Consider the following 144,179-nt stretch of genomic DNA (forward strand, 5'->3'; position numbering starts at 1 on the left):
ATAGTCTTCACTGTACATGAACAGAGGAGAGGAGAAGAGAGACGTCTCTTATCAAGAAACATGTCCCGATGGGAGAATCTCACCACCTAACATGACATGTGTCACATCCCTAAGTTTAGATGACATAAGTTTGCTTAGCAGATGACTTCATAATGTGATATGATGGATGACTTCAAAACGTAATATGATGGATTCATGATCCTACATGTTGTAAAAGAAAAACAATCACACCTATCCTTTCATCCATTTTACTCTCTTCCTGTGACGTAGGTCCCACACCTTCTAATTTGTATGGGATTCTTATTGGTATCGTTGTATGGTCAAATTCTCTAAAGAGGTTCAACCTTTCAAATATTTGAAGGGTAGCCTGCTGACATGTTTTGAGAAATTTTTAAGACTAAATCTCCATTGTTATTGGTTCAGTAGTTGTATGGTTTTTTAGTAAATAAGAAGTTATAGTGTATTTAATGCTGAGAAAGTAAGGTAGAATGAAGCCTTTTTGGGCGTGGGCAAGGCTCAACTTTTAGGGCCTACATTGATGTATGTATATAATCCATGCTGCCCATCGTTTTTATTGTGTCATTTTAGGGTTGGGGCTCAAATATTAGCCTAATCCAGAGCTCGTGTAGGCCACATAATAGAAAATAATGGTGACAATGACACCCGCTGTTGAACCTTTACAGGCTTACTGTGATGTTTGTTAGAAGAGGACGCTACCCAAGTCATGACTTTTTTGGCCCACAGTGAGTTGGCTGACAAGGTGGACGGAACGGATCACCCCATTATAGGCCTCAATTCCTATTATTTAAAAATAATCTAGTTATTAATTACATCAGCTTAACAACTACGACTCTTGCTACATTACAACCATGACCTTTACCACATCACAGCCATGACCATTACCATATTATATGGGTATGAGTTGTGGTTATCATGTTATATGAGTCGTGGTTGTAATGTGGTAAGGGGTCGAGGTTGTTATGTTATATGGGTTGTGTTCGTCATATCATATGGGTCGTAGTCGTCATGTTATATGAGTTGTCATGTTATATGGATTTTGGTTGTCATAGTTGTATTGATGATGTTATGTTATATGGGTTGTATTTGTCATGTTATATGAGTCGTGGTTGTTATGTTACATGGGTCTCGTGGTTGTCACGTGATGTGTGAAGGTCGTGGTTGTAACGTAATAAAGGTCGAGGTTGTCATGTTATAAAGGTTGTAGGTCCTATCATGATTTATGTGTCAAATGCATTTCATCCGTTGAATTTAGAATTAAATTTAACATTACGGGCCCAAGAATGAATTACATCCAAAATTTTTATAGCCCTCGAAAGATTTTCAATAGTAGGTTTTCAACTTCACTACTTTTTATGGTGTGGTCCACATGAGCCTTTGATATGTCTTATTTTTGGGCTCATTCCTTAAAATAATCTTTCAAAATAAATGGATGGCGTGGATAAAATATATACATCACAGTGGGTCCAATAATACCATCCATCTCTGTATAAGTCTGGATGCCGCCTAGTTACCTTCTAATTCGTATGGACCAAAGTATTTTTAAAATGTACCTGTTCATATTACTTTCCATCCAATCCCTTCTCTCCTCTCTCAACTCGTGTGTTGCACGATACCCAGCCGTGTTACTTTTCGTACTCACTACTGTTCATTTTGGAAGTGACTTGCCGGTGTACCTGGGCCTCACAAAGTTTCTATGGTGGGAAGCTATGTTGGCCGACTGAGATGCCCGTGACCAATCCACTCCATTCATTAGTTTCAGTATCCAAAAATCAGGCAGACCTAACACTTAGGTGGGTCACAGAGACGAAACAGCAATCAATAAATACTTACCATTGGAAACTCTGTGGGGCCACAATTTTTTAATCCAGAAGATATTTGTACCCAAAGTTTATCTGAGGGCAGAAAGCCTATGAACGGTTTAGATGGCATAAAAAGATCCTGGTCAGCTCTTGGAAAGTTTCAAAGGTGGACGTTTCCGTTCAAACCGTTTCATGTGGCGTGTCCCACCTGAGGTTTGTATCGGCCTGATTTTTGGATTTCAATACCATTGTGGTCTTTTGAAACTAATGAACGGAGTGGATTTATCAAGGGAATATCTTTGGGCCCCAAATAGCTTCCGATCACAGGAACTTGACTTCCATTCCATTCCTTTTCCTTACATTTTCAAAGAGAAATTTAGGACTGTGGACCCCACCTTTTATCCAGCTGTTTTTACGAAACAATACAAACTTAGTTTTAGAACTTAGACCTGCTCGTACGGACAGCGAATTTGATAACTAAAATACCGGGCGCGGATTGGCTTTCGCAGGAAGTTCCTGCGCAAGGTTGCGGGGTGGGGCCCACCACCATGTTTCTGAGAAATATACTCCGCTTATCCGTTTTGTGAGCTCATTTTAGTACAAAAAAAAAAAATGAGGTGGATACAAGACTCAAGTGGGCCACACGAGAGTAAACAGAGGAGATTCGGTGAGAACCGTTGAAACATTATTATGACCATAAAAGCTTTGTTTCAGGCTATTTTATTTTGTATATTCACTTCATCCCTGTGGTAATGACCTTATAAACGGTTTGGATGGCATATAAACATCAAGGTGGAGCCCAAGAAGGTTTCAACGGTAGGCATTTCTTTTCCCAATTTTCCCTCTGGTGTGGTCCACTTTAGTTTTGGATCCAAATCATTTTTGGTCACTTGTCCTAAAATTAGCTCTCCAAATGGATGAACGGAATATATTTCCCAGAAACATGGTGGTGGACCCCACCCAGCATCCTTGGCATGCGAAAGGCTTTCGCAGGAAATACGCGTCCCTAAAATACCCCTCATCCTTTCGAAGACGAGCGCTGACGCTCCTCCAACAGAGAGTTGTACGAACGACTCAAAGGAGATCAAAGTTACATGGCCCCACAGCTATGTATTTATTATATCCACAACGTTCATCCATATTTCGAGATCATTTCGGAGCATTAACAAAAAAAAAAAGAATCATATCTAAATATCAATTGGACCACACCACAAAGAGCAGCGTGAAAATTAATTTTCACTGTTAAAAATTTTGTAGGGCCCACCATAACATTTATTTTCCATCCAATCTATTCATAAGATTACAAAGGCTTGGATAAAGAGGAAAAACAAATTTCATAATGATCCAAAACTTCTGTAACCCCTAAAAAGGTTTCAATGGTAGACGTTCAATTCCCCACTGCCTTTTACAGTGTGGTCCCCTTGATAGTTAGATCTGTCTTATTTTTCATCTCGAGCCTTAATATGAGCTCGCCAAATAGATGGACGGTTTGGATATAACCCAGACCTTATGATGAGACTCATAAAAGCAACACAGTGAAAAAAAAAAAAAAACCTTGCATTTTCTCATGATGGGAGATTTTTTTATTTTTTTTTACAAGGAGAACTTTTTATCCCTTTCTAATACATAATTATGTAAATATGTATATATAAGTATATAAAAATATTTTTCTATCTTTTAATTCATTTCTTTGCCTATTTATTTAACAAGTATATCTCCTAAACTAGAATGATTTACTTAACGTAACACATATGATTTTGGGGTAGGAGAAGCTAATTTAGCCAACCAACCTACTTATTTTCCAAGATTCCATCGGGTCAATGGTGGAAAATCCATTTCATTCACTTCATGGTCAATTTCAATTACTTCGTGGTCAAACTGGAAATTGAGCGGGCCAAACTAGAAATTGAGCAGGCCAAACTGGAAAACTGGAAATTGAGTGGGACAAACTGAAAATTAAGCAGGACAAACTGAAAATTGAGCGGGACAAACTAGAAATTGAGTGGGCCAAACTGGAAAACTGGAAATTGAGTGGGCCAAACTGAAAATTGAGCAGGACAAACTGAAAAACTGAAAATTGAGCAGGCTAAACTAGAAATTAAGTGGGACAAACTGAAAATTGAGTGGGGAGAAAATGAAAATTAAGCGGGGCAAATTGGAAAACTGAAAATTGAGTGGGACAGGCAAGCGTTGGATATACATTGTTGAGGTTTACAATAATCTTAAAGTGTAGAAAATTTTCATATTTGTGCATTTTAGTCCGAGTTCCTTCTCTAATCACGATGGCTTTGGGAGGGTTGATTCGAGGGATGGGTTGACTGCAAAAGGGTCGATTAAAACTATATTGGGTTATCAATCCATCCCTTAGATCAACCCTCTTAAAGCTATCGTGATTAGAGAAAGAACTCGAACTGAAATGAACTTTATATGTTCTTTGTCCCACTGTATTTTTAGTTTGTCTCGCTCAATTTCCAGTTTGGCCCGCTCAATTTCCAGTTTACACCGCTCAATTTCCAGTTTGGCCCTCTCAATTTCCAGTTTCTCCCGCTCAATTTCCAGTTTGGCCCCCTCAATTTCAGTGGAAATGTGCGGTCTTGATTCACACTTACTACAGATTCAATTTCGGTGGAAATGCCCGCTCAATTTTCTGACCGAAAGTGCACAAAAAGCTCCAATGATGAACGATGAATTTCAGAGTTCATTCGACTCGACCGATAATTAATTCGGTCCGAACGAACCCAAGCTCGGCATGACTGAAATCGGACAACTGCCGAAACAGAATCCTGTCATGATTCGAACTTGACTTTGGTCTGACCAATGCATAACATGACTGAGTAAATATGAGGCGGTTCAAGGAGTGGAGCCAAAGTCATATGTGGTACGTTAAGTAAATCATTCTAGTTTAGGAGATATGCTTGTTAAATAAATAGGCAAAGAAATGAATTAAAAGATAGAATTTTTTTTATTTTTTTTATTTTGTATACTTATATATACATATTTACATGATTATGTATTAGAGAAAAATATAAGGGATAAAAAGTTCTGCTTGTAAAAAAAAAACAAAAAAAAACCAAAAAAAATCTCCCGCATTTTTTTTTGTACTGTGTTGCTTTTATGGATCCCATCATGAGGTCTGTGTTATATCCAAACTGTCCATCTATTTGGCGAGCTCATATTAAGGCTTGAGACGAAAAATAAGATAGATCTAACTATCAAGTAGACCACACTGTAAGAGGCAATGGGGAATTGAACGTCTACCATTGAAACCCTTTTAGGGATTATGGAAGTTTTGGATCATTATGGAATTTGTTTTTCCTCTTCATCCAGGTCTTTGTGACCTTATGAATGAAATTAGACGGGGAGGATTTCTCACAAACATCACAGTGGGCCCCCAAAAAGTTTTATGGCCCCCAAAAAGTTTTTAATAGTTGACGCTCATTGAACACTGTTTCCTGTAATGTGGTACACTTGAGATTTGCATATACCTCATTTTTGGTCTCATACCATAAAATGACGTGGAAAAATATATGGACGGCATGGATGAAAACTATACATCATGGTGGGGCCCACAGACCACCGACCATCCGTCATTGGCTGGTGGCTGGGGGAGTACCCAATCCGTTTCCGTGAAAGGAGGGGTATTTTCGTCCTCAAATTCGCTGTCCGTACGAGCAGGTCCAAGTTCCCAAACGAAGTTCGTATTGCTTCATAAAACCTGCTGGATAAAAGGTGGGGTCCACAGTCCTAAATTTCTCCATTTCAAAAGAACGTTCAAAGCTGTTCCTTTTCATCTGCATGTCTTTCATGCGTTTCATGCACCAGAACCTCTAATTTGGACGGGACAGATGATGTGGGTACCTTTTCGGTGCATTTACCAAAAAAAAAAAAAAAACGTTTACAATTCCCCGTATCTCCTTTGCTCTGTCCACGTGCGCACGTGCCACAACCCATAGATTTTTATGCCACTGAGTAGAATGCCTATATAAGCTGAAGCATGGCTCTTTACCCTTTCAAAGAGAAGTTATGGAAGTGCAGCAAGTTCTTCACATGATTGCTGGCGCTGGCGAGACCAGCTACGCCAATAACTCAACACTCCAGGTCTCTCTCTCTCTCTCTCTCTCAAACTACATGTGGACAGTCTACAGCACAGATCTAGGCCGCTCGTACAGAGAGATGAAAAGGGGGCTCTATCTTACACGGCAATATGGATATATGCGTAGTGTGATCGAGTTGTTAGGCCCGGGGCTGGGCCCCGGGTTGTTACTATATGTGGTTCCACTTATGGGCCCTCTCTAATTAGGGTTTCTCTTCATGCTATTTTAAAAAAATTGTAAATAAAAGCATTTTACCGATAAATCTCTATACTTTTTATTATTAAATTAATATGGTATCAAACCAGAGAAATCTTAACAACCCCTCTCATGGTATTACATCCATAACTACATATGTTTTAAGATTATATGGGTCCCACTGGATGTTTATCTCTACTGTCCTTCAACTCTAATACAACAGGCTGTCAATGGGTCGGGTTGGCACACTTCCGGCATGCTTCCCAAGGGTGAGCCAGGCCCAACATTTTAATTAATCGGCTGGGTCGAGTTGTGTCTAAGAGCTCATCAGACCATCTAAATTGTTTAACGTATTAATAGAATTTTGGTCAATATCATGCATGACGTGGGCACACCTAATAAACAGCCTTGATCTTGTAAAAAGGACTGTGGCCTCTCAGGCTTTTGGGCTTGGCCTGCTTCAGGCTGGGCCTTAGTGAATACTAGGTCAAGGGCTCGGCCCAGACCTAAACTTTTAAGCCCATTAAATGATTGAGCTGGGCTAGAGCTGTGTTTAAGAAATTGTCAGCCTGGCCCGAACTCGGCCCAGCTCTTAATGTATACCACCATGTGATAATTGCATATAAAAAAAAAAATAAAAATCATATTTTGTTATGAACATGTGTTTTTTGATATGGCAAGTTAGATGGTTCAGATCATCAGTTCAAGGCACTCCAAGCAATCTAAGCATTTAAATAAAATAAAATAAAATAAAAAAGAAAAAAAAAAGAAGAAAGAAAGAAAGAAGACTGGAAATCTTTTTTAAGAACTCATCTGGGCTGTCAACTTAACAAGTCTCATCAATCGGATGATCTGACCGTTCAATTGAGTCAGATATTGGAATGTGTGGCACATAAATAATGGGTCTAGTTTTATGATTGGATGGTCCACAACCCCAATTCAACTCTTTTGCACTGATCAATTGATTATTTCTCTTGTGTTTTTATAGGAAAGAGCCATATCAAAGGTCAAAACCATAGTAGAACATTAAAGAATAATAGTCCTCTACTGCACAACCTTCCCCAAGAGCCTGGGCATTGTAGACATGGGCTGTTCAGCAGGGCCCAACACATTCCTGGCCATCTCTAATATTATGGAAGCAGTGGACCAGAAACAACGTCATCTCGGCCGTTCATTGCCCAAGTTCCGAGTGTTCTTAAATGACCTTCCAGGGAATGACTTCAACAACATTTTCAAGTCCTTAGCAGGCTTCTATGAGAAACTCAAACAAAACAATGGGACTGATTTTGGGCCATGTCTCATTGCCGGAGTGCCCGGCTCCTTCTACTGCAGGCTTTTTCCGACGGAGAGTCTGGACTTTGTTCACTCTTCTTATAGTATGCATTGGCTCTCTCAGGTGAGCATCTTCATTCATAACAGGTTTCCAGTGACTGCACCCAAGTCGCGCTTGGGCGGGACGCAGTGAGGTTAAGGTTGTACTGCATAAATTGGGGTCCACGCAATGTATTTTCACCATCCAATCCGTCTATCAGATGTGTTACCTTTGAAATCCCTTAGTTCCAAAAAATCAGTCCAATCCAAAGCAAATGTGGGCCACACAAAAAGGAACCAGTTATGAGAGAGCTGTCATGCAAAACAACATAAATCTCTTGGCATGATTCTTCATCTGGACTGGATGAAGGGTCTGATCATCCTTGATTATACATACACAATTAACGATGAACCCCCACAATAATCAACGGTTGATGTTCCATCTCTACACATTCCTTGTGTTGTGGCCCATATAAATTTTGTCCTGAGATATTGCAGTTTTCTGAAGTGATGCATCCTATGAACGGGTTGAATTATGTAATTTTGGTGGTCCCAATATCAAGCAGGGCTTTTGTGAGGCCCATGATGTATTGGTTTTATCCAAGCCGTTCATTCATTTTAAAAAAAATCATTTTAGGGTATGAGCCAAAAATAAGTAGATCCAAAGCTCAAGTTTGCCGCACCACAAGATGCAATGGTAATGACAAGCACCACACAAACCTTCTTAGGTGTTTATTTGCCATCCTACCGGTTTAAAACGTCATATAGACATGGATGAATGGAAATGTCAAATGTCAGCTTCATCGACTCTTAAGGAAATTTTAACGGTGGGCATTCAATCCCCAATGTGTTGTCCACTACTTGTGTCTTGAATCTGCCTAATTTTTGTGGTGATATAAAAAAATGAACTAGCAAAATGGATGGACGGAGAGGATAAAACCTATACATTAAGGTTGGCTTCTTTGAGCCCTTCATGACTATTTTGATGTGGCAGCATTTTATTAAATAAGGCGGTAAGATGAAAAAATAATAATAATTACATAGACAGTAAAGTAAGACAAGTACGGTTGAAATATATAATAAATGATGGGCTTTTCATTCGACGCATGGAAAACGACCTCATGTTGCTGACGTGATGAAACGACTTCTTGTTACTGAGATACACCGTGATCGGATTGCTATTTGAGTTACTCGGTGGGCTTTGGGCCAACTTTCCGTACTTTCATATCATTTTAGGGGTCTAATATCAAATTAAAGAATGTCTAAAGACCAAGTGGATCTTCCCACAGGAAACAGTGGGGATAATGATTTCCTAAGATTGAAACCTTTCTAGGACCCACAGTGGTGTTTATTTGTCATCCAACCTGTTCATAAGATCATACATATATGGATGAATGGAAAAATACAAATATCATCTTATCCAAAATTCTGTGGCCCCAATAGTTTCAATTCACACTATTTCCTGTAACAATGGTCCAATTGAGTTTTACTAATGTTTCATTTTTTGTCTTGTACCCTAAAACTATCTGGTAAAATGGATGGATGGATGGAGTGTAGACCCCACAGAGTCTATTCAGTGAGCAATCCACTCACAGATACACACTGCCATGTGTTTGCAATGAGGGCGGATTTACTGCATAAAGCCACCCTGCTTTTTTTCATCTTTTTTCTTTTTACACACCCACCCGCCACACATCCACACACGGTAGCGGGATTTCAGCATGTATGGGTTTAGAATCTACCACTCAGCCAAGGTTTGGAACCTGTCTAGATCCAATGCTTAAGTAGGCCAAATAAGTGAGAATTGAACATATACAGTGGAAATATTCGTAGGGCCATGGAAGTTTTGAATAATGCTAATATTTATGTTTTCAGTTAATCCCAGTAGGAATGAGGTTACGAATGGTACAGATGGCGTGTAAACATCATTGTCCACCCACGGAGTTTTCAATGGGAATTTTTCTAATTACCTTTTCCTTTTGGTACGGCTCAATCTTCGATCTTATTTACTTTTGGTTTAATATATAAAAATGAGCTCACAAAACGGATGGACGGATTGGATTCTTGCAAACATCACTACAGCCCACCTCAGTTTCCAGCGCAGGAACTTCCCCCGAAAGCGTTTCACAGGAAATCCACGTCCGTTCCACGCAGATTAGATACCGACAGTTGAGCAGTGAGATTGGTTATTGAAGTGGCGTCACTGAGCTACGTAGGACCCATCACGATGTATATGTTGTATTCACACCATCCATCCATTTGGAGAGATAATTTTAGGCACGAGACAAAGAATGACTTAGATCATACAACACATACATCGTGATGGGTCCCACGTAGCTTGGTAACGTCACTTCAGTAGACTCTCGCTACTCAGCCTGTAAGTAGGTAACCCGTCCCCCAATACTCGAGTGGGAAACCGACGCGGATTGGGTACTAACGCCTCTCTGTAGCTGGAAACGGACGGGGACATGAGGGGCACCGTGTGTATGGGTTTTATCCAAACCGTTCATCCATTTTGCCGTATTATCTTAGGGTACCAGCCTACAAATGAGGCAGATCCAAGGCTCAAATGGACCATACTACAGGAAGCAATGGTGATAATGACACCCACTGTTGAAACCTTCCTAAGGCCTACCAACCTGTTCATAACGTCACATAGACCTATATGAAGGGAAAACAAACTTCTGTGGTTCCCGGAAAGTTTTCAACTGTTAGTGTTTAATCCTCATTTTTTTCAATCATAGCCTTAAAATGATATGGTAAAATGGATGGACGGTGTGGATTAAACCCATACGTGTTCCCTTGGAACTCCTACTTGTTCCTAGCTATGGACGGGCGGGGGTAGTACCCAATCCACATCCGTGGGCTACAGCATGGGAGACCATCGAGAGGAGAAGTCCAACCATTAAAATCGTACAAATTTCATGTGGGGTCCACCATTGTGGTGTGTATATTCCATCTAATCTACTCATCCAATGTATCACATCAGGATAAATGGATTCCCCAAAAACCAGGACATTCCAACACTCATGTGGGCCACACCACATGAATTTAGAAGTTTCAATAATGATTTTACACTATTTCCTATAGTGTGGTCCACATAAGTCCTGGATTTGACTGATTTTTAAGATCCACGGTGGAAAAGTGATGGGATGGATGGTGTTCTGCACACATCTTTGATGGAACCTTCAATTGCATCAACACCACATTAAGGATTTGTCAATGGCATTGAACTCTTTCAATTCCATCGTGTAATACTAACACCTAAACATTCTAGCAACCAATATAGATTTTTTGAATTTTTTCTATGGGATGATCATCTGTCGATGGAGTCGATATCTTCTTGATGTCCAACATAAATGTCTATGGTGTCCACCATGATATATATATATATATATATATATATATATATATATATATGACATTCAATAAGTCGGTCACCTAAGATGACTTATTTTAAGAGGTAAGCCTAAAAATAATGCTGAATCAAAAACTCAGGCAAGCCCCACTGCAGGCAAATATAAGAATAGAGATGTCCACTATTGAAATCTTTTAAAAGCCTACTATGATGTTCACATGATATCCAATCCCTTGAAGGGAAAAACCTAATATCTGCTTTATCAAATACTTCAGTGGATCCCAAGAAGATTTTAATATTTTTAGTATAATCCTACTGTTCCTTGCGGTGTAGCCCACTTGACTTTTGGATGGACCTGATTTTTGGGCTTACGTACTAAATTGGTTGTATTATGTGATGGATGGTTTTATATTTCACATAAACATCATGGTAGGCCCATGGAGATTTAGATTGCCTGCTCACTGGGAGGAGAGTTTGGGGCCAGTCCATTTAACTACTGGGCCTGATTTTGGGCTTAAGCCCATCTTCTCATGTTCTTAGGCTTTATAGGAAGCAGGCGTGGCCCGGCCCATCATAGTAGTAAATTGAGTTGTTTTCAAACTGGGGAAGGGCCTTGATAGAAAAGGTTATGTTGTCAATGAGCTGAGCATAAGCCTAGTAAAATCATATTTTTGAATAGCTTGGCCTAAGAACCTTACTCACCAGCTCAAAACCAGGCCAGCAAGGCCTAAAAAAAAAAAAGGAAAACACTTAGGTACCTCAAGCTAGATACCTATCAGGGTTACTTTCACTTTAATGTTTATGAGATCCATACCATCCATCACATACAACCTTTTTTGTCAGAACGTAAAAATTCAGGATGATTAAACAATTACACCGGTTGCCTCAAAAAAATTATACTTGCAACCTCTAAATTCATTAGGTATGGGTCTAGGTTTATTTTGGAATACTTTGATACACACACACACACACATAAATATATATATATATATATATATATATATATATATATATATATATATATATATATATATATATATTATCCTGACTGTCCAGGGCATCCAGCAATCTTGGACGGGATCTCATGAAAGTTCCATCCATGTAGTTCCTGGTCACAAAAGTTCCAGCAACATGTTGGATTTTGCCTAAGGCATTTAGTTCTCCTTAAACCCAACTTCTCATAAATAAATTTTTTCAACGGGAGGGTAAAAAAGAAAGCCCAATTCACTCCTTTCATTTTTACTGTGTTCCACCAGTGGGCCACCTAAAACAACTTTGGCATTTTTTCCTACAAAGGCTACATTTTGGCTTTCATTCTTTTCCTCTCAAAGTTAAAAATTTCAGATAATAAAAAACTCATTAATTTCTTTGCAATCTAAATTCATTAGATTGTTTTTTTTTTTTTCTAAAACTTATATATATTAGGAAAACTCGATCCATTTTGGTCAATATAAAATTTATTTTCCACTATGGTGGTTGAATAGTTGCCATTGGCCCCCTCCTCTTTCTTCTTTTTTTCCTCAATTTAGAGGCTTATTTGGGATGGGAGGTTGGACTCTAAGTTATTGAGGGTTCCTGAAAAAACATCCACAATAAGTTTTGCTAAGGGAAAACTATTCTTGCCCAAACTTTTCAAGGAAGTTTGCCCAGGAGGGACCTCACTCTCTATTCTATCTTTCACAAGTCACTATAACAAGAACCCAAAATGAATGATAAAAACCCAAGTCCACATACAAGAAAGGTGGGTTAAAATACCATTAAAAACCTTCCAAGGCTGCAAAAGTTTTGAGCAAATCGCATTCATTATGGGAATAACATTATTGACTTTGAAGTTGGTGGAAATACATTATTAGTCGTTTTAGGGCCTAGTTTCCTTCTTCTTCTTCTTCTTTTTCCCCACATGGATGCCTATCTTAGCTTAATTTAACATCTATGAATGGAGTAAATTTTTTATGGACATCATGTTGGGCCCACATAACTTCTGCATATAAGAACTTTTGGGGGGGGTGGGGGTATGGTGGGGTGTGGTTTAATAGTGTTAATTGGAGATCTTTTAGAAATTAATAACAATGATTAGTTAGGTTTAACTAGACTTACATAAAACAGTTTCTCATTTAAACTAACATATGAACATCACAAATTATTGTTGTTTAAGTGTAAGAGAATCATAAATAATCTATTTTCCTTTTAATTCAGGGAATCATCAAAGAAGCAGAAGTGGATTCTTTCAATCTTCCTTATTATTCACCTTATGTTCAAGAACTGATGAATGTAATTGAAACTGATGGATCGTTCCATTTAGACCGACACAAAGTTATCGAATTATATTAGGATCCTAATGACAATGACAATAATGAAGACTCTGCATTCGATAAACTTACAAGAGGGAGGAATGTGGCAAAGATCATAAGAGTGGTTGTTGAGGCATAAAAAATATTCTATTACATTGGTCAGAGAATTTCATGGTGCAGATCTTTCCTACGGTCATTCACTCCTTATTTCAATGAAAATCCATGTCCAGGGGTATTTTAGGTATTTTCATAAAAATCCATGTCCCGGGGGGGGGTTAATATTGTTAATTGGAGATCTTTTAGAAACTAATAACAATGATTAGACTTACATAAAACAGTTTCTCATTTAAACTAACATATGAACATCACAAATTATTGTTGTTTAAGTGTATGAGAATCATAAATAATCTATTTTCCTTTTAATTCAGGGAATCATCAAAGAAGCAGAAGTGGATTCTTTCAATCTTCCTTATTATTCACCTTCTGTTCAAGAACTGATGAATGTGATTGAAACTGATGGATCGTTCCATTTAGACCGACACAAAGTTATCGAATTATATTGGGATCCTAATGACAATGACAATAATGAAGACTCTGCGTTCGATAAACTTACAAGAGGGAGGAATGTGGCAAAGATCATAAGAGTGGTTGTTGAGGCATAAAAAATATTCCATTGCATTGGTCAGAGAATTCCATGGTGTAGATCTTTCCCAGAGTCATTCACTCCTTATTTCAGTAAAAATCCATGTCCGGGGGTATTTTAAGTATTTCAGTAAAAATTCATGTCCAGGGGTAGTTTAGGTATTTCAGTAAAAGGCATTAAAGAGAGTGTTTTGGTAATAAAGGGTACACTGATATCATTTTAATGAAGAGAGGTTGTATACCACCATTTAAGGGAGAGCTTGATGGACAACGTTGTTTAAGAGAAGAAGATGTACATTATGTGAAAGGATAAGTGGTGGTGATCATCACTTTGTAAGAGAGCAAGGGCCTATAAAATATACCCTTACCTCATTTGAGGAGAGATCAGTTAGTGGGCCAGGAGAGAAGCAGGGAGAAAGAAGTGGAAGAGCTTCGTGCGCTGGAGGGTTTGTGCGGCGCACAACACAAGTAGCGCACAACACTCTTCAAAGAAGATTTCCGCACAACCCCATCTTATAAGGGGTTCCGCACAACGCCATCTCCAAAGAAATCGGATTGCGTACTCAGTACGCTCTTATTGTACTGAGTAAACTCAGTTAGGCCCACCTTGAATGTATGTGGTCTATCCACTCCGTCCATCTATTTTTCCATCTAATTCAAGGGGTTGATCCCAAAATTTAAGCATATCCAAAGATCAAGTGGATCATACCACAGGAAATAGTGGGGATAATGATTTCCACCGTTGAAACCTTTCTAGGCCCCACAGTGATGTTTTTTTGTCATGAAACCTGTTAATAATATCATACAGACATGGATGAAGGGACAACACAAATATAAGTTTGATCCAAAACTTCTCTGGACCCCAAGAATTTTTCAACGGTAAACATTCAATTCGACTGTTTCCTTTGGTGTGGTCCATTTGAACATTATACATGCTTCATTTTTGGGCTAAAGACCTAAAATTATCTGATAAAATGGATGGACGGAGCGGATAAAATACATAAATCATGGTGGACCTCACAGAGTTTACTCAGTACGCTAAGCGTAGTGAGTTACTCACTACGCAATCCGCTTCCATCTCCAAAGAGGAGTTCCGCGCAATGCCATCTTCAAAAAGGAGTTCCGCACAACGCCATCCTTCAAAGAAGTTTCCGCACAACGCCATCTTCAAAGGAGTTCCGCACAATCCTCTAATGGAAGGCCGGATCTTTCGTCTTGCGTAAACAGAGGAAGCCATTTTTCTTCCACTGTGCCGCTGGTGAGGCCCATTATAGCTGTCTCTTGAGAGATCCACACCGTCCACAGGATTCCTCTTGGAATTTAGGCCGTGAATGGCCAGTTTTTGTCATCCGTTGATGTGGCCCACTGAGATAATCAGGCTGCAACAGCAGCTGGACGTTCTCCTTGCGATTGCTGTAACAATCATGTGAACGTACATGGACGCCAAAGATCAGCATGAATTTGATTGGTTTTGCTCCCTCTACCTTATGGACGGTTCAGACAACCCTTCGCTTCATGATGGTGGCCCACAACGAATAAACGCGATCTCTATTGCAAAACAGACTCAACGTACGTCGACTCTGTGAAGAATGATGGCCCGTTTGTTGAAGCTAACTGGAAAATCCACTCAGTAAATTGGATTCATAGGAAAAATCCATCCAGGAAGGACTTTTTTGTAGTAGAATCAGTGTGGCCCACGAGGTTGTCTACTCTGCCGTTCATATTATGATTAACGGTTAGGATTTGCCTTCTACTTTCATGGTGGCAAAAGGACCCGTAGGAAAAGGTAATACCCACCTTCTGGAGTGAATGGACGGATAGGATCATGCAATATAGCGGGTATTAGACCCCACTACTCAAAACCGACGACACAGCGTCTACACGCTGTTGCGTTTGAGAAGAAGGTCGGGTCAGCTGACTTTGACCAAGGGACTTCGTGCGGTGCGCAGCGAGTGCACGGGCACTTCATGTACATGTAATGTTCATGTGGGTCCATAGTGATGTTTGTGAGAAATCTTCTCCGTCCATACATTTTTTCACAGTGTTTAAGGGGTTGAGACCGAATTTTAAGCAAATCCAGATATTAGGTGGGCCCCAAATCAGGATTTTAGGGGAATGATCTGTCAGTTTAACTATTTTTACATGGATTCAGGAGTTGAAATTTGATGTGTACGGTTAATTTGTGGTCCCAAGGATATATATAAATTTTTGAGGTGATCAGATGGTGGGAACCCTGTGATCTTGTATTCTGGGCGATTTTTAGGCCCATTTAATGTGAGTGGCCTGATTTTCTCATATCTTGGCCATGTAAATTCATCAATATTGGTCCCCTAATTGTCTCTGCACCACATTTCAAGAAAGAATGATTAGAACTGATCTCAATGGTTAGATCAAGGGCTTCAAGCCTGCACAACCCCCATCTCCTTAAAGATTGGTTGATCAATTCAACATTTTTCCTAGGTCCTTGGAGATGACTGAAGCAACCGTCGAAATGCTACCGAAATTTTCATGGGACTGTCTTCTCTTTCACTCATTACGTTGCATTAATTGTACTTTGTTTTCAGAATCAAGGGAATCTGAGGATATAAATGGACTCAGAATAAATGTGATCATTGTTCTCTCGTTCTTTCTTTGCTATCATTGAATAAATCCCTCAAATCAAACATATTTATTTTCTTGTCGAAATAGTGGTGTCAGAATCCATGCTTGCAAATCACTTTGGAGAAGCGATAGTGGACGATTTGTTTAAGAAGTATGGAGAGAATGTGGCCAAGCACCTGACCAAGGAGAAGACCAAGCATGTTAATCTTGTAATTTCCATGACTAAGAAATGAATGGAGATGTGCACGTGATGCAAGGTTAAATAAATGAGTGGAGCTTGGTGCACTCCACCCAATTTGTAATGGCCCCTTTTTTAGATTCAATAAGAAAGAAACTTTGGCTCAATGGTATACTGCACTGCTGGATTTTTTTAGATAGTTTACACTTCCCAATGATGCAAAAAAGTTCTAGCTAGCTATTGTTTTTAGGATTCAATTGAGCCTACGCTCTTACAAAATCCATACCATATCTGAAAGCTAGAATAGTATCTATTACTAATTTATACTAGACTATCGTATCAAATACACTTATAAAGGAACAAGGTAAAGTAAAATATAATCATTGCATTTTGCGTTATAAAATTATTATTTTACAATAGTTTTTAAGGGAAATAAATAATATAATTGTCATGCCCTGATACTTGATGCCTGCGTTGGCCAAACCCGACTCTAAATCCAAGCCACGATTTATATTTTAAATATTCATAACCATAATTTCATAAGAATTATATAAAAATAAACTACACATTCATAAAATATATTAATAGATTGAATATTGTTATAATGTTCAGTTGTCAACAAATGTCTTAAATCTGTCCATCATTGCGTTGCTCAACCAGTCGAGGCGCTGGCTCAACCGGTCGAAAGGGTCATTCGACCAGTCGAGGCCTTGGCTTGACTAGTCAAGGATTACGCAGCCCACGCACGGACTGCATAAATTTGATGTGGTTTCTAAAATTTTCCAAACTAAGTACGTAAGTGGTGTTTCCTAAACTATAATTAGGGGTCCCTAGGGCTATTCTAAAGATTATATGGCTTCCTAAAGGTTTTCTAAGGGTTTCTAAAAGGGTTCTAGGGTTATCAAAGGGTGTAGCTAGAGTGAGATTCAAGATTGTTCGAATCGGGTAAGTCCTCTCTCTTTGTAATTTCTATTTCATAGTGGATTTCAGTTGCTTTGTGCTATGGTTTTTTCCCATAAGGGTTTTTCACATTAAATCTTTGTATTCTCTTGTGATTGCTTGCATTATTGGATTGTTATCCTAGATCTAGATCAGTGTAATTCCGCAATACAAATCCCCAACAAGTGGTATCAGAGCAATCGTTGGGGCACAGATCTGAATCTGCAGGATTAGTAATAATGGAAAATGGCAAGTTTGATATTGAGAAGTACTCATGCAAAAATAATTTTGAGTTATGGAAGGTTAAGATGATTAGCCTATTAACCAAGCAATGCGAGATTAAGGCTCTTGAGGAACGAAAATATACCATGAAAGATGATGAATGTGAAAACCTTGATAGTAATGCTTTAACCTCTATTCGTTTATGTCTCACGGATGAGGTTCTCTATAATGTTTTGAGGGAGAAAACTACAGCTAGTTTGTGGGTGAAGTTAGAGAATATCTATGCAAAGAAGTCCTCTGAAAATTGCCTACACTGGAAGCTACAGTGTTATACCTTCAAGATCGCAGAGGGTGGAGATCTAGAAGCCCACATCAATAACTTTAATAAATTGATATGTAAATTGCTGGATATGGAGAAAGTGGTCAAAGATGAGGAACAGGCATGCATATTGTTGAATTCTCTTCATGCATCGTATGAATCATTAGAGACACAATGTGCATCACAATAAAACTCTAAGTGTTGACACCGTTATATCAGCCCTTGAAGGGAAGGCTATGAGAAAGCTAAACGGTGACATGGGGGCATCTTCCGATGCACTAATTACGAGGGGTAGAGATTCTGAGCGAAGTACAAGATCTTCAAGGCCTAGATCCAAATCCAAAGGTAAGGGCAAAGGAAAATTAAAGTGTTTGAATTGTGGGTTGTCTGGACACATGAAGAAGGATCGTAGAAATCTTAAAGCGAAGAAAGAAAATTCAGCGGCTTCTTCCAAGGAGGCCAATGTTGTCACATCTGATGAACAAACAAATGGTGGTGATGTTATGCCTGTTTCCATGATTGGTCACATATAGGAAAATCATAAAGACGAGTGGATAGTTGACACAGGAGCATCTTATCACATGACTTCTCATCAGAGTTGGTTTGTCAGTTACAATGAATGTGACGGTGAACAGGTTTTTATGGGCAATGATAATGCCTGTAATGTTGTGACTATTAGTACCGTGAGCATCAAGATATTTGATGGGATGGAGCATACCTTGATTGATGTCAGGCACATTCCTTATATGAAGAAAAGTATAATTTCTCTCGGTGCACTCGAGGCTATAGGGTGCAAGTTCACTGGATTGATAGTGTCCTTAAAGTTTTAAAAGAGGCACTCGTAGTTATGAGAGTGCAAAGGTACAGAAACCTTTACAGGTTGATCAGGAACACTTCAGCAGGTGGAGCGGCAACAGCCATTACAGATTCCACGTCTCTACATATGTGGCATGCTCGTCTGGGCCACATGAGCGAGCGAGGCATGAAGGTACTATCTGATCGTTGTTTGATTTCATCTTTTAAAAATTCTGATTTAGATATATGCGAGCATTGTATATATGGTAAACAATCTAAATTGTCTTTTAAATCTGAAAAACATGTATATAAGGGAGTACTTGATTATGTGCACTCTAACGTATTGGGGCCATCGCCAGAAGTTTCCATTGGGGTGTCATCATATTTTGTTTAATTCATTAATGACCTCCAAGAAAGTTTGGGTTTACTTTATAAAACGTAAATTTGAAGTTTTTACCATATTTAAACAATGGAAGACAATGATGGAAAAACAGTCAGGGCAAAAAATAAAGGTTTTAAGGACTAACAATGGTGGAGAATTTACCTCCACTGAGTTTAATGATTATTGCAAAGATAAAGGGATTATCAAACACAACACAGTACGTCACATGCCTGAGCAAAATGGTGTGGCTGAACGAATGAATCGCTCTCCTAGAGAGGGCCAGATGCATGTTAAGTAATGCTGCATTGGGCAAGGACCTATGGACAGAGACCGTTAACACGGCTTATTATTTGGTGAACCGGTCTACTTCAACATCAATTGAATATAAAATCCCAGAGGAATTATGGAGTGGTTAGAAAATAGACTACTCAGATTTGCGCATATTTGATTGTGAGGCTTACTCTCATGTACCGTCAGTTGAGAGAGATAAACTAGACCATAGAGCTAAGAAGTATATTTTTGTTGGCTATGATATTGGTGTGAAAGGTTACAGGTTATTCGACAAGGTCACACGCAAGGTCATCACTAGCTGTGAAATCAGATTCGAAGAAAGCTCTTTATTCCACAAGCATGATTAAGAGGAGTAAGATGAACTAGAAAGGTTGATCGTAGACATCCAGATTGACTCAGAAGATACTCAGGCAGAGATAGATGCGCAGACAGAGGTACAAGATCAGGTGGAGCCACCTGTGAGGAGAACTCCACCGTGTGATCGCAGGTTACAAGCAAGATACAGGGATGACTCTGATATTGCATATGCCCTCATTACAGATGAGGGGGACCCATCTACTATTCAGGAGGCTCTTGATGAACTCGATGCAGAAAAGTAGAAGGCACCTATGGATGATAAGATGGACTCGTTACACAAAAATCACACATGAGAGCAGGTAGGGCTTCCTATAGGCCGAAAAGCGATCGGATACAAGTGGTTATTCAAAAGGAAACAGGATAGATACAAAGCAAGGTTGGTAGTGAAGGGTTATGCTCAGAGAGAAGGAATCGATTTCACAGAGACATTCACGTCAGTGGTTAAGCAAGTGTCTATCGATTCGTGTTGGTGCTAGTTGCCCAATACGATCTCCAGCTGGAACAAATGGATGTCAAGACTATATTCCTGCACGGGGAATTAGAAAAGTAGATCTACATAAAGCAACCAGATGATTACGAAGTTAAAAGGGTAGAGAAAAAGGTTTGTAAGTTAATGAGGTTGTTGTACGGCCTGAAACTGTCACCTAGGCAGTGATATAAAAAATTTAATTCTTTCATGTGGAGTCAGAAATTTACTCGGAGTGAATACGATCACTGTGTCTATTACAAGACACTAAGTTATGAAAAATTCATCATCCTAGTATTATATGTTGATGATATGTTGATCGCCTGTCATGATATGTCTGAAATCAACATATTGAAGACTCAATTATTAGGGACATTCGAGATGAAAGATCAGGGAGTTGCAAAGAGGGTTCTTGGTATAGATATTCATAGAGACATGAAGAAGAGCAAGCTTTAGTTATCACAGGCATAATATCTTGAAAAGGTGTTAATCAAGTATGGGATGGACCAAGCAAAGCCGATGAGTATTCCCCACGTGGCTCACTTCCTCAAAATAATGTCCTAAATCAAATGAGAAAAAGCAGGTGATGTATCATGTGCCTTATTCAAATGCGGTTGACAGTTTAATGTATGTCATGGTTTGTATGAGACCAGATATTTCACAAGCAGTTGGTGTTGTGAGTATATACATGTCAAATCTCAGCAAGCAACATTGGGAAGCGATGAAATGGCTACTTCGATACATTCGAGGTAAGAAAGACTACGTCTTAACTTTTGAGAAGACAGGGACAAAGTTGGTAGGGTATGTGGATTCCAACTACGCAAGCAGTGTGGATTCCAGAAAGTCTACTTCAAGATACTCGTTTGTACTAGCTGGTGGAGCAATCAGTTGGATGTCAAAGCTTTAGTCCATAGTAGCTCTTTCCACCACCGAAACAGAATATATGGCAGTGATGAAAGCGTTTGAAGAAGGTGTTTGGCTTAGAGGCATGATAAACTTCAGTAGGAGGCCGTGTCGGTTAAGTGTGATAGCAAGAGCGCTATCAATTTGGCTAAAAATTCTATTTATCACTCACGTACTAAACACATTGATGTTCGTCACCACTTTATCCAATAGGTGCTTGAGGAAAGAGGCGTAACACTGGAAAAGATTTACACCAGCGTGAATTCATCAGACATGCTCACTAAGGTTGTTCCTATAGAGAAGTTTAAGTTTTGTACAACTTCTCTGGGCTTAGCAATGGCGTAAAAGAAGGACGGAGTGTGCACGAGAAGCATTGATTGAAGCTATGATGCAATGCAAAGATAAGAAAAAAGGTCAAGAAGCTACACAGTTGAAGATTGAAGACATGGTGAAGATTGTTGTCAACAGATGTCTTAAATCTGTCCATGTAACGCCCCGACTTTTCAAGACCCGAGTACATGACCCGTGTTCCGAAAACCCGAGTGTTAACCTTAAAGGATGGTCAGGTATAATATTTTTCTTTTATTAGAGTAAGCAGATGAGCGTAGAGTGGACAAGTAGCATAAAGGGAAATTTCAAATTTCATTTAGAATATACAAGTGCTGCCCAAAATGACTTATACAAACCAATGTCTCCAAAATTAACAAATACAAAAATTACATGATCTAATACATGAGAAATAATAGAAAGCATATAAATATGAGCTACAAGATCACACGGCTCCTCCAAACATACAGTCATGCATTCCTGGTGATCGTACCCTGCTCCTTTTCAAGTCTGAACATGCATATCACTTAAGCCACCTGTACTACCTGTACGGTTTTATATTTGATGGATGAGTGGCCAACTCAATGTGAATTCCCCTCAAGATTACACACCGCCGCATTAGGTAAGAAATAGTATAAAACATATAAACAACCAAAACAGAGTAAATGCAGTCTTGTTAGATGCATGGATGCATGAATGTAATGATCGACCCGGGTAAAACATCCAAACGGTCTGTGCCCCGGGTAAAACATCCAGATAGGCAATGTCCCGGGAAAAACATCCGGACGGACATTGGGGTCGTCACCCAGGGATAAGACTGGTCATCAGCGCAAAATTCAGCGTAATCGCAGGGCATGATAATCCGAGTCAATATCATCAACGAATGACTGGTCATAAGCGCAACATTCAGCGTAATCACAGGGCAGAGTGATCCAAGTCATCGAAATATGTCATGTATGCATGATTAGCCAAGTCATTATTAATCCATTTACAACCAGCCAATTTAGGTAAGCTCAAAGGTCACTACAAGGAGCACATGGCCCAGCGTAGGCCGACGGTTCGGGCATAGTGTCCCATTGCCACCATCCCCGGCCCATGAGACTACCACCTTAGGATGTTTAATGGAACCCCATCGACTAGTGACCAATCACATTACAATATATATGGGGCTTACCATCGCATGGTTGCACAGAATAGAACATCGAACCCATATAGGAAAATACTAGAACAAAGCCACATAGGGCGATATCAAAGTAGGCCACATAGGGCGAGTATCAGAACTATGCGATAAAAGACCATCCTTGAAAGCCATTGGACATAACAACCTTGGATGGTAGGCCCACATCAATGGTCCATCTAGACCACCGCTCAATAACCACCAAGTCGAAGGTCCATTATGATCACAACTTGTCAAGTTACATCGCAAGTATGGGTGTACATTTATATGTGGGAATTTCCCACTAATGTACCAGTTTAAGTTCCATAAGCAATCCACAAGCATGAACAGTTATACAGGATAATCATAAAGCATATAATACAACAATTCAATTTTCACTAGCTAACACATGTGATTATAAAGAGAGATATTAATTATGAATTTAAATAACAACTATAACTTAAGCTAATGAGAAGATGGAAAGCTCAAAGGGAAGAATCATCACAAGTCAATTCGTAGAATGCTCCTGGGGGCAAGTTTCCTTGGGGGGATGGTGCACTTACACCACTCACGTGACTCCCTGCAATTTATTTATAATAAATAATGAGTCACCAATTTGATCAGGTAAGAATAGGTGAAGGGTAGGAAGACCCTGGACCGAGGTTGTCTTAGGCTGTACTCAAAGCAATCAAACTCATTAAGCATAAACCCTTGTTTTTAATTAAACTGGGTCCAGTCAGGGCCCACTTGATCACTAGATCAGCCTCATCCTTCTCCTTAGATCCTTAAGACGGGTTCATCACGTAATATACATGTATACATTACATACGTAGCACATAGCATATATATACATACATACACACACACACACACACACACACACATATATATATATATATATATATATATATATATATATATATATATGCATACCTTATATATCCGAGGTATGTATCCATGGCATATAATGTATACACCAAATATCTCACGTGGTATACATGTACACATTGTATACAGTACATATGCATCACACAATATATCCCTATATCAGTTATGTATATGATATTGCAACCTACAGTACGTACATACATATATATGTGTACTATACATGTATCACACGAGTTCTATGTGGACGGTGTGGATGTGTGTCCAGGCACACCACATTCAGACCCCGGGACGGTCTGTACCCAGCGTGTACAAAAGTGGGTCCCACACATGTAGGACTCACCATGCAAATATGAATATACGTGCGTTCCTTCACACTTGTGACATGGGTTCTGAATCCGAACGATCCATAAGATGTGGAATCCCAAGAAACCCTGGGAGGTAAATTTTCATCCTGATCTAAGATTCTGGTGGGCCATAGCAAAGATAAATGCACTTTCAAGGGAAGAAACTATTTGCATTAACCATGGCCCACCTAAGTTTCGGTTCAACGTAAAAATGGGAATCAGGGGGTTTTATGAGGTTCTGCTCCAAGTGGACCATTCAGATTTTTTAGATTAATCAGCCATGGGGAGATCTCGAAATTTTGCAGTGGCTTACGTGAACTTACATATCTTCACTCCCTAGCGCATGCATGCACAGCCAATTTACTTCGCGTGTGGGTACTGCGTAAACATGGATGTCAAATCCGAACGGTCCATAAGATGTAGAATCCCAAGAAACCTCAGGGCGTGAGTTTTCACCATGACCCAAGATTTTAGTGGGCCATAGCAAGAATAATTTCAATTTAAAGGAAGAAACTATTTTCATTCCTTGCGGCCCACCGAAGTTTCGATTTAAAGTAAAATTTGAAACCAAGGGGTTTTATGAGGTGCTGCTTCATGTGGACCATTCGGATTTCCCAAACTCATCATAGCTGATGAGATCTCAACTTTTTGCAAATCAATTTAGGTGAACTGATTGGCAGAGGAGCGTTCGGCGTCCTCTGCTTCCACGTTCTGGACGTGCACGCACACCACTTATGCACTTCACAGGTGGGCTTTTTGAGGGACGTCCAGCCCAGGGATCTTTGCAATGCCCTTAATGGACGGTTGGGGTGGATCCTGACCTCAGGGTGGGTTTATGACCAGTGCAAGCCATCAGTACATTAGTGGGCCTACAGTCAGCATAGGGCCCCTGGTTGGTGCAGCCCACTGTCATTTTAGGTGAGGCCCACCTGCATTTATGCAGGGCCCATGAGCAGCCTGATTTCTTAGTTTGGAAGGCAGCCATTGATTGGCTTGTCTCCAACACAAAGCAGAGCTTCACACTACTCGACCTTAGCCTGGCATACGATCACCATTTTAGGTCCGTTGCCTGACTGAAACCCAACCATTTCTCGGTCGGTTTCAGCTCCCGAACAGAGCCGTTGCATGGCCCATTTGCAACACGTGTTACTAGCTCCAAACAGAACTTTGGTTTGGCTTCGATCCCAGTCATTGTTTGGCTGGATCTCAGCCCGAAATAGAGGCTCCGGTTGGGTCGGATTTCAGCCTGGAACAGGGCCATTCGTTGGCTCAGTCCTAGCCCAAAACAAGGACCCAACGACAGTCTCAACAGTCAATCTATTGCCATTGATCTGCTTGCCCTCTGAGCTAGTTTCGAAGCTCTACAGAGAGCTCAAAACAGACTCGTCCTAAGGCTTGAAGTGTGGCCTCAAACGGCCATTGTTCTGCCTGACCCGATATCGCTATGGCTGGTCCGAACCCTGCCATTGCTCGGGCTTGGTTCCGGTCCAGATGAGCATCTCCTACAACGTATTGAAACCATGAAGAAATAAAAATAAATAGAGGGAAGATGGATCACTTGAGGTGGGTGGGTGCCGACCCTGCACTCGATCTTCAATGGGAGGAACGAACTCCCTATTTTTCTCTTTCTTATACTCTCTCTTTTCTTCCCTCTTCGTATAAATTCCTAGGGCTACAAGACCCTTCTTATAGATAGAGGGAGAGAGAGAGAACGGCTGAGATTGCTCTCCCTCTTGGACGGCTGAGATTCGTCCTTCCCAAAGAGGAAGGGCGGTCCCCTCTTCCTTCTTACCACAGGCTCTTGGTCGGGCGATTTCTTGGCTGGGATGGACGGTGGCATTCAATCTCCCTTCGCCGCTTACTAATGATCAAACAGTTATACTGTTTTGTTCGTGTGGGTCTCATGAAGAGATTGGACGGCTTAAATGGCTCGGAAAGTGGCCGTGGTGGGCCACCTAAGAGCTCAAACACAGTCGGTTTAAACCTCTGTTGACGGGAGATATTTGTGTTTTGCAAAATGGTCGGTCAAAGCATATCCGACCGAGCTAAAGAGTTTGGTGTACTTCACACCTAAGTGTTCTTTTTGTGTACATGCGTTGTATAGGGGCCCGCTGAGATGTCAGTATCGTAATCCATACCGTCCATTCGCATTGGGAACCCTTCATAGGGACCCTGGCCCATTTCAGGTAAATGGTGAGACCCAGGTGGGCCATGTCAACCATATCTTGACCCTTAACGGATGATTATAATTGTCCTGGTGATCAGATTTACCCCAAATCGATCGTCAACGGCTAAAGTGACCCTATGGGTTGTCCACATCTTCAAGACTTGTTACTACCCATATAATACTAATTTTATTTTATTTCATTTATTTTGTTTATGTGTATTTATGTATTTATATCATTTTTGTATTATTATTTCTATTGTCTGCACACTATATATATATAATTCATGTTGTGGGCCACACTGTAGGTCATTAGGAGTTACGACCATTATAAACCAATCCAATGATTAGATTGCCTAGTATTTCATTATTGATAACTCTAGGGGTCCTAATGAATGTTTTAGGTGAGATTTGGGGGTTGAATAGGAAGGATCTTTCTACGGGGCGTTGTAAACTAATGAATGGTGGATCTTGTGATTTTGATCCCTACATTGGTTTTATACAGATCGATTGTACTACATAGGTGTATGATGAGATGTCATCACACTCAAGATTATACAAATAAGATTTTTATTTATTTAAATACAGTTCAACTTGTGATAGTCAAACGGACAGATTGATTCCAAATCTTATTATTATGTTGTGAGTTGTCATAATCTAAAATCTAAGGGTTTAAGATGGATATATAGATTGAGAGTTGTTGGATAGTGACGTGTAAGGTAAATTACGTGGGTAATTGCATATATGTAAGCTAATTTGGATCTACGTGGTGACACCCGAGTACTGAAAGTATGGGGTGTTACAGTCCATCACCATGCTACTCGACCAGTTGAGGGACTAGCTCGACCGGTCGAGGGTGCCCTTTGACCGATCGATGCTTGCTCAACTCAAAGTCTAGCGTGCTATGTTTTTTAGAAGTCTAGGCCGCTCGACTAGTCAAGGGTCAAGCTTGATCGGTCGAAGGGGTCCTTCGACCACTCGAGTCCCTAGCTCGACCAGTTGAGGGTCAGGCTTAACCGATCGAAGGGGTCCTTCAACCACTCAAGTCTCTGGCTCGACTAGTCGAGGGTTACGCAGCCTACACATGGACTACGTAAATTTGATGTGGTTTCCAGAATTTTCCAAACTAGGTGTGTAAGTGGTGTTTCCTAAACTATAAATAGGGGTCTCTAGGGCTATTCTAAAGATTCTAAGGCTTCCTAAAAGTTTTCTAAGGTTTCTAAAAGGCTTATAGGGTTATCAAAGGGTGTAGCTAGAGTAAGATTCAAGATTATTCGAATCGGGTAAGTGCTTTCTCTTTGTAATTTTTATTTCATAATGGATTTTTGTCACTTTGTACCATGGTTTTTTCCTGTAAGGGTTTTTCACGTTAAATCTTTGTGTTCTCTTGTGATTGCTTGGGGTTATTAGATTGCCATCCTAGATCTAGATCTGTGTGATTCTGCAACACAAATCCCTAACATGTTCTAAACTCTCTTTCAAGTTTCCACTACACACACATACATTCATTCATTCATTCATCGTTTACAATTAGAGTAGAAGACTACGGCTACACAACCAATTAGAATTTCATTATGCTTTACTCCTTAATTAAACTCCATGCCCTATAAAATTATTTAAATTGGGGAGAGAATAACATCTCATTAGGATCATATTCTGCCAACTTCTGAAAACTGTTAGATTCATAACGTTAACAAAATAGAGTTGAAACAAAGCAAAAGGAGAGTAATACTGTGAATTGTAATGCAAGCGATGCACAAGATGCAATGCTTTTCATGAATAAAAATTTAAACGATCATCATTATCACTTTTCATAATCCCTTATCAATCCATCCTTTTATAAATGTCCAGCAAAGTGCACCCGTGCACAACATTTTAGGACAATTTTAGAAAAAAGCACTGATGCTACGTTTTAGGGAATATAGGGCAGAGTATCATGTTCATTGTAAGGTGTTTAAGGCATAGTACTAAGCATGTCATTTTAGGACAATCCCTAGGTATAGCACTGTGTTCCTTTTTGGTCCTAAGGCAAAGCACCCATGACATTTAAGGGAACCTAGGACAGAGCACTAAACACATCATTTTAGAGAACCCAAGGTAGTGCACCTATGATCTCAATCTCAATTCTAATAAATAAAAATCCAATGTAGTGCACCGACCAAAACAATTTTAGAGAATTTGTATAATTCACAATAAGGGAACCTAAGGCAGTGTACAAACCGAGATAGTTTTCGAAAACGCGAAGTAGTTTACCTTTTACGAAATCTATAACAGTGTACCAAGATAATTTTAGGAAATCCAAGATAGCATATTCGATCACAATTTTCAATTCAAATTCAATGCTCATATGCATAGATATGAATGCAACTTCCAACATATCAAAGTCAAGACATAAACATGCAATTCATAATATAATATCATAAAACAAGATGAAATAAAAGAATTTTGGAATAATCTTTAAAATTTATAAAAATTCTGATTGATATTCGAATGAGACCCTCAAGATCATAAAATTTGCACGCTCTTAACATAAATTGACATGCTAACCATATCTTTTCAACCTTCCCTAGAGCATTTTAAATATGTGATGATTAAAATATTTTTTTAATAGGAATGGCTGCAGGCCCAACACATAAAATCCAGGCCCACTAAGGTTGTCAACTGCCATGTGAATATATATATATATATATATATATATATATATATATATATATATATATATATATATATATTATAGAAAACACAATTTCCCAAAATCTAAATGTAATTAAGATTTAAAATAAATAAAAATTCTCCAATCAAGTTACCATTCACTAGTCCAATAACCATGGTTTCTGATCATTGATAACTGGTAACCAAACTAATCGAATACACTGGAACCAATTAATAATTAATATACAAATGATATTTTACATCAACGACTGAAAATCAAACTAAACCTAATGTACTCGAAGAACTAAAGGTGGAGGCTTGCTCGCTTGAAGTAGTTCAATTCGACATCTAAAATGAATAGTCAAATGAGTGAGTATGACAGCTCAGTGGGATCATATCCCTCCAATCCTTGGAATTTTTAAGTTAGCAAATAATTAATAGACGACCTTAAATCAATATGCACACCATGCATGTAGTGCTCAAAATAAAAAAGTAAATAATGTATTATACCTTTTCTAAGGCAGAGCATCATATTTCTTTCGAATCTTCCAAGATAGACACCCATGCATATACTTTTAGGAATTCCAGGGTAGAGCACCATGTTCATTTTTTGTCATAAGACAATGCAACTCGTGCTAATTTTCCTTATATCATGAGTGCACCATAAACAACTAACATAATCTTCATTCTAATTCAACTCATGCAATCTTCTTTCTAATTCAACATAACTTAAGCATATACACAATTCCTTTTACATCCAAACTTAAATTTCAAAATAAAATATAACCATTTGGAATCTAAACGTAATGAAGGTTCAATAATAGTGCACAATACTAAAGTATAACACAAAAACATATCAACATAACATTGTATATGATTTTAAATTAAATTCAGAATATTAACGTAAATAAAAAATTACAAACATTTAGAGATTTAGGTGCGAGATGGTTCAAGGTATTACTGGAATTTGCATGCGCTCGATTGGGATTCAAATCCACTTAGACTCAATTAGACTTGATGCGACTTTGTGCGACTCCACAAAGTTTTCGACTCAAATCAATGGAATCTCCCTGCAAAAACACACCCATTGGTTATTCATTTCTTGCACTAGAGTTCTCAATCTCCTGGATTGAAATCCAATGGATTAGCATGTTGACTCACCAAGTTGTTAAATTCTACACTACACTTATGGTTTATTTCGAATCGTAAAACTGAAAAGAGAGGTTTATGTACTAAACAGTGTAGATGGGGCCTGTTTCGACCCTAGAATCACCCGATTGGTGAATCAATGACTCAACTAGACTATTTTCTTCTTCTTCATTTCCTTCTCTCATTTTGTTTCTTTTCTCCTTTCTCTTTTGTTTTACTTTCTTCCTTTTCCTTTCTCCCTTTTCCTCCCACCACAACCAGTAAAGTGTTGGACACGACAAAAACTATGACGCCCCGTCACTATTGCACATGTGGGCGGGGCCTAAGGGTCTGGGCGAGCTACCAGTGGTTGGCAGGCTATTGTGTACGTAGTGGGGGTTGAACTTGTCCCACATCGGAAGAGTCGTAGAAAGTTGTGATGGTTATATATGGGGTTCTAACCTTAAGGATACAACGCGTTTTGGGGGCAACCCCGAGAACAAAGCCGTGAGCCCTCTGGGCAAAGCGGACAATATTGTGTCCTTGGGTGGGTCGTTTCATATGGTATCAGAGCCGAGGATGGCTCTGCCCTTGGTGGGGGATATTGTGACGCCTCATCACTGTTGCACATGTGGGCGGACGCTGATGTGGGCAGGGCCTAAGGGTCTGAGCGAGCTACCAGTGGTTGGCAGGCTACTGTGTACACAGTGGGGGTTGAACTTGTCCCACATTGGAAGAGTCGTAGGAAGTTGTGATGGTTATATGTGGGGTTCGAACCTTAAGGATACAATGCTTTTTGGGGGCAACCCTGAGAACAAAGCCGTGAGCCCTTTGGGCAAAGCGAACAATATTGTGCCCTTGGGTAGGTCGTTTCAAAAACCTAGTCGACCCACTGAGTTGACTTAGCAACCACCATCTCTCTTGTTTCTTTTCTTCTTTACTTCTTTTCTCTACTCTTTCCTTTTATTTTCTTCCTTTAGTTTCTTCCTTTCTAGACGTCTAACAATGAATGGTGGAATCCCATAACTTGAATGGGGTTGGAGTGGCGAGTTACGAAATCAATTTTTTATTTAATTTCTTCCTCCTGATCTGATCTCTCTCTCTCTCTCTCTCTCTCTCTCTCTCTCTCTCTTTCATTTCCTGTTGATCTCTTAGATTTGATTATCTAATAAGAGAGGGTTAAATAAATCTCCTAAAAGCTCTTACAATTTCAAAAATCATAGTTATAGAAGGAGCGCATGAAAGTTTTCATTTTTGACTCATTTTCAAAATCAATTGAGAAACTTCTTACGATTGCGAGAAGAGATCTAATCTTGGTTTAAAGGGCGCGATCAGATGCTTATGAGGTGGGCCTTTCAACGCATGTCTTAGATCTGGGATTGGTAGTTTTACAAAGATTGATGGTTAACATTTCTTAGTGGGGAATATGACCACTGCTAATGGAAGATTTTAACTCAAGATAGATTCCTTCATTCTAATAATTATGAATGGTCTAAATTGGCCTACTGGAGCTTGTAGGCATGACATTTTAAAGTTCCATTGAGGTTTAGGTAGTGGGTTCCAATCTTAGTGTTTGTGGATGTCATATTGCACACCTCTATGGAGTTCAACAAAAAACACGTATCTTTTTTTTTTTTTTTTTAAATGCTTGTAGTCTTCGAAAATCCTTCTGGAATCCTAAATTGTGTTAAGTGGTTTGGATTGATTTCAACTTCATAAGAATGCAATGCAGGGGAGTTTTGGTTTTTACAATGATGCGTGATTAGTTTCGATCACTGCAAATCTTCGATTGCATTCTCTATACATAGAGAGTGGATGGCCAATTCCTAAGGAAGGACTGTGATATAATAAAATGGCCAATTGGATCACTATTGGATTAGATTTCTAAATGAGGAAGATGCGAAGAATACTTTCGTTTCGAATGCGTTGGGGATGTTCTAATTTCTTACTCATACACGTACATGTGTATGGTGCTTCACCATAATCCCACACATGTACATCATTTTGAGTTGGTTGTTGGTCGATTACAACTTACGATCATTAGTGTCCCACCAAGCATGTGTTTTAAATAGTTGAAAATAGATTTTAATTCAATCATTCCTAATTGAGCAATTATGAGTGTTGGATATTGGAGATTAGTGGTCAACCATGTAAAGATCACACATTGGAGGTCCTTGAGTTTCTTTTAGGATGTTACGGTGTAGGTGTACGGACTACCATTCAATTGGATGTTTAGATCGTGACCTATTCGATGGAGGGTGCATGATGTGAAATTTACATGCGATTACATAAACCTTTTTAATTTTAAAAATTGTAGTTTCTGTGGCATTCTTCCTAGAGGGTCTAGGATCTCTAGAAATAGGTCCAGATGGGACCCAACGTGAAATGTGATTTAAAAAATTCGTTGAGAGTTTTGATCCAGGATTGTAATGATAGTTTTTTATTTTATTTTGAGCGAACTATCAAAGAGATACATGAGAAAACTGATGGACGGTAGATTTTGTGAATTAGGTTATGATATTATGATCGGATTACCACAAATAGGTTTTCCAATGAATAGTGTAGGGTTTAGATCATGTACACCATAGAAATTTTAGGTGATCAGTAGATGTATTTGTAGCTATTGAAATCAGATTGTAACGTTGTAGAATGTTCAGTGATGTATCAAGATGTGATGAAGGGTTTTGATTCAAGGATGATAAGATGTAAATGGCTCAGATTAGATCTTTGTCTATTTTATAATGATATGATGGTCTAGATCATAATCAAGTGGTTGAATAGCTTAATCGATTCATGAAGAGTAATCCCATAGATAGATGATAGATCAAGTGGGTAATGATATATAAGCTTGAAATATTTAGAATGATTTGTATGTGCATATACTTATGAGTTAGATAACAATCTCGACAGATAAAATGAATGGGTCAGAATTACAAATGGATATATACATAAGTAGATGTGATGATGTCAAAGTTGGTTTATCATGATCAGACAATCCAAAAGTGAAGTAGACGGTAAATATTTTTCTCTAGTGATGCATAATCATTTCAACACACTACAATAATTCAGACTTTTTGCAACAAGTCAACTCGTTGCTAAAACTTCAAAATTCGTCACTAAATTTTTTTTACAACGAGTGTTGATCGTCGCCAATTTTGTTGCAAATACAACATCACAAATTCTATTTTACGACAAAAACGCTAACCCATCGCCAATGACTCAATTATTTGCGACGACCTAATAACTTGTCGCGAAATATATCTACGTACTGACGAGTTGACACGTCGCCATTGCATATCGTAAAACGTCGCTAAATACAAAACTCGTTGCGAATAAGAATGTTTTACAACAAGTCATCATCGTCGCTAATAACCCCAAACTTATCGCAAAAGTTTTTTTGCAATGAGTGTTATTTATTTGTGACGGGTGTTGCTTATCGCCAATTATGTTGCAAATACTAATTATTTGCGATGATATGTTGTCGCTAAATATAGCTTATTTGCCATGAGTTTACACGTCGCCATTGCATATCATAAAATGTCACTAAATATGAAACTCGTCGCGAATAAGGACATTTTGCAACAAGTCATCGTCGTCATTAATAACCTAAAACTTGTTTCAAAAGTTTATTTGCGATGAGTGTTGCTTGTTATCAATTTTGTCACAAATACTAATTATTTGCGACGGGTTAATAAGTTGTCGCTAAATATAATTTATTTGTGATGAGTTTACACATTATCATTACGTAACGTAAAACGTCGCTAAACATGAAACTCATCGCAAATAAAGACGTGTTACGACGAATCCACCTATTGCTAAAAAATCATAAAGTCATCGCGAAAGCCTTTGTGACAACGAGTATTGATCATCACCAATTTCGTCATAAATATGATGTTACAATTTCTAATTAGTGATAAAAATAACAGGTCGTCATCAATGAGTTAATTATTTGCCACAACCTAATAAATTATCGCAAAATATTAGTGACGAGTTGACATGTTGCTATTACATATCATAAAACATGGGTAAACTTGAAATTTGTCGCTAATAAAGACTTTCTGCTATGAATCTACTCATCGATAAAAATTCCAAACACATCGCCAAATACTTTTGTCAATAAGTGTTGGTCATCATGAATTATATTGATTTATTTATTAGTAATATTTTTTCCTGTTTGAATCAACTAATCAAACAAAATAACCAGTATTAATTAATATTCTTCATCATCCAGTAAAATATAAAAATAATTTAATTAAATTAAAACCAAATTTATAATTATCCAAAATACAAAAAAAAATACACATATCTAAATTGTCCAATAAAAAAATAAAAGAAATTTGCGTCCTTGATAATGCGGTGGGGCCTAGAAAGATAACACTAGTCTGTAGGAAAATCTGTAAAATAATTAAAATAAAATATAATTAGTGACTATTCTATACTACTTGCATATATAATTTAAATATGACATTCAACTTACCACTGAGGTTCTGATTGGAGTTGTTGTGACATGGGGGTATGCACCATCTCCTCCAACTGAGTCTGTCATGTCTGTATATCATTTATCATCCCTCGCAGGACCTGCACCTCAATCCTAAGCCCAGCTAACGTTGCCTCTACTTGCTTGGCCCTCCTCGTAGCCTTATCCACATCAATAAGGCTACAATGGGTCCATGTAGGCACCTCCCCATGCCTCAGATCGTGGACGTAGACAAATTTAGAGCTAGCTTATTCAACCCAAACTTGGCCCATTGTTGACCATAATCTGGGTATTAAAAATAGTCACGTAATGACAATAAGGCATATCTAAGTCTTAAGTAGACCACACCACAGGAAGCAGCGGTGCCAAGGATGCCCACCATTGAATTAAACCTTTTAAGGTTCAACGAGTTATTTATTTGTCATTCAACCTGTTAATATGGTCATATACAAGTAGATGAAGTGAAAAAAACAAATATCATCTTGAACACCTACCACAACATTATCATGGCCCACTTGCCACAAGAGCCAAATATCATCTTAAACCATTCATATAGTGGGGTTCATTGCGAACATGCCTACCTCAAAAGATAGGTATAACCCAGAAGGCGAACACGAACAAAGATAACCGGTTGTTGAACCCTTTTTTTTTTGGGTTAGCTTGTTAGTACACACCCATGTCAATACACACACTCCATGTTAGCCAACCCCACTAGGGATCGATACTCAGACCTCAAAGTGTTAAAACGAGGTATCTCCACTCAATCTGCCAGTTGAGCTATGGATCTGGGTGTTCGCCAGATCCATAGCTCAACTTCTCTTGCACTCCACCGTTCAAAGCCTTTCCTCTTCTCTACTAGAGTTAGATAAATCTCTTTATTCTTAGGAACTAGGAATAACATCCACCCACCCACGCACAACGCAATTCATGTCTGTGTTAAACCGCGCACAAATTAAGGGCGGATTTCCTCGGAAGCATTAATAGGATGTTCCTGCGCTGGAAATCAAGTGGGCCCCATAGTGATGTTTGTACAAAATCCACCCCGCCCATCAGTTTTGTGAGCTCGTTTTAGGACACATGACTAAATATGAACCAGATCCAATTAGAGCTGGGCAAAATAAACCCGATCCGGTGGATCCGACCCGATCAAACCCGATCCGATGGTCTGGATCGGTGCTGATCAGGTAGCCCCATTCAGATCTGAAATCTTTTCGAGTCGAATTCGGATTGGCCCTGATCTGACCCGAAAACCAATCCGAATGGATCCGGACAGATCCGATCCTACCCGATCCGGAGTAGTTCTTTTGATACTTCTACCTTTTCCTGTGGTATGGTCTGCTTGAGCTTTGGATATACATCAATTTTGGGTTCAACCACTAAAATGATATGCAAAAATGAATGGATGGTGTGGATACATCACATGCATTCAAGGTGGGCCCTAACTAAGATTGCTGTGTACAATAGCAAAATGATTTGCTGTGTACTGCACACTGCACACAGCTACTACATAGCTGGCTTTCAACCTAGGTGTAGGTACGTGTCGTGTCAAGACGATGCTGCTCTATTCAAAGGAGATCAACATTATATGGCCCCGTAGTGATGTTTTTATTATATCTACACCGTTCACATATATTTACAGATTAATTTAGATCATTATACAAAAAAAGGCGACTCAAAAAGGGTTTCAATGATAGACATTTAATATTCACTGCTTCTTTCAGTGTGGCCCACTTAATAGTTAGATCTATCTTATTTTTCGTCTCAAGCCATAAAATAAGCTCGAAAAATGGATGGACGGTTTTGATATAACACATGTACCATGATCAGACCCACCTAACTTGCTAACGTGACATCAATACCGTGTACTACCAATGCACAGGACAGTCCTACTGACGCCATTCACAGCTATAAACAGCTATAACTTTTAAACGTCGAGCGTTGTACGAACGGTTCAAACGAATTCAACATAGGCCCCACAATGATGTATTTATTATATCCATACCGTTTAACCGTTTTTCATGATCATTTTAGAGCATTCGGTAATCATATTTAAAGCTCAAATGGACCACACCGAAAATAACAACGAGGATAATGATTTTCACTGTTAAAAAAATGTGATCAGTATCGTACCTAATCCGATCCGACTCGGTTTCCTTGGCCGAGTCGGACTCGGTTCGGGTCAGGCCAACAAGGTGTTGGATCTGATCGGATGGCATGTCCCAGATCCGGCCCTGAATCGGAACGAGTTCGGGTTAGCGTATTTAGATCTCGGACAGAATCGGGTTAGGCACAATCCGATCTGACTCGGTCCGATGCCCACCTCTACTCTTGACCTTATCTATAATCATATCAACTGTGAGGATCTCATCCTAACTTCCCATCCCTATTACATGTGGACTCTTTAGATGTTTGATAAGACGATATCATCCTCAAACATTATTGAGTTATGTTATATGAGTTATAATGTCCATCCATTTTTGCATGCCACAAACATTAAGATTTGATCAAAAGATTGGTAGAGTTCTTGATACATGCTTAATTAAAGAATGGATTGGATCTAATGGACGGTCTGGATATGTTATATGGCTTCCAAAGAGTCGAAATGCAATTAGGTTCCCCACTAGATCATTTCTCATTTACATTATCTAAGCTTGTTGTAGGTTCTTAATCACGCAATTTTCCTTTCTAGGATTGATGTTTGACCACAGTGAAATTCGGCCATTGGTGGATCCATATATCTGACGGTGATTGGATGTGGTGGGTCTCACTTTCTTTGACTTTTTAGGAGGTAGGTAGGAATATCAAGTGGGCCCACTCATTTTGCTGATAATGACATAGGATGCTGGGTGGGGTACACTGAAATATATGTGAGAAATTCATTCCGTTCATCCGTTTTGCGAGCTCATTTTAGCACGTTCCACAAAAAATGAGATGGATACAAAACTCAGATGGGTCACACGAGAGGGAAAATTGGTAAAAGAAATTTCTACCGTTGAAACCTTCCTGGGCTCCACCTTGATGTTTATGTGCTATCCAAACCGTTTATAAGGTCATTATCAATGGGATGAAGTGAAAACACCGAAAAGATAGCCTGATAAAAACTTTTATGGCCATAAGAATGCTTCAATGGTTCTCACTGAATTTCCACTGTTTCCTCTCCTGTGGCCCACTTAAGTGTTTTATGCACTTCATTTTTGTTCGTAAATTCTAAAATGATCTCGTAAAACGGATGGACGGAGTGGATTTCTCAAAACCATCTCGTTGGACCCCACCCAACGTACTTGGGCAGCAACTTCCAACCTCTTTCGCAGGAAATCCGCGTCCTGGGAAATTCACTCACATTTTGCAATCTACGAGGACCAAGTCCCGTGAACCCACACGAGGTGGGGCGCGGATTAGATACTAACAAGGTCAGTAGCCAAATCGCTACTGAAGTGACATCACCAAGCTCTGTGGACCCCACCATGATGCATGTGTTGTATCCATACCGTCCATCCATTTGGAGAGATCGTTTTATGGCACGAAAAAAAATAATGAGATAGATCTAAAGTTCAAGTGGACCCCACCATATAAAACAGCGGGGACAGTGACATCCACCGTTCAAAACTTGTAGGGGCCACAGAAGTTTCCGATCAAGCTTATATTTTTTTTTCACTTCATCTATCTCTATGTTAACTTATGAATAGTTTGGATCTAAAAAATAAATCATGGTGGGCCCTATAAATGTTTCAACGGTGGGGGTGACTGATCCCATGGTTTTCTGCGGTGGGTCCACTTAACTTTATATCTATCTCATTCTTTTTATCATGCTATAAAACGATATCTACAAATGGTTGGACGGTATCGATACAACACATGCATCATGGTGGGGTCCACAGAGCTTGGTGACGTCACTTCAGTAGCGATTTGGCTACTGACCTTGTCAGTATCTAATCCGCGCCCCACGAGGTGTGCGAAGGTGGGCCCCACTGCGTAGAATTGTGTGCCGAAAATAGCGGTGATTGCATCACCAGACGGTGCCACGTGTGCAAAAGACAATTGACGGTTGCCAAACTCTCGCAGTGGCCCAAATTTCAACATGGCAAAGCAGCCAGCCTGATTTTTGGGCAAAGCCATCAACTAGGTGGGACCCACCTGATGGAGGGGATTAGGTGAAGCCCCGAAAACAGCATAGTGAGCGAGTCCATGACCGTGGGGCCCACCTTGATGTGTGTTGTACATCTAAGCCGTTCATCAGTTTTTTCAGCTCATTTTAGAGCATGGTCCCAAAAATGAAGAAGATCCAACTCTCAGGTGGACCACACAATATGAATTAAATGCCCACAATTAAAAACTTCTTGAGGGCAGTTTTGGATCAAGTGGATATTTGTGTTTTCCCTTCATCCACATCTGTGTGACATTATAACAGGATGGATGGCAAATAAACATTACTGGTGGGCCCTAGGAATTTTTTAAGGATGGCCATTGGATGACCATTGTTTCCCATGCTCTGGTCTACTTGAGAATTGGATCTACTTCATTTTTGGGACTACGCAACTCAGAAAACTGCAGTTGGAACGGAACAGCCGCAGTTTGTCGTGTATGTCCACGGTGCTTATGTGCCATTAAACCCATTCATCTGATGTGACTGTTAAGGGCGAATATCCGGTATTCCAAAACTCAGGTGGGCCTCAAGACTTGATTAATAGGTTTTAGGTACAATTCTTCTGACGTGGCCCACCTGAGTATCGAATCAGCCTGATTTTCGGGACCAACATGCTTCGAGTGAGAATCCTGTGGTCCACCCTCAAATTGTTAAAAAAAAAAAAAGAGAGAGGTCAAATTGGATTTTCCTATGGAATGAGGGAGAGCCATTTGGGCCATCTGGGCATTTGTAAGTGGAGCCACTGTGAATATCCAATACTCAAGTGGGCTGAAAATGCGAGGATTGAACGCCAACGTTGAAATATACGTGGGACCACAAAAGTTTTAAATCAGGGTAATATTTGTGTTCTCGATTCATTCTAATAGTAATGATATTATGAACGGAATGGATGGCATTTAAACATCACTATCGACCCATGAAAGTTTCAACAGTAGGAATTTCTCTACCCACCTTTTCCAGTAGTGCTGCCCACATGAGTCTTGGATCATGGTCATTTTTGGTCCCATGTCCTGAAATGAGCTCACAAAAAGGATGGACGCTGTGGATTTCACAAAAACATTAGGGTGGTTCCCACTTAGTTTCTAGCGCAGGAACTTCCTTCCAAAAGGCTTCTGCGGGAAATCTGTGTCTGCACTAGGCGAGCTCCCTGTTAGGAGGAAACGGATTCGCTGCTCACCCTGCCACTAGCCAATGGCTAGTGGTCGGTGCTCTGTGGGCCCCAACATGATGTATGTGTCTCATCCATGCCGTTCATCCATTTTTTCGGATAATTTTATGCAATGAACCCAAAACTAAGGTAGACGAATATCTCAAGTGGGCCATACAGTGTTGATTGAACTCTAACAATTAAAAACTCCTTCGGGTTACAAAAGTTTTGGATGAAGCTGATATTTGGCTTTTACCTTCATCCAGGTCTGTATGACCTAATCTAGGGGTTGGATGTCAAATAAACATTATAGTTGATTCTAGGACGTTTTAAGGGTAGATATTCAATCACTACTGTTCTCCCATGGTGTGGTCCGCCTGAGATTTTGATCAGCCTCATATTTACGAGATAAAACATTAAAATGATGTATAAAAATGGGTGGACAGTGGATAAAACACATAGATCATGGTGGGGCCCACAGACCACCGACCACTAGCCACCTGGCTAGTGGCAACATCAATAGCGAAACCGCCTCAATTCAAGCCGATTTATGAAATCGGATTGCGTACTGAGTTACCAAGTATGCTTTTATCATACTGAGTAAACTCAGTTGCGCTTACCGTGAATGTATGTGGGTTATCCACGCTGTCTATCCGTTTTTCCAGCTCATTTTAGGAGTTGAGGCCAAAATATAAGTATGCCCAAATCTCAAGTGGACCACACCACAGGAAAAAGTGGGGATAATGACTTCCACCATTGAAACCATTCTAGGGCCCACAGTGATGTCTATTTCTCATCCAACCTGTTCATGAGATCACACAAACATGGATGAAAGGCTAAAATATAGCTTGATCCAAAACTTCTGTAGGCCCCCAAGAAATTTTCAATGGTAGAATTTCAATTCACATTATTTCCCGTGGTGAGGATCACTTGAGATTTGGATATACTTCATTTTCGGGCTCAAGCCCTCAAATTATATGTTAAAATGGATGGACAGAGTAGATAAAATATGTAAATCACGGTGGACCCCACAGAGTTTACTATGCACACTTAGCCTATTGAGTTACACAATGCGCAATTTGCTTCTCGGATTTTTCTCCAATTGCTAAATACGGAAGCGGATTGGCTGGTGTAGATACGTGTCGTGCGAAGACGACCGCCGATGCTCCTCAAGCTCCGAGTAGAAGTGGGCATGTTGGACCCGATCCGGTGGATCCGACCCGACTCGGTACCATTCCGAACAGAACAGACGGCTTAGATCGGCCCTGATCGAGTTTGTCAATCCAGATCCAATTGTTTTTCAAGTCGGGTTCGGATAGAGGTGTATCCGGACATAACCGATTCGAAAACCCAGACCGAAAGGGTCCAAACCAGACCCGACCCGATCTGGGATGTAAATCTCTCTCTAAACAAAAGTTTTACCGCCTAGGCTTTACGTTCGGTGCCAAAAAACTCTGCCCAATGTACACCTGAGCCCCTCAACTCTATCTCTCTATCTCTCTCTATCTCTCTCTATATCTATCTCTCTATTTCTGTTGAAGAAGAAGGCTAGGTAGATGTCCTGTGGTAGATCAAATCCTTCTCTTTCTGCCATTGGGTTTTGGTGCTTAGATTTCTCTGTTGGAGAGAGATATATATTGAGAAATGATCTATAGTTGTGTATGAGAAGAGAGAAAGAGGGAAAGAGAAAGAGAGTCGTAGCAGGTATTGATTGAAGAATGGTGTACGAAGCGGATCGGCTCGTGTAACGTTAGCAAGTTCTGTGGGTTTGATCACGAGGTATGTTTTATATCCAAACGGTCTATCCATTTGGTGAGCTCATTTTAAGTCTTGACAGATCTAACCATCAACTGGACCACACTGCAAAAACTAGTGGGAGATTGAACGTCTACCATTGAAACCCTTTTTAGGGTCACAGAAGTTTTGGATCAATATGAAATTTGTTTTTCCTCTTCATTCAGGTACGTGTGACCTTATGAAATTTATTTTTCCTTTTCATTTAGGTACTTGTGACCTTATGAACAGATTGGATGTAAAATAAACGTTATGGTGGGCCATACAAATTTTTTAACGGTGAAAATCATTATCTTCGCCGCTATTTATGGTGTAGTCCAGATGATATTTGGATATGATTCATTTTTTCGATAATGCTCTAAAATGATGTCTAAAAATAGATGAACAGTGTAGATATAATAAATACATCACTGTGGGGCCCATGTAACTTTGATCTCCTTTGAACCGTTCTCACAACTCAGAGCTCGAGGAGCGTCAATGTTGTCTTCGCACGACACGTACCTAGAGCAGCCATACAGCTGGTGCTAGCTACAGGTTAGCTACAAATAGGCAGTACTTGAGAATTATAAAGCTTCTTCGAGAAGCTATGTAATGGGTGTAAAGCTTCTTCAAGAAGCTATATAGCTATATGTTTTTATCTCTCTGAGTAAACTATGTGTGGCCCATCTTGAATTTTTTGGTTTATCTACACCGTCCATCAATTTTTTCAGATCATTTTAGGGGTTGATACTAAATTTTAAGCATATTCAATAATCAAGTAGATCGCACCATAGGAGACACTGAGAATAATGATTTCAGGAGACATGGAGAATAATGATTTCCACACCGTTGAAAGAAATGAACGAACCGAATCTTACCCAATCCGATCCGACTCGATTTTCCTAACCGAGTCGGACTCGGATCGATTCAGGCCAGCAGGAGTTCCAATCGGTTCGAGTTAGATGACTCGGATTTGGTCCCTGATCGGATCAAGTTCGGGTCAGGCCCTGCAAATTTTGAACTGAGTCAAGTTGGACCCAATCAAATCTGACTTAGTCCGATGCCCAGCTCTAGCTCCGAGTTATACGAATGGTTCAAATGAAATCAAAGTTACATGGGCCCCACAATGATGTATTTATTATATCCATACAGTTTATCCATTATTCGAGATCATTTTAAAGCATTGGACAAAAACTGAATCATATCCAAAGCTCAAGTGGACCATACCACAAATAGCAGCGAGGATAATGATTTTCACCGTTAAAAATTTTGTAGGACCCACCGTAATGTTTATTTTCCATCCAATCTGTTAATAAGGTATAAAAAAAAATAAAAAAAATACATGGACGAAGAGGAAAAACAAATTTCATTTTGATTCGAAACTTTTGTGACCCCTAGAAGGGTTTCAATGGTAGACGTTCAATCCCCCACTATTTTTTGGCAGTGTGATCCACTTGATCTTTATATCTATGTTATTTTTTATCTCAAGCCTTTAAACAAGCTCGCCAATTGGATGGACAGTTTGGATATAATACATACCTCATGATGGGACCCACAGAACTTGCTGACGTTAATACACCTGCTATATAGCTGGTGTGTGGTACACCAGCTAATCCGCTTTTGCTAACTACGGACGCAAATTTCCTGCGAGAGGCTTTCGCAGAAGTTCCTCCACCGAAGACTTAGGTGGGGCCCACTATGATGTTTGTCAGGAATCCACTCCGTCCATCTGTTTTGTTAGCTTAATTTAGGACATTAAACCAAAAGTGAGCAAGATCCAAGACTCAAGTGGGCCGTACTAAAGGAAAAGGTAGCTAGGGAAATTCCTACCGTTTAAATCTCCCAGGGTTCGACAGGGATGTTTACATGCCATCCATACCATTAATAACGTCATTCCTATTGGGATGAACTGAAAACACCAATATTAGCATGATTCAAAACTTCTGTGGCCCCTAAAGTTGAGCAGAATCTGACCTGATTTGATGGATCCGACCCGATCCGATCCGATTCGAAGGCCAGGATCGGGTCGGATCAAGTAGGCCCACTCAGATCTGATCGCACATCAAGTCGAGTTCGGATCAATGGCCAATCTGGACCAATCTTATCCAAGATCCGATCCGATCCGCACGATGTTCATTCAACACTGTTTCCTGTAATGTTGTCCACTTGAGATTGAGATATACCTCATTTTTTATTTAATACCATAAAATGATCTAGAAAAATAGATGGACAACATGGATGAAATAAATACATCATGGTGGGGTCTACAGAGCACCGACCACCAGCCATTGGCTGGTGGTAGGGGGAGTAGCCAATACGTCTCCTCTCGCCTCAAGCATCGGACTCCTAACACTAACACCATGGTACACTGTGTATTGACGTGAAAGTGAAGTGGATGGGCAGGTGTACCATGCACCAGCTGGTGCATTGACGTCAACAAGTTTTGTGGGTCCCATGAGGTATGTGTTATATCCAAGTTGTCCATCCATTTGGCGGGCTTGTCTTAAGGCTTGAGCTGAAAAATAAGACAGATCTAAAGATCAAGTGGACCACATTGCAAAAAGCAATTGGGGGGTTAAACGTCTACCATTGAAACTCTTTTAGGGGTCACAGAAGTTTCGGATCAATATGAAATTTGTTCTTCCTCTTCATCGATGATGTACAACTTTCGATCATCGATTGGAGACTTGATGAAACGATGTACAATAATTTTCACCATTCGATAGAAGATTGGAGGTTGATCAGATGGTGAACCACACTTGTATTGTTTGATTTTTGATTGGATGTCGATTAAGCGATCGTCAGTGTTGTGCACCATGTCATAATCGATAGGGGAATTGACGACATGATCTATGGTGGTATATACCGTTCAATCGTTGATTGGAGGTTGATCAGATGGTCGACAGCACTTCGTGTCGTCCGATTGTTTATTACGAGGTCGATCGGGCGATCATCAGTAATGCGCACTGTTCAATCATCGATCGGAAACTTAATGAAGCAATGTACATTGGTTTATACCATTTAATTGATAAGCATACATACAGATGAGCACACGGACAGATGGAGAAAATCTCAAATATCAACTTCTATGCAATCTTTTTTGGCCCCCAAGAAGTTTTCAATAGTATAAGTTCAATTCTAGTTATTTAGGATGATCCACTTGGGCTTCAGATATGCTTAAATTTTAGGCTCATTTCATAAAATGTGCTATCAAAATGTATAGACAGTGTAGTTTAGACACATACATTATGTGTAGGCCACATAGAGTTTACTTAGTGTTCCTAACGTAATGGGTGTTACCCATACAACTACATAGAGAGAGAGAGAGATGGGTGTTGGGAGCGGATAAGCTGCTGCGTACCTGAGTAATACCTTAATGGGTGTTACCCATACCATAGGGCCCACCTTGATGATATGTTAGATATCCACACCGTCCATTCGTTCGTACGACTCATTTTAGGATGCGTATTAAAAAATTAAGCATATCTGATGATTTTTTCTTAAGCCACAGGAAAAATCTGTCGGGAAATCACACTAATTTCTTATAGTATGTTTTCTTTACAAATATTAATAATGGATTTCAAATGATTGGGAGGTTAATCAAGTGATCGTTTCCACCATTTTATTAAAACTACGTTTGTCACAAAAAGTATAATTTGGTATTTTTGCAAGGCATTGACTTAGTCATCACTAAAACAAACTGTTTGCAATGACTTTTGCGTCATTGCAAAACCAAACATTTTGTGACAAGACTCAGTTCATCGCATGAAGCGGACATTAGCGACGACAATTGAAACACGTCGCGAAATGTATTTCTCACTAAATAACTAGTGCGATAGGTTTTTGCGATGACAATTGCAGCTCGTCGCAAAAATGTAGAATATTGGCGATGACCTACAATGTTGTTACAAATACTCTACCCTTTCGAAATGAAACTACAGTCATCGTAAAAAGCTTAAGTTGGTATTTCTCGCAATGAGCTGACGTAGTCGCTAAAACAAACTGTTTACAATGACTTTTGCATCGATGCAAAACCTAATGTTTTGCGACGACACTTAATTCATCACATGAAGTAGACATTAACAACGACAATTGAAACGCGTCGCGAAAAGTATTTCCCGCCATGTAATTTTCTCCTAAATAACATGTGCGATAGGTTTTTGCGATGATAATTGCACTTCGTCACAAAAATGTTGAATATTGGCGACGACTTACAATGTTGTTGCAAATACTCTACCTTTTCGTAATGAAACTACAGTTGTAGCAAAAAGCTTAAGTTGGTATTTCTTGCAACGAGCTGACATAGTCGTTACTAAAACAAATTGTTTCTAATGACTTTTGTGTCATTGTAAAACCTAACGTTTTGTAACGACACTCTATTCGTCGCATGAAGTAGACATTAGAGATGATAATTGAAATGTGTTGTGAAAAGTATTTCCTGCCATGTAATTTCTCGTTAAATAACTTGTGTGATAGGTTTTTGCGATGACAATTGCAGCTCGTCGCAAAAATGTCGAATATTAGCGACGACTTACAATGTTGTTTCAAATATTGTACCCTTTTGCAATGAACTACAGTCGTCACAAAAACTTAAGTTTGTATTTCTTACAACGAGCTGACATAGTCGTCGCTAAAACAAACTATTTGCAATGATTTTTGCGTCGTTGCAAAACCTAATGTTTTGCAACGACACTCAATTCGTCTCATGAAGTGGACAGTAGTGATGATAATTGAAATACATCGCGAAAAGTATTTCCCGCCATGTAATTTTTCACTAAATAACTTGTGCGATAGATTTTTGCAATGACAATTGCAGCTCGTTGCAAAAATATCAAATATTGGCGACGACCTACAATGCTGTTGCAAATACTCTATCTTTTTGCAATGAAACTACAGTCGTTGCAAAAATCTTAAGTTGGTATTTCTTGCAAAAATTTGACATAGTCGTCGTAAAAAGACCCGTGGAAAAAAGCCTAATTTTGTATTCGTGCAACGAGCTTGACCGGTCGTCACTAAAGCCACCGTTTAAAACAACTTTTGTGTCGTCACATATTTTTTTTGCGACCAGACCTAAATAACCAATGCTTAAGCTCGTCGCGAAAAGTCTTTCCCACCACATTTAGCGATAAGTTTTGCGACGATAATTGAAGCTCGTCGCAACAAAAGTGACTATTAGCGACGATTTAAAATACCATCATAAATAGTGGTTTTTTTACTACTACTTAGAATGTCGTTGTAAAAATTCAACTTTTTGCGATGAAATTAGATTTGTCGCAAAAAGTCTAAATTGTTGTAGTGACAGTTAGTTTGATGAACAATTGAATATATTATGTTCTAAGAGGGCTAATCTAATTCATGGGTTTGATGGCCATTAATGATACAAATCTACATTGGTGATTAGGGTCAATTGAATGTGGATTAACATCTAATTTCACAGGTTAGTTATGGGTCCTTATAGCTTAAGATTGTACACTTTAAAATGTGTTGATTGGGTGTATAAGTGGGTAAACTACTTGGGAAGATTTATAGTGAAATTACAAGGTCTTGATTGAGTGGTTCTGATACACATGTCATGGGTCATGATAGGATAGCTTTAGGATATGTTCAACAATCGTGCTAGCTTATGTATAAACAAGTATTCTAGTGAATGTAGGTGATGAAAATGCAAGTGTGTGTACACACGCACCAAAATCATATGATTATTAATCATGTATATCAATGGTTCACATTAAACAGATAAATCACACATCAATTATCACTACTTCTATAGATTGATGGATGTATATATGCATGAAAACATGAATGGATGCATGACTACTTCAATGAATACAAATAAACTCACATGCACATGTACATGTATGCATATACATCAAAACCCTAGTGTCATTGCAATTTTATTCTAGGATGTTTCAAAAAACCAGCATGCTTTCAAGTTAAAACTTCAAAGAAGGTAAGTCAGACACTCAAAGTAAATCACAAAGTTGGGATGGACTGTCCATCATTCAGACCTTCTCTCTATGTGTACCCTCACCTACTCCCTTTATCTCCTTTCATCTCGATGGATTGTCCATCATTTAGACCTTCTCTCTATGTGTACCCTCACCTGCTTCCTTTATCTCCTTTCGTCTCTTCACGTGCATTGTACGTGCCACATAACCTAAGTTTGTATATTACTAGCGGACTGAAAATGTAACATGATGACATCCTGGTTCTGTGTTTCAAAAAAATAAAATCACTTTCATCTCACTCACCTATCTTCCCTCCATGTGCATTGCACATGACATATCTATTCTAATTTATATGGCAGTAGTACATGACTTCAAAATTCTTGTTTCCACGTGTTCAAAAAAGCAATCGTATACATTCCTCCTATCTTGCATGTGCCACTGCTCCTTATTTGGATGGAACGTAAACTCAAGAGTCATTTTAGGGTTAATGATCTTCAGGTTCTCAATCCTAAGCATTTTTACAGGGTCTAATCGGCTATAAGATCGAAGTAATTGGTTGGTGGTGACTATGGTCAAATGTAACTGTAACACCCCATACTTTTCAGTACTTGGATGTTACCATGTAACCTGACTTAGTATAAATACCAACTTAACTTACTTGAACATTCACTTTCATTATAGTTTAAATCCAACCGTTGGATTGGTAAGAATCAATAGTTAATCGTGAAGTCACAAGGTATGGCCCTTCTAAGCTTTGGATCTGCCTAGTTTTTTGGTCAAGGGCCCTGATGGGGAACCCTAAATTGAATGGATTGGAATCATAGGAGATCCAACCGTTAGTTTATTAGAAAATACCATTTCATCACACAAATCGAGTTCTGCGGCCCACCCGAGTCATGGATCTGCCTTAACCTTAGTCAGACAATGCAAATAGAATCTGATGGATGGTGTGGATTTGATCACACACCTTGGTGGACCCCATTTTTGGGTGATGAGTGAGCACAGTTCATGTGCATCAGCGATGCACTGGATTGCACCTCCAGTCAAAGTCAGGCTGACTTGACATTTCTAAACAAAGGAGTTTTCCTCCCTCCTTTCGTTGTTCCCCCCAACAAGATTTTAAATGAACAAGCAACTCTCATTCTCGATCACCTGTAGCCCACCAAGATCATCCATTCAGATGATCTGAATAGTTCATCGCGATTGGACAAAGGTTTTGACCCAACCCTGACCTTTCCCGCATGTTAGAGCACGTGTGTGCATCCACAAACTCTGACAGGACTCGAGAGCTGCATGCAACACTTTCCAAAATGGAGAAACTTCCATTTCTTCTTTCTACGAGGGCAATCCGAGGTAGCAACCCACTTCTGATCCCAGCCTTTGATTGGGGTGCATCTCAACCCTCCTCTTTTCATCGTAGAATGAAAAGTCTTTTGTGGCTCGACAAAAGAAGAAAGGATACCTTCCTCTTTGGGTTGTGCATGCTGGCTCGATCCAAGCCTTCCGCTCAAGCCTCATCGATGATCCCAACCACCCACGCTAGGGCAGCCTTGAATCTAGCAATAGGGCAACTAATACCCCGAGAAAAGCCTCCCTTACACGATAAGCGGCAAAATATCTCATGAGAGGTCCCACTCGGATAAAGGGTGATGAGATTAGTGGAACCCACAAAGGTCAGAGGACCAATTCGGTCCATCCAGAGGGCTTGGATCACCATCTTAAGCCATGGGTAAAAACTCACCATGAGAGGTGGTTTCATCTTCTCCATCTAGCTAAAAAATCCATCGTGATGAAGTGGTCCCCATTTTCAAATCGAGTGCGGTGGGCCACGGTGATGGAAATCCATCCCACGTGTCGAATTGCTCCCATGCAGATATAAAACAAAGAGGAGGGCGAGGTGTGACCATCCCATCCTAGCCGTTCGTGGCTAAAGAAGGAAACGGTATAGAGCGAGTCTTGGCCTATAAAAAAGACGTGTCCTTCTCGGGATTGCAGCCAAGGGTTGCTTAGAATAAAGAGATAAAATAGGAGAGAAAAATCAGGAGAAAATTGAGGGGAGAGTGTTGTCACAAGAGTGGAACTGCACCGCAGTCCGCTGGCCAAACTGACTCAGCTCGAGTCGAGGTGTGACTGGGGGCTCCAGGAGAGAAGGGAGGAGAGAGGAGAGAAAACAGGAGAGGAAAGAGGGAGAGAAAATCATGCAGTTGGTGCCGCACCACGCCAGACCATCCGACCATCTAAGTTAGGCTCGAACTTGGGGCAAGTTGGGGTAGCTAATAGACCTAGTTCTGGGAATATATATATATATATATATATATATATATATATATATATAGAGAGAGAGAGAGAGAGAGAGTGAGTGACAGAGCCCGGAGTTCAACAGGACTCGACTCGGTTCGAACCTAAGTCAACTTACCACTACCAAAAAAATGACCAACGCCGACGGTCGTATAGTGCTTTCCCCGACGGCTTTTATTCATCGACATTGCCGACAGCTAAAAGCCATCAACGAATCCTAATAAGCCATCAGTGATAGCGCTAGTTTATTAAACCTTGCATTGCCCTATTTTTTGGTAGTGTACTGACTCGTTAGGCGAGCTGCTGTTATGGGTTATTGAATGGTCGAGTGGACTCAACCAGCCTTGCAATGTGATGTGTGCTCCACTGAGTCTGTGCAACCCAAGCCCTTCACTCACACCAAAAAGACCTCAGAACCAGGTCGGCTCTATCCACTGGTCATGCTTCAGCTGGCAAGTCGAAGCAGCTAGTTTGGTTGCAGTGGGAGCATCTGTTACACATAGTGGCCAAGTTATAGCACTAATACGGTGGGTGTGATTTAAGTTTCGGATTGTTAAAGATTGGACCGTCTTTAGTACATACTGCTGGGACGAGCTGAGTCAACCCACCTTAAATCATAGGAGCTGACTCAGTAATCATCGAGTCCTTGGTTGCTTCAGGGACAAACTCAGCCAGTGGACCAACAACTTTCACCTTCCCAGCCTAGATCCTAACATAAAAGCCGTTCGTCAGGTAATTCCTTCAAACCAGATCCAAATCAACTTAGTCGACTTAGTTCAAGGTCAACACAGTAATGATTATGATAAGCCATGATTTAAAACAATCTTAGTCATAGGCAAGGTGTAAGGCCTTAATCTCTATAAATTCATGGTTTAAGGTAGGACTCGATCCTAAGAGGCATAGACATCTTTCGGCAACGATATTAAGCAAATTAAACCTTAAGGTGATGAATCTTTCCCTTTGAGCTTTCCTCTTCCTTATTAGTTAAGTAATAGTTCATTTTATTTCAACTGATAATTGATATATCTGATTTATGATAACTTGTGTTAGATATTGAATCTGATTATCAATCATATATGCTCAACGCTTAGATTGTATGAATATCTGTATGTTGTACTTGTGTATCTTTTCATGTTTATGAATTGTTTATGGATTGCTTGAAGAACTTGAACTGCTACATCTATCAGTGGAAAACCCCACTTATATATGCACATCCAAACTTGGGATGTAACTTGACTATCATGATTATAATGGATCCTCACCTAGTGGCTACTTTGATTGATGGATTAAATGAAACATTAATGTGGGCTTACCATTCATGGATTGTTGTGCTTATGTGGCTTTTTCTGATTGATATTTGCCCCTTGCGGCCCTGATTATTGCATATTTGCCCTAGGCGGTTAATGGATTATTTTGTATGACCATGTGATGGTAAGTCTCACTTGCATTCTGAATGGACCGATTTTTTAAAAGGTCCATTCTCCTATTATGGATGAGAAAACTGTTTGAAAGGCCCATCTCTATACAAGAATGAACCGATTGTTTGAAAGCCCCATTCTTTGCTTAAGTGAGATGACTATTTGAAAGGCCCACTATTTTACTTGAGTGGATCGACTATTTGAAAGACCCGTTCCCTTACAAGTTGAATGAGCTGACTATTTGAAAAGTCCTTTCTCTTATTAAAAATGAGTTAACTATTTGAAAGACCTATCCTATTGCTTGAATGAGCCGACTGTTTGAAAGGCCCATTCTTTGCTTAAGTGAGTTGACTATTTGAAAGGCCTATTATCTTACTTAAGCTAGTCGACTATTTAAAAGACTCATTCCTTTGCAAGTTGAATGAGTCGACTGTTTGAAAAATCCATTCTCTTGCCTAAATGGACTGACTGTTTGAAAGGTCCATTCCCCTATTAGGGATGAACTGACTGTTTGAAAGGCCAATCCCCATGCATGAATGAGCTGACTGTTTGAAAAGCCCATTCATTACTTAAGTGAGCCGACTGTTTGAAAAGCCCAGTACCTTACAAATTGAATGAGCTGACCATTTGAAAGGCTCATTCTCTTACATGAATGGACTGACTATTTGAAAGGTCCATTCATTTAGCCAAATGGTTGTGCATCCCTAGTTGATGTGCTTTCACGCATCCATGTGCTTAAACAAGATTGCATCATGGATTGTTTTGTATGTCTTATTGTTTAAACAATACTTAACTAATGTACCGGTGTGTAATCTTAAGGGAAATTCACACTGAGCTGGCCACTCATTCATCGAATATATAATCGTACAGGTAGTGCAGGTGGTTTAAATAATAAACATGTTAAGGTTGATAAGGAGCAGGGTACAAAGTCTGCTCAAGAGCTGCTACCTGATCTTGTAATTAAAGACCAGTTGCAATTTATCTTATTTCATGTATTAAGTTTTTTTTTTGTAATTATGATTAATGAGACATTGGTTTGTATAAGCTTTCAGGCAACCACTATAATAATTGGATTTATGTATTTGGATTTCCTTTTACGCTTAACTTGTTCTATTCCACTAAACTGCTAACTTTGCTAGAAGGGAAAAATACTTGAAATTTAGCCATCTTTAAAGGTTAACACTCGGGTTTTTGAAAAACGAGTAGTATACTGGTGTTTCGAAAACTAGGGCATTACAATAAAACCCTCTTAACTCCCAAGAAAGCCCTCGAGCTAGACAACCTATAGAAAGTGAGCTCATCCCCCCACCCGGGAACCAACATGAGCAGAATGATGACTTTACAGGGGAAGAACTTGTCACACTAGCCGCGACCTGAATCAAAAACCAAGATCTTACAAATTCCCAAGGAATATTAGTTCTCGCACATTCGCATCTAAATTTGCATAAGCTTTCATCCTGAAAAACTAAAAAAGAACAAAAAATTTGTGCCTCTATGAGTCAGACGTCCTCGAAAAAACCTCTCTTATCGTAGCATAATCAACACCATATCACAAATAGCTATGGCCAACCACGAGCAAGATGGTCAACCCTTCCTTGTTCTCGACATTGCATAAGCTCAACCTGCACAGCTACAATAGGTAGAAACCATGCACACTAATGACCCGCATTTAGGAATTGGCACAAGGCATAAAAACCATATAGGAAATATTCCTATAATTCATTCAGGCACAAGCCACAACAACTATCAACCAAGCGGGCCTAGTTCAGCAACAACAACAATCAACTCACAAACTCTGTCCAACTTTCGGTTCAAATCAAGCACAATCGTTGGACTCTACACAAGACTACCGACACCAACTGGCACCGAGAGTCAGGAGTCAGTCTTAAAACAATCCCGCAATTGGGATTCCTAGTCTGTTTCAGAACAGCCTCGCAGCCGGGGCTTCCAATTAGTTTCCACCTAACCTCGCAATTGGGGTTTCAAACCAATTTCAAACTGATCCTCCAAATGGGATCTCCAGTCAATTTCCAGCACACCTCACAACCGGGGTTTCAAATAAATTTCGAACTGATCCTGCAAACAGGATCTCCAATGAATTCCAATACATGTTGCAACTGATATTTTAAATCAATTTTAAGCAGAAGCTTCCTCGACCGGAAGCCCAAGGATGACAATGGCGAATGCCCACAATGGGGGTCAATGTCAAGCCCTGCTCAACCATTGGAATGTGGCGAATACCTAACAAGGGTGCCACTTCCCATCATCTCAGCATCCCCGACTGGGAGTGCTTTTCAATTTCAATTTCCCACAAATAGGAACACGATTGCATTTCAACAAGCTCCCCCTCACGGGAGCCATAAGGTCGAAGAAATCGATCACTATGTTGAAAAAGTAGAATAAGCCTTGCCGCGAGAGACCGGTTTCTCAAACGAGCCGTATAGAAATATAAGAGTTGTGGGAGTAGCTCCAAACCATGTAATATCGGCTTTAAAGACAACAAATGGGTCGATCTCCCCTCAACACAGTTTAGGGACTTATGTCCCTTCCTAAATGCATAGGTACCTCAAAATTTCAAGGTACCTAAATTCAAGGGATACGACAGTAGTGGATGTCTTACGGCATATCTTAAGGCATTTTGTGAGGAATTGAATGCAGTAACATGGAATGAATGAGCCCTTATCCACCCAAAAGTCTCTTAAGGGTGATGCCCTTGATTAATATGCTTCCCTGAATTGTCACTGAATCAAGACATGGGAGCAACTCTCGCAAGTGTTCGTCGACATGTTCGCCTGCAACATCAGTATGACTTCTAGGAGAGTGGACTTGACAGCCTTGAGACAAAAAGGTGACGAAACGTTATCTATATATGTGGGATGATGATGACCAATGGCTGCCAAAATGTGTGTCTCAATCGACGATGATGAGTAAATCTTCGTGATCGTACATTCAACAAATTCAAGAATCTCCGTATATATGCTATCGCATTCTTATGTGAACTTTGGTCAACTTATCCGCACTGCAGAGCAAGTAGAAGCAAGAATACGCATGGGGACGATCTCCTCTTAGCCTTATCAGGCCGATCTAGTCAAATGGAACAAAGTCAAAGGAAGACCCATAGGATACAGGAACGAAAATGGCAATGGTTTCGCCCATCGCCCGACAAAAGCAAATAACATCATTGCCACAGCTCAAGGCACCCATCATGTGCCTCAACAAGGATGCCAATAGTACCAATAGTACCACCCTCAACAGCAACAACAGAGATATCAACCACCACTTCCACCACAATAAAACCCACAACTATAGCCTCTGTAACTACAATGACAGTAGCAACAGCAACCCACGGGAAATGCCCAGTACCCCCATCAAAATCAGCAGATGACTAGGGAGTTCAGGAGATTCACCCCACTCATGCAAATGTACAGCCAAATCATGACAACGTTAGTGCATAATCAACTCCTCACTCCCCTACAACCCAAACTACCTCTAAATATCCTTAACCAATGAACTACAATAAGAACAAATAATGCACATTCCACTAAGGCCGAGGTCACTCAACAGAATGATGTTTCTCCCTAAAAAATGCAATCCAGTATCTCATTGACAGTTGAAATATTTCCATTTAGGCTCAACTTTTGACTATAATACCAATTGTTATGGACAAACCCTTGCACTTGATCAATGTCGCTAGGCTAGGTGAAAACACAAAAGAATAGAACTAAACAAAAATAAGAGACACGATCAGGCATAGGGATTTACACGGTTCGACAATTTACCTACTCCATGGGGCAACATCACAAAACTTTCTAATTCATTATAAACAAAAATGCAAGGCTTACTCTTCTTCCACTTTAAAAAAAAAAAAAAATCCAACACCAAAGAATACTCTAAAAGATGAATTAATATAATAAAATACCTCCATTAAAAGATGAATTAATATACAAAAGAAAAATGCAAATCAAGGGAGGAAACTATTTCCTTTTGCCATGGCCCACCAGAGTTTTGTATCGGGTTGAAAGTTAGGCTTGTGAGGTTTCAAGGGGAGCTGCATCACGTGGACCATTCAGATTATGTGCCCATGACATGTGTGCAAAGGTGCACCGGTGATCACACACACACACACACACACACACACACACACACACACACAACTCATCTCACATGATATGAGCACAAAATCTGAACAATCTATGTGATGTGGTACCCCATGAAACCTATAAAGCCCAACTTTCACCTTGATCTAAAACTCTGGTGGACCATGGCAAAAGGAAATAATTTCCTCCTTTGATTTCTCTTCTTTTAGCTATGTCCCATTAGAATTTTGGATCAAGGTGAAAGTTTAATGTAGAACAGGTCGCGAACAGTTTCATGGCTAAGATGGATCAGAAAAGGCCCGATCAAAAGCGAAAGTGATCCGGACGGTCAGGACTTAAAACGGACGTATCTCGCAAACCGGAATGAGCTATCGGACGTACCATATATGATTTTAGGGTAGGACGAGCTACTTTATCCACCCAACCTGATATGTCGGGTTGACCACGCCGAATTTGTGAAATCCATCAGATTGATGGTCGAAATCCCGTTTTATTTTCGTTTTTACTACTTATAGTATATTTTGGTTTGAGTATAACTCTTCATCCGTTGGGCTTTAGGAGTTGCGCCGAGCATGAAAAGTGTTTAGAATAAGTAGCAGTGCATCATCGTTTGGCCAAATAGGACACTTACTATTTTTGGTTGAAAACCATGCCACTAGTGGAAATCACGACCGCCTGTAAATAGTAAGTTTATTATTTATAGTAAGTCAAGATTTCTAGGAGTTTTAGTTGTAGTTTGATTCTGAAACTTCTCCTATGGCTTAATATTGCTATTTAAAGGGTTGTGAATTTGTTTATTTCATCTATCTATCAAATTATAAATTTTATAGAATTTATTTTCTATTTTTCTTGCTTTTTTTTCTAGTGGATTTGAGAAGTTTTTGTAAGGAGTCCAAAGAAGTTATATGAATTCAAAGTAGTTATCCCTAAGGAAGACCGTGATCTACCTCATCACGTTCATCCCTGTATTAAAGTTGTGCCTCAAAGGTGTCATGCGGTGGACATCACACGGAATATTCAGATTTTATGCCCAGTGCATGTGGGTAAACGTGAGCATAAAAAAAGATGCACAAGTGAGCGCATGACGGACACTCTTTCCATATCACACGCTTGGGAGGGCAATTCTCCGACCAAGGGAAATAGTCTCGACTGTACAACCGTACATGCAGATAAGACAGAAAAAGAGATGTCTTTTACGTGGAAACGTCTACCGGTGGGAGGCTCTCACCACCATAACATGCATTATATAGATATAATATGTCTCCCATCCGTCAGTTTGGATTACACTAGGCTTGCTTGGCAGATGACTTCATAACCTAATAACCTAACATCATGAATGACTTCATAAGGTAATATAAGATTCTTGATATTACATATTGCAAAAGAAAAACAATAACACCTATCCCTCCGTCTCTTTTCCTCTCTTCATGTGATGTACGTGCCACAACTTCTAATTTGTACTGACCACAGAAATTTTTAAAATGCATCTTGTCGGATTCCTTTCGATCCTATTCCCTCTCCCTTCTTTCTGCTCTCCATGTGTTCCACGACCCTAACTTGTATGGACCAGATTATTTTTCGTACCTACTACCGTTCATTTTGGACGTGACTTGCTGATGTCGTTGGGCCTCAAGTTCTTATGGTAGGAAGGTAAGTTGGCCTACGGAGATGCCCGGGACAAATCCACGCCACTCCAATCATTAGTTTCTCAAGACTACAATTGTACAGGTATCCAAAAATCAGGCAGATCCAACGCTCAGGTGGGTCACACAGACGAAACAGCAATCAATGGATGCTTACCATTGGAAACTTTGTGGGGGCCACAGAATTTTTAATCTATAAGATATTTGTACCCACAGTTTATCTGAGTGGCAGAAACCCTATGAACGGTTTGGATGGCATATAAAGTTCATGGTCAGCTCTAGGAAAGTTTCAAAGGTGGACATTTCCGTTCTAACCATTTCATATGGCGTGGCCCACCCGAGGTTTTTATCTGCCTGATTTTTGTAGCTTTTTACTATCGTGGTCTTTTGAAACTAATGGACGGAGTGGATTTGTCAGTACTGGAATATCTGTGGGCCCCAAATAGCTTCCTATCACAGGAACCTCACTTCCATTCCTTCTCCATACATTCCAAAAGAACGTTCAAACCTATTCCTCTTCATCTAAATTGTTTCGTGTGTTTCATGCACCACAACCTCCAACTTGGACGGGACAGATGATGTGGATACCTTTTGTATGCATAAATAAATAAAACGTGCGTGCTACAGCTTCAATTTGTATTGACCACAACAATTTATAAAATGCATCTGTGTGGGATTATCTACCAAAAAAATAGGCCAGTGGCTCAGAGTTCAAAGCAAGGTTTGCCATAACAACTGTAATGGTAACAGAGGCAACCATTACATGTCATGAGATTATAACGGTCATTACGAAACAAAATGACCCGTTATGGAGACGATATAGGTTTTTATCCCCCCCAAAAAAAATAAGTCGTAACAGTCATCACTGCCTGTATCATAATAGTAACAGTGGTGGTTGTTACGGCCACCATTACAGTTATAGATGCCTTAATTCAGTGGTGCTACCTTTTTTTCTATGGTTTAGCCCACATGATGAGTGGACCGACTTAATTTTTGGAAGAGTTGTTCTTTAAGGCGGGGTCAATCCTTTTGGACAGGTAAGATGCAGTGTAGTCATATGTTCTCCCCCAAAAAAATGAAAAAATGAAAAAATGTTTTGCTTATTTAAAAGTCAATTTCTTTTAAAAAGAGAAGATATAATGGAAAATGTTTTTGCTTACTTTAAAAGTCAATTTGCTTTATAAAAAGAAGATATCAATGAACTTCTTTGATGCAATTACACTAATGCACTAGCTGAACCATAATTCATCTTCCAACCAGTTGCATGTGAGACTCCTCTTTAAACAGTTTAATAGCTAGTTATCTCAGCCTGTTATCCAAAATAGACCCGATATGTCCTCATAATGCCGACATAAAACCATGGATAGAGCAGGTGAAACCAGTATATGGTGGAACCATGCATCCTCCACAGTAAACAGGGCAGGGTGCAATAACAATTGGACATAATTCATCTTGTGGCCACTGCCGGATGGAAAATCACATTGTTTGAATCATCTGAGCAATTGAATCATTCTAAACCAAGGTCGAAACAAAACATGGTTGACATTCAGCGCAGAAAATTTGCAGAAGTGATGGCTAGGATTATGCAACAGGCAAGTTACAATGGTCCATCAAGGATAATTGATAAAACCAAGTCAACAGACAGTTCCAGTTGCCATGTTTACCCTGTCATGAGTACTATGGGGAAACGAAACTGCCACATTCCAGGGCCACCAGCTCAACCAAACCATTTCCCTTGCAAATAAGATTAGTCCTGTCATGAGTCTGGATGGATTACATCTTATCAGATTTTTGTATCATCAACATGGCATAAACAGATAGCATGCCATGTCATCTAGCCATTTCATCAAACAGATAGCATGTCATTTCAAAAAACAGTTAGCATGCCATTTCATCAAACAGATAGCATGCGTGAAATCTAGCCATTTCATCAAAAAGATAGCATGCATGAAATCTAGTCATTTCATCAATAGATAACATTAATCTAAGCATACCTGTCAAGCAAAGAAAAAAGGGAGGGGTAGGCAGATTTGGGCGGGGTTTATTTGAGTATCTAAACCCATTCTTCATCCATGTAACCATCTCTGGTACACGGATTCCATCCTTCAAAAAAGGAAAACATATAAAACACTAACCCTAGAAACAAATGAAGGGAAACAAAAATCAAATACCTGTCTGTGGATTCTTTAACTTCTTCAGCAATAGAGAAATGGGGCTAGAAGTAGCGGCAGGGGTAAGCAGATTTGAGGGGGGGTTTATCCTCTACGACAGTGGCAGTGAGATCGAGTTGGGATTACTATTTGGGTAGGTGATTTGAGCAGGGGCTACGATTTTGACAAGGGCAAGGGCTGTGATTTGGGGAGGAGCTTCACGGCTTCATTGGAGAGAGAGGGAGGAGAATGAGATGGTGGAGATGCATTGGAGAGAGAGAGCGATGAGAATGAGAGAGATGGAGTAGGTGAGGTAGGGAAAAGGAGAATCGATCAGGAGAAAGAGATGGTTAGAGAGAGAGAGAGTTGGAGTTTTGGATGGGCATGGCTCTATTTTGAACGCGCGCCAATTTTGGGCGTCGAATTTTAAGGATGATGGATGGACGGTCCTGTCAGGGGCTACGCGGGGCCCACCATGATGTATGTGGTTTATCTATGTCGTTCATTAATTTTCATAATGTTTTTTAGTTCATGATCCCAAAACTCAAGTAGATTGAAGGCCCAAGTGGACCACACCATAGGACACACATGTGATTTAATCTCCATGTTTCCTACCGTATGGTCCACTTGAGCCTTCGATCTACCTTATTTTTGGTTTCATGCACTAAAATAATATTTCAAGATAGATGGACGGCTTAGATAAAATAAATATATTTTCATGGGCCCTATAAAGCCCCTTACACGACCGTTAATTATTAATGGTGTAGCAAGCTTTTATCTACAGATTAAATCCGTAGTAAATATAGCTACGGTTTATATTCATAGCTAAAAGCTACCTTAGTCCGTAGCCTTTACTCAATTTTTTGGTAGTATAGATCAATCCTTCTCTTTCTGTCGTTGGGTTTTGGAGCTTGGATTTCTCTGTTGGAGAAAGATATATATTGAGAAAAGGTCTATAGTTGTGTACGGAAGAGAGATAGAGGGAAAGAGAAAGAGAGACGTAGCAGGTATTGATTGAAGAATGGTGTACAAAGTGGGTCGGCTCGTGTAACGTTAGCAAGTTCTGTGGGTCTGATCACGAGGTATGTTTTATATCCAAACCATCCATCCATTTGGCAAGCTCATTTTAAGGTTTGAGACAAAAAAAAATAAGACAGATCTAACCATCAACTGGACTACACTCCAAAAACTAGTGGGAGATTGAACGTCTACCATTGAAACCCTTTTTAGGGTCACAGAAGTTTTGGATCAATATGAAATTTATTTTTCCTCTTCATTCAAGAACGTGTGACCTTATAAAATTTATTTTTCCTTTTCATTCAGGTACTTGTGACCTTATGAACAGATTAGATGTAAAATAAAGTTATGGTGGGCCCTACAAATTTTTTAACGGTGAAAATCATTATCTTAGCTGCTATTTATGGTGTGGTCCAGATGATCTTTGGATATGATTCATTTTGTGGATAATGCTCTAAAATGATCTCTAAAAATAGATGAACGGTGTAGATATAATAAATACATCACTGTGGGGCCCATGTAACTTTGATCTCCTTTAAACCATTCTCACAACTCAGAGCTCGAGGAGCGTCAGTGCTGTCTTCGCACGACACGTACCTAGAGCAGCCATATAGCTGGTGCTAGCTAGGGGCTAGCTATAGACAGGCAGTACTTGGGAATTATAAAGCTTCTTCGAGAAGCAATGTAGCGGGTGTAAAGCTTCTTCAAGAAGCTATATAGTTGTACGTTTTTATCTCTCTAAGTAAACTATGTGGGGCCCATCTTGAATTTTTTGGTTTATCCACACCGTCCATCAGTTTTTTCAGATCATTTTAGGGGTTGATACTAAATTTTAAGTATATTCAATAATCAAGTAGATCGCACCATAGGAGACACTGAGAATAATGATTTCCACACCATTGAAAGAAATAAACGAACCAAATCTTACCCAATCCGATCTAACTCAGTTTTCCTGACCGAGTCGGACTCAGATCGATTTAGGCCAACAGGAGTTCGGATCGGTTCGACTTAGATGACCCGGACTCGATCCCGGATCGGATCGAGTTCGGGTCAGGCCCTACAAATTTCGAATCAAGTCTAGTTGGACCCAATCCAATCCGACTCAGTCCGATGCCCAGCTCTAGCTCTGAGTTATACGAACGGTTCAAATGAGATCAAAGTTACATGGGCCTCACAATGATGTATTTATTATATCCATACCGTTTATCCATTTTTTAAGATCATTTTAAAGCATTGGACAAAAAATGAATCATATCCAAAGCTCAAATGGACCATACACAAATAGCAGCGAGGATAATGATTTTCACCGTTATAAAATTTGTAGGACCCACCATAACATTTATTTTTCATCCAATCTGTTAATAAGGTAAAAAAAAAAAAATACATGGACGAAGAGGAAAAACAAATTTCATTTTGATTCGAAACTTTTGTGACCCCCAGAAGGGTTTCAATAGTAGACGTTCAATCCCCCACTATTTTTTGGCAGTGTGGTCCACGTGATCTTTATATCTCTATTATTTTTTGTCTCAAGCCTTTAAACAAGCTCGCCAATTGGATGGACGGTTTGGATATAATACATACCTCATGATAGGACCCACAGAAATTGCTGACGTTAATACACCTGCTATATAGCTGGTGTGTGGTACACCAACTAATCCGCTTCCGCTAACTACGGACGTGAATTTCCTGCGAGAGGCTTTCGCAGAAGTTCCTCCGCCAGAGACTTAGGTGGGGCCCACCATGATGTTTGTCAGGAATCCACTCTGTCCATCCATTTTGTTAGCTCAGTTTAGGACATTAAACCAAAAGTGAGCAGGATCCAAGACTCAAGTGGGTCGTACTAAAGGAAAAGGTAGCTAGGGAAATTCCTACCATTTAAATCTCCCAGGGTTCGACAGGGATGTTTACATGCCATCCATACCGTTAACAACGTCATTCCTATTGGGATGAACAGAAAACACAAATATTAGCATGATTCAAAACTTCTGTGGCCCCTAGAGCTGGGCAGAATCCGACCTGATTCGATGGATCCGACCCGATCCAATCTGATTCAAAGGCCGGGATCGGGTTGGATCGAGTAGGCCCACTCAGATCCGATCGCACATCAAGTCAAGTTCGGATCAATGGCCAATCTGGACCAATCCGATCTGATCCGCACAACGTTCATTCAACACTGTTTCCTGTAATGTTGTCCACTTGAGATTGAGATATACCTCATTTTTTTGATTTATAGCATAAAATGATCTAGAGAAATAGATGGACAACATGGATGAAATAAATACATCATGGTGGGGCCCACAGATCACCGACCACCAGCCATTGGCTGGTGGCAGGGGGAGTAGCCAATACGTCTCCTCTCACCTCAAGCATCGGACTCCTGACACTGACACCACGGTACACTGTGTATTAACGTGAAAGTGAAGTGGATGGGCAGGTGTACCATGCACCAGCTGGTGCATTGACGTCAACAAGTTATGTGGGTCCCATGAGGTATGTGTTATATCCAAGCCGTCCATCCATTTGGTGGGCTTGTCTAAAGGCTTGAGCTGAAAAGTAAGACAGATCTAAAGATCAAGTGGACCACACTGCAAAAAGCAATGGGGGGTTAAACGTCTACCATTGAAACTCTTTTAGGGGTCACAGAAATTTTGGATCAATATGAAATTTGTTTTTCCTCTTCATTGATGACGTACAATTTTCGATCATCGATTGGATACTTGATGAAACGATGTACAATAATTTCCACCATTCGATAGATGATTGGAGGTTGATCAGATGGTGAACAACACTTTGTATCGTTTGATTGTTGATTGGATGTCGATTAAGCGATCATTGGTGTTGTGCACCATTCCATCATCGATAGGGGAATTGATGACACGATCTATAGTAGTATGTACCGTTCAATCATTGATTGGAGGTTGATCAGATGGTCGACAGCACTTCGTGTCGTCCGATTGTTGATTATGAGGTCGATCGGGCGATCATAAAAAATGCACATTGTTCGATCATTGATCGGGAACTTAACGAAGCAATCTACGTTGGTTTATACCATTTAATTGATAAGCATACATACAGATGAGCACACGGACAAATGGAGGAAATCTCAAATATCACCTTTTATCCAATGTTTTGTGGGCCCCCAAGAAGTTTTCAATAGTACAAGTTCAATTCTAGTTATTTAGGATGATCCACTTGGGCTTCAGATATGCTTAAATTTTAAGCTCATTTCATAAAATGCGCTACTAAAATGTATGGATAGTGTTGTTTAAACACATACATTATGTGTAGGCCACATAGAGTTTACTTAGTGTTCTTAGCTTAATGGGTGTTATCCATACAACTACATAGAGAGAGAGAGAGATGGGTGTTGGGAGCGAATAAGCTACTGCGTACCTGAGTAATACCTTAATGGGTGTTACCCATACCATAGGGCCCACCTTGATGATATGTTAGATATCCACACCATTCATTCGTTCGTACGGCTCATTTTAAGATGCATATTAAAAAATTAAGCCTATCTGATGATTTTTTCTTAAGCCACCGGAAAAATCTATTGGGAAATCACACTAATTTCTTATAGTATGTTTTCTTTAGAAATATTAATAGTGGATTCTAAATGATTGGGAGGTTAATCAAGCGATCATTTCCACCATTTTATTGAAACTACGTTTTTCACAAAAAGTATAATTTGGTATTTTTGTAAGGCGTTGACTTAGTCATCACTAAAACAAACTGTTTGCAATGACTTTTGCGTCATTGCAAAACTAAACATTTTGCGACAATACTCAATTCGTCACATGAAGTAGACATTAGCGACGACAATTGAAACGCGTTGCGAAATGTATTTCCCACTAAATAACTAGTGCGATAAGTTTTTGCGATGACAATTGCAGCTCGTCGCAAAAATATAAAATATTGGCGATGACCTATAATGTTGTTGCAAATACTCTACCCTTTCGAAATGAAACTACAGTCGTCGCAAAAAGCTTAAGTTGGTATTTCTCGGAATGAGCTGATGTAGTCGCTAAAACAAACTGTTTGCAATGACTTTTGCATCGTTGCAAAACCTAATGTTTTGCGATGACACTTAATTCGTCGCATGAAGTAGACATTAGCATCGACATTTGAAACACATCGTGAAAAGTATTTCCCGCCATGTAATTTTCTGTTAAATAACTTGTGCAATAGGTTTTTGCGATGATAATTACACCTCGTCACAAAAATGTCGAAAATTGGCGACGACTTACAATGTTGTTACAAATACTCTACCTTTTTGTAATGAAAATACAGTTGTACCAAAAAGCTTAAGTTAGTATTTCTTACAATGAGCTGACATAGTCGTCGCTAAAACAAACTGTTCCTAATGACTTTTACGTCATTGTCAAACCTAACGTTTTGTAACGACACTCAATTCGTCGCATGAAGTAGACATTAGCGACGACAATTGAAATGCGTCACAAAAAGTATTTCCCGCCATGTAATTTCTCGTTAAATAACTCGTGCGATAGGTTTTTGTGATGACAATTGCAGCTCGTTGTAAAAATATCAAATATTGGCGACAACCTACAATGTTGTTTCAAATATTCTACCATTTTGCAATAAAACTACAGTCGTCACAAAAAGCTTAAGTTTGTATTTCTCACAATGAGCTGACGTAGTCGTCACTAAAACAAACTGTTTGCAACAAGTTTTGCGTCGTTGCAAAACCTAATGTTTTGCAACGACACTCAATTCGTCGCATGAAGTGGACAGTAATGACGACAATTGAAACACGTCGAAAAAGTATTTTCTGCCATGTAATTTTTTGCTAAATAACTTGTGCGATAGATTTTTGCAATGACAATTGCAGCTCGTTGCAAAAATGTCGAATATTAGCGATGACCTACAATGTTGTTGCAAATACTCTATCCTTTCGAAATGAAACTACAGTCGTTGCAAAAAGCTTAAGTTGGTATTTCTCGCAACAAGTTGACATAGTCGTCGTAAAAAGACCTGTGGAAAAAAGTCTAATTTTGTATTCGTACAACGAGCTTGACCAATCGTCGTTAAAGCCACTGTTTGAAACAACTTTTGTGTCGTCGCATTTTTTTTTTTTTTGCGACCAGACCTAATTCATTACAAAAAGTGGTTATTAGCAACAACTGCTTAAGCTCGTCGCGAAAAGTCTTTCCCGCCACAAGTTTTAGCAACAAGTTTTGCAACAACAATTGAAGCTCGTCGCAACAAAAGTGACTATTAGCAACGATAGAAAATTACCATCATAAATAGTGGTTTTTTTACGACTACTTAGAATGTCGTTGTAAAAATTTGACTTTTTGCGATGAAATTAGATTCGTCGCAAAAAGTTTAAATTGTTGTAGTGATAGTTAGTTTGACAAACAATTGAATATATTATGTTCTATGAGGGCTGATCTAATTCATGGGTTTGATGGCCATTAATGATACAAATCTACATTGGTGATTAGGGTCAATTGAAGGTGGATTAACATCTAATTTCACATGTTAGTTATTGGTCCTTATAGCTTAAGATTGTACGCTTTAAAATGTGTTGATTGGGTGTATAAGTGGGTAAACTACTTGGGAAGATTTATAGTGTAATTACAAGGTCTTGATTGAGTGGTTCTGATACACATGTCATGGGTCATGATAGGATAGCTTTAGGATATGTTCAACAGTTGAGCTAGCTTATGGATAAACAAGTATTCTAGTGAATGTAGGTGATGATAATGCAAGTGTGTGTACACACGCACCAAAATCATATGATTATTAATCACGTATATCAATGGTTCACATTAAAACCCTAGTGTCATGACAATTTTATTCCAGGATGTTTCAAAAAAGCAGCATGCTTTCAAGTTAAAACTTCAAAGAAGGTAAGTCAGACGCTCAAAGTAAATCACAAAGTTGGGATGGATTGTCCATCATTCAGACCTTCTCTCTTTATGTACCCTCACCTACTCCCTTTATCTCCTTTCATCTCGATGGATTTCAGACCTTCTCTCTATGTGTACCCTCACCTACTCCCTTTATCTCCTTTCGTCGCTTCACGTGCATTGTACATGCCACATAACCCCAGTTTGTATATTACTAGCGGACTGAAAATGTAACATGATGACACCATGGTTCTGTGTTTCAAAAAAAGAAAAAGAAAAAAAAATCACTTTCATCTCACTCACCTATCTTCCCTCCATGTGCATTGCACATGCCATATCTATTCTAATTTATATGGCAGTAGTACATGACTTCAAAATTCTTGTTTCCACGTGTTCAAAAAAGCAATCGTATACATTCCTCCTATCTTACATGTGCCACTACTCCTTATTTACATGGAACGTAAACTCAAGAGTCATTTTAGGGTTAATGATCTTCAGGTTCTCAATCCTAAGCATTTTTACAGGGTCTAATCGGCTATAAGATCGAAGTAATTCGTTAGTGGTGACTCTGGTCAAATGTAACTGTAACACCCCATACTTTTCAATATTTGGATGTTATCATCTAACCTAACTTAGTATAAATACCAACTTAACTTACTTAAACATTCACTTTCATTACAGTTTAAATCCAACCGTTGGATTGGTGTGAATCAATAGTTGACCGTGAAGTCACAAGGTATGGCTCACCTAAGCTTTGGATCTGCCTAGTTTTTTGGTCAGGAGCCCTGATGGGGACCCCCAAACTGAATGGATTGGAATCATAGGAGATCCAACCGTTAGTTCATTAGAAAATACCATTTCATCACACAAATCGAGTTGTGGGGCCCACCCAAGTCATGGATCTGCCTTAGCCTTAGTCAGACAATGCAAATAGAATCTGATGGATGGTGTGGATTTGATCACACACCTTGGTGGACCCCATTTTGGGGTGATGAGCGAGCACAGTTTATGTGCACCAGCGGTGCACTGGATTGCACCTCCAGTCAAAGTCAAGCTAACTCGGCATTTCTAAACAAAGGAGTTTTCTTCCCTCCTTTCGTTGTTCCCCCCAATTGGATTTTAAATGAACAAGCAACTCTCATTTTTGATCACCTGTGGCCCACCAGGATCATCTGTTCAAATGATCTGAATAGTTCATCGCGATTGGACAGAGGTTTTGACCCAACCCTGACCTTTCCCGCACATTGGAGCACGTGTGTGCATCCACAAACTCTGACAGGACTCGAGAGCCACATGCCGCACTTTCCAAAATGGAGAAACTTCCATTTCTTCTTTCCACGAGGGCGATCCGAGGTAGCAACCCGCTTCTGATCCCAACCTTTGATTGGGGGTGCATCCCAAACCTCCTCTTTTCATCATGGAATGAAAAGTCTTTTGTGGCTTGACGAAAGAAGAAAGGATACCTTCCTCTTTAGGCTGTGCAAGCTGGCTCGATCCAAGCCTTCCGCCCAAGCCTCATCGATGATCCCAACCACCCATGCTAGGGCAGCCTCGAATCTAGTAGTAGGGTAGCTGATACCCCAAGAAAAGCCTCCCTTGCACGATAAGCGGCGGAATATCTCATGAGAGGTCCCACTCGGATAAAGGGTGATGAGATTAGTGGAACCCACAAGGTGGGAGGACCAATTCGGTCCATCCAGAGGGCTTGGATCACCATCTTAGGCCATGGGTAAAAACTCACCATGAGAGGTGGCTTCATCTTCTCCATCTAGTTGAAAAATCCATCGTGATGGAGTGGGCCCCATTTTCGAATCGAGTGCGGTGGGCCACGGTGATGGAAATCCATCCCACATGTCAGATTACTCCCATGCAGACATAAAACAAAGAGGAGGGCGAGGTGTGACCATCCCATCCTAGCCGTTCATGGCTAAAGAAGGAAACAGTATAGAGTGAGTTTTTGCCTATAAAAAGGACGTGTCCTTCTCAAGATTGCAGCCAAGGGTTGCTTGGAATAAAGAGAAAATAGGAGAGAAAAATCAGGAGAAAATCGAGGGGAGAGAGTTGGCACAAGAGTGGAATTGCACCGCAGTCCGCTGGCCAAACCGACTCAGGCCAAGTCGAGGTGCGACTGGGGGTTCCAGGAGAGAAAGGAGGAGAGGAGAGAAAATAGGAGAGGAAAGAGGGAGAGAAAATCATGCAGCTGGTGCCACACCACGCCAGACCATCCGACCGTCTGAGTTAGGCTCGAACTCGAGGCGAGTTGGGGTAGCCAGTAGCCTTAGTTCTGGGAATATATATATATATATATAGAGAGAGAGAGAGGGAGAGTGACAAAGCCCGGAGTTCAACAGGACTCGACTCGGTTCAAACCTAAGTCAACTTACCAGTACCAAAAAATGACCAACACTGACGGTCATATAGTGCTTTCCCCGACGGCTTTTATTCGTCGACATCGCCGACAGCTAAAAGCCATCAACGAATCCTAGTAAGCCGTCGGTGATAGCGCTAGTTTATTAAACCTTGCGTTGCCCTATTTTTTGGTAGTGTACTGACTCACTGGGCGAGCTACTATTATGGGTTATTGAATGGTCGGGTGGACTCAGCCAGCCTTGCAATGTGAGGTGTGCTCCACTGAGTCTATGTAGCCCAAGCCCTTCGCTCACGCCAGAAAGACCTCAAAACCAGGTCGGCTCTATCTGCTGGCCATGCTTCAGTTGGCAAGTCGAAGCAGCTAGTTTGGTTGCAGCGGGAGCATCCATTACACCTAGTGGCCAAGTTATAGCACTAATACGGTGGGTGTGATTTAAGTTCCGGATTGTTGAAGATTGGACCGTCTTTAGTACATACTGCTGGGACGAGCTGAACCCACCTTAAATCACAGGAGCTGACTTAGTAATCATCGAGTCCTTGGTTGCTTCAAGGACAAACTCAATCGGTGGACCAACAACTTTCACCTTCCCAGCCTAGATCCTAGCACAAAAGTCGTTCGTCAGGTAATTCCTTCAAACCAGATCCAAATCAATTGAGTCGACTCAGTTCAGAGTCAACACAGTAACGATTATGATCAGCCATGATTTAAAACAATCTTAGTCATAAGCAAGGTGTTAGGCCTTAAACTGACCCTATAAATTCATAGTTTAAGGTAGGACTCGATCCTAAGAGGCATAGACATCTTCCGGCAACGATATTAAGCAAATTAAACCATAAGGGGATGAATCTTTCCCCTTGAGCTTTCCTCTTCCTTGTTAGTTAAGTAATAGTTCATTTTATTTCAACTGATAATTGATATATCTGATTTATGATAACTTGTGTTAGATATTGAATCTGATTATCAATCATATATGCTCATCGCTTAGATTGTATGAATATCTATATGTTGTACTTGTGTATCTTTTCATGTTTATGGATTGTTTATAGATTGCTTGAAGAACTTGAACTGCTACATCTATTAGTGAAAAACCCCACTTATATATGTACATTCAGACTTGGGATGTAACTTGACTGATCGTGATTATAATGGATCCTCACCTAGTGGCTACTTTGATTGATGGATTAAATGAAACATTAATGCGGGCTTACCATTCATGGATTGTTATGCTTATGTGGCTTTTTCTAATTAATATTTGCCCCTTACGGTCCTGATTATTGCATATTTGCCCTAGGCGGTTAATGGCTTATTTTGTATGACCATGCAATGACAAGTCCCACTTGCATTCTGAATGGACCGATTGTTTAAAAGGTCTATTCTCCTATTAGGGATGAGTGGACTGTTTGAAAGGCCCATCTCCATGCAAGAATGAGCCGATTGTTTGAAAGGCCCATTCTTTGCTTAAGTGAGCTGACTGTTTGAAAGGCCCATTCTTTGCTTAAGTGAGTCGACTATTTGAAACGCCTATTATCTTACTTAAGCGGGTCAACTATTTAAAAGACACATTCCTTTGCAAGTTGAATGAGTCAACTATTTGAAAAATCCATTCTCTTGCTTGAATGGACTAACTATTTGAAAAGTCCATTCCCCTATTGGGGATGAACTGACTGTTTGAAAAGCCCATTCATTACTTAAGTGACCCGACTATTTGAAAGGCCCAGTACCTTGCAAATTGAATGAGCTGACCGTTTGAAAGGCTCATTCTCTTGCATGAATGGACTGACTGTTTGAAAGGTCCATTCATTTAGCCAAATGGATGTGCATCCCTAGTTGATGTGCATTCATGCATCCATGCACTTAAACAAGATTGCATCATGGATTGTTTTGTATGTCTTATTGTTTAAATAATGCTTAACTAATGCGGCAGTGTGTAATCTTGAGGGGAATTCACATTAAGCTGGCCACTCATTCATCAAATATATAATCGTACAGGTAGTGCGGGTGGTTTAAATAATAAACATGTTAAGGTTGATAAGGAGCAGGGTACAAAGTCTGCTCAAGAGCTGCTACATGATCTTGTAATTCAAGACCAGTTGCAATTTATCTTATTTCATGTATTAAGTTTTTTTTTTTTTGTAATTATGATTAATGAGACATTGGTTGGTATAAGCTTTCAAGCAACCAATGTAATAATTGGATTTATGTATTTGGATTTCCTTTTATGCTTGACATGTTCTATTCCACTAAACTACTAACTCTGCTAGAAGGGAAAAATACTTGAAATTTAGCCATCTTTAAAGGTTAACACTCGAATTTTCGAAAAACGAGTCGTATACTCGGGTTTCGAAAACCAGGGCATTATAGTAACACCCTCTTAACTCCCAAGAAAGCCCTCGAGTGAGACAACCTATAGAAAGTGAGCCGATCCCTCCACCCGGGAACCAATGTCAACAGAATGATGACTTTGCAGGGGAAGAACTTGTCACACTAGTGGCGACCTGAATCGAAAAACAGGATCTTACAAATTCCCAAGGAATACTAGTTCGCGCACATTCACATCTAAATTTGCATAAGCTTTCATCCTAAAAAACTAAAAAAGAACAAAAAATTTGTGCCTCTATGAGTTAGGCGTCCTAAAAAAAAACTCTCTTATCGTAGCATAATCAGCACTAGATCACAAATAGCTATAGCCAACCACAAGCAAGATGTTCAACCCTTCCTTGTTCTCGACATTGCATAAGCTCAACCTGTACAGCTACAATAGGTAGAAACCACACTAATGACCCGCATTTAGGAATTGGCACAAGGCATAAAAACCATGCAGGAAATATTCCTATAATTCATTCAGGCACAAGCCACAACAACTATCAACCAAGCGGGCCTAGTTCAGCAGTAACAACAATCAACTCACAAACTCTATCCAACTTTCAGTTCAAATCAAGCACAATCGTTGGACTCTACACAGGACTACCGACACCAACCAGCACCGGGAGTCGGGAGTTAGTCTTAAAACAATCCCGCAATTGGGATTCCTAGTCTGTTTCAAAACAGCCTCGTAGCCGGGGCTTCCAATTAGTTTCCACCCAACCTCGCAATCGGGGATTCAAACCAATTTCAAACTGATCCTCCAAATGGGATCTCCAGTCAATTTCCAGCACACCTCGCAACCGGGGTTTCAAATAAATTTCAAACTGATCCTGCGAACATGATCTCCAGTCAATTCCAATACATGCCGCAACTGAGATTTTAAATCAATTTTAAGCAATAGCTTCCTCTACTGGAAGCCTAAGGATAACAGTGGCGAATGCCCACAATGGGGGTCAATGTCAAGCCCTGCTCAACCATTGGAATGTGGTGAATACCCAACAAGGGTGTCACTTCCCATCATCTCAGCATCCTCCGGCCGGGAGTGCTTTTCAATTTCAATTTCCCACAAACGGGAACACGATTACATTTCAACAAGCTCCCCCTCACGGGAGCCATAGGGTCAAAGAAATCGATCACTATGTTGAAAAAGTAGAATAAGCCTTGCTGTGAGAGACACCGGTTTCTCAAACGAGCCGTATAGAAATATAGGCATTGCGGGAGCAGCTCCAAACCATGTAATATTAGCTTCAAAGACAACAAATGAGTGGATCTCCCCTCAACACAGTTTAGGGACTTATGTCCCTTCCTAAATGCATAGGTACCTCAGAATTTCGAGGTACCTAATTTCAAGGGATATGACAGTAGTGGATGTCTTACGGCATATCTTAAGGCATTTTGTGGGGAACTGAATGCAGTAACATGAAATGAATGAGCCCTTATCCACCCAAAAGTCTCTTAAGGGTGATGCCCTTGATTAATACACTTCCCTGAATTGTCATCGAATCAAGACATGGGAGCAACTCTCGCAAGTGTTCATCGACATGTTCGCCTACAACATCAATATGACTTCTAGGAGAGTGGACTTGACAGCCTTGAGACAAAAAGGTGACAAAACGTTATCTACATATGTGGGATGATGATGACCAATGGCTGCCAAAATGCATGCCTCAATCGACGACGATGACTAAATCTTCGTGATCGTTCATTCAACAAATCCGAGAATCTCTGTATATATGATATCGCATTCTTATGTGAACTTTGCTCAACTTATCCTCACTGGAGAGCAAGTAGAAGCAGGAATATGCACAGGGACGATCTCCCCTTAGCCTTATCAGGTCGATCTAGTCAAATGGAACAAAGTCAAAGGAAGACCCATATGATACAGGAACGAAAATGACAATGGTTTCGCCCATCGCCAAACAGAAGCAAATAACATCATTGCTACAGCTCAAGGCACCCATCATGTGCCTCAACAAGCATGCCAACAGTACCGATAGTACCACCCTCAGCAGCAACAACAGAGATATCAACCACCACTTTCACCACAACAAAATCCATAACTATAGCCTCTGCAACTACAATGACAATAACAACAGCAACCCACGAGAAATGCCCAATACCCCCATCAAAATCGGTAAATGACTAGGGAGTTCAGGAGATTCACCCCACTCATGCAAATGTATAGCCAAATCATGACAACGTTAGTGCATAATCAACTCCTCACTCCCCTACAACCCAAACTACCTCTAAATATCCTTAGCCAATGAACTACAATAAGAATGAATAATGCACATTCCACTAGGGCCAAGGTCACTCAACAGAATGATGTTTCTCCCTAAAAAATGCAATCCAGTATCTCATTGACAGTTGAAATATTTCCATTTAGGCTCAACTTTTGACTATAATACCAATTGTTATGGACAAACACTTGCACGTGATCAATGTAGGCTAGGTGAAAACACAAAAGAAAAGAACCAAACAAAAATAAGAGACACGATCACGCATAGGGATTTACACAGTTCGACAATTTACCTACTCCGCGGGGCAACATCACAAAACTTTCTAATTCATGCAAGGCTTACTCTTCTTCCACTTAAAAAAAAAAAAAAAAAAAAAAAAAAAAAAAAAAAAAAAAAAAAACAAAAACCAAAGAATGCTCTAAAAGATGAATTAATATAATAAAATACCTGCATTTAAAAATTGCATCTATATATACACCTTCTTAAGTGAGCACCCATGCGCACCTTTACACACGTGTCTTAGGCACAAAATCTTAACGGTCCACGTGATGTGGAACCCCTTGAAACTCTATGGGCCTAATTTTCAGCCAATCCAAAACTTGAGTGGCCCATAGCAAAGAAAAATGCAAATCAAGGAGGAAACTATTTCCTTTTGGCATGGCCCACCAGAGTTTTGTATCGGGTTGAAAGTTAGGCTTGTGAGGTTTCAAGAGGAGCTGCATCACGTGGACCATTCAGATCATGTGCCCATGACATGTGTGCAAAGGTGCACAGGTAAGCGCGCGCACACGAACACACACACACACACAGAGGGGTGCACATGGGTCGGTTCGGTCTGGTTATGGGGTGAAACCAGAACCAAACTGTTCCCAACAATTCTAGGATATTCGGAATCGGAACCTGATCGTTAGCACCCTAGAACCGAACCGGAACCGGACCGTTAAAACCGGTTCGATTCCGGATCAGTTCCACGATTCTGAGCTTTTTATAATCTAGCCCAATTGCATGTTTTATTTTATAATCTTGCCCATGTTCATTCATGTTGTGACCCATTTGATGAATGGTTTAGATACTATATATGGTGTGCTAAAATACATTTATGGAAATAATCAAATGGTGCATTGTAAACCATAAATCATGAATCAAATATGGAAACAATCAAAGGGTTCCTGGTTCAGTTCCAAGTTCGGTTCCAGGTTCGGTTCTATAGATCGGTTCACGGTTCAATTTAGTTCTACTTACCTCCAAACCGAGAACCGAACCGATGTAATCGATTCTTCAATTTTTGGAACCGGAACCGGAGCCGGTGCACTCTAGAACTGGACCAAACCGGACCGTTTGGTCGGTTCCAGTCTGATTCCAGAGTTCTACCGGTTCGATGTGCACCCCTACACACACACACACACACACACACAAAACTCATCTCACATGATATGAGCACAAAATCTGAACCGTCTATGTGATGTGGTGCCCCATGAAACCTATAAGGCCCAACTTTCACCGTGATCTAAAACTTTAGTGGACCATGGCAAAAGGAAATAATTTCCTCCTTTGATTTCTCCTCTTTTAACTATGTCCCATCAGAATTTTGGATCAAGGTGAAAGTTTGATGTAGAACGGGTCGCGGACAGTTTCATGGCTAAGATGGATCAAAAAAGGCCCGATCAGAAGCGAAAGTGATCCGGACAGTCAGGACTTAAAACGGACGTATCTCGCAAGCCGGAATGAGCTATCGGACGTACCATATATGATTTTGGGGTAGGACGAGCTACTTTATCCACCCAACCTGCAATGTCGGGTTGACCATGCCAAATTTGTGAAATACCATCAGATCGATGGTCAAAATTTTGTTTTATTTTTGTTTTTACTACTTATGATATATTTTGGTTTGAGTATAACTCTTCATCTGTTGGGCTTTAGGAGTTGCGCCCAGCATGAAAAGTGCTTAGAATAATTAGGAGAACATCATGGTTCAGCCAAATAGGACACTTACTATTTTTGGTCGAAAACCATGCCACTAGTGGAAATCACGACCGCCTATAAATAGTAAGTTTACTATTTACATTAAGTCAAGATTTCTAGGAGTTTAGTTGTAGTTTGATTCTGAAACTTCTCCTATGGCTTAATATCGCTATTTAAAGGGTTTTGAATTTGTTTATTTCATCTATCAATCAAATTATGAATTTTATAGAATTTATTTTCTATTTTTCTTACTTTTTTTTAATGAATTTGAGAAGTTTTTGTGAGGAGGCTGAGAAGTTATGTAAATTCAAAGTAGTTATCCAAGGAAGATGGTGATCTGCCTCATCACGTTCATCACTGCATTAAAGTTGTGCCTCAAAGGTTTCATGCGGTGGACATCACACGCAATATTCAAATTGTATGCCCAGTACATGTGGGTAAACGTGAGCATTAAAAAAAAAAAAAAAAGATACACAAGTGAGCGCATGACGGACACTCTTTCCATATCACATGCTTGAGGGGGCAATTCTCCGACCAAGGGAAATAGTCTCGACTGTACGACCGTTCATGCAGATAAGACAGAAAAAGAGATGTCTTTTACGAAGAAACGTCTACCGGTGAGAGACTCTCACCACCATAACATAACATGCACTATATAAATGTAATATGTCTCACATCCGTAAGTTTGGATTACACTAGGCTTGCTTGGCAGATGACTTCGTAACGTGATATGATGGATGACTTCATAAGGTAATATAATGGATTCACGATATTACATGTTGCAAAAGAAAAGCAATAACACCTATCCCTACATCTCTTTTCCTCTCTTCATGTGATGTACCTGCCACAACTTCTAATTTGTACTAAGCACAGTAGTTTTTTAAATGCATCTTGTCGGATTCCTTTTGATCCTAATCCCTCTCCCTTCTTTCTGCTCTCCATGTGTTCCACGACCCTAACTTGTATGGACCAGATTATTTTTCGTACGTACTATACTGTTCATTTTGGATGTGACTTGCCCGTCTCGTTGGGTCTCAAGTTCTTACCGTAGGAAGGTACGTTGGCCTACAGAGATGCCCGTGACAAATTCACTCCATTCATTAGTTTCTCAAGATTACAATTGTACAGTATCCAAAAATCAGGCAGATCCAACGCTCAGGTGGGTCAAACAGACGAAAAAGGCAGTCAATGAATGCTTACCATTGCAAACTGTGGGGGCCACAGAACTTTTAATCTGGAAGATATTTGTAGCCACAGTTTATCTGAGTGGCAGAAACCCTATGAACGGTTTGGATGGCATATAAAGATTATGGTCAGCTCTAGGAAAGTTTCAAAGGTGAACATTTCAGTTCTAACCGTTTCATATGGCGTGGCCCACCTGAGATTTTTATCTGCCTAATTTTTGTATTTTCTTACTATCGTGGTCTTTTGAAACTAATGGACGGAGTGGATTTGTCAGTACTGGAAAATCTGTGGGCCCCAAATAGCTTCCTATCACAGGAACCTCACTTCCATTCCTTCTCCATACATTCCAAAAGAACGTTCAAAGCTATTCCTCTTCATCTAAATTGTTTCGTGTGTTTCATGCACCACAACCTCCAACTTGGACGGGACAGATGATGTGGATACCTTTTGTATGCATAAATAAATAAATAAAACGTGCGTGCTACAGCTTCAATTTGTATTGACCACAACAATTTATAAAATGCATCATGTGTGGGATTCCTTTCGATCGTATTCCCTCTCTTTTCATTCAGCTCTCCACGTGTTTCACGGTACCATAAGCCTAGTATGGGCCAGATTATTTTTCGTACGTATTAGCGGTCATTTTGGACGTGATTTGCCGGTGTCCTTGAGCCTCAAGTTATTGGGACGTGGATTGCATCCAACCCCGCCCGGAAGGTAATCCGTCCGGGCAGGGGCTCTGTGGGGCCCACCAAGATGTAAGTGTTTTATCCATGCCGTTTCATCATTTTTCTCAGATAATTTTAAGGTACGAGAAAAAAATGAGGCAGGTACAGGGCTTAAGTGGACCGAAAAGTGGGGATTGAACGTCCACAAGAAGTTTCGGATCAAGCTGATATTTGGTTTTTCACTTCGTTCACGTCTACATGACCTTATGAATAGGTTGGATGGTGTGAAAAAAAATAAAAAAAATAAAAACATCACAGGCCCTTTGAAAGGTTTCAACGGTGGGTGTCATTGTCACTGCAGCTTCCTTTGGTGTGGTCCACTGGAGTTGTAGACATATCTCATTTTTTGGCTCATACCATAAAATGATCTGAGAAAAGTGATGAACGGCATGGATAAAACACTTACATCACACTGGAGCCAACAGAGCCCTGCCCGCAGTAGGAGGCAATTGGCTAGGAAGGTTTGTTGGCCTACAGAGATGCCCGTGACAAATCCACTCTATTCATTAGTTTCTAGAGATCACAATTGTACAGTTATCCAAAAATCAGGCAGACCCAACATTCAGGTGGATCACACAGACGAAACAGAAATCAATGAATGCTTAGCATTGGAAACTTTGTGGGGGCCACAGAATTTTAAATCAGGAAGATATTTGTACCCACAATTTATCTGAGTGTAAGAAAACCTATGGACGGTTTGGATGGCATATAAAGATCATGGTCGGCTCTAGGAAAGTTTCAAAGGTTGACGTTTCTGTTCTAACTGTTTCATGTTGCGTGGCCCAGCTGAGGTTTTTATCTTCCTTTAGTTTTTCTCACTATTGTGGTCTTTTGAAAACAATGGACGGAGTGGATTTATCACTGGAATATCTGTGGGCCCCAGATAGCTTCCTATCACAGAACTGCCCTTCCATTGCTTTTCCATACATTACTTTTCATTTCCTTTCCTTTTTATAATTGTTTCATGTGTTTCATGCACCAAAACCTCCACTTTGGACGTGGCAGATGTGGATTCCTTTTTATAATTGTTTCCATGTATTTCCTTTCCTCTCTACACGTGCGTACGTGCCACAACCCATAGATTTTTTTATGACAGGTGCAGAGATGAGTATGAGTAGAATGCCTATATAAACTGAAGCATGGCTCTTTACTCTTTCAAAGAGAAGCTATGGAAGTGCAACAAGTTCTTCACATGATTGGTGGAGCCGGCGAGACCAGCTACGCCAATAACTCAACACTCCAGGTCTCTCTCCCTCTCTCTCTCTCTCAAACTACATGGTAGACTTGGACAGTCTACAGCATAGATCTAAGACATCCATACAGGGATATGAAAATGGAAAACTCCACCTTACATGGCAATATGGATATATGTGGTGTGAGAGTTGTTAGGCCTGAGGCTAGGCCTGCAGGGTTGTAACTATATGTGGGTCCACTTATGGACCCTCTCTAATTAGGGTTTCTCTTTATGATATATCAGGCCCGTGAATATATATATATATATATATATATATATATATATATATATAGAGAGAGAGAGAGAGAGAGAGAGAGAGAGAGAGAGAGAGAGAGAGAGAGAGAGAGTAAAGGTGTTTTACATAGAGATTCCTATACTTTCTATTTTATTAAATTAACATGGTATCACAGCAGAAAAATTATAACTCTCATTTTTTGTATTGCATATATTACTATGTATGCTTTAAGATTATGCGGTCCCACTAAATCTTTATCTCTACAGTCCTTCAAGTCCAACACATAGGGCTGTCAATGGGCCAGATTAGCATGCTTCCCAAGGCTGGGCCATGCCCAACATTTCATTAATTGGGCTGGTTCAAGTTGTGTCTGAGAGCTAGCTCGTTAGACCATTTATCTCGTTTAAGGTATTAAGAGCATTTTTGTCAATATCATGCATGATGTGGGCACACTGAGAGCTAGCTCAATAGCCTATTTATCTCGTTTAAGGTATTAAGAGCATTTTTGTCAATATCATGCATGATGTGGGCACAACGAATAAACAGCCTTGATCTTATAAAAAGGACGGTGGCCCCATAGGCTTTTGGGCTTGGCGTGCTTTAGTTTGGGCCTTGGTGAATACTATGCTCAAGGGCTAGACCCAGACCTAAAATTTTAAGCCCATTTATTGATTGAGCCGAGATAGAGCTGTGTCTAAGAAGTTGTTAGCCTGGCTTGAACTCGGCCCAGCTCTTAATGAATACCACCATGTGTTAATTGCATTTTAAAAAAAATCATATTTTGTTATGAACATATGTTTTTTTGATGTGGCACGTTAGATGGTTCAGATCATCAGTTCAGATGTGGTATGTTTATGAACATATGAACATCTTTTTTAGTAACTCATCTAGGCTGTTTAATCTGACCGTCCGATTGGGTCAGATATTTGTATAGGTGGCACATCAATAATAGGTCTAGTTTGATGATTAGACGGTCCACAACTCCAATTCAACTCATTTGCACTCACTTGATTATTTCTCGTGTTTTTATAGGAAATAGCGATATCCAAGGTGAAAAGCGTGGTAGAAAAAAGTATAATAGACCTCTACTGCACCACCTTCCCCAAGAGCTTGGGCATTGTAGACATGGGCTGTTCATCAGGGCCCAACACATTCCTGGCCATCTCTAATATCATGGAAGCAGTGGACCAGAAACGATGTCATCTTGGCCGTTCATCGCCAGAGTTCCGAGTGTTCTTAAATGACCTTCCAGGGAATGACTTCAACAACATTTTCAAATCCTTGGCAGGCTTCCATGAGAAACTCAAACAAAACAATGGGCCTGATTTTGGGCCATGTTTCATCGCCGGAGTGCCCGGTTCTTTTTATGGCAGGCTCTTTCCGACAGAGAGTCTGGACTTTGTTCACTCTTCTTATAGTCTACATTGGCTCTCTCAGGTGAGAATCTTCATTCATAACAGGCTTCCAATGACTGCACCCAAGAGGCGCGCTTGGGCGTACCGGTTCCACGATGAGGTTAAGGTGGTACCCCATAAATTGGGGTCCACGCAATGTATTCTCACCATCCAATCCGTCTATCAGATGTGTTATCTTTGAAATCCCTTAATACCAAAAAATTAGTCCGATCCAAATTAAGTGTGGGCCACAAAAAAGGAATCAGTTATGAGAGAACTGTCACTTTAAAAAACGTAAATCTCTTGAGATGACTCTTCATCTGGACTGGATGAAGGGTCTGAACATCCTTGATTATATTTACACAATTCATGGTGAACCCCCACGATGATCAACGGTTGATATTTCGTCTCAACGCATTCCTTGTGTTATGGCCCATATAAATTTCGTTATTGGATACTGAACTTTTGTGAAGTGATGCATCTTATTATGTAATTTCGGTGGTCCCAATATCAGGCAGGTCTTTTGTGAGGCCCATGATGTATTGGTTTTATCGGGGCGTCCATTCATTTTTTTAAATCATTTTAAGGTACGAGCCAAAAATAAGTAGATCCAAAGCTAGGGCTGTTCACGAGTCGAGCTAGCTCGGAAAACTTACTCGACTCAGCTCGAGTCAACGTGGATTGACTCGGCTTGAATGACTAATTCGAGCCGAGCCAAGCTAATTATTTGAAGCTCAAATTGAGTTCAATCTGAGTTCGACGAAGGGGCATTTCAACTCAACTCGAACTCGAACTTAACTCGAAGCTTAAACTCGAGCTCGACTCGGCTCGATTAATAAATATATTAAATATTTTATATATATATATATAAGTTTTAGCTTTTAAAAAAAAAAAAAACCCTAGAGTCTCTAGCTGACCGCACGCACCCCCTTTCCCTTTCTTCTCTTTCTCTACCCGCTGCCAGCCGCACGTCCCCTTGGACCACCACCACTAATTTTCATTTCAACTCCACAATAGTATGATTTTGAATCTCTTGAGATTTATTTCTTGGGCGAGAAACTCAAGAAATCCGAGATGGGTTCTTCTCAAATTTGTTAGAACTTCAAGGAAATCCAATGATCTGATTGGCTAGAGCTTTTTACTTGGATTTTTGAGCTGTGTTCTACTCTTTTTCTTTTTTAGTACTTGGATTTCTTCCGGTGAAAGAAGATCAAGAACAGATTGGTTCTTACAAGTTTCCTCATCCGATTCAAAGCTTTGTTTGATTTTTTTCATCGAGTTTTGCTTTGATTCTCCTAAGATTTTTTATTTTTTCATCAATGGAGGAAGATTAAGAATAGAATCTATTACTCTCTCACCCAACAAGCTTGAGCTCGACTCGAGGTAAACTCGACTCGACTCGAATCACTAGCTCGACTCGAACTTGACTCAACAGCTTTGGCAAACAAGCCAAGCTTCAATGTTGAGCTCGAGGCCGAGCTCAAGCTCGAGCTCAAACTCGAGTACATCATGGACAAGCCAAGCCAAGCTTGGCTCACCTCGACTCAACTCGACTCGGCTCGGCTCGGCTCGGCTCGATGCCCACCTCTATCCAAAGCTCAAGTTTGCCACATCACAAGATGCAATGGTAATGACATCCACCACCCAAACCTTCTTAAGTGTTTATTTGCCATCCTACCGGTTTAAAATGTCACATAGACATGGATGATGGGAAAATTCAAATATCAGCTTCATCGACTTTTTTAACGAAATTTTAACAGTTGGCATTCAATCCCCAATGTGTTGTCCACTTGAGTCTTGAATCTGCCTAATTTTTTTGGCGATTTAAAAAAATGAACTAGCAAAATGGATGGACAAAGTGGATAAAACCCATACATTAAGGTGGGCTTCATTGAGCCATTCCTTTACATACTATTGATGGGGCCATTCCTTCCAAAATATTGGGCATTTTAGTAAATAATGCAGTAAAATGATTTTTAAAAAATAAAATTAAAAATTAAATTTACAAATACAGTAAAGTAAGACAGGTACAGTTGAAATATATAATAAATGATGGGCTTTTCAATCGACACATGGAAAACGACTTCATGTTCAAACGACTTCCTGTTACTGAGATACACCGTGATCGGGATTGTGTATTGAGTTACTCAGTAGGCTTTGGACTAACTCTGAATGTATGTTGTTTATCCATGCCGTCCATCCGTTTTTTCAGATTATTTTAGTGATTGCATATAAAATTGAAGTATAATTAAAGCTCAAGTGGCCCACACCACAGGAAACAGTGGAAATAATGATTTATACCGTTGAAAACTTTCTAGGACCCACAGTGATGTTTATTTTTCATCCAACCTGTTCATAAGATCACACAGACATGTATGAAGGGAAAAACAAATATCGTCTTGATTCAAAACTTTCTGTGGCCTCAATAATTTTTTAACAGTAGATGTTTAATTCACACTGTTTCCTATTTTGTGGTCCAAATGAGCTTAGGATATGTTTCATTTTTTTTGTAAGCCTAAAATTATCTGGTAAAATGGAGGGATGGATTTGATAAAATAAATAAATCACGGTGGACCCCATAGAGTCTACTCAGTACGCAGTCCTCATCCAGATACTCCCATCCGCGTGCCGCCGTGTGTTTGTAATCGAGCCCAATCAATACTCGAGTGGGCAACCGACGCGGATTTGGTGCTAACCGCCTGTCTCTGGCTGGGAACGGACAGGGGCGCCCTGGTGTATGGGTTTTATCCATACCGTCCATCCATTTTTCCATTTCATCTTACGGTGCCAGCCCAAAAATAAAACAGATCAGAGGCTCAAGTGCGCCATACCGCAGGAAGCAGCGGTAATAATGTTACCCACTGTTGAAACCTTCATGAGGCTTTCCGTGATGGTCAATTGCTATCAAATACGAATATAAGATTGATCTAAAACTTTTGAAGCCTCCAAAATGTTTTCAACTGCAGGTGTTTAATCCCCACTGTGTGGTCTACTTGAACCACTTAAATTACTCATTTTTTGGATTATAATTTAAAATGATATGTAAAAATGGATGGACGGTGTGGATTAAACCCTTACATCAGTGGTGGTCCCTTAGAACCCCTATTTTTTCCTACCTAGAAACCGGCGGCGTAGTACCCATTCCGCGTCCGTCGGCTATAGCAGCACGGGAGACCATTGATATGAGAAGTCCAACCATTAAAATCGTACAATTTTCATGTGGGGTCCACCGTTGTGGTGTGTACATGCCATCGAATCCACTCATCCAACGTATCACATCAGGATAAATGGATTCGCCAGAAACCAGGACATTCCAGTACTCATGTGTGCCACACCACATGAATTTAGAAGTTTCAATAATGATTTTACACTATTCCCTATTGTGTGGTCCACCTAAATCCTGGATTTGACTGATTTTTAAGATCCATGGTGGAAAAGTGATGAGATGGATGGTGCATTTTGTCCTGCATAGCCATTAGTTAGTGTAAGTAATGTGTTGAGCGTGCCTACACAAGTAAGACTAGCACAATTCTCTACAAAACCACTGGCCTTGGTCCAATAATTCAAGCCAACTGGTGAACCGGCTGGCTCGGGCTAACCTTAAACCATCATGGCATGCCAGGTTCCTCCGGGACTAGAGAATGGACGGGGTGGCGTTTTAAACAAAGGGAACATCTACATGGCCAAGACCAGCCCTCCTGCTGTGTTTAAAGCTTACTTGGAGCAATTTGAGAGGGATTTTTCGCTGTTTCTAAGGTCGCGGTCTGAAGAAATGACATCAGGTGGGTGTATGGTCCTAACACTCATGGGCCGGAGAAGCTCGGATCCATCTAGTGGAGAGTGTTGTTATCTTTTCGAACTACTGTCACAAGCCCTCATGGAGATGGTCTCACAGGTAATACCCGATGCCATTGTGCTATCATGAAAGAGTAATATTATCACGATCACTCATACTTTATATATATATATATATATATATATATATATATATATATATATATATATATAGGGAAAAGGTACTATGCGCTCGACCTCACGATTAGCTCCCGTGAGGTCGAGCTGTGTGGGCCCCACCGTGATGCGTGTCGACCATCAACACCATGCATTTGATGGGTACCCTCTAAATTATGGGATATCCCAAAAATCAGCCGTATATGGAACGCAGGTGGGCCATACCATCTAAAATCATGTGAAACACCGTTAAAACATATAAAAGCACTTGGTGGGGCCCACCTGAGTTTTGAATGCTGCTGAAACTTGGTCTGAACCCTCATGCAAGTGGGACACACATAATGGATGGGCTGGATTTGCAAACCACATCTCGGTGGGCCCAAAAAATGGATTATGAATGTTTTAATGGTGCACGGCCCCTCCCCACTTCTGTATGTGGTGTGGCCCACACAAGTCACGGATTGACTTGATTTTTGAGATCTAGGCCCACGATGGAATGGTGCATCTGACTGATGGGTTAGATGTTCGAAACGCATCACAGTGGGGCCTACACAGCTCGACTTCATGGGACGGACTCGTGAGGTCGAGCACATTGTACATTTTCCCATATATATATATATAACAACCGAAATAGGAAATAATTTACTCGCTTATACAATTCTGCGCACATCTTCGATGGAATCTTTAATTGCATCAATACCACATTGATGATTTGTCAATGGTATCGAACTCTTTCGATTCTATTGATTAGTAACACCAAAACTTTTTAACAACCAACATGGATTTTCTGAATTTTCTTGATGGGATCGAGCATCTATCGATGGAGTCGATATCTGCCTGATGACATCAAATATTCTATTGATGGCATCGACAGACTCTTATTATTGACAAATTTAAGACATCAATAACACCTAATGCGGGTAATATAAATTTTTGTGGTGTCCACCTTGAATACATATATATATATATATATATATATATATATATATATATATATATATATATATATATATATATATATATATATATATATATATATATATAATATAGTCATGCTCCCCTGCGCACCTACGCACATGCGCACCTTTGCACACGTGTCATGGGTGTCTAATCTAAACAATCCATCTGATGCAGAATCCCAAGAAACCCTATGTGACAAATTTTCACCCTGATCTAAAATTCTGGTTGGCCATAGCAAAGAGAAATGCAAATCAAGAGAAGAACCTGTTTTCATTTTTCATGGGCCATCAAAGTTTTAGATCAAAGTAAAAGTTGGGCCCGGAGGGATTCACGAGGTGCTGCTTCACATGAATGGTTCAAAACACATCACGTAGGATACGGTCCATCTGATGCAGAATCCCATGAAACCCTATGTGACAAATTTTCACCCTGATCTAAAATTCTGATTGGCCATAGCAAAGAGAAATGCAAATCAAGAGAGGAACCTGTTTTCATTTTTCATAGGCCATCAAAGTTTTAGATCAAAGTAAAAGTTGGGCCCGGGGGGATTCACAAGGTGCTGCTTCACATGAATGGTTCAAAACACATCACGTAGGATGGGTTCTCAAAAAAGTTCGTACGTAATAAGTACGAACTGGTTCGCAGGTGAGCGTTTCCATGTGTATATATATATATTTGACATTCAATAAGTCGGTCACCTAAGATGACTTATTTTAGGAGGTAAGACTGAAAATAATGCCGAATCAAAAACTCCAGTAAGCCACACCACAAGCAAATGTAGGAATAGATATGTCCACGGTTGAAATCTTTTAGAGGCCTACTATGATATTCATATGATATCCAACCCGTGAAGGGAAAAACCAAATATCTGCTTTATCAAATACCTCAGTGGGTCCCAGTAAGATTTTAATATTGTGAGTACTATCCTACTGTTCCTCGCGGTGTAGCCCACTTGACTTTTGGATGGACCTGATTTTCGGGCTTACCTACTAAATGGGTTGTATTATGTGATGGATGGTTTATATTTCACATACACGTCATGGTGGGCCCATGGAGATTTAGGTTGCTTGCTCTCTGAGAGGAGAGTTTGGGGCCAGTCCATTTAACTATTGGCCCTAATTTTGGGCTTAGGCCCATCTTCTAATGTTCTTAGGCTTTAAAGGAAGCAGGCGTGGCCCGGCCCATCATAGTAGTAAATTGAGTTGTTTTTAAGCTGGGGAAGGGCCTTGGTAGAAAAGGTAATGTTGCCAATGAGCCGAGCTTAGGCCCAGCAAAATCAAATTTTTGAATAGCTTGGCCCAAGAACCGTGCTCGACCAGCTTAAAACCAGGCCGAGCAGGGCCTTAAAATAAAATAAAATAGATTAAATTAAATTAAAAAATAATTTTTTTTTTAAAAAAAAAAAGAGGAAAACACTTGGGTACCTCAAGCTAGGTACCTACCAGGGTTGCTTTCACTTTAATGTTTATGAAATCCATCACATACACCCTTTTTGGTCAGAGCCTAAAAAATCAGGATGATTAGACACTTAGGTAGGCCACTTCAAAAAGATTATACTTGCAACCTCTGAATTCATTAGGTATGGTCAAGGTTTATTTTGGAATACTTTGGATTTTTATTTTTATTTTTATTTTTTTTGTTTTGTTCTTTTATCCAAACGGGACACATCAGGTGAATGGATTGATGGCATATATGTTTCCTGTGGTGTGGCCTACCTGAGCTTTAAGTATGCTTTTTTAATTTGGATGATCATGATTTTTTAAGTTCAATTATTGGAACGAGGCATTATATCTGATGGACGAGTTGGATCTCATGAAAGCTCCATCCATGTAGTTCCTAGTATACAAAAGTTACCTAGCATGTATGTTGGAGTTTTGCTATAAGGTATCATAATTAGTGTGCCCTTGAAACCCTATCTTCTCATAAATAGATCTTATTTCAGCAGCGAGGTACAACAAAGAAAGCCACAACTCAACTCCTTTCATTTCTATCACGTGTTCCACACACATGGGTCCACCTATATAGAAAACTCTGGCATTTTTGGTCCTATTCCAAAGGCTGACGCGTTTGGCTTTTAGTTCTTTTCCATCTACGATGGACCAGGAAGAAACTTTTTCGATGGTAAAATGAATATCATAGACAGTTTCTTAATAGCATTGATCAAGTAAATCTCTATCGTAGTATTTAAGTTTTTTTTTTTTTTTGAAGAAACTTGGATATATCTAAATGGAGATCATAGGGCTTAATCTTAAGGTCCGAACCTTTGAAAAGTTTTATTTTCTATTGTGTTTTGAAAAACCTGACAAAATACTCAGCAGAAGTTACCTAAGCAGAGCTCTTAGAAAACCATGCCTAGTCATGGTTTATTTATTTGGGAGGCCTACTTTTGGCCAAAACATGGCTTGTGTCTTAAGGACTGAGTCCAAGAAATTGTGTGGTGTGGTGGATGAATCAGTTAAGCTGATTGAGCCATCTCTCTCTCTCTCTCTCATTCTCCTTCATTTAGATGATGGCTTAGCTGTGGGATATGTGGAGGATCGAGACAGGCTAATGTTATCCCAGGCTCATATGAAAAAAAAAAAACATCTCACAATGAAAGATCCTTGACTGGAGGGAAAACTATTCTTGCCAGCTAGAGACATCCACCTGGTTGGCAAGGATAGTTTGCCCTTCAGTTATGGACCTCAGCTGCTGCCTACCTGTCTATCAATTTCACAAGCTCACTATAGAACAAGGGCTGAAAAATGAGGCAAATCCAAAACTACGTTGGACCACATGACAAGAAATGGTGGAGATTGAACACCCACCATTGAAACCTTAGGTGTTTGGCGCAAGGAATTTATTTTTATTTTTCTTTTACACGCGCACATACCCCACACACTCACACCGTAGTGGAATTTCACCACCTATGGGTACTTGAACCCTTGACAAAGTCTTGAAACTCCTAAGAGTTGGCGCATGGAATTAGATGGTATTAAGTGAGATGGAACTTTAAATTCCTTAGTTTGAAAAATCATCCCTGGTTGGTGTATCATAGGTTTCCAACATTGGATCTTGTACATAGAGTAGGGAGGGTTAGGGAGAGCTTTCCGCAATTCAATGAGGATTTGCAAAATTCATGAGATTTCCTCCTAAAAGCACGAGATAGGATGTTCTTACGTTGGGAAGGGAGGTGGGGCTCACCTTCATATTTGTGAGGAATCCACCCCATCCATCTGTTTTACAATATCATTTTAGGGTAAGCGACTAAAAATGAGGTAGATTTAAAACTCAAGTGGGCCACACGAGAGAAAACTATGACAATTGAGTGACCACCATTAAAACATTCATATGGCCACAAAAATTTTGTATCAAGATAAAGTTTTTTATGTTGTCAGTTCTTCCGACCAGGAATGAACTTATTAACGGTTGGATTGACATATAAACATCAAGGTGGAGCTCGCGAACACTACCAAAAAAATGAGCAATGCCAACAGTCGTTACTAGCTTCCCCTACGGATTTTAGCCATCGGAGAATCATACTAAGCCGTCGGCAAAGATAATACATTAATACTCCTACATTGCAAGTGCACTAGCAAAACAAGTTGACTATAACACCCACCACAATACTTGTGTTTTATATAAGCCGTCTGTCCATTTTGAAAGCTTATTTTAGGGCATGAGCCAAAAAAGGAGGTCAGTCGAAGGCCCAAGTGGACCACATCATAAGAAACAATAAAGATTAAGCGTCTACCATTGATACGCGGTGTGTTCCACTTGAAGCTTCAATTTATCTCTTTTTTTTTCAAATCATGCCCTAAACTAAATTGTAGAAATAGATGGCCGGAGTGGATGTGCAAAATACATCACAGTGGGCTCCACGAGCCCTGACTTGGTCGTCCGTCTCTGGCTTCGCCCTGCCCAGTTCCAAAGCGGATTGGTTGGTGTACCACACACCAGCAACTTAGCTTGTGTGTTGACATCACTAAGTTCTGTGGGTCCCATCATGAGGTATGAGTTATATCTAAACTGTCCATCCGAAGGTTTCTACGGTAAGAAATTCTTTCCCATCTCTTTCCTCCCATATGGCCCACTTGAGTTTTGGATCTGCTTGAATTTTGGTAGCATGTCCTAAAATGATCTCATAAAACGAATAGACGGGGTGGATTACTCACAAACATTAAGGTAGACCTCACCTTACTTCTCACTGTAGTTTTCAAACATGATTTTCAACATTAGTAGTTGTTTTCCATGTATCACCAAACATTACATGAATCAAAACATGTATTTAAGCCCTACATCATACGTTATCCAAACACTAAAGTGAATAATAGCTCACTCCAATGGCATTAAGAGATAATCCACTGACAAGTGCATTTATTGCAAAAATGCAATTCCATCCCACTTAATACCACCTAATTATATGCGCCAAACACTCCATTAGTGAGGCCACAAAAGTTTTAAATCAAACAAATATTTTTTTTTAATTAGCTCATCCTAATGGGAATAACATTATAAATGATATGGATGACATATATACGTCATGATGAGCTCTAAAAAGGCTTCAATAGTGAGTGTTTCCATTCTCACTTTTTTTTTGGGTGTCACCCACTTGAGTTTTGGATATGCTTCATTTTGGGGCTCTTGCCCTACCATGAGTTTATGAAAATAATGAATGTAGTAGATTTTTTATGGACATCATGTTGGGCCCACATGGGGGGGTGTTAATAGTGTTAATTGGAGATCTTTTAGAAATTTAAGACTATGATTAGTTAGGTTTAACAAGTCTTACATAAGACAATTTCTCATTTAAACTAACATATGAACATCACAAATTATTGTTGTTTGAAGTATATGAGAAACATAATCGATTTTCCTTTTAATTCAGGGAATCATCAAAGAAGCAGAAGTGGATTCGTTCAATCTTCCTTATTACACACCTTCTGTTCAAGAACTGATGACTCTGATTGAAACCGATGGATCGTTCCATCTAGACGGACATGAAGTTATCGAATTAAATTGGGATCCTAATGACGATGACAATAATGAAGACTCTGCGTTCGATAAACTTACAAGAGGGAGAAATGTGGCAAAGATCATAAGAGCTGTGACAGAATCCTTGCTTGCAAATCACTTTGGAGAGGCGATAGTTGACAATTTGTTTAAGAAGTATGGAGAGAATGTGGCCAACCACCTGACCAAGGAGAAGACCAAGCATGTTAATCTTGTACTTTCCATGACTAAGAAATGAATGGAGATGTGCATATGATGCAAGGTTAAATAAATGAGTGGAGCTTGGTGCATTCCACCCAATTTGTAATGGCCCCTTTTTTAGATTCAATAAGAAAGAAAATTTGGCTCAATGGTACACTACACTGCCGGATTTTTAAGATAGTTTACACTTCCCAATGATGCAACAAAGTTCTAGCTATTGTTTTTAGGATTCAACGAGCCTACACTCTTACAAAATTCATACCATATCTAAAAGCTAGAATAGTATATATTACTAATTTATACTAGACTATCATATCAAATACACTTATAAAGGAACAAGGTAAAGTAAAATATAATCATTACATTTCACATTATAAAACTATTATATTACAATAGTTTTTGGGTGAAATAAATAATATAATTGTCATGCCCTGATATTCCCTGCCCAAGTTGGCCAAACCCGACTCTGAATCCAAGCCACGATTTATATTTTATATTCATAACCATAATTTCATAAGAATTATATAAAAATAAACCACACATTCATAAAATACATTAATACATTCAATATTTTTATAATGTTCTAGACTCTCTTTCGAGTTTCCAATACACACACACACACACACACACACACATTCATTCATAGTATACAATTAGAGTAGAAGACTACGGCTACACAACCGACTAGAATTTCATTATGCTTCACATCTTGATCAAACTCCGTGCCCTATAAAATTATTTAAATTGCGATGAGAATAACATCTCATTAGGATCATATTCTGCCAACTTCTGAAAACTGTTAAATTTATAACGTTAACAAAATAGAATTGAAATAAAGCAAAAGGAGAGTAACATCGTGAATTGTAATGCAAGCGATGACAAGATGCAATGCTTTTCATGAATCAAAATTTAAACGATCATCACTATCACTTTTCATAATCCCTTATCAATTCATCCTTTTGTAAATGCTCAGCGTAGTGCCCCCGTGCACGACATTCCCTTATCAATCCATCCTTTTATAAATGCTTAGCGTAGTGCCCCCGTGCACGACATTTTAGAGCAATTATATTTTAGAAAAAAGCACCGATGCTACGTTTTAGGGAACATAGGCAGAGCGTCATGTTCATTTTAGGATGTTTAAGGCATAGTACTAAGCATGTCATTTTAAGACAATCCCTGGGTATAGCACTGTGTTCCTTTTTGGTCCTAAGGCAGAGCACCCGTGACAAAGGGAACCTAGGACAGAGCACTAAACACATCATTTTAGATTATCCAAGGCAATGCACCTATGATCTCAATCCCAATTCTAATAAATAAAAATCTAATGTAGTGCACCGACCAAAACAGTTTTAGCGAATTTGTATAATTCACAATAAGAGAAACCAAGGCAGTGTACAAACCGATATGATTTTAGGAAACCTAAAGTAGTTTACCTTTTACAAAATCTATAACAGTGCACCAAGATAATTTTAGGAAATCCAAGATAGCACATCCGATCACAATTTTCAATTCAAATTCAATGCTCATATGTGCGGATATGAATGCAACTTCCAACATATCAAAGTCAAGACATAAACATGCGATTCATAATATAATATCATAAAACAAGATGAAATAAAAGAATTTTGGGATAATCTTTGACATTTATAAAAACTTTGATTGACATTCAAATGAGGCCCTCAAGATCACAAAAATTGCATGCTCTTAACATAAATTGTCATGCTAACCATATCTTTTCAACCGTCCATCTGACAACAGCCATGTGGATGGTCATAATTGCTAAAGCATTTTAAATATGTGATGATTAAAATAATTTTTTTAATAGGAAGGGCTGCAGGCCCGACCCATAAAATCCAGGCCCACTAAGGTTGTCAATGGGCTGGCTAGCCCATCAAGCTCGGCCTGTCGCGCCTCAGGCCTGTTTCACAATCAAGCTGAGTTTATACCATGTACAGCAGCCCATCAGCTAGCCCATTACAGTGTGTAAAAATTCTCATTTACTCATAATACTCCTCCAACCCACACCCGATGTCTTTCTCTTTCTACGCTTCAACCGGACCAACCCTTAGGCTCAAGCCAGACTGTTTTGTCATGTCATGAGTGTCATCCGGGCTCGATCTTATGCCGAACAATGCACGCTAGACACAATGAAGCTTGGTTGTGCCTTAACCTGGCTTGTTGACATCCGTATGCCTCGCCAAAGTAGTTTGAAGTTTGGGCCCAACTAACAGTGGCCCAGTAATTTGCGATATCCATGCCACTCATCAGATGGGTCATAACATCACCCTGTGGCAAAAATGCAAGCTGGTCCACTTGTTGGTTGGTGGCAGATGTGTATTGAATATTGGTATATATTTACTCACATTTTTATTTTTGGGCCAATTTTCATTGTGGACCACCTAATGAGTGGGCTGGATTTAATGGGTGTGGTGTAAACAACTTCTTCAGCCTCTATTTTTGTGATTGCCCTATGAGTGCACCGCATGTGACAGCTGGAATTAAATGTGCGATATCTGGTGGGTTCATTAGGTGGGCCCCACAGTGAATGCATCCATAAATGAGTGAGGGATTCACTATGGTTTCTGTCTATCTGAATGGTCCACATATTGCAATGTATTGAATCCTTGTTGCCAGCATTTTTATATTCAATGTGAAGGTGGGTGACCGGAAGAAAGCATTTAATTACTTAGGACGATAATTATAGCCTGTTCAGCCAATCCCAACCGTCCATGTAGTGTGCCCCACCTTTGATGGGCTATGATCGGAGTAAATTGGTCCAATATCATGGTTTCAATTTTTTTTTAAACTTAGTTTGAGCAATTGATTAATTTATCTTTAACATTCCATTTGAACACAAACAACTTCATAGTCAAAAGAATATTCAATTATCCCCATTATAACATCTCGAAAAAATCCGTATAAGGACCCGAGTACCACCTCAGGCAGAAATCACCCAGGACCAAAACCTTTAGAAATTATGTTAATATTAGCAAGTGCTAAACTAGAGTACTTATGAAATTAGCACTAATCACTTTAAATATGATCTGCAAGACCCAAATCGTGCAGTATCATTGATGCTACATTACCCTGAAATCTAGAATCCATCCCTAAACCCGGTTGCACTCGAGAGCACACCGAAACTCCATATCGGACCTGGACCACACGTCAAAAGTTCGATAACCGCAAAACTAGACAGTTATGACCACATTACTGGACTTGACAACCCCCACGAAAATCAAGTCTTAATTGTGTTTAAAAATGCACAACTTGAGCCCGGAGCAAAGTGTGTGAGAAACATAAATATCCTTAGAAATAAAATTCAAATTTAAGTAATCTGAGTCGTGTCGCTTGTGGGCTAAATATAAGGATTCAGACCATCAGAATCTGACCCAAATACACCCTCGGATCAGGGAAAATGTCTCATACATGGCAAATGTTCTTGTGGCCCTGATCGAATGATCGTGACCATTGAACTGAAACTGGTCTGCCACGGTCAATCTGCAAACCCGATCGGAGCGAAAACTCATCCTAACCTAGATCCAATGTCAGTGAGCTTAAGTCCGATAGCATTCAAAAAAAGGGCCACCAGAAGTGCTCTGTTGGGCTGAAACAGACGCCCTTTAGATATAACCTAAGTATACCTTAGCCCTGGGGCCATTTCCATCAGACCTGGGCCTATATAAGGGCCTTAAACCCTCTCCCTAATATTCCATACGAATTTTTAAACCCTAAGGAAGAGAGAAAAGGAAAGGGAAAGGAAAGAGAGAGAAAGTGAGAGTGAGAGTTGGAGATTCATCCTGGGATTTGATCCCGTTGCTCCATGCACAGCCATCCTATCTGTATCGCTATACGGGTGATTCCAATTTCATTCTTAGGTAAGAAAACCTAACCCTAACCTATTATAGGGTTTAACCTATTTCATACTGTAGGCTGCCAATCCGCCGTTGACAAAGGATAAGTGTCTAAAACGAATCCGTTACGTGTTTACCAGCGTAAGGTACGGACTATAAATGTTTAGGTTATGGTTTTCAAGGATTTCAATGTCAGCTAATGATTTATACTGACTTGATTGCTATCACATGTGCTTAGATACGAGGGTTTCCGTATAATACACATATATGTGAACTATGTTGATTTTAAAATGCATTCCATGTGTTTGTTGAAATGTCTGAATGAGTATGGAATTATGATTTGTGCTTGCCATGATTTTCGATTGGGAATACTTGATTGTTGTACATGTGGCAACTCCTATATGGAAGGATTTGCTATAATATGTGTTATAACTAATATATTACATGTATGTAGTATGTGTAGTTTAAGTGTTTGATAAAATGCCTGAATGAGAAAATGCTTGATGTAATGTATCTAATGAGGGTGTCGAGATAGGATTTTCGATCCCCTCATACGTAGTTACAGTTTCCTGTGTGAAGCCTATCTTACTACTATGTGATTATAGATGAAATGCTTATGTGTGATAACATGTGTATGATGTGGTTGTTTAAATGTTTAAGTAAGATTTATATTTACACTGGTTGTCACGTGCTGTTTTGGATTATTATATGTGAGTGCAATTGTTTGGAATGTGAGTGGGGCTATGATGTAGTCCAGGCAATCGGTAATGGTTTACGATGAGTGGTTAAATTGATTTAACCACGATGGATGCGTTCGATGAATCCGAGTCGTACGTCGTTTGATGGCAGTGGTTAGGCTACGTGGAATGCTTACGCACTCCATGTCGATCAAGTCAACATGGGCTCATACCAGTCGAGCTCGTCAAGTAACCCGATTGACCCGATGTATGTTCACCATGTATGGACGCTACTGCTTGAATCTAAGGTATCAAACTCACCAGTGAAAAACCCCTTAACCTTGGTACCTCGATCTGCTAAGACTCATGAGCCGAGCATGGTGGTATGGGATACTGTATTCGAGCTGTCGGCCTACACTGATAAGGTGACAAGCCCTTTGTAGTGACCTCGAGCATACTCTAAGACCGTATAAAGGTGACGAGCCCTTTGTAGTGACCTCGAGCGTACTCTAAGACCGCGTAGAGGCGACGAGCCTTTACGTAGTAACCAGAGTACATACTAGGCCTGCATTGATAAGGTGATGAGCCATTTGCAGTGACCTAAAACCATAACATCGTATGAGATTTACTAGAACGGACGACCCTAGAATGGATCACTGTTTGGGAAATGATATAAGGGAGGACTAATAAGAACTTGGTAATCACGCGCATGCACCGCATTACGTGTGCATTTGGCGTAGCAGGTCAAGCACTGAGGAAGTGTTTCATGCGCGATCGTGAGAGGAAGTCGCTGAGGGAGCATAGGCGAGGGCATGCATCATTATTTCATATCATTCTTGCATTAATCACAATACTAGGGGTGTTTGCTTATATTGCGTTATCATTACTGCTTAACTGAATTGATAACATGTTAACATTTGCTTTATTGTTCCACCGAGTTGATCACTCACTCCCACGTTATGGGACGGTGTTGTGTACACCAACCAGACCCTATTGTAGGTTTAGATGATGGCATAGCCTGCGAGGCGGAGCCAGACTTTGAGGATGACGAGGAGGCATTCTCATATATGCAGTATTCAGGCGGGTTCTCGTAGATCGTTTTGAATCGACGAGGCTTCAGGGTTCATACTTGTAGAGGACTACCACTCTTTTGACATTTTGTATTTTAAATCAATACTTGTAACTATCTAACCTGACAATATGTTCATACTTTGGGGACCTACAATGGTATATATATTGTATCTACTTATCATAGTCTTCCGCTTGCGTAAATTCAACTGTCCCTGGAGTATAATTTGCTGATTTAGCTTAATTTCATTCATGTTTTATGCACTAACATGGACAACATCAAATCATCATCATGTATGTTGCATAAGTGATGCGTTGGAACTCGAGAGTCGGGTACCTGCTCGACCCCTGATTTTCAAGGCGTTACACCCATCCTTAGTTAGTGGCCCACCTAGAGGCCCTTTAGATCATCATTAATCTTGGGTTGATGCATTAAACCTTAGAGGCTCAAGGGTTGTGAGCTGATCCAACATTAATCCAATGTGTCTTATCATCCGGTTGATCCAAACCATCGTATAGTGGGTCCTACCCATAGATGGCCCATGATGCAACCCTAGTAAGTATATAATATATATAATCAACTCAGGGTAGGTTCGGCTATGGGCAGGGTATACTCATATCCAACCTAATAATTAATCAAGCTTAAAATAATACCTAAACCCACACCCTCACCCATTTAGCTACCCTTAGGGGTTAGACAACATGATGGATGTCATGTGAATTGGAATCCAAATCACAATTACGTGGAATCCTTGTAACTTAGAATCCTTGGTTGTGTTTGGCATTGTGCATATGAATTCCATGTAGTTTCAAATTTTGTATTTGACACCTTTTTACATGCATTTTACTAATTCTCAATAGTGGCTCACTATAAGGTTTATATAGAATCCAACATGATCACCAGGTTTGTGACTCCATTTTGGCTGTAAGGCCCAAAAGTCAACTCGATCCATGATTCAGGTAGACTATATTGTTAGGAACAATATACAAGGCATCCATCTCCCAACTGTTTCTGTAATAATCCATGTTCGGGTAGCCAGTTATATGCACTTGTACGCACATGAACCTACCTCACAATGAACATAACATTAGACACAGTGTGAATTAGAGTATCCTTATCTGTATACATAGAAGAAGTGTGTGAATTTGAACACGAAATTCTTTTTAAAAGGGGTAGATTGCAACACGTTAAATTTTTTAATACTCGGGTACTAAAAATCCGCAGGTGTTACGATGAGAATTTAATTTAGAATGTAATGACCCAGTATTTTGGTGCATGTACACATGCACCCACATAAGTACGTACACATACAAGCATACATGTGTAAGTCCATCAATCTGACTCATTTTAGTCGTTCATCTATACACTAATCTTAATCTGACAGTTAGGAGTAATCGTCATCCATAAATCAAGATATATGACTGTTAATGTTCAAGACGGACCATCATTATCATCATGAAATACAGTATGGTTATGATTTAAGCCTTTATACCTGATTATCAATAAATTTAAACGTTTTTTATATATATATATATATATATATATATATATATATATATATATATATAAAAGTGTTGAAATCAAATTCTAATGGGTAGAAATACACCATTGATTATTTATAACTTTTTGCGGTGTATATATTCATACCCAACATCATACTTTAGAAGACTTATTTATAGAAACCCGATCGTGGCGATATTCACATAATGTTTAGTTAGCCCATTTGAGTCGTACATTATCTATTTCGTGACCTAACTAACAAGATCCACTATTCATCAGATTTCACATAATATTCGTTGGATGACTTGCTTGAAAATCATGCCATAACCATCATCGTGATCTACAAGAGATCTCCAATGAATTCATTAGTTTAGTTTTCATGTCAAACCATGTTTGGAACTATTTTTGGAGCTCTAGACTAATAAGGAAGAATCATACAAGTCCCATACTTTCTAAAATCCAAGAAGAATTCGGTAATCATACGCACACCTTACACCATGCACACACATGAAAAAAACATGATTTAACCGCTCATTCAAGCGTCCGAGCATACGATTCCATCTAGACCCTAAAGAATACCATGGACCACTAAAGGCATAGACAATAACTCTTTGACCTTTTCCACTTGATATAGATTGCAGGGAGACCTCCTATATTAGATGATCGACATTAATGACTAGATTGTTCTCTTCGTGATCAATTGCACGAAAGTAAGATTTAAACCATCCCTATATATAATTGAATAGTTTGGAAATCTTATATGATATACATAGACAATCTTATGAGACATTGTGAGATGGCTTTTGTGAAAATATATTCAATTCCGCCATGAATTCACATAAAAAACCATCAGTGGCATCCACCCTATCAATGGCTCAGGTAGGGGTGTACATTGAGTCGAACCGAGTTGAGCTGGCCTCAGCTCGACTTGGCTTTGCCACTAGCTAACCCCAGCTTGAACTCAACTCAGCTCGATCTTCGAGCCTGACTGGCCAGCTTGGCTCAATTCGGTCAATAGCTTGGGCCAATTCAAGCGAGTTCGAGTCAAGATCGAGCCGAGTTCGCCTGTGCAACATTTTCACAAATACATGGACTGCACCTTCAAAATCTCACTATATGTAAAACAGCAGCAGTGGCTTTATAGGCATTTTATCAAACACCTTCTAAGCAACATAAAAAACCAAGAAAAAAAAAAGGTATTTGTTTCATATACATAGCTTCCTTGCCACTAGCACTTCAATGAGTCATTTCATCAAATACTTGGTGAGCAACATCAATATCAAAGTAACCGAGTCATCAAACTGGTTCGATTTGAGTTCGATTCAAGTTGGGATCGATCTATGTCAAGTCAAGCTGCGGCCAGCTCAAACTCATTTTCAAGCTCAAAAAATCAACTTGACTCGGCTCAAACTCAACTTCGAACCAAGTCGAATTGAGCTTTTTTGAGTTGAGTCAACTGAGCTAACCAAGCTAGCTCAGTTCGTGTACACTCCTAGGCTCAGATTAGCCCTTGAACCCTACAAAAGATCTAGGAGTGGTTATCCGCCTCTTACTTTCTATTTTGAAAGATCGACAATAACAAAAATTTAGCCATTTCTATTTTCAAGTATAATATTGTGTTTACGTGTTTTTGCATCTTAGAAATATGGAATTATCAAAACGAAAATTCATTAAGGTTAATCTAAAATGTAAACTTTTTTAAATTGTTTTTTATGATACCCCGAAATTTGAGTAGCTGAGCAGGCTACTCAAAACCCAAATACCAGGCCAGCGAATAATGATTTTTTTTTTTTTTTTACAGAAAACACAATTTCCCAAAAGCCAAATGTAATTAAGATTTAAAATAAATAAAAATTCTCCAATCCAATTACCATTCACTAGTCAAATAGCCATGGTTTCTGATCATCGATAATTGGGAATCAAACTAATCAAATACACTGGAACTAATTAATAATTAATATATATACAAATGATCTTTTACATCAACGACTGAAAATCAAACTAAACCTAATGTACTCAAAGAACTAAAGGTGGAGGCTTGCTCGCATGAAGTAGTCCAACTTGGCACCTAAAACGAATAGTCAAATGAGTGAGTATGACAGCTAAGTGAGATCATATCCCTCCAATCCTTGAAATTTTTTGGTTAGCAAATAATTAATAGACAAAACCTTAAATCAATATACACACCATGCATGTGCTGCTCAACACCAAATAAATAAATAAAAATCATGTATAGTAGCTTTTTTAAGGCAGAGCATCATATTTTTTTCGAATCTTCCAAGACAGACACCCATGCATATACTTTTAGGAAGTCCAGGGTAGAGCACCGTGTTCATTTTTGTCATAGGACAGTGCAACCCGTGCTAATTTTCCTTGTATCATGAATGCACCATAAACAACTAACATAATCATCATGCTAATTCAACTCATGTAATCTTCTTTCTAATTCAACATGACTTAAGCACATACACAATTCCTTTTACATCCAAACTAAAATTTCAGAATAAAATATAACCACTTGGAATCTAAATGTAACGAAGGTTCAATTATAGTGCACAATACTAAAGTGTAACACAAAAGCATATCAACATAACATTGTACATGATTTTAAATTAAATTCAGAATATTAACATAAACAAAAAATTACAAACATTTGGAGGATCATCCACTGGATTTAGGTTTGAGATGGTTCAAGGTATTGCTAGAATTTGCATGCACTCGAGTAGGATTCAAATCCACTTAGACTCGGTTAGACTTGATGAGACTCTGTGAGACTCTATAGGGTTTTCGACCCAAATCAATGGAATCTCTCCGAGAAAACAAACTCGTTGGTTATTCATTTCTTGCACTAGAGTTCTTAGTCTCCTAGATTGAAATCCAATGGATTAGCACGTTGACTCGTCGAGTTTTCAAATTCTACACTACATACACTTATGGTTTATTTCGAATTGTAAAACTGAAAAGAGAGGTTTACGTATTAAACAGTGTAGATGGGGCCTGTTTCGACCCTAGAATCACCCGATTGGTAAATTAATGAGTCAACTTGATGGCTTTTTTATTCTTCTTTTCCTTCTCTCCTTTTCTTTCTTTTCTCCTTTCTTTTCTGCTTTACTTTCTTCCTTTTCCTTTATCCCTTTTCTGCTCACCACAATCTTAGTGTTTGTGGCTGCCGTATTGCACACCTCTAAGGAGTTCAGCAAGAAACTTCTATCTTTTTTTATGCTTGTGTTAAGTGGTTTGGATTGATTTCGACTTCATAAGAATGCAATGCGAGGGAGTTCTGGTTTTTACAATGTTGCGTGATTAGTTTCGAACACTGCAAATCTTCAGTTGCATTCTCTATTCATAAAGAGTGGATGGCCAAGATTTTCCTAGGGAAGGACTGTGATATAATAAAATGGCCAATTCAATCACTACCGGATTAGATTTCTAAATGAGGAAGACGCAAAGAATACTTTCGTTTCAAATGCTATCAGGGATGTTCTAATTTCTTACTCATGCACGTACATGTATATGGTGCTTCACCTTAATCCCACACGTGTACATCATTCTGGGTTGGTTGTTGGTCGATTACAACTTACGATCATTAGTGTCCCACCAAGCATGTGTTTCAAATAGTTGAAAATAGATTTTAATTCAATCATTCCTAATTGAGAAATTATGACTGTTGGATTGGAGATTAGTGGTCGGCCATGTAAAGATCACATATGGGGTTTCTTTTAGAATGTTACAATATATGCGTATAGACATACAATTCAATTGGATGTGTTTAGATCATGACCACTTAGGTGGAGGGTGCATGATGTGAGGTTTACATGCAATTACATAAACCTTTTTAGTTTTAAAAATCATAGATTCTGTGGCATTCTTCCCGAAGGGTCTGGGATATATAGAAATAGGTTGATGTAGAGTGGGTCGCGGACAGTTTCATGGCTAAGATGGATCAGAAAAGGCCCGGTCGACGACAGAAGTGATCCGGACCATCGAACCTTAGATCGGGCGTATCTCGCAATCCGGAATGAGTTAGCTGACGTAAAATATATGATTTTGGGGTAGAACGAGCTACTTTAGCCAACCAACCCCGCTACGCCGGGTTGCGCCGCCCGGAATTGCGAAAAACCCCTTGATTGACGGTCGTTTCCCTGTTTTAATTTCGTTTTTACTATAAATAGTAAGTTTTAGTTTGATTATAACTCTTCATCCGTTGGGCTTTAGGAGTTGCGCCCAACATGAAAAGAGCTTAGAATAATTAGGGAAACGGTTTGGTGAAGCCAAATAGGACACTTACTATTTTTGGCCGAAAACCTTGCGCACTAGTAGACATCACGACCGTCTATAAATAGTAAGTTTACTATTTATAGTAAGTCGCGGATTCTGAGAGTTTGAGTTGTAGTTTGATTATGATTTCTTTCCCATTGCTTGATACCCTTATTTAAAGGGTTGTGAACTCGATTTTATTAATTCATCAATCAATTTCGATTTTATTAGAATTTATTTCTATTCTCTGCTTTCTTTCCTCGTGGATTCGAGAAGTCTCTGTGAGGAGTCCAGAGAAGTTCCGTGGATTCGGAATAGTTATCCTCTTGAGGAAGACGGTGCTCGACCTCACGTCCTCCCCTGCGTCAGTTTGGTATCAAAGCGAGGTTTCTCCTCGGATTGATGGCTTCTAACGACGGGTCGGGCAACAATCCCATGGGTGGTGCTCCAGGGAATTTACCTTTAACGGCGACGGCTTTCGAAGTAGCGCAACGAGAGAATCAGCAAGCCATGCAAGGGCTGCAGGCTTCCATCGACCGCATAGCGGATCTCTTGGCGGAAAACCTAAGGCAACTCCGTGTTCCTGGTGTCAATCCTCCACCCCCAATTAATCGCCCTGATCGCAGGATAGTACCGACAGTGCATCCAAGGGTCATTCCTGAGGAAGGGGGCTCCAGTGAGGAGGAAATCGACGACATACTCTTCCAACATCCCAGACATGGCGGTGATCGAGTAGATCGAACAGATCGAGAATTCAAGATGAGGGTTGATATTCCTAGCTTCAATGGCCAATTACACATTGAGGATTTCCTCGATTGGCTTTCTGAAGTTGAGCGATTTTTTGACTATATGGACATCCCTGAGGTAAAGAAGGTCAAGCTTGTGGCCTACAAGTTGAAAGGAGGAGCTTCAGCTTGGTGGGAACAACTGCAACTCGCGCGAACCAGGCAGACGAAAGCACCAATCCGCACCTGGCAGCGGATGAAGCAGCTACTACGTGCCCGATTCCTCCCTAGCGATTACGATCAGGTATTATTCCAACAATACCAAAATTGTCGACAGGGTAGTCGATCGGTGAGAGAATACGCAGAAGAATTTTACCGCCTGGCGGCGCGTAACGATTTGGTCGAGACTGAATCGCAGCAAGTCGCCCGATTCAACGGTGGATTGCGTATGGCTATCCAGGATCGGGTCCAGATGCAGTCCGTCTGGACGATGAATGATGCGATCAAGTTGGCTACTCGTGCAGAAGTGCAACTTGAACGTCCTAACACACGGACCTATCCTACTGCAAGGATTCCTGTGGCAGGTCTGCCCCAGGGAACTGCACAACCTAAGGGGAAGGAGCCCGTAGGAGCACGCACTCAACCTCCTACGTTTGAGAACCGAGATCAAGGAAGTGGGCAAGCTAGACCCCAAAGGGGCGTATCGACTGCTGCTGGTCCAAGTAGAATCCCGAACCCCTATGCTCGGCCAAGGCCCGATAACTGCTATCGTTGTGGCCAACCGGGCCACCTATCAAATACTTGTCCCCAGCGAAAAGTGGCAAACCTCGCCATCAATGATGGTAGTGCTGATAACGCTTATGAAGATCCAGATATTGAAGAACAGGAGCATACCACCGAGGACGAGGCAGATGATTCAGGTTGGGTTCAGCAAGATCACGGCGAGTCGCTTGTCGTGAGGCGACTATTATATGCGCCAAGAAAAGAAGTGCATCCACAGCGGCATAACATCTTCCGCACTAGGTGTACGGTGAATCGAAAGGTTTGCGACGTGATCATTGATAGTGGGAGTAGCGAGAACATCGTTTCCAAGGTCATGGTGGAAAAATTGCAATTGAAAACGGAGCGTCATCCCTCTCCATATACAATCGGTTGGATCAAGAAGGTCAGCGAAACAAAGGTAACTGAACGATGCACCATATCCTTTTCAATTGGCAAACATTATAAGGATGAAGTAGTATGCGATGTGGTCGACATGGAAGCATGTCACATACTACTCGGTCGGCCCTGGCAATCTGACCGTGATGCCACTCATAAAGGGCGAGATAATATATATATCTTCGTCAAGGACGGCCGAAAGACCATATTGGCCCCTATGGATCCTGAGGGACCACACGAAACTTCTAAAGTGGAGGCCGTTTTCTCTTAACCATACGGGACTTCGTGGAAGAATCAAAGGAAACATGACAAACTTATGCATTAATTGTAAAAGGGGAAGAACTCGAGCCTACCAACATCCCTGAAATACTAAGGCCCCTGCTACATGAATTCAAAGAAATCTGGCCCGATGACCTTCCCGATGGGTTACCCCCATGCGGGATATCCAACACCATATCGACTTTCTCCCTGGGTCCAGTTTACCGAATCGTCCCCATTATCGAATGAGTCCGAATGAGTGCGAGATTCTGCAGGGACAAGTAGAGGAGTTGATCCGTAAGGGTCTTATTCGGGAGAGCATGAGTCCATGTGCTGTACCAGCTCTATTAACTCCAAAGAAAGATGGGAGTTGGCGCATGTGTGTTGACAGCCGAGCCATCAACAAAATCACCATAAAATACAGATTTCCTATACCACGGTTGGACGATATGCTGGACATGTTAGAGGGTGCAAAAATATTCTCTAAATTGGACCTAAGGAGCAGCTACCATCAGATTCGAATACGGTCGGGTGATGAGTGGAAAACAGCCTTTAAAACGAAGGAAGGATTATACGAATGGATGGTCATGCCCTTCGGGCTTTCGAATGCGCCTAGCACATTTATGAGATTGATGAACCAAGTTCTGAAACCTTTCATTGGGCGGTTCGTTGTAGTTTACTTTGATGATATTTTAATATACAGTCAAGACGAAACCACCCATATGGAACACCTCAAGAAGGTCCTTCAAGTGCTCACTAAAAATAAGTTGTATCTCAATTTAAAAAATTACAGCTTCATGACTGATAGCCTATTGTTCTTGAGTTTTGTCGTCACATCCACGGGCATTCGGGTGGATGAGGAAAAGGTGAAGGCAATCAGAGAATGGCCGGTTCCTACAAATATTCACGAAGTACGAAGTTTTCATGGACTGGCGACATTCTATTGTCGGTTCGTGAAAATTTTCAGTACCATTGTGTCACCAATCACAGATTGCATGAAGAAAGGGCAGTTTCAGTGGACTGACGAAGCCGACAGGAGCTTTGCCAAAATCAAGTGTAGATTATCCACGACCCCGGTTCTTGTACTTCCCAACTTCGACAAACTTTTTGAAGTCGAATGTGATGCCTCATATGTCAGACTTGGGGGAGTTTTGTCTCAAGAAGGTAGGCCGGTAGCCTTCTACAGTGAGAAACTTAGCGATGCACGTAAGAAGTGGTCTACATATGAGATCGAGTTATACGCGGTGGTCCAGGCACTGCGGCACTGGCGACATTATTTGATTCAAAGGGAATTCATACTTTACACGGACCATCAAGCTCTCAAATTCATTAATAGTCAAGCTAACATTAACCGTGTGCATGCTAGATGGATCTCGTTTTTGCAAGAATTCACGTTCGTACTAAAACATAAGTCAGGGCAACAGAACAAAGTAGCTGATGCACTGAGTCGCCGTGTAACTTTGCTAGTCACTATGAGCAATGAGGTTGTCGGGTTCGAGCGCCTCAAAGACATATATGCCGATGACGACGACTTCAAGGACGCATGGGTTAGATGCCAAGAAGGTCACCCCGGTGACTTACATATGTAAAATGGGTTCATTTTCAAGGGAAATCGACTGTGCATCCAAAACAAATCGCTAAGGGAACAGATAATCTAAGAGCTACATGGAGGTGGCCTCAGTGGACACCTTGGGCGAGACAAGACGCTAGTACTTGTGGAAGAACGATATTACTGGCCGTAATTGGTATGTGATGTGGGAAACACAGTCCAACGTTGTTATATTTGTCAGACCTCTAAGGGGCAATCTCATAATACGGACCTCTACACTCCGTTACCCGTGCCTGACGGCCCTTGGGAGGATTTATCTATGGACTTCGTGCTTGGTCTCCCACGAACACAACGCGGCATGGATTCGGTGTTCGTGGTAGTAGATCGTTTCTCCAAGATGACGCACTTTATTCCATGCAAGAAGACTCTCGATGCAACACACGTGGCGAATCTATTCTTCAGAGAAATTGTGCGGCTACACGGGGTTCCTAAGACTATTACTTCTGACCGTGATACGAAGTTCATAAGCCACTTTTGGCGGACTTTGTGGACTCGATTCGATACACGACTTCAGTTCAGCAGCGCCTACCACCCACAGACTGACGGTCAAACTGAGGTTGTGAATCGCACGTTGGGAAACCTCCTTCGATGTATTTCAGGAGAAAAACCGAAGCAGTGGGATTTGGCTTTGTCTCAAGCGGAGTTTGCATTCAACAACATGGTGAACCGCTCGACAGGGAAATCCCCGTTCCAAGTTATTTATGGACGAGTCCCTCGCCACACACTAGACTTGGTCCCTCTGCCCAAGCTCCCAGGCATGAGCATTGCAGCGGAACATATGGCTGACAAGATCATGGGCATTCATGCGGAAGTACAAACCAAGTTACATGCCTCGAACGAAAAATACAAGGAGCAAGCCGACAAGCATCGGCGACAAAAAGTATTCGAGGTGGGTGACCAAGTAATGGTCCATCTGCGCAAAGAACGATTTCCGACCGGAACGTACAACAAGTTGAAGAATAAAAAGATTGGACCGGTACCAATCATCCGAAAGATCAATGACAACGCTTATGTTGTTGATCTTCCAGATGACATGGCGATCTCACGGACTTTCAACGTCGCGGACTTGTTCGAGTATCATGAACCAGCGCATGATGAGAACTCGAGGACGAGTTCTTTTGAAGTGGAGGGGACTGATGTAGAGTGGGTCGCGGACAGTTTCATGGCTAAGATGGATCAGAAAAGGCCCGGTCGACGACAGAAGTGATCCGGACCATCGGACCTTAGATCGGGCGTATCTCGCAATCCGGAATGAGTTAGCTGACGTAAAATATATGATTTTGGGGTAGAACGAGCTACTTTAGCCAACCAACCCCGCTATGCCGGGTTGCGCCGCCCGGAATTGCGAAAAACCCCTTGATTGACGGTCGTTTCCCTGTTTTAATTTCGTTTTTACTATAAATAGTAAGTTTTAGTTTGATTATAACTCTTCATCCGTTGGGCTTTAGGAGTTGCGCCCAACATGAAAAGAGCTTAGAATAATTAGGGAAACGGTTTGGTGAAGCCAAATAGGACACTTACTATTTTTGGCCGAAAACCTTGCGCACTAGTAGACATCACGACCGTCTATAAATAGTAAGTTTACTATTTATAGTAAGTCGCGGATTCTGAGAGTTTGAGTTGTAGTTTGATTATGATTTCTTTCCCATTGCTTGATACCCTTATTTAAAGGGTTGTGAACTCGATTTTATTCATTCATCAATCAATTTCGATTTTATTAGAATTTATTTCTATTTTCTGCTTTCTTTCCTCGTGGATTCGAGAAGTCTCTGTGAGGAGTCCAGAGAAGTTCCGTGGATTCGGAATAGTTATCCTCTTGAGGAAGATGGTGCTCGACCTCACGTCCTCCCCTGCGTCATAGGTCTAGATGGGACCGATATGAAATGTGAGTCAAAAGATAAGTTGAGAGTTTTGATCGAGGAATGTAATGATGGTTTTTTCTAAAAGCTAACTATCCAACAAATATATGAGAAAACTAATGGATGGTAGATTTTGTGAATTAGGTTATGATATTGATGATATACAGTTCAATCGGGTTAAACATGCGTAAGTTAAGTTTTCTTCGTGATCGGATTACCACAAATAGGTTTTCCAATGAATAATGTAGGATAAGATCATGTACACCATAGAAACTTTAGACAATCGATAGATGTATTTGTAGCTATTGAAATCAGATTGTAACATCGCATAATATTCAGTGAAGTATCAAGATGTGCCGAAGGGTTTTGATTCGAGGATGATAATATGTAAATGGCTCAGATTATATCTTTGTTTATTTTAGAATGATGTGATGGTCTAGATCATAATCAAGCGGTTGAATAGCTTAATCGGTTCTTCAAGAGTATTCTCAATGATTTAGATCGATGATAAATCAAGTGGGTTATGATATATAAGCTCGAAATATTTAGAATGATGTGTATGTGTGCATACTCATGAGTTAGATAATAATCTCCACAGATAAAATGAATGGGTCAAAATTACAAATGATATGTACATGAGTAGATGTGAAGATCTCAAAGTTGGTTTATCATGATCAGGCAATCCGAAAGTGAAGTGGACGGTGAATATTTTTCTCTAGTTATGCATAATCATTTCGACAGTTAGTTTGACAAACAATTGAATATATTATGTTCTACGAGGGCTGATCTAAGTTGTGGGTTCGATGGCCATTAATGATGCAAATCTACATTGGCGATCAGGGTCAATTGAAGGTGGATTAACATCTAATTTCACAGGTTGGTTATGGATCCTTATAACTTAAGATTGTACGCTTCAAAATGTGTTAATTGGGTGAATAAGTGGGTAAACTACTTGGGAAGATTTTTATTGTAATTACAAGGTCTTGATTGAATGGTTGTGATACATGTATTGTGGGTCATGATAGGATAGCTTTAGGATATGTTTAACAGTTAGATTCGAGCTAGTTTATAGATAATTGAGTATTCTAGTGACCGTAGGCGACAAGAATGCAAGTGTGTACACTTGCACCAAAATCATATGATTATTAATCACATATATCAATGGTTCGCATTAAGCAGATAAATCACACGTATCAATTATTACTACTTGTACAGAGTGATGGATGTATATATGCATGAAAGTGTGAATGGATGTATAATACAAATAAACGTACATACACATGTATGCATATACATCAAAACCCCAATGTCATTACAATTTTATTCCACAATGTTTTACAAAATGGCAAGTCGGACACTCAAAGTGAATCACAAAGTTGGGATGGATTGTCCATCATTCAGACCTCTCTATGTGTAACCTGACCTACTCCCTTCATCTCCTATCGTTTCTTCACATGCATTGTACGTGCCACATAACCCAAGTTTGTACATTACTAGCAGACAAAATTGTAACATGATGACATCCTGGTTCTGTTTAAAAACAGAGAAAAAAATAAAATCACTTTCATCTCACTTACCAATCTTCCCTCCACGTGCATTGCACATGCCATATCTCTTCTAATTTGCATGGCACTAGTACATGACTTCAAAATTCTTGTCTCTACATATTCAAAAAAGCAACCGTATACATCCCTCCTTTCTTTTTTAGTGTTGCATGTGCCACTGCTCCTTATTTGCATGGGCCCATGGATGTTAGAAATGACTCCTCAATGCATTAAAAAAAAATTGGACATATTCTAATTTGTATGGACCCGATTGCTTTTGGTACGTTCGTGGGTTGCAAGATACCACAAGGTCCACACCCCCTGACACACCCAAGAAAGTGCGGCCCTTACCGTGGGACCCACCTTGAGGTATGTATTCTATATCTACATTGTCCATCCCTTTTTCCAGACTATTTTAGGCCATTATCCTAAAATTGAAGGAGATCCGATTATCAGGTGGACCATACCATAGGAAACAGTGGTGACTGACCATTAATGGGCCACACAAGTTTTGGATCAAGCTGATATATGTTTTTTTCCCTTCATCCAAGCTTATGTGACCTTATCCACAGATTGGATGGCAAAAAAACACTGCAGAAATATTAAGGTGTGGCATAAGAAGTTTTTAATGATAGGGCATTTAATAACCATTATTTCCTATCATATGTCCACCTAATTATTGGATCTGCTTTATTTTTTGGGTAATTCTATAAAATAATCTGTAGACGCAGATGGACCGTGTGGATACAGAATACATACAACAAGGTGTGCCCTAGTTTGAGCCGCACCGTCTTGGGTGAGGCCTAAGAAAATCTATAACATTTATTTGCTATCCAACATCTTCATATCAATATACAATATATTCACCAGGGTGGACCCAAATGGTAAGGATAATACCCACTAAAGTGTGAGAGGCATAACACCTAATCCGCTCCCCATTCCTTTTGGGACGATGCATTTTAAAAGAACGTTCACACCTTTTTTATTTTTTGTTAGTACCTTAGTACACACACCCCACTTGGGAGCGATACTCATATACTCAGGTGGTCTGGGTCGGACTGTCTAGTGTGTGTGTGTGTATATATGAAATGGTTCTATACAATAGACCTCATGGCAACTTCCCATGAGGTCGAGCTATGTCGGCCCTACCATGATGTGTGTTGAACATCCACCCCATCAGTTAGATGCACCATTCCTTGGTAGGCCTTCGGCTTAAAATCAAGTCAATCTATGACTTACAGGGGCCACACCACATACAAAAGTTATATATATATATATGAAATGGGTCTGTGCGGTAGACCTCATGGCAACTTCCCATGAGGTCGAGCTGTGTCGGACCCACCATGATGTGTGTTGAACATCCACCCCATTTGTTAGATGTACCATTCCATGGTGGGCCTTGGGCTTAAAAATCAAGTCAATTCATGACTTTTGTGTTCCACACCACATATAAAAGTTGGAGAGGGGTTACCTTCCATTAAAGCATTCACAATCATTTATTGGGCTTATCAAGATGTGGTTCACAAATCCAGCCCATCCATTATGTGTGTCCCACTTGGATGAGGGGTTAGACCAAGTTTCGGACACATTCAAATTTCAAGTGGGCCCCGCCAGGTGCTTTAATAAGTTTTAGGCATGTCTTCACATGATTTTACATGGTATGGCCCACCTTAGTTCCCTATATGGCTGATTTTTGGGATATCCCATAATTCAAATGCACAGTATTGATGTTCAACACACATCATGGTGGGGCCCACACAACTTGACCTCATGGGAAGTTGTCATGAGGTCGAGAATATATATATATATATATAAAGAGAGAGAGAGAGAGAGGCATGCTTACCTGCACACTTGTGCACGTGCATACCTTTACACACACGTGTGTGTGTGTGTAAAGAGAAAGAGGCATGCTCACCTGCACACTTATGCTTTGTGTGTATATATATATATATATATATATATATATATAGAGAGAGAGAGAGAGAGAGAGAGAGAGAGAGAGAGAGAGAGAGAGAGAGGCATGCTCACCTACACACCTATGCACGTGCATACTTTTACACACAAACACACACACACACATATATATAAAGAGAGAGAGAGAGAGAGGCATGCTCATTGCACACCTGTGCACGTGCATACTTTTACACACACACACGCATGCATATATATATATATATATATATATATATAAAGAGAGAGGGGCATGCTCATCTATGCACGTGTATACATGTGCCTAAAATTCTAACGGTCCATATGATGTGGCACCCCATGAAACCTTAAGGGACTAATTTTCACCATGATCCAAAACTTTGATGGGCCATAGCAAAGTGAGATGCAAATCGAAGAAATTGTTTTCTTTTGCTAGTGCCCACAAAGTTTTGGATAAGGGTTAAAGTTGGGCAGGGTTTCATGGGGTGCTGCATCACTTGGACCGTTTAGATTTTGGGCTCACATATCAGATGAGTTCAGGAAAAGTTCACATGATGGCTCGTGGGAACCGTAGGGCAGGGAAATGGTACTATGGGGCCGAGCGCATGCAACTCTAACATATGGTCGAGTCATGTGCTATCTTTCATAGTCGGCTAATAAATTTTAAAAAATATAATGTATCTATACCACCATCAATATAAACAAATGCAAAACCGTCACAACCGACATTACCCATTTACTACTTACTGGGCAAGTTTTAGATTCCGTGTGATATCCACGCCGTCTGTCCTTTTAGTGATATCATTTTAGGTCGTGAGCCTAAAAATGAGACAAATGTAAAGCTCAAATGAATCACACCACAGAGGGAAGTGGGGATAATGATGCCCACCATTGAAAACTTCCTAGGGCCCACCATGATGTTTATTTGTTATTTAACCTGTTTATACTGTCACATAAACCTGGATGAAAGGACAAACCCAATACCGGCTTGATCCATAACTTTTATGGCCCCTGAGGAGTTTTCAATGTTTTCAATGGTAGACACTAAACCCCCATTGCTTTATTTATTGTGGTCCGCTTGAGCTTTGGATCTGCCTTATGTTTGGGTTAAGGCCATAAAATAATCTCACTAAATGAATGAATGGTGTGAATATAACACTTACATTGTGGTGGGGCCCACAAAGGCAACACAATAACACCGAGGCCAGTTGCATGTGGTAGACAAATTTGGGTGCTAGGTGGGACCACCATGATGTTTGTGATAAATCCACCCTGTCCATCCTTTTTGCAACCTTCTTTTAGATTATGCGAGAAAAAAATGAGTCAGATCCAAGACTCAAGTGGGCCATACAAGAGGAAACAAGGGGGATTGAACAACCAAATGAGCCAGATCCAAGACTCAAGTGGGCCATACAAGAGGAAACAAGGGGGATTGAACAACCATAGTTGAAATATTCGTATGTCCATAAAAGTTTTGTATCAGCTAAGTTTTTTGTGTTTTCAGTTCATCCAAATAGAAATGACCTTATAAACAGTTTGGATGTCATGTAGACATCAAGTTAGAGCCCATGAAGGTTTAAATGGTAATCATTTCCCTTATTTTTTTCCCTCTCGTGTGGTCTACTTAAGTGTTAAATCAGGCTCATTTTTGTTCTTGTGTCTTAAAATGAGCTCACAAAATGAATGAATGGATGGATTCTTCACAAGCATTATGATGGGCCCCACCTAAGTTCCTAATACAACTGGATAGCATGGAAACGGCTAAGCCACAACCATCTTCGTGTAAAGATGGCTCAAGGGCAATCATTTCCATGTTGGGTATCTACAAATGCTTCTCTTTGGCAGAGGTTGAGATACAACCGAATACCAAAGCGAGTGGACACCCCACCTAGAGTAGATGAAGAGGTGATTGGTTCCTCTACATGCCATATTGGCGTGATCGAGAAGTTTGCTTGGTTAGAAACTTAACTCAGACAATTCATGAGGGTGGGGAAAACATTGCAATGTATGATTGCAACCCTTTCATGTCGTTGATTAATGTACGCATCAAAGAAATCTACTAGGTTAGATGTTTGAGTGGTTATAGCCCATCTGCGCTCACGCCTTACGAGAATAACACACATTGGATATGGAAGAATACTTTTTTTTTATGTTGCACAATCGCTTATGATTATTTGTCCGTGTATTGTTTTTAATGGGCAATTGTCTGCACATTTTGCGGCTTTACAGATCTTTCGCATTACAACGCAATAATTTTGCAGCTGTCCTGGACTAGAGTTGTCTGGATTATGCTTTTATCCATTCGAGTTATAGATTTTATCATTGTGGTTTGTAAAAGCTCTTTTCACAAGTTGGAGTGCGATTACACTAATCCAGGTACTAAAACAAAGTATTTTAAACCTTTCCTTTTCCCAGAATGATCAGACTAGTACTATATGTTCAAGCCAATCATCTTATGTCAATTTTTTAAATCTTTGGGTGAATTCTACTTGGATTAAACCAAAATCAAATTTATTGTTATGTTGACACCCACTAAGGAGTATGGGAACTAATCAGTGTATAGGATGTCAAGTGCGTTCGATATTTTTTAAAGTTTAAAAAAAAATAATTTTTTTTTAATTATAGATTTTGTGTTTAACAGACGTTTGCCTTCAGGCTTCACGTAAGTGTTGCATGTACAAAATGTGATATGGCTTGGGATAGATATAGAACAAGAGTTTACTCAGATTTACGATGTGACAGCATCTGGATACTCGGCAAGTCACAAAGCATATGTCTTTCGTAAATCTAGAATATTATATGCTTAGTTGATACGGGCGATAGCATGTGAAAACTCAGATCCGAAGTCTATCCAGATCTGGTGAAATCCATAATTAAGACCTCCATACCCAAACCTCGTAAAGGGGTTGAGAAGAGAAGACATAATTTTGGGGTGCTTGGCTGATATGGGCAATAGCATGTGAAGGCCCATATCCGAAATCTATCCAAATCCAGTTAAACTTATTGCTAAAACCTTCATACTCGAACATCGCGAAGCGGTTGAGAAGAAAAGCCTAATAATTATATGTATACCATTCATAAACCTTATACGATGCACTCATGTCCATGTATTGATCAGAGTCACCACTAGCCAAAATAAAGACTTCAGAATCCACGGTCGGTGAGATCCGTGGAATCGCCTAAAGATTGGAAAAATCAAAGAATTCTTTACTTGAATAACTCTTAGATAGATTTGCACTGTATGTTCTGGGTAAGAGCCTCGGTTACGGAAAAGGAAAAGTTTAGTCACTATTTTATTGCTTTTGTCAAACCCTTACATCAAAGGGAATTCAAGGAACTTTCAGTGAAATACCAAGATTTAGATATCTAAATTATAAAAAATAAACTAAAAATGGTAAAAAAAAAATTTCCAATAAAAATACGAAAAAGAAAATAAATACAAAGTTTTCAGCTAATTATTTAAGTCATGTTTTCTGATACAAAAAATCTTTAAGAGAAGCAACTATAAAACATATTTTACATGATGTCAGAGCAAAGCATACTACCTCAGGTGTTCAAAGCAAGTGGACTGGAATATACAGACTAGAAAAGGATGTATCAAAAATTCAGTCTCAAGTTTGAAGTAAAAATAGAATAGAAGAGATCGAAAAAATAGAAGAGGCCGATATATTAGAGAGTCAAAGTCTCTATCTCAAAATTGCAGACAGATCCCTCTCTCTCAAAACTCTCTATGGTCAGATGCCCTTGTCAAACACTGCTAGCCTCTGGACTGTGGCCATTCTGAAGGCTCCTCCCCTCAGACAATCTCTAGACTCAGTTAGAATCTTCCATTTCTGGAGGCAAAGCTTCTTTAATTTTACAGGCATTTAGGAGGACAAGCTTAGGCTTTCCAAATCACAAGTTTGGTTTGAAAGATAGGTTCAAGCAAACAATACAATCATGGTTATGGATGGGGTATAGCTTATTATTCATGTGAGCTAGGCTCCATGCGAACCGTGGCCCAGCCATCTTCGCACAAAAACAGCTGAGCCACAGCCGTCTCCATGTAAAGACAACTGAAGGGCAGCCGTTTCCATATTGGGTTATCTATATAAAATGAGGTTATCTTCGCTCACTATACCACATGAGCTAATACACACCTATTCCTTTCGCATTCTTTCCTTGCTTCCCGGATTAGGTGGGGCTCTGACCTCACCCAAGATGATGCGGCTCTTACCAATATATGTATTTTAAATCTATGCCGTCCATTTGTTTTTTAAGATCATTTTAAGGCATGACCCCAAAAATGAAGCAGATCCAGTTCTTAAGTGGACCATACATGAGGAAACAATGTTGATTGACCATTAATAGGCCACAAAAGTCTCGGATCAAGCTAATATTTGTTTTTCCCTTCATCCAAGTTTTTATGATCTTATCAACAGATTGGATGGAAAATAAACATTAAGTAAACATTACTTTGGTCTCTAGGAAGCTTTTAAAGGCAGGATATTCAATTACCACTTTTTCCTACAGTATGGTCCACCCGAGACTTGTATCTTCTTAATTTTTGGGCCCATGCCCTAAAATGGTCTGAAAGAACAGATGAACGGTGTGGATTTAGAATATACATATCAAGGTGGGGCAGATGGTAAGGATCGCACCTAATCGGCTCATGTGAACACGCGCCACAACCTCCCATTTGTACGGTACAGGTAACTTCTAGAATGTATAGAAGCCTTTTTCATGCATTAAAAATAAAAACATTTACTCAGATTCCCTGCATCTCCCTTCCTCTCTCCACGTGCGCACGTGCAACAACCGAGAGCAGATGAGTTTTGAGTAGAAAACCTATATAAGGTGAAGCATGGATCTTTATTATGTAGGAGGAAGGCAGGCTTTCAAATAGAAGCTATGGAAGTGCAGCAAGTTCTTCACATGAATGGTGGAGCTGGCGAGACCAGCTATGCCAATAACTCAACACTCCAGGTCTCTCTCTCTCTCTCTCTCTCTCTCTCTCAAACTACATGATAGACGTGGACAGGATTCAGCATAGATCTAGGCCGTTGATGCAGAGAGATGAGGAGGGCTTGGGCCTGGGCCCCTGGGTTGTAACTAACGTGGGCCCTCTTGAATTAGGATTTATCTATGCTATTTTTTTATTATTATAATTAAGGGTGAGGTGTGTGGATCCCTGACTGTGGGGTCCACCCTGATGTATGCACATTACATCCACGCTGACCATCTGTTTTGATAGCTCATTTTAGGTCATGATCCCAAAAATGAAGTAGATCTAAATCTCAAGTGGACCACACCACAAGAAAAAGTGTGATTGAAGATCCACCATTAAAAATTCTTGGGGGCCATGGGAATGTTTATTTGCCATCCAACCTGTTCTCATAAGGTCACAAAAACCAGATGAAGGTGAACCACACAGATATCAGCTAATCCAAAACTTAAGTTTTTAATCTTATTTTCCTAAGATTTGGATCTACCTTAGATCATGCATTAGAATGAGCTCTCAAAATCGACGGACAGCGTGCATTTAAGGAACATACTTCATCGGTTGCCTTATTAATAAAGAACTCGTAGGAACGCGGATTGCGTCCTACCCCGCCCGGACGGTAATCGGTCCAGGCAGGGGTCTGTAGGGCCCAACGTGAAGTGTTTTATCCACGCTGTTCTCGGATCATTTTAATATGTAATACTAAAAATTAAGTAGGTACAAAGCTCCAGTGGACCACACCAAAGGAAGCTGCAGTGATAATGATACCCACTGTTGAAACCTTTCTAAGGGCCACCGTGATGTTTTTTTACCATCCAACCTATTCATAAGGTCATGTAGACGTGGATGAAGTGAAAAAACAAATGTAAGCTTGATCCGAAACTTCTTAAGCTCCCAAGAAGTTTTTAACGGTGGACGTTTAAATTCCCACTTTGTGATCCATTTAAGCCCTGTACCTTTCTCATTTTTTGTATTATACCTTAAAATTATCTGAGAAAAGCTATTAACGGCGTGGATAAACACTTACATCAATGTAGGCCCCACAGAGCCCTGCCTAATCCGTCCGGGGGAGGACGCAATCGGCGTCCGACTCATAGACAGAGATTTACCTTTCTCTTTTCAAATTCACGTGATATCGAGGCAGAATCTTAACTCTCTCTCTCTCTCTCTGTCGCTATCGCGCAGTACTCAATGCCTGAATGGCATATATGCAAGATGAGATACATTACAAGATTATGTGGGTCTCAGTAGATCTTTATCTCTACGGTTATAGGGATGTCAATGGGCCGGGTTAGCATTCTTAGGACTGGACTTGGGCTGAAACACTAGGCCTAAAAGCAGAGCAGGCCCAACAATTTAATTAGTTGCGCTGGGCTGAGTTGTCTCCAAGTGCTTGTTAGCCCGCCCAACTAGATTTTGGGCTTGGCCTGGTTGAATACTAGGCTCAAGGGCTGAGCCCAGACCTAAATTCTAAGCCTGTTTATTAATCAGCCCATCCCAGCCCTACCAGTTTTAAGTAATCAATGATATTTTTGTCAATATCATGCATGATATGGGGCCACCTAGCAAGCAGCCTTGATCATGAAAGGGGATAAGGGTCTGGTTTGATGATTGGACGGTCCACAGCTCCAATTCAATTCATTTACACTCATTTGATTATATCCCTTTTTTCTATAGGAAATAGTCATATTCAAGGTCAAAACCATAGTGGAAAGGAGCATAACAGACCTCTACTGCACCACCTTCCCGAAGAGCTTGTGCATTGTAGACATGGGTTGTTCATCAGGGCCCAATACATTGCTGGCCATCTCTAATATTATGGAAGCAGTGGACCAGATACGACGTCATCTGGGCCGTTCATCGCCCGAGTTCCGAGTGTTCTTAAATGACCTTCCAGGGAATGACTTCAACAACATTTTCAAGTCCTTGGCAGGCTTCTATGAGAAACTCAAACAAAACAATGGGCCTGATTTTGGGCCATGTTTCATCGCCGGAGTGCCCGGGTCCTTCTACAGCAGGCTTTTTCAGACGAAGAGTCTGGACTTTGTTCACTCCTCTTATAGTCTGCATTGGTGCTCTCAGGTGATTATCCGATGAATCAAATGAACATATACATACAAAAGGAGAGGAGAGTTTTCTTATTCAGGACTTTCTTCATATGCATAACAGACTTCCAATGACTACACCCTGGGGTTGGGGTGGTAATGATACCACCATACAGATTGGGGTACACGCAATGTAATTATATAATCCAATCCGTTTATCTTATTCATCACCTATGAAAACCTTTAATATTAAGAAATTAGCCTGATCTGATATTCATGTGGGAGACAAGGAAGGGAATGAGTTATGAGAAAATGGCCGCGCGAAAAAAGAGTGAAATTTGGCATGATAACCCTTCATCTGGACTGGATGAACGGTCTGAATATCCAACATGGTGAAACCCCACAATATTCGACGGTTGGTGTTCCCTCTCAAAATGTTTCCCTTGGTGTGGCCCGTATAAATTTTCGATCCGTCCTATTTTTTACTCCTATAACATCTACACAGTACCACCGTAAGCTTTGGTGGTCTCAGAGCCACTGGATTGCGCCCCTGCACCAAAATACTGGGAAGCGGATTGCGGTCCCACCTTGGACAATAATCCGTCCAAGCATGGGCTCTATGGGGCCCACCGTGATGTATGGGTTTTATCCACACCATTTATTCATTTTTCAGATCATTTTAGAATATGAGCTAAAAATGAGGCAGATCCAAAGCTCAAGTGGATCACACCATAGGAACAAGCGATGATAACAACACCGGTGTTGAAAACACAGTGTCGAGTTGCCATCCAACTTGCTTTTAAGGTTGCATGGACTGGAATGAAGAGAAAAAACAAATATCAGCTTGATCCACATAGGCCTTCTATTTACCTAGTTCATACCAGATCTTGTAAAATGGATGGATAGAGTTGATTACACCACGGTGGCCCTATAAAGCCATCCCTTGATAAATTATTCTATGATATTAATTTGATGCAGGAACCATTTACTCTAAAATATTGAACTGGTACAGTAAGGCAAATTAATCCCTTTATCTTATAGCCGAGCTCCAAAGGACCTCGGCCGAATTCTTCTCATGGACCCTAAATCCATGGATTCCACTATATCGTTGGCCCCAAATCCATAGATTCCTCCCTACATGAGCCACCTGCTTCATATAGCCCCAAATCCATGTGTTGTGTGGGCCATAGCGGCAATCACCTTCTAAAAAATGTTTCACTATTTATGGGATTGAGATCATCGGTTGGAGTGCTCACTGTAAGTGTGAGGTAATGTGTGTGTGTGTGTGTGTATATATATATATATATATATAAATCCCCTTCTAATGTTCTGGGCATTTCAGTAAATAATGCACGCTACAATGAAAAAATAAAATATTACAAATATAGAAATAATATAAATGACTTTAGTATGAAAATTGAACCTTTTTAGGAAGTTGCTAGACAAGGATGCTGGGTCGGGATCACCCTGATGATTTTGATAAATCCACCCTGTCTAACCATTTTGCGAGCTCATTTTAGTAAGTGTGACAAAAAATGAAGTATATCCAATACTTAAGTGGGCCACAGCGAGAGGAAAAGGTGGGCATTTAGTGAACACCCTTGAAGCACTCTCACGGCCATAAAAGTTTTGAATCAGGCTATCTTTTTGGTGTTTTGGCTTCATGCCATTGGGAATGACCTTAAAAAGGGCTTGGATAGTATATAAAGATAAGGTAGAGCCTAGGAAAGTTTCAACGGTGTGAATTTCTTTCTCGAATGTTCCATCTCATGTGACCCACTTGAGTTTTGTATCCACCTCATTTTTTGTTGCACTCACTAAAATGAGCTCATAAAACGGATGGACGGAATGGATTTCTCACATACATTGCAGTGGCCCCACCCAGCATGCTTGAGCAGGAAAGGCCGGCGTCCTTTGCGACGTGGATGGAATAACTTTGCGTGGATGAGATCCACGCTTTCTAGGTTGCCGCTATGAATTTGTAATGGAGCCCAATCAACGCTCTAATGGGCGACGGACGTGATTGAGTACTACCCTAGCTAGGAACGGACAGGATCTATGGGGCCACCTTGATGCAAGTGTTTTATCCACACCGTCCATCCATTTTGCCATGTCATTTTTTTTCGGATACAAGCTCAATAATGAGGCAGATCCAAGGCCATGGAGTGCACCACAGGAAGCAACGGTGATAATGCCCCCCACTCCCTCATTGAAACCTTCCTGGGGCCCACCGTGATGATTAATTGCCATCCAAGCTGTTCATGAGGTCACGTCAACCTGGACTAGGGAAAACACATATATCAGCTTGATCCAAAACATCTGTGGCCCCTAAAAGGTTTTTAACGGTAGGTGTTTTATCCCCACTCTGTAGTCGACTTGAACCTTGGAACTACCTCATTTTTGGACTTATACCCTACAATAACATGGCAAAATGGATGGACGGTGTGGATAAAACCCAAACATAAATGGTGGCCCCTCAGAGGCCTTGTTTGTTCCTAGCAAGGGATCGGCAGGGGTTGTACCCAATTCACGTCCGTGGGCTAGAGCATGCATGGGACACTATTGAGATGAGAAGTCCCACCATAAAATCGTACAAATTTAATGTGGGTCCACCTTGGTGGTTGGTACATGCCATCTAATCCACTCATCCTACGTACCACATCAGGATGAATGAATTCACCAAAAATCAAGACATTCCAATACTTATGTGGGCCACACTACATGAATTTAGAGGTTCAATGATGATTTCACAGTATTCCATATAGTTTGGCCCACCTACGTCCTAGATTTGTCTGATTTTTAGGATCCATGGTGAAAAGGCGATGGTATGGTTGGTGCATTTTGTCCTATACATAGCTATTTAGTCAGCATCAGTAATGCCCTGGGCGTGCCTACACAAGTCAGGCTACCGCAAAGAGGTGTGCATTTGTGACCCGATCCGGCAGATCCGACCCGATCCGGCCCGTTCCGAACAGAACCGACGGCCAAAATGGGCCTGATCGGGTTGTGGTTTCCAGATCCAATTTTTTTTCGGCTCGGGTCCGGATAGACCTCTGTCCGGACCGACTCGACCTGTATACCCAAACCAATGGGACCCGAACAGCACCGAACAGACCCCAACCGATAGGCAAGCGGGTAGTATAAAATATATTTTTTATTTTTTACCCTAATTTTCCTAAAAATAGATAGATGATGTGGATAAAACATGTAAATTGTATAAAATATGTTGATCTAAGTCATGAGGACCCAGATGAAGGGAAAAAATAAATATCAGCTTGATCGAAAACTTTTATGGCCTACATAACGTTTTTAATGGTCAAAATTTATTCAACACTGTTTTCTATAATGTGGTCCACTTGAGATTTTAATATACCTTCTTTTTTTTTTCTAATGACTTAAAATGATCTATAAAAATAGATGGAGGGGATGGATGAAATACATACATCATGGTGGGGCCCACAGAGTACGGACGTCCGGTAGCCAGGGGAGTAGCCAGTCCGTTTCCAGCATACAGCTGTAATACGTCTGGCGACAGTGGCGAGGAGGCGCTCCTTGAGCGCCGTGCTGTACGGACGGTTCAAAGGAGATCAAAGTTATGGCCCCCACAGTGATGTATTTATAATATCTACACCGTTCATATACTTTTAGAGATAATTATAGAGTATTATGAAAAAAATAAATAATATCCAAAGATCATGTGGCCCACACCACAAATAGCAGCAGAGAATAATTTTCACTGTTAAATCATTCGTGTGGTCCACTCGATAGTTAGATCCGTCTTATTTTTTGTCTCAAGCCTTAAGACGAGGTTAGAAAATGGATGAACGGTTTTGATATAACACATACCCTATGATTAGATGTACAGACCTTACTTACTTGGCTTAAGAAATTACCCAGTACAGAAGCTTGCGTAAAAGGCAAGTACTTTGACTTTCGTGCACTGCACGTAAGATTTAATAAAAACGCTCGTCGCTCGGTACGTTAGATTGAAAGTTCTTTCATACCCGTGTAGGGCCCACCTTGATGTGTATGTTTTATCTAAGCCGTTCATCAATTTTTATATATTATTTTAACCATTGAGTATAAAACGTAGATATATTAAAGGTTAAAGTAGACCACACCACATGAAACAATTTAATTAAATTTATATATCCGAATTCTACTCAACCCGATCCGACTCGGTTTTCCTAACTGAGTTGGGAATTTCGGATCAGGTCGAGTTGAACCTAATCCGATCCGACCAGGACTGATGCCCAGCTCTAGGCTACCGCCTGGGCACGCTACGACTCGGCAGACTTATATGTTTGACTCGGTCTGAAGTGAATGGGTGAGTTAATCCGAAACACTTATATATACAGGAATGCTCACCTGCAAATCGTTTTATTTGAGCACCTGTGCGCACCTTAGCACACATGTAATGAGCACAAAATCTGAACGGTCCACGTGATGCGACACCCATTGAAACTTCATTTGCCCAATTTTCAGCCTGATCCAAAACTCTATTGGATCATAGCAAAGAAAAATGCAAATCAAGAGAGGAAACTGTTTGCTTTTTCCATGGCCCATCAGAGTCTTGTATCGGGTTGAAAGTTGGGCTAGTGAGGTTTCAAGGGGTGCCGCATCACGTGGACCATTCAGATTTTGTGCCCATGACACATGTGCAAAGGTGCGCAGATGAGAATTCATATATATACTCAGATTGGCAGGTGCATCTAAGTTTTGGGTTGTGATTTCAGCCTTTGGTTACCCGTTACACCCAACCCAACTCGGTGCCTACTCAACCCGACTCAGTACTTGTGACTAGGTCGAACTCGGGCTAGATTAGTCCAAGCTAGAACCGGGCTCAGATCAAGTCAGGCATGGTAGACGCAGAACCAAGTCAGGTCGAGTTTGGGTCAAGTTTATTTCAAAACCGGATCGAGTCAGGTCAGCCCTAACTCGGTTCAACTTGACTCGATGCCCAGCTCTAGTTCTTAACACAACCACTGGCCAGGTCGAATAATTCAAGCCAAGCGAGGAACCCATGGGTTGGGACTAACCTAAACCATCATTGCATGTCAGGTTCCTCCGGCACTAGAGAATGGATTAAACAAAGGTAACATCTACATAGCCAATGACAGCCCTCCCGCTGTGATTAAAGCTTACTGGGAGCAATATGAGAGCGATTTCTCATTGTTTCTAAAGTTGCGGTCTGAAGAAGTGAGGTCCGGCGGGCGTATGGTCCTAACGATCATAGGCCGGAAAAGCCCAGATCCATCAAAGGGAGAGTGTTGTCATCTTTGGAAACTATTGGCACAAGCACTCATGAGCATGGTGTCACAGGTAGTATAATATTGCACTACTCTTCTAACTTACATAATGTTGCCATGGTGTGATCATGAAAAAGTAATGCTTAGACAATCTACCCAGTCATGTTTATATATATATATATATATATATATATATATATATATATATATATATATATATATATATATATATATATATATATATGTGTGTGTGTGTGTGTGTGTGTGTGTGTGTGTGTGTGTGTGTGGAAATGGTACTATGAGGTGGACCTCATGGGAACTTCCCGAGATATCGAGCTGTGTGGGTCCCACTGTGATGTTTGTCGAATATCAACACTGTGAATTTGATGGGTCCCTTTTAGGTTATGGGATATCCCAAAAATCAGCCATATAGGGAACTCAGGTGGGGCATACCATCTAAAACCATGTAAAGGCATTCCTAAAACATATATAAGTACTTGGTGGGGCCCACCTGAGTTTTGGATGAGGCTGAGACTTGGTTTGACCCCTCATCCAAGTGGGACACACATAATAGATATTCTAGATTTATGAACCACATCTCGGTGGGCCCAATAATTGTTTGTGAATGTTTTAATGGGAGGGTAACCCCTCTTAACTGTTGTATGTGGTGTGGCCCACCCAATTCATAGATTGACTTGATTTTTAAGGTCGAGGCCCACCATGGAAGAGAATATTCGATTTGAACAAGCATCTAATCTCTCCCTACAAGCTCTTGAAAACACTTGAAAATGGTAAGAATAAATCTGAGATACCCCATAATCTCAATTACACTATATATATATATATATATATATATATATATATATATATATATATATATATATATATATATATATATATATATATATTTGTGTGTGACATCAATCAATCCATCACATGAAACAATCCATTGTGCTTGTTTATATGATATCCAACCCACCAAAGTAAAAAGACCAAATATATGCTTTATGGAATACTTTGGTGCGTCCCAAAAAGATTTCAATGGCGTGAGTCCTATCCTACCGTTCCTTGTGGTGCGGCCCAACTGGGTTTTGGATGGATCTGATTTTTTTTTGTTTACCTCCTAAACATCGTATATTAGGGGATGGACAGATTGAATTTCACATATATATCATGGTGGGCCCATGGAAGTTTAGGTTACCCACACGTTGGGAGGAGAGGGCGCATCGATGTAATTCGGCGCCTCCGAGGGAGGTGAAACTACTGGGCCTATTCTTTGGGCTAAGTACCTACTAGGGTTACTTTCCTTAACATGGGAGAAAGACCTAACATTCATGAAATTCACATTATATATCAGATTCACCTCCCTTTTTTGGGCTATAGATCCTAAAAAATTATACCTAAAATCTCTAAATTCCCTAGGTGTAGTCAAGGTGCATGATTTTTTTGTAGTTCTTTCAACCTAACTGGACAAATCAGGTGAATGGATTAGATGGCATATAAACACCATGGTCAGTCCTATACAAAACTAATTGTGGTGTTGCTTCCAATTGTTTTCTGTGGTGTGGCGTGGCCTACCTAAGCTTTGGATGATCATGAGTTTTAAGTTCGATGATTAGAACGAGGCATCATTCTCATGAAAGTTCCACCCACATGGTTCTAAGCCAGTGAAAGTAACCCAATGTTTTTATTAGAGTTTTGTCTAAAAAACCAAAGTAAACCTAGCATACGAAATGGATTTTCTTAATCTCATCCTCCTTATAAACAGTTCTTATTTCAAAAGGAGAGTTACAACAAAGAAAACTGCAACCTTAGCCCTACTCTAGGAGTTGATATGTTTGGCTCTCACTTCTCCTCCATTGAGATAGATTTGAAAGAGACTTTCAATCAATATCGACAAAATGACAATATCCCATTTTTTACTAAAAACTTGGATATCTAAATGGAGATCTATACGGCTTAATGAACCTTTAAAAAGATTCAATTTTCAACTATTTTGAAACCTAGCAAAATACTTAGCTTGAATTACCCTAGGGGAGCTTGTAGAAAACCGTGCCTAGCATGGTCTATTTATCTCGCGGGCCTACTTTTGGCCAAAACATAGCTTGTGCCTTGAGCACTAAGCCTAAGAAATTTTGTAGTGTGGTGGTTGAATTAGATGGGAAGCTATTTGAGCCATTTAGATGGCTTAGCTATGGGGAATGTCCTCACATGAAAAAATCATATCACAAGAAGATATCCATGATGAGAAGGAAAGCCATGTGGGTCTCACCACCTTCATGAAAAATATACTCTGACCATCAGTTTTGCAAGCTCATGATGGGACAAGAGCCCAAAATGAGGGAGACCCAAAACTCAGGTGGGCCACACGACAAGAAATAGAGATTAAACACCCACCATTAATGTTGGAACTTTTGTGGGGCCACAAAAGTTTTGGATCACACAAATATTTGTGTTTTTAGTTCATCCTAGTGGGAATAACATTATGAACAGTCTGGAGGACATATAAACGTCATGATAGGCTACGGGAAGGTCACATTAGTGAGCATTTTCATTCTTACTATTTCCTTTGTGTCGCCTACATGATTTTTGGATGTGCCTTATTTTTAGGCTCGTCCTATTGTGAGCTTATGAAATTGATGAATGGAGTAGATTTTTCATGGACATCACGTTGGATCCGCTTGAGGAAATTTTTTGGGGGGTCTTTCAATTTTCTTCTGTTAAGGGTTGAAGGGATTAGTTAAAATAGTGTTAATAAGAGATCTTTTAGAAATTAATAACTATGATTAGTTATGTTTAACTAGATTTACATAAGACTATTTCATTTAAACTAACATACAAACATTTGTAAATTATTGTTTTTAAAGTATGATTAGAAAATGAATTTTCCTTTTAATTCAGGGAATCATCAAAGAAGCCCAAGTGGATTCTTTCAATCTTCCCCTCTACACACCTTGTATTCAAGAACTAATGACTGTGATTGAAAGCGAGGGATCGTTCCATCTAGACGGACATGAAGTTACCGAAATAAATTGGGATCCTAATGACAATGACAATAATGAAGGCTTTGTGTTCGATAAATTTACAAGCGGGAGGAATGCGGCAAAGATCATAAGAGCTGTGGCAGAATCCATGCTCGCAAATCACTTTGGAGAGGCAATAATAGAGGATTTGTTTAAGAAGTATGAAGAGAATGTGGCGGAGCACCTGGCCAAGGAGAAGACTAAGTATGTCAATGTTACGGTGTCCATGACTAAGAAATGAATGGAGACGTGCACGTGATTTATGGTTAAATAATTGAGTGGAGCTTCGTGTATCCCACCCAACTTGTAATAGCTCTATTTTTAAATTCTGAGAGAAAGGTACTATTTGTTCAATGGCACATTGTATTGCCAGTTTTTTAAGACAATTTTCATATTGTATTGCCAGTTTATTGCTCACTCTCACGAACTCTATTTTAGGTTTGATTACTAGAATAGTATCTGTTGGTGCTGAAGTCTGGTCATCCCTGCTAGCCCATCGCATACGTGCAAAATCAAATGAGAATGGGGCACCAGTTGTAGCCGGGGACCCTTCGATGCCCAAGTCAATGTAGGGTTGAAAAGGGTGTAGTTGGGCTAGGGTAAAATTGAGCTTACATTTTCCTATATGGAGGGTCCTTATTTATCACCCTTAAGGTCACCTATGTGCACGGCAATGAATATGCCAGATAGGTGTGTAGCCCAAGGTGAGTCTGTTTCCAGATATATCGTGTTTATCTAGGCGTGATCCTCAACGAAGATCATGGGAGGTATCGCTCCCTTATACGGAGGGGATCTCCACTCCTCTTCCGTTGTAGTGGTCGGTATCCGAGGTCGAAGACGATAGCCGAGGTTGACCTCTAAGTTGATGATTGAGGCCGACTTCTAAGTCTATGGTCGAGGTCAATCCTTGAGGTCGGGCCCTTGGTAGAGGTTGGCCCTCGAGGTCATCTCTCGAGGTTGACGTACTGTGCCGTCCCCTAGGTTAAGACTACGAGGTGTCAACCAGGCAGCCGAGGCCATCATTCTTGGTCGCTATTCGAATTGATTGTTGATGTTGCGATCAGCATTTGAGACCAAGCTCATACCCAACCTCCCATCCGAGCTGTTTGACTTTGATATTTCCATTTTATTCCAACCGTTTCGTCAGTCCAGTTTTACCCATAACATTATCTATTATTGATTTATATTGGATTATCATCTCTAAACCTTGTTTAAGACATTTTAGAAAAACAAAAACAAAAACAAAACCCCCAAAAAACCAAAAAAAAAACAAAAAAAACAAAAAAAAAAAAAAAAAAAAACAAAACAAAACAAAACAAAAAACAAAAAGAAGCTTTTGTGTCTCTACAAATAAGCTAAGGTGGAGCGAATATATAGTGGTGAAAGATCATATATAAATAATTATTCGATATACATAGAATAATATTATATTACAACCATGTATTCTTTTACGGTGGATTCTGTGGAGGATAAATGTACAATTACAGAAGGAAATGGATTGCGCCCTGTCCCTGCCTAGAGAGAATCCGTCTTGGCATAGGTTCTGTGCGGCCCCTCGTGATGTATGGGTCTTATCCACGGCGTTCATCTATTTTTCTAGATCATTTTAAATTATGTGCCCAAAAATGAGGGAGATATGATGCTCAAGTGGACCACAATGGGAATTGAACGCCCCCATTACATACTTCTTGGGGGCCAGAGAAGTTTTGGAAGAAGATACTTTGTGTTTTCCCTTCATCCAGATCTATGAGACTTGTGAACAAGTTCAATGGCAAATAAAAATGTGGTCTACTTGAGAATTGGATCTGTGTCATTTTTGAGCTCATACCCTAAGTTGATTGGGAAAATGGATGAATGGTGCAGATAAAAACACATACATCACAGTGGGCCCCACAGAGCCCCTGCCTGGACCGAATTCTGTCTAGGCAGAAGGTAAGAGGCAATCCGCTCCAGTTAGAGGACTCACATTTGAAACAGTCTCAACAACCGGTGCCTATTGAGCATGCATCCTCTGATCTTACAATCAGGTGGGCCCTACCCGGTTTAACTGTTGCCATTTGTTATTGCATTGAGGTCCACTACAGGAGTAAGCTGGCCTGATTTCTTGTTAGGGCGTTTACCTAGACATGATGAACTATCAAGATTGATGATGAGATCCATTTTCCTATTATCAAAGTGAATTGTTCATTTCTCAGCAATTGATCAGTAGACCTTATCAAAGCAAATCTTGAAGATCACATGCAGTTAACGGTGTCATCTTGTAAAGGACAGTCCAGATTGATGAATCATCAGCCATTTTCCTACAACATTTGATTGGATGACTGTGATCATCCATTCAAATCATTCGTGAGAAACGCATGCAATCAAAAGTAAGGCCCACATGATGTATGGTCTAGAATGATGGTTACACTCATTTTCTTACAATGAATATGATGATTGTCAATTTTCTTAGGAAATGATTGGATGGTTAGGATCATCTAATCAAACCCATTGTTAAGTAAACAAAAATACCTTTTTCCGCCTTTTGGCCAAGATCAAAGTGTAGTATCTGTTCTTATCAGTTTAATATCTAAGACGTTGCACATTGGTCAAAACGGGGATGTGCTGCTGGGACCCTCGAGCGTCGCTCGCCCATGTGTTGAACTGTTGCACAGTCCTGGCGCACCCCTACTTCAAAAGGAGAGAGAGAGAGAGAGAGAGAGAGAGTGTGTGTGTGTAATGGGGCCTACCTGTTGACTGGATCTCGAATGTGTGCCCCAAATTGCATCGTACAATGGGGCCCACCTAATGAGTTTACTGGATCTCAAATATGTATACCCCAAACTGCCTCATACAATGGGACCCACCAAACCAGTACTCGATCTCAAACATGTGTGCCCCCAATTAGGCAAGCTGATTAGGTGAGACCCCGAAACATGTATGCCCCTGACTGTGGAGCCCACTGTGATGTATGTGATTGCATCCACACTGTCCATCCATATCGAAAGCTCATTTCAGGGCATGATCCAGAAAATAAAGCCCTGCCAAATCCCAGATGGACCATAGTACAGAAAACAGTGGTGATTGGCCATTGAAAACTTCTTGTGGGCCACAAAAGCTTGGGATCAATATGATATTTGTGTAATCTCTTCATCCAGCTGTTTGTGACCTTATCAACAGGTTGGATGGCAAATAAATATTCCAGTGGAATCCATGAAGCTTCTATGGTTGGGATTCAATCACAATTTCCTGTGGTGTGGTCCACCTAAGATTTAAGTCAGCTTCACTTTTTAGAACATCCCCTAAAATGAGCTTTCAAAATGGTTGGACAGTGGATTTAAGGCACATACATCACTGTGAGCCCCACAGTCAGGGGGGCCCTACCCACCTCGGTGGATCTGGGGTCTCATGGTAATACCATTTTTATACAACGACCAAATCATCCAAGGCTCTTTCCATTTCCTTTCTACCTATTAGAAGCAAATATATTTAAAATAATAGATGAAAATGCCCATCGAAACCAAATGGCCAAGCTATGGGTGGTAGCTCCTAATCAAGTTTTCGAATGGATGAGTTGAACATAACAGGTGAGGAAAACACTATAAAAGCATTTGCGCAAAATCAAAGGGTGCTTGAGTCATCACCGCAGGTTATTGATTTGATCTATCCTATGAAATTCATGATCACCAGATGAAGAACAAGATTGCAGAGCACAAAATCTGCAAAAGCACGTTCAGGTGGTAGATCCTGCAAGCAATTGAAGGCCGTCAGACAAAGAACATGAATATTACGCAGCTATGAAGTTTATTCAGATGATCAGCGCAGGTTACCTTGAATTCCTTGTTCTCTTTGTTGACTTGTATGCGAAGACACACTGCATCATTGCACACAAAAGAAAGGTAAATAAGAAAGGAGTTAATGGCTCTCAAATCTCAATCATAAAATTGAATTACTGACCGTTTGGACACAAGCGGATTGTGTGTGCGCCACACACCACCAACCTTTGTTGACATCACCAAGTACTGTAGGCCCCACCATGGTGTATGTATTATATCCACACAGTCCATCCATTTTGCGAGATCAATTTAGGGCATTGGCCCAAAAATGAAGCAGATTAAAAGCTTAAGTGGACCACACCACAGAAAGCAGCGGGGTCAATGATGCCCACCTTTCTAGGGCCCACCATGATGTTTATTTGCCATCCAACTTGTTCATAAGGTCACACATACCTGGATGAAGGGAACACAAATATCAGCTTGATCCAAAACTTCTGTGGCCCCAAGAAGTTTTCAATGGTAGGCATTCAATCCCCACTGCTTTCTCTAGTGTGGTCCCACTTGAGCTTTCGATCTGCCTCATTTTTGGGCCCATGCCCAAAAATGCTCTCAAAATGGATGGACAGTATGGATATAAAACATACATCATGGTGGAGTCCACAGAACTTGGTGATGTCAACACACCACCAAGGTCGGTGGTGTGTGGCACACCACACAGTCCGCTTCCAGTTTGGACATATCTCCTGCAAAAGGATTTTCCACAGATCCCTTTTTTCTCAGTCAACATTTTTGTTTTGAGCTTTTTAGTGTACACTTCAACAAATGGGAACCAAATGGGAGTTCGTGAAAGTGCATCCAGACGCATAAGGCGGAATGGAGTTCAGCTCAAAACAGCATTTAGCCATCAAAAGGCCTTTTGAGGGTGTGTCCAAACAGGGCCCTAAGCATATTCATCTTTATCATGTAAAGCATCAAGGGTATTCTTTTCACCTGCAAGCACTGCGGTCCCTATGCAAGAAAGAACTCCCGAGAGAAAAGAGTTGAAAGGGAACGATCCAACTATTGCCATGTACAAGACCTGTTGCCACCAAAAATGAGTACAGTGAGATCATTCCAAAAGAAAATATACATAAAGGTTTATATGAGTTGTATAACAAATGGTGAAGCTTGTGAAACCTTTCTATTTTTTTATTGAATGAAGTTTATTAAAATTAAAGAGATGGATTTTCATTGAATAGTCCTCTAAAAGACATGCTATCACGCCATTCAGAACTACAAGAATTGCACATCAGATGGGAGAACAAAGAACATGGTCTTCCTTGGCATGGACTCATGTCAGAAATTGTTGTTTACGCATTAGTGGGACCCTCGGACAAGGCCGAAGAGAAAAAGACAAAAGTGAGAGATGATCCTTGCCATGCGATCAATGGCCTTTAAAGCAACAGTACATAAAAAATAGGTTAACACCTAACATAACATACAGCAAGAAATGGAACATTCATGATACATGGGGTCAACGAAATGGACAATTTGATTTCTGTTTGAAACTAATGACTTCTCAAATTGTGCAGTTGCAAGAAGACAATAAACAGTGAGAACTTTACACCTCTACTTCCTCACTGATCATTGCAGGCCCCAATTATCCTCTTTTCTTTTTTTCCTTTTTCTTTTTTTGAAGATAGAAGAAATAGAGGCCCTAATATCATCATCATCTGTTTGAATAATAACTGGAAGATTTCAAAGATGGACTTAAACGGAGAAGCAAATATGGAGAGAGATGGTAGAATTAGGGATGGTTTTTCATGAGAGAGAGAGAGAGAGAGAGAGAGAGAGAGAGAGAGAGAGAGAGATGTGGGTAGTGGGAGGGACAGAAACATGTAAGCGGGTAATACATGTCATGAGAGAAAAATGGGCCAGAGAAGAAAAGATTGCTTTCAACACATGCAACATTGGAGCTCTGTAGTGCCTAGCGTGACGTGCATGTGCCATCTACAAAGGCAATATCACCTGAACCACCTAATGTTCACCTTAGATAACAAAAAACCATCTTGATGCAACGCTCATGCAAGCAACAACACAGGAAAAGTCTACAGTAACGACTGAAACCTCTATATTCAAATGCTTTGGCACACTTGAGTTTTGGAGTGAGGTCCTAACTTGAAGTTTCATAACTGATGGACGGAGTGCATGCTCTTTTTTATTCTACATCCAAATAGCAGATGTTTTATCGGATGTAGAATAAATTGAGGAAACATTGATTCCATGAAAATGGAATTTCCATCGTTTGTTTTTGGTAAATTCTTAGATATTGAGGGAAAGAAGAGGAAACAACCCCGTGCAACCGTCTATCTTCAAGCACCCAACATGCATCACCATCCATCTTAAGGTGCCACATTACAACACTAATGTGCCATCACCCATCTTTTAGTGCCAGCACCCAACATCCCCACCAAGATGTTAGGCTCGGGCTGGACTACTTTGGCCCGTCACAGGCCTGGGCCTATGCTGAACAATGCTGGCCAAGCTTGTATAGAGCTTGGCTCGACCCTAATCTGGCCCATTGACATCTGTCACTCTCATCTTCACACACCCTACATGTTCCACGTGGCCACCATCCATCTTTAAGTACTTCACATGTGTGACATGTGCCAGTGAGTGACATTTGCAACATGTGCCACCAACCACCTTCACATGCCCTACATGTGCAAAGGTCCATTCAAGTGCCACACATGTGCCACTGTGCCACATCTGCCACAATCCATCTTTAAGCACCATACACATGCCAATGTACCACACGTACAACATGTAAAACTACCCATCGCCAAGTGTACCAACATGCTACACACCCCAATGTGCCACATGTGCCACCCGCATCTTCAAGCAGCCTCATGTGCAAATGTACCACGTGCTATTGTATTGTGGCACATCCAAAAAAAAAAGCACTCCACATGTGCAACATGTGCCACCATTCATGTTCAAGCATCTAACACATGCCAATATCCCACATGTGACAATGTTTTATGTGTGACAATGTGACACATTTGCTACACCATCTTCAATGCACATGTGTCACCTTGTGTCTTCGACAAAAATTTTCATAAAAAATTCTTTCTTTTTTTCCGAACAATAGATTTGCAAATAAAGACAATTTTTTCAAGAAAATCTTTGTTGAAAACAATCAAGGGAATGACTTTTCATTTCTCATTGTCTTCTAGAAATGGCACTTCTTGAAAATTGATTTTTTCCTCAAATATTTTTTCCATGAATTCAAACAGGCCCTTAAGAAAAAAGAAAAACAAAAGATTTACTCGGGAGGGCTTCAATGAGGTTAGTTCTTTTCCAATTTAAAAAAGAAAAAAGAAAGAATCAAGTGAGGAAAGAGCGGACATGAAATTCCTAAAATTGGGATTACATGGGATTCATGTAACCCTAGGGCCTAGACAAGTCCAATGAAAAAGCGTCATATACACCTATCAGATGCGGGGCTCAAATGAAAAGGGTAGAAGAATCATTTCACCTTGTGTAAAATCTCCAAAGTTATTGTGGGCACTGTCAGATTTGCTCAATGACCCTCAATCGAGTGGTCCTTTTCTTATATAGAAATCATTTTCTCCACTTACAATATATCCCTTAATTACAGCATAACAGCAACCTCTATATCCCCTAATTACAGCCCTTAATTACAGCATAACAGCAGCATCTATATCCCCTAATTACAGCCCTTAATTACAACATAACAGCAGCATCTATATCCCCTAATTACAGCATAATATCCCTAATTACAGCAGCATCTATATCCCCTAATTACAGCCCTTAATTATAGCATAACAGCAGCATCTATATCCCCTAATTACAGCATCTATATCCCCTAATTATAGCCCTTAATTACAGCATAACAGCAGCATCTATATCCCCTAATTACAGCATCTATATCCCCTAAAATTGATATTGGTCGATCAATAAGCATTAATTTGCCAACAAGAAACTAATGACATAATCGTGTCATAGCTTTAGTGAAGATGTCCGCTATCTGAAGGTCGGTTGAGACATGTGGAAGAGAGATAACCCGAGTATCAACAACTTCCCGAATAGAATGGCAGTCCACCTCGATATGTTTGGTACGCTCGTGATAGACGGGATTGGTAGCGATCTAAATAGCACTCGTATTATTAGCATGAAGAGGAGTGGGAGTAGACTGAGGAAAACCTATTTCAGCAAGTAAGCCACGGAGCCACATAATCTCCGAGCAGGCTGCTGACATAGTACTCGGACTCGGTCGAAGATTTGGAAACACAATCCTGTTTCTTACTCTTCCAAGAGATAAGTGAATCACCAAGAAACATACACCACCCGGTGACAGACCGGCGAGTATCAGGACATCCTGCTAATCAGCATCACTAAAAGCCACAAGGCGAAGAGGAGTACCAGTAGAGAAGAACAAGTCACGGTGAGAGGAACCCCGAAGATATCAAATAATTTGGCGGACTGCGGCAAGATGAAGGTAGCAAGGAAACTGCAGAAATTGACTGACTTGCTGGACAGCAAAGGAGATGCCAGGTCGTGTAATAGTGAGATAATTGAGACTACCAACTAACTGTCGAAACACCATGGGATCAGGAAGGAGATCCCCCTCATGTCGATACTCGACATTCACTTCCAAAGGGGTATCCGCTGAAGAGGAGTCCTGCCAACCAGACAAGGAAATCAAGTCCTCCGTGTATTTATGCTGATACAGGAAAACCCCAGAGGAATCGGACTGAACCTCCAAACCGAGGAAATACCGGAGAGGACCAAGATTCTTCATATGGAATGAATCATGAAGATTTTGCTTGAGTTGATCAATGAGGGCAGAATCAGTCCCAATGATGACAATGTCGTCGACATAAACTAGAAGAAGAACGATACCAACAGAAGTCGTTCGAAGAAACAACGAAGAATCATACTGGCTTTGGATGAAAGAAAATCGAAGTAAGGTAGCCCAGAATTTATCAAACCAAGCCCGGGGAGCCTGTTTCAAACCATACAGAGAGCGCTTCAGCTTATACACATTTGACGTTGATGACGAGCAGAGGCCAGGAGGAGGTGTCATGTAAACATCTTCCTGTAAATCACCGTAAAGAAATGCGTTCTTCACATCCATCTGGCAAACGGACCATCCCTGAGAGGCTGCGATGGCAATAATAGAACGCACAGTTGTCATTTTAGCGACAGGAGCAAAGGTCTCCTCATAGTCAACCCCATACTCCTGGCGGTTACCAAGAGCAACCAAACGAGCCTTATAATGGTCTACAAACCCATCAGGCCGAAGTTTCACAAAAAAAACCCACTTATACCCAATTAACTTGACATGAGAAGGACAAGGGACCATGCCCCAAGTCTGATTTTTTTAAAGAGCTTGAAGTTCTTCCTGCATAGCCTTTCTCCAACACTCATGTTTATCAGCTTGTGAGTAAGAATTAGGAATCGACACAGTTGATAAGGTAGCCGTGAAGGAGGTATGAGGGAAACCATACCTATCCGGTTGATGAGAAGTATGGTCAGAACGTCGAGGAGGATGCAAAACGGGATCAGATGGCAGATTAGACTCAGGAAAGGGTAGAGTTAGTCGACGGCGTTCAGGAGGGCACATCAAATCATAAAAGTTAGGAAGAACAGAAACTGTAGGAGATGATGTAATAGAACTAGGAAAGAAATATTGATGCTTAAAGAAAATGACATTATGAGATATATGAAATTTATTGGAAGAAGTATCATAACACACAAATCCTTTTTTAGATAAGTTATATCCCATAAAGACACATTTCATAGATTGCGCAGAGAGTTCGTGACGTTAATATGGAGGTAGATGCACAAAATAGACACACCAAAAGTGTGTAAGTCAAGAAAGCTAGGGTGCTGTTTATGTAGACGATAGTATGGAGAGTCGAAATTTAGTACTTTAGAAGGCAACCTATTAATCAAATATACTGCTGTAGCTAAAGCTTCAACCCAAAATTTAGGAGGAATAGAAGATACAAGTAACAAGATCCTAGCAACATCTAACAAATGTCGATTTTTGCGCTCAGTCACGCCATTCTGTTGAGGCATCTAAGGACACGAGCGGTGAGAAACAATTCCTTTGTGATGAAGAAACTCAAGAAATTCATGACACATATATTCTCCACCAGAATCAGATCGTAAAGTCTTAATGCTAGTGGTAAATTGATTCTCAACATATGCTAGAAATGATTTGAAAACAGCAAAGACTTCAGACTTATAGCGCAGAAAATATACCCAAGTATGCCGACTATGGTCATCTATGAATGTCACAAAATATTTATAATGAGCATGAGAAATGACAGGAGTAATGCCCCATACATCACTATGAACAAGGTCAAAGCAATTCTTTGCCCTACTCCCGGAAGAAGGGAAGGGAAGAATCTTACTTTTTCCGATTTTACACGTAGAACAATCAAAAGACAAAGCATGAGGCAAAGAAGAATCTTTTTTTCCCAACGAACCAGAATTCAGCAAATGAGATAAAACAACATTGTTTGGATGGCCTAAACGTTTGTGCCATACTTCACAATTATTGGAGACAGTAGTACAAGCCAAAGAAATGATACTAGGAATGGAAAAGTATAATGGAAACAGTCTCCCAACTTTAGGCCCCTTCGCTATTGTCCTCCCCGACACCGGATCCTGCACATGACAACCATCACGAGAAAACTGAACATTGTAATTATCATCCACTAATTGTCCAACCGAGATAAGACTCGTAGAAAGCCCAGGTGATACAAAAATATTAGTAAGTGATGGTGCGATATCACCAACCCCAGTAATCGGTAAACGATGGCCATTAGCAACTTGAATATTAGAAGAACCAGTGTACTTATGAACATTGCTAAGCATATCAGGAGAACTGGTCATGTGATTGGATGCAGCGGAGTCAACAAGCCAAGATTGAGAGGGTATAGTACGTATAGTACCCTTACCTTGCAGCCCTAAAGCGGAAAATGCCGATACAATCATTTGCTGCACCATTTCTGGTGTAAGGGCAGGTGTAGCAGCAGTGGAAGATGACACTGGAGTGAGATTTTGAGTGTTGGTTACCCCATCTAAAGTGTGGCTAGTAGCAGTAGCATGATAAGCATTCATGGGTCGGTTTTGAGGACGTGTTGGGCATTCTTTGATGATGTGCCCCTTCTGTTTACAGTAGCTACAGAACTTTTTAGCACAATGGGCAACAATATGCCCATAATCTTTGCAACTATAGCACTAAACTGTACGCATGTCTCGAACCCTCCCTTTGCCTTGAGCAGCGTATGCGACAGCATTCTCTTGTGGAAGCAAAGATTGAGTAAGAAGACGTTGTTCCTCTCGAAGAAGTGCTCCAAAACACACGTCAAGAGATGGTGAAGGATCCCTGTGCATCAGGTTGGAGCGAATAGACTCGAATTCTGGCCTTAGTTTCATTAAAAACTGGTCTCTTTTGCTAACTTCATGGACTGCTTGAACAGCAGAGAGGGACTCGGTCGACACGTCGGCATACACAATGTCGGAAAACTCAGCCCAAAGATTCTGAAAACCACAGAAATATTCCTGAACAGAGAGTGTACCTTGGGAATAGGCAGCAAGATCAGTTTCCAACTGAAATCGCCGGGCGGAATGATCGTGATGATAGACCTTTTTCAAGTACTCCCACATCGATTTAGCCATCTTGTGCGTCCTTAAATTGAGTATAAGCAATTGGTCAATAAACCCAAGAATCCAAGTCATCACGCGAGCATCTTTCACATTCCATTGAACCAACGTCGTAGGATCGGTAGGCACTGGATCACTCCCATCAACATGACCCCACAACTCCTTTCCCATGACAAAAAGTTGAAACTGAAACTCCCAGGCAGCATAATTCTTCCCTGTAAACCGAGTTTGAAAGACTTCTGAGTTGGAGTTGTTAGCCATAACTAGAATCTCTCGAAATGCACCAAAAAAACTGCAAACCAAAACCCGCACCCAAGAAACCAGAAAACCAGAGCCTAGAACCACGAAGATTGGACCAAAGACAAGGTTGCAGAGAGTGGCTCTGATACCATGTCAGATTTGCTCAATGACCCTCAATCATACCATGTCGGGGTACTTTCTTATATAGAAATCATTTTCCCTACTTACAATATATCCCTTAATTACAGATAATAGCAACCTCTATATCCCCTAATTACTACATCTATACATAACAGCAGAATCTATATCCCCTAATTACAACCCTTAATTACAGAATAAGCAGCATCTATATCCCCTAATTACATCCCTTAATTACAGCATAACAACAGCATCTATATCCCCTAATTACAGCCCTTAATTACAGCATAACAACAGCATCTATATCCCCTAATTACAGCCCTTAATTACAGCAATATATGGTACAACAATATATGGTAGGTTTGTTGTCTATCTTACTAACAGGCACCACGTCTAACAAATGCAAATGGAGCTTTTACATTGGACCATGTCAAGGGGTTACAAGGAACTCCTGTAACCCCCACTTACAAGAAATTCGCACCCAAAAGTAAAGGGCCAGAAGCTAATGTAGGGCTGAAAGTCGGGTGGGTTAGGTCAGGTTGGTGCTCAACCCTAGCCTAACCCAAGGTTCCTATACCTCAACCCTAACCCGACCCAACCCAACCTCGGGTTGGGAATTCTCAACCCAAGCGGTCTCGGTCAGGCGGATAAATGCTAATATTTTCGCTATTACATTAGTCTATTATATTTCTATACACGTCTTATTTTTTGTACCTTTGATTTTATTAATTATATATGTAATTGTTTATCATAAAGAACTTCATTTGTTTCTAAATAAACAAGCTAAGATATAGGACAACAACTCATTTAAAAGTCGTGTTGTGTAGCATGCAATCTATTTGGGAGAGAGAAATTCGGCGTATCTTGTTAGCTTGGGTCATTCGAAATAACGTGGACTAATGAGACCTGACGGCACTGGAATTTCCCGTGCCTTCAACACAGACGATCCACACTCAATTATATATCGATTGGGTTCGGGTTGGGTCAGGAAACCCGAGACCTCAACCCAAGCCCAACCCAAGTTTTATCAGGTTGGTGTTTGTATAACCCAAGCCTGAGACCAAACCCAATACATCCTACCTGAGCCCAACCTAATGTCGGGTCGGTCGGGTTGAACCCACCCGACTTTCAGCCCTAGCTAATGGCCAATAGGAGAAAGAAATGGCCGAGTGACACTCATATTTTCCTTTTTTGATGGATAATGAATCTCTTCGAAACTACATCACCAGGATATATAATTATTGAACGATATACAAGAGGCAAGAAATGAAGAATACAAATACAGGATGATGAGAGATCATCCAAGCCAAGGGATGAAGACCCCACCCATCATTTCCAACATAAATCAGCGAAAGAAAGATTCCACAGATTGCCAAATCCTTCATTCCTTCGATCAATTTCTCTCAGTAAACAGGAAAACAAAACACTTAACCTTCAGGCCGGATCCTTGATCTCATCGCAGAGACAGGTCTCCAAGGCTTAAGAAGTTCCCTTATAATCCACAATCATGAAGGCACATGTAGCACCTCATGCCTAAATGGGGCTCAACCAATTTTTAAAACTTGAAAACTCGACTCAACTCAAAAGGTTTGCCGAGTAGAATTAAGCACCAAGATGCAATAATATATTTTATTTAAAATATATAAATATCATAGAATCACTTGGTCTGTCAAGTCGAGTTTCATCATTTCTTTCTACCCTAAGCACTTCTGTGCCTGCCTCAAACACATCCCCTATAGCAGCTGGACCTAAAAGAATTTAAGAGAAATGGCTTCATCAAAAAATGGCTCCCTACACCATATGACCCGGAACTGCAGGAGAAGTGATAGCCAAAGACAAGATTTCAACCCCTTTCTGAAGTGGCGGACCTCTCCCACCTACTCCTGGAGACAAACAATAGAGGAATCACAGGACTCCCGATAAAAAGGTCCACTTCCACCATTCCTTTGAATTCTTTATAAACAATTGTCGAACTAACAAAAAACTTTTAACCTTGTGAAACACACTTGTCGATAGAGACATTTATCTTTTGAAACATCCAAAGACTCCTTTCAGACAAATTCCCATAAAATAGTGAAAGGACCTTTAGTCCATAATTGAGGGTTGCCTCAAAGCATCATCATCATGATCTGAGCCCCATCCTAAGCCTGATCCCAACTAATTGGGGTTGCTTACACAAATCCTGTTCCACATTCCACTCTATCAAGGACCATATCTACAGTTAGGTCATCAAATCTTTTCTTCCTGCCTCCACCACCCACATCCTTTTGGGCCTTCCTTTTGCCCTTTTCATTATAGCCTTCATAACACACTCCTAACTGGAACATCAATGCATATGCCTTCAAATTCGAAACTTTCTCCACCAAGTTAAAAATATTACAAGTGGTCATCCAGAAACTAGAGAAGGGAAATGGACAAACCGAAGAAGATGAGTTTCCCTCTAAGAAGATAGAATTGGATCCACACCTTCAACATGAAGGAACAACTTGCTAAGCCCTTCAACAATATAGTGAATAGGAATGGATACAAAGCATTCACCCTATCAAGCTAAGACCTCTCAAGTTACAAAAGAAACCAAAGGGACTAGTTTAGAAAAAAACATCTTGGACATATCTTCCTCTCTTCTCTTTAGAGCCCAGCACTGGAGCATGTAATCGATGAAATAACATTCGATATGATCTAACAATTTTTCCATATCTAACTTGCATAAGATCCCTAATAATGAAGATGTCCTTCTAGAAGAGGGCCCAATTCTTTTACTTAATTCTTCCCACTCCAATACCCCCTTCTCTCACCGGTTTCTTCCAGTTCATAGGATTTATGCTTAGAGTCCCTCCCTTCCCAAAAGACATTCTTTGAAGCCTCGTCTTAATCTTTAAGACAATGACCACTAGACTCCTGAAGCGACACATAATTTAAACCAGAAGATTAGAAAGCAGACTTTAATGAGGGATGATTCTGCCCCCAAAAGATAATATGACCCCATTCTCGCTCAAAAAGAAGAAGAAGAAGAAGGTGATGATCATGATGATATGGCCCTTCCACCTTGTCGGCTTCTCAATTCAACAAAGATGAGATACCAAAAGTAAGTCATAGTGGGTTTGTCCCCAAGAGGGAGACCAAGATAGGTAAAAGGAAGATCAACCTTTTTTACGTCCCAATAGGCCTGCCAACTTCTAAACTATCTCCTCATTAACTGCTACCCTGCCATAGCACTCTTGGGTTACCCAAATTCAAATGAAGGTCCAGATACAGCTTCAAAGCAACATGAGATGCCTTTATGTTCTTAATTTGCTTCAAGGTCACCCCACAATAGAATGGTATCATCTGCAATAGGAAATAAGATACCTAGGGTTGTCAATAGGTTAGGTCCCATGGTACCCATACTCGGGCTAACCAGGTTTAGGTCCCATGGTACCCATACTCGGGCTAACCAGGTTGGGTCCCATAGTACCCATAATCAGGCTAACCAGGTTTAGGTCCCATAGTACCCATACTCAGGCTAACCAGGTTTAGGTCCCATGGTACCCATACTTGGGCTAACCAGGCTAGGTCCCATGGTACCCATACTCAGGTCATCAGGCCTTTGGATCCTAGGTTTTAAGTTGGTTTGGGAAAACTAAGAGCATTTACATGGTCAGGCCCACCTGATGGATTGATTAGATCACACAAACATGTGCCACTTTGAGACATGCTTGGTGTATAAACAGGCTCTCTTACATTTTTATGGCTGATAAAACCTCATTCTGCTGTTAGAATAATCAATATATACAATAGTGCTACTAAGATTAACTGGACCCAACCCAAACCCTACCCGATTCTAATCGAGTCCAAGTTAATGGACCTGACCCAAACCCGATTGGACCCAATTAGAAAGACCCAAACCTGACCTGATTTCTTAGAAGGTCTAAAAGAAGTGACCAGGACCATTAAAATCAGGTCAGGTCCATCGGGTACCCATCAAAAGCCCCAACATACTGCCATTTTTGGATTACAAATCTCAAAGCTTTTCACTAGCCAACGCCAGAGGCACTATCCAAAAGCAAGCTCAAACCTTCAACCAATAACAATTAGAGGAAAGGAGACAATGGATCCACTCAACGAAGACCTTTGGAACTACAAACACAAACAAGGGACTTTCTATATTCTTTAGCATATTCAGCTACATATGATAGAAATATCACAAGTACTGATTGATGCCTAATCACTCTCCTGTGTTCCTGAAGGATGGACTACAGTGGCGATGAAGATCCAGGAGGATGAACTACAGTGAAGGATCATAAGAAGTGGCTTTTAAGCATATTTGTCACTAATATCCCATTCAATTTTATGGTGGCTGATTTGAAGGTATTCGATTTGGGGACATTGCAGAAATTTTCATCACCAGGAATCACTCTACTGGTAAGAGACATGGTTTTGTGTTCATGCGATTCTGGTATTTGATTATGCGAGAACAGGCATTCAAGTTATGAATGGAAGAAAGCTAGGAGCTGGGGTTATAACAGTAACAGAGGCAAGAGAGTACTACAGATGAACAAAAGAAATCGAATGTTGCTTCTTAGTTACCATCAGCTCAGATATTCACATTGAGGGGAGAAATTTTAAACCTGATACAGAAGTGATAGATCTTTCAAAGAAGCCGTAAATTGCACTGTCGGTACACATGTAAGAGTGGGAGAGGCAGTTTGAGTGAATAAGGCTATGGTTGATCAAGAAGCTGCAGACCTAGAGGGTGTTGCATGGCGGTGTTTCTACAGTGACTGTTTCCAATGGTCTTAGACTTTCTCCTTATGGGGCTTCAAAAATATTTGATTGCTAGGTGTCTTCTATGTTTATTGCTCTCATTGGGGTCCAGAAAGGAGATGTTTGATTCTGCTCTGGATGCATAGTTGCAGCCAATTGTGTCCTCAGCAAAGATTGATAGATGGTCTCCGACAGTGGTGGCGTCTAATGGGGGTTTATGGATTCTGTTATTCAGGATTCCCCTACATGCTTCGACCAATGCAATGAAGGTTCAATTGGGCTCTTTTGCTGGCTGATCAGATGACAGCGAAGAAGCATTTTTTTATATGTTCTCCTGGCGAAAGATTTAGCTCTGTCATGAGGCAATTGTCAGACACGTTAGAGATTTGGAAGTGGGTGGTCTTTCATTACCCTTTTTTCAGTTCTGGAACCGGTGACGGTGATCTCGTTCCTCCTTTTTTGAACTTCAGAAGGCAGTGACTAAAGATCCATCATCTTCTCGAGTCATGCTGCGCCAAGTTCTTTCAATTGATGGTGGTGGAGGTAACTCACCAATGGCGCTTCTGGCAGTCCATGGAATCAAGAGGCAACTCAGGTGATACTTATGTGGCAATATGCGTCCCAGCACCTATCCAGATTCGAGAGTCCACATAGAGAAAACACGGTATCGTGAGATGGCACACATCGATAGTCACGTTTAGCTAAGATGGATTTCAAGTATCTTCAAATATGTGCCTAACGAGAAGCTGCCTAAAGCAGCACACAGCATCTTCTAGTATTTGTTTTAGACAGGTGTCTACTTCCGACTCGACTCATCTCTTGAAGATTTGGTGGGCCAAAATGAGGACATGTGCAGCATGGTGTCCCCTCAGCCAGGAGAGGCTCTATTAGAGGCAGATGCTTGCACACATTTTTTTGTCTGAGAGGAGCTTGGGCCCATCTCCTCCACTGCCAGGAAAGAGGAGCAGGGGACACATGTTCGAACAAAGATAGACCAGTGAAGCAGGTGGAGCTATCCTCACAGTTCAATGCTTCTTGAACTTGAAAGGCAAAACACCATTACAAGCTTCAAAACAAAACCCATTACCGCACATCCTGAATTTCCTCCCTTTGCAAGTCCTTCCTATTTCAAGCCCTTTCCTAGTGCCATGTTTTTACCTCAACTTCCTATTGATGAGGACGAGATGCGGAATTCCTATGATGATAATCAAAGTAAGCCAGGGACTCTACAGTGCAAGATTCCTCAATGCTATGGGGGAACGACAAATCAATATTGGAAATGGATACTTTTATGGTTCTAACTCCAGCAGAAGGGGAAGATGGAGCCAACGTCACAATTCTTGGTGAAGATTATCCCTCTCCCTTGATATAAGGGCGTCAAATCTTTGCTTCCAGTTCAGTATAATGGTGCTCATCAGATTCCAAGCAGGAGGGTCTGATGCAGGTGGAAGACAGAGAAGCATTGGCAGCTCTGTTTTGGTTGTGGGTGTGAACTTATTGCTGATCGAAGATAGAGAATATTCATGGGCTAAGAAAAAACTTAAGAAGATAGCTAAAGAATCTGGGGTTGGGATAGAAGGAGAAGAAAGATAATTTTAGAATGACTTTGTTTGGATTGATGAGACAGAGATGACACACTCTATATCTCCAAGTTTGACAGCTTGAAAGGCAAAGAGGTTAAAGGAGTTTCATCATCTTAAATCATCTATCAATTACGACAATGGGCAAAACAAAGCTGAGGTTGTTGCAGCATGGAAGGACAAATGCATGTTGTTTGATGATAATCCTATCATGGAACATTTAGAATGAGATCTGTTGTTAAAATGAATGCGGTTAGAGAGTCTGTGAGAGCATATAGGATGGATTGTTTTTTTTTTTGGGAGAGGTATCAATAATTTTATTAGAAGCTCACAATGTGAGAAAAGAATACAAGCCCAAACAGACGAAAAACCATAAAAGATAGCTGAATCGGCTTTAACAAACACAAACCAACCCTTTACAAGGCCACCAGCTTTGCTAATAACCTCATTAACTCCCTCAACAACATTCCTGAAACATCTCCCATTTCTAGCCCCCCAAAATAGACCGAAGCACCACCATAAGACTTCAATCTCCATGAGATTTTCCCAGATTTGTACATATTCCTGCCATGCCAAGCCCAAAGCAATTTTATTAAAAGCTCGCAATGTGAGAAAAGAATACAAACCTAAACAGACGAAAAACCATCAAAGAAAGCCGAGTCAGTTTTAAGAAACACAAAC

At 40.2% G+C, this 144,179-nt stretch overlaps 3 protein-coding genes, 1 long non-coding RNA gene and 1 pseudogene across 5 annotated transcripts in view; 4 read left to right on the plus strand and 1 right to left on the minus strand.

The window, feature by feature from the left end:
* The first annotated feature begins 5,833 nt into the window (after positions 1-5,833).
* LOC131242579 (S-adenosyl-L-methionine:benzoic acid/salicylic acid carboxyl methyltransferase 3-like) lies at positions 5,834-89,779 on the plus strand. 2 transcript variants are annotated; one of them, XM_058241322.1, is made up of 4 exons: positions 5,834-5,918; positions 79,160-79,564; positions 83,144-83,416; positions 89,300-89,779. In XM_058241322.1, the coding sequence occupies exons 1-4, from the start codon at positions 5,844-5,846 to the stop codon at positions 89,660-89,662; spliced, it is 1,116 nt and encodes a 371-aa protein (XP_058097305.1). In that variant the 5' UTR covers positions 5,834-5,843; the 3' UTR covers positions 89,663-89,779. The 2 variants fall into 2 exon arrangements, with proteins under 2 accessions (XP_058097305.1, XP_058097296.1); XM_058241313.1 differs by lacking the exon at positions 5,834-5,918 and adding an exon at positions 77,755-77,901.
* On the plus strand, positions 79,571-80,072 carry LOC131242606 (uncharacterized). Its single transcript, XR_009169667.1, has 2 exons — positions 79,571-79,857; positions 79,995-80,072. It is a non-coding gene; the product is annotated as an uncharacterized LOC131242606 (long non-coding RNA).
* A 25,106-nt stretch (positions 89,780-114,885) lies between the features above and the next one.
* On the plus strand, positions 114,886-125,713 carry LOC131242600 (S-adenosyl-L-methionine:benzoic acid/salicylic acid carboxyl methyltransferase 2-like). The gene is made up of 4 exons (XM_058241345.1): positions 114,886-115,026; positions 116,720-117,124; positions 122,149-122,409; positions 125,238-125,713. Exons 1-4 carry the CDS (start codon positions 114,952-114,954, stop codon positions 125,598-125,600), a joined length of 1,104 nt encoding a protein of 367 aa, XP_058097328.1. The 5' UTR covers positions 114,886-114,951; the 3' UTR covers positions 125,601-125,713.
* A 2,153-nt stretch (positions 125,714-127,866) lies between these two features.
* Positions 127,867-128,029, plus strand: LOC131221878 (U2 spliceosomal RNA; annotated as a pseudogene).
* Positions 128,030-128,796: 767 nt separating this feature from the next.
* LOC131242610 (dolichyl-diphosphooligosaccharide--protein glycosyltransferase subunit DAD1) overlaps positions 128,797-144,179 on the minus strand; it is a 23,150-nt gene continuing 7,767 nt past the window's right edge. The window contains exons 3-5 of the mRNA XM_058241364.1: positions 130,105-130,192; positions 129,169-129,212; positions 128,797-129,085 (exon numbers count right to left, since the gene is read on the minus strand). Coding sequence (XP_058097347.1) covers positions 129,002-129,085; positions 129,169-129,212; positions 130,105-130,192 — 216 coding nt within the window. The 3' untranslated portion in view covers positions 128,797-129,001. The remainder of the gene's footprint in view (positions 129,086-129,168; positions 129,213-130,104; positions 130,193-144,179) is intronic.

Source organism: Magnolia sinica, chromosome 1 (genome assembly GCF_029962835.1).
Source record: "Magnolia sinica isolate HGM2019 chromosome 1, MsV1, whole genome shotgun sequence".
In the NCBI taxonomy this organism is placed as follows: Eukaryota; Viridiplantae; Streptophyta; class Magnoliopsida; order Magnoliales; family Magnoliaceae; genus Magnolia; species Magnolia sinica.

Excerpts from the sequence above, each read along its gene's own strand:
- LOC131242579 (XM_058241322.1), top strand. The coding sequence starts at position 5,844 with ATGGAAGTGCAGCAAGTTCTTCACATGATTGCTGGCGCTGGCGAGACC. Across the intron at positions 79,565-83,143 it reads GTCTACATTGGCTCTCTCAG|GTTCCTCCGGGACTAGAGAA; the intron begins GTGAGAATCTTC and ends ATGGCATGCCAG. Across the intron at positions 83,417-89,299 it reads TCATGGAGATGGTCTCACAG|GGAATCATCAAAGAAGCAGA; the intron begins GTAATACCCGAT and ends CTTTTAATTCAG.
- LOC131242600 (XM_058241345.1), top strand. The coding sequence starts at position 114,952 with ATGGAAGTGCAGCAAGTTCTTCACATGAATGGTGGAGCTGGCGAGACC. Across the intron at positions 115,027-116,719 it reads CCAATAACTCAACACTCCAG|GAAATAGTCATATTCAAGGT; the intron begins GTCTCTCTCTCT and ends TTTTTTCTATAG. Across the intron at positions 117,125-122,148 it reads GTCTGCATTGGTGCTCTCAG|GTTCCTCCGGCACTAGAGAA; the intron begins GTGATTATCCGA and ends ATTGCATGTCAG.